Raw genomic sequence first — 121,835 nt, forward strand, 5'->3', positions numbered from 1 at the left:
AAAACCTCCGCATTTGCCTGATGCTTTATTTTATGTTTCTACTCTATTCTTTCTCTCTTTAAAAACGTTGCTTAACGGAGGAGTTTCTTTATTTTGCAGAACATATATTAAGTTAAAGACCTTTAAGAGTGACAAATCAACTCATTTTGAGGCAGGCTCTGCATCCCTGAATATCCAAGGATCTTAATGTTTTTTAAAAACCGTATACAGATTTCATTGGGAAAATGTCAGGTGGTTTATCAAATGGTTTGAACTGAACAAATTTGGAAATATACCTTGACAGAGTTTTCCAATTATGCGACATGTTGAACATTCCTTTGAATGCCAACGAAGATGCTCCACAACTATGGATTTTTCTTGATGAAAATTTTGGATTAAATCAACATGTTAAAAGACAGTCTCAAAAATGTGGAGTCTTCTTGATCAAAATACGTCTTCTGGTGAATTGTATGTTGGTAGGAAACGAATACTTTTGTGATACATCCCATCATTCATTAATTTGCTTTTCGAGGAAAATAGCATGAAGGTCGGCCAAAATGGGCAACAATTAATTTATAGAAACTGGAAAAATTTTAGGCACATGCTGTACTTTAAATTTCTTTTATCATTTTTTATTGCTTTTAATTTTTTCATCAGCAAAGGGAATTTTTTTGGTGGTTGTTGAAAAAACTTCCAATGACTAGATGACCTCTGAAGCACAAATATTAAATGACTATTAAGCGGTCAAAGTTGCATTTTTGCTAAATGAATTGATGAAGATTTCAGCTACGTCCAATAATATGTAACCGCATGACAGAGCTCCAACAGGGCTTATAAAACTTTTTCAGAATCATTTTTTCTCTGAATTATCAGAACTCATCAATTGTCAATAAAAAATCGAAATTTCTCTCGGGCTCTTGTATTGGTTATGTTAAAAATTGTCTGAAAAAAATATAGATTGCAAAGCTGTCGCAAAAAATTGAACAGTAATAAAATTCAGTTTTTCGTAAGTATTGTTAGAAAGTGCAGCTTTTTTAGAACTCATTCAGCAACAAGCTTGCAACAATCTGTTGCTTATTTTTTGAAGTGCATTGATTTTGAAGGTGAAATAGAAGGATTAATTTATATATTGCAGATATAAAACTTTATGAAGACTCTGTCTGGTTGATGCAGTGCGTGAATAGCTCAAAAAAACATAGACAAAAAATTATTAAAGTCAAGCTTTTTAAAATCAAATCAAAAATGGTTGATTTTCTTCTTACGCTTTGCACGCTCCCTGAAAAACAACTCAAACGTGTTGAATTCTTTGCTGGATAAGTCCGAGGAGTTTCTGTCGATTTTTGGGTCAAAGATAAACTGAACAATATTTTCATTCTGCGGCAATGCTACCCTTCTGGTTTTTACATACTATCGTTCAAACAGACAAAACAAAGCTAAACGGAGGGTTTTTTTTAGAAACCGTACACAGAGCTTCTGGGGAAAATGTCATGTGGTTTCTCAAATGGTTTTTAATCGTATGTTGGTAAAAAACGAAGACTTTTTAACTCCATCTAATCTCTCATTAATTGATTTTTCCTGGAAATTATTATGAAGGTCGGCAAAAATGGCAACAATTACTTTATAGAAAAGCGAAAATTTTTAGGCACAAACTGTATGTTAAATTGCTTTAAAAGATTTTCAGCATAGGGCCAGTTTTGGTTGTTGAAAAAGCTCCAATGACTAGATGACCTCTGAAGCACAATTAACAAATGACTATTAACTGGTCAAATCTAAATTTTTGCAAAAAATTTTTGTCTCTTCATTGATGGCGGTTTTTAACAGCAGTCTATAACTTTAATGAATCAGTTCAATCAACCACAGGTTCGGAGCACCAAATAATGACAGAACTCCGATTTGATATTTTTCAGTAATTTTAAACGAATTGATGAATGTCCAATAATATAAAACCGCATGACAGAGCTCCGACAAGGCTGATAAAGTTTCTTCGGAATGATTTGATCAATGAATTCTTGGAATTCATCAATTGTGAGTAGACGATCGAAATTCTAGTCGGGCTCTTGTATTGGTTACTGATTAAATTTGCCTGGGAGAAGAGATCTAGGTTGCAATGTTTTGGCAGATATCGACCAGTATCGACCAGTATCAAGTGCCTGTAGACAATTCTACTCAGTTGAAACAACCATTCTCAAACATAGCGATAAAATTTTACTGAACACAGAACTTAACAAATAGTTTTATATCAGACGTAACTTATCAGTAACCTTCTTTAGACTTCGTTCTGGTCTAATACTCTCACTTCATGACCTTACCTTGCGTTTCGTCCCTTGCGTCCTTGGAAGTTTTTTTCTGCTTCATTAAAAAGTACCGCACAAGGTGGGTCTCAGTGGGGCGAGGTTCTTGATGTATTGTCTTTGAAGCACTAAATGAGAACTGGGGTCCACAAGAACACAAAGGGTTCTGTGTTATGGCTTTTACTTTTTCACATATTTTTTGGACGTCATATGTTTTTTCGTTCCAAAGACTGCAAGCAAAATGTTGCTTCCATTTGTAAATAAAGTCGTCTACCTTGTGTACAAAGAAGCGTGTGCTCTAGATTTAGTTTTTGTCAATGAGCACCCAGGTTGGGGTCGCGCTCAAAATCGCCTCTGATCAGACCGTCCCAGACAAGTGGGACCTCTGATCAGACTGTCCCAGACCGAAGTGACCTCTGATCAGACGAGAATGCGCTCGAAGATCATTGTGCGCTCGAAGTGCGCTCGAAGCCGCCTCTGATCAGGCGAGTTCCAGACCGAAGTGACCCCTGATCAGCCAAGTTCCAGACCATTGTCCAGACGAGTTCCAGACCATTGTCCAGACTAAAGTGCGTTCGAAATAGTCTGATCAGAGAATGATTTTAAACATGAACAAATCTCTCAATATCGTTATAATATATTCATTTCATCTATCATTTTATCGATCTTATATTCAACTAACAAAAAACCAATCCTGAAAGTATTGTTAATGAAAGTAAATCGAAAAAAAAATGATCAAAAAAAATTACTGAGTATGCCATTTTTTATGCTTTTAACTGAAAAAAATGAACTTAGACAGCTCTGCATAAAAACGTCTTGATCTACTTTGATTCAAAATCTTTTCGTGAGGGGACCGGCAGTTGTTATCAGCTGGACCCCTTGGTTCTGATCAAACCCATCAGATTTTCAGATGAAGTTGCGATCAGAATGCTGTTTTATTGTTGTCTCTTACCCGAGACAACAAAAGTCAGTAAGAAAACAAAAAAAAACTTGAAAGAAATGTCGCTCGAAATGGTCTCTGATCAGACTTGTGTGCGCTTGAAAATGCCTCTGATCAGACCGTCCCAGACCAAAGTGACCTCTGATCAGACCGTCCCAGAACAAAGTGGCCTCTGATCAGGCAAGTTCCAGACCATTGTCCAGACAAAAGTGCGCTCGAAGCCTTTTCCAGCCCATGTAATTCGAGCGCACCGGGAACATGTGTGCGCTCGAAACTCGTCTGATCAGGGGTCACTTCGGTCTGGGAGAGATTTTTTAGAAATGATACTTTTTGATTGATTTCTGAGAATTCTTCAAAAATTTGAGAAGAACTCTTTTCTTACTGGTTTATTACTCCCTGTGGAATCGAGTTTTTCAAATAATGTAAATTTCTTTTCCCTAATTTAGATTATAACTTTATTTCCTAAGCAGATCAGTTCAGTAAGCTCCACATGCTATACTCAATCCGATTCAAAATATAAGCATGTGATAATTAAGTTGGTGCGAGTAACAATTATTACGTGGTTTGAATACTGTACTTCACTATATTATGTTCTAACTGATAAAATTACTCAGAAGCTGACGCAGAAAATGAACTGTACCTGCACGTTGATATTCCGATTGTCAACTGGGTTGCCAACCTCAAGGACCATCGCGTAACTACAATGGATAACAGTACAGAAACTTATTATCGTCAGAATACTTTTTTTGTTAACCGTTTAATTCCACGTCAAAAATGGTTTCCTGTGAAGAAGAAAAAATAGAGGAGGCTTTATTTTAACTAAATGAATAATGTATACAACGAGTTGCATATATAGTCTAACGGCGTGAAATTAAACAATTTCATATATTAAACATTTAAATAATGAAGAAAGAGATCAGTGGACACTGTCACTTTCTTTCATCAACAAAAGCATTATGTCGAAACTGAATGGGCCGGACTCCGGTAAATGTTTAAAAATTGCAGTCAAGATAATATATTCATGTTTTTATTTTTGTGCAATTTATTCGTGGAAATAAAGGTAGATTGGTCCATTTAACTACATGGCTGTAGTTTGGAAAAAGATTTGTTGAGATGATTCCTTTAACTGTGAGCTTGGAAATTGATTTCCTTTCATCGGTAATCTATGTTGCAATTTGCACTTGGAAGCCTCAACTTACTTTTGAAGTCTGGTTTTTGATTGGGGATGTACAATTAATTTCGAAGGCTAGCTTTTTAATGGTGAAGTAAATCGTAGTGATCAAGTTAAATGGAGCCAGTATGTATACAATTTTGGAGTCCCTGTGGTGAATACATTTTTTTTGGTAAGAAATCAATTAGTCATTCAATTCCCCGCGAATGGCACAAACGGCTTTTTGAATTGAATCTAATGAATTTTGAATTGAACTTTTTTCAGAAGGAACAACGCTTTCTAATTTGGCTTTGGTTCACTGGAGCACTGTTGAAAAAAACCACACGATAAACTACTCGCTAAAAATGCAAAGTTGCAAATTTATGGTAACATCCTGACAATAATAACAAAAAACCTCACTGCAGGAAAACAATATTCTAAAATAAAAGAACGTACACGCCAAACTTCCCCTGCAACTAATAGAGTCCCACAAGGGTCACCATGAGGTCTTTATTTTTTATCTATGTGAACGATCTACCAAAGTGGGTGAAAGTGTGCGAAAACTTGGACACGCTGATTATGTTAAGTTATTAGCAACTCAGCCGGCAGATATCAAATTTGATCTTGCTGCCATAGAAAGCTGTTGCGGAAACAACGAAAAAAGAGAAAAGAATTGAATTAAAAAAGCTATATCTTACCATTAAAACAACAACAGAACAGCGAGCATCATCTTGAATTAATTTCAAAATCTTTAGTTGTGCAAAAATGAGCAGAAGAAGTCGGGCGTGAGAGTGTCTAACAAACACTCCTGTAAAAAAAAACTAGCCAAAACTCTTTTCAAAAAGCTCGAAAGGCATTCTACTTTCTCAAATTTAACTATTCTTTTTTAGCAAACCCTGGAACAAAACATAATGCTATGTAATGCGTAGAATATGTCATAACAGTTTTAAGCTACGCCTCAATGGTTTGGTTCGTAAACAAAATTGAAATAAAAAAATAGGACTTATCCAAAAGAAAGCCAATGCTTGATCTTGAGTAGTTGGGAAGTGAATAAAAAACAATGAAAATGCAATGAATACACGACAAAAGCGTCCTTAGTAATCGATAAATCCAGCACAAAAAATACCGATGAGAAATTTTGGCTGAGATCCAGCAAACCACAAAATACTATCAGTAAATGCACAAATATTGAACTAAGGAACACAGATAAACAGTTCTCATCAAAATTTTACTGGAATTACTTCGAAAATTGCCACCCCGTCTTCAACTTCTGCTCGCAGACCCTGAACTGCAGCACAGTAGAGAAAGAGATTCACTCTACTCTTTGATAATGGTTGCAAAATTTTTTTTGTGAACAACAGAGAAACCCATAATCTACCTTACTCTACGTGGCGCCTAAACTGATAAAAATAAAAATAATTGAGCTAATATTAAAGACCATTTTAACTTTTGCATCTAAGTTTTGACTTGGATTTTATTTTTGGTGCTCCCACTTTAATTGTAAGTGAATGAGAATTGTCAGTTTATGTGGTCTACTTATAAATTGACCAAGCTTATTTTTCACTGTATACTACATTTGTTAAAAATTTCAACGCCCAATTGATATTTTAACTTGTTTCTCGTTCGATGGGATGCAATTGACCAGTAGCTAGATAGGGAGAAATTCTATTTTGTTTTGGCAAACTCAACCAAAGGCCAAGTTTGAGAACATGGTTTTTGCTTGTAATCTTCAGTTGCATAAATTGCTACTCCAATTTTGCTTGAATCATGCCGCTGAAGAAATCAATTCAGTTTGGAGCTCGTTAAAAAATTATTCAAGATAAAGTTGTGAATTTTTAAGTAGAATGAAAATTTTTCTGATACTTTAGGTGACTTGACTTCGATGAACTAAATTAGAAGATCTCTTAGAAGTTGTCGAGAACTGCGCAGCGTTTCAAGTTTTGTCATATTTTTGCACTCACTTTAGCAGATTCACGCATTCTTGCATGAAATAGTAAAAGGTTTCCTGTTTGCCTTCTGCTTTGTAACATTTAAGTTCCCTAATCGCATCTGAGAGGCTCGCGTGGTACAAAACGTGTAATTGATGTTAATAGCACTTTGTGTTTTGTGCGGGAAGGCAAGCTAGTCACCTAAATAGATAGTGAAACTAGCATATTGAAAGTTTAAAACAATGCTTTTGGGGGTCAATTAAAAGAGACTATCAGAACTTAAGCTTCTGCTTTTGTTGTACTACTTTGCATCTCCCTGTCCTACTAACGCTTGTAGCATTATTGAAGGGCAATTACTATATCAAATTACCAATTGAGTTAAATGAAATTTCATTGATTACACGACAGAATGAGTCCAAAACAGTTGATAAATTTCGCTAAAAAAAGCGATAAATATTTTTGGTTCAGATCCAGCAAAGTACAAAGTATTATCAGTAAATGCGCATATATTGACCTAAAGAACATAGATGACAGTTCATAGCAAAAATTTACTGGGCTTAGATCAAAATTTGACACTCAGTGGACAACTCCTGTTTGTAGACCTTGCTCTGCAGCACAGTTTGGATATTGATCCACCCTTCTCTTCGTTAACGGGTGCAAAATTTTGTAATTTTTGTGAACAACAATGAAACACAAAAACTGTCTTACTCTACGTTGTGCCTAGGATGATAATAATAAAGATAATTGAGCTAATAGTAAAAACTTTTTTACGTTTTTCATTAACCTTTGACTTGGATGTTATTTTTGGTTGTCCCATTTTAATTGTAAGTGAATGGAAGTGTCTGTTTATGTGGTATGCTCATGAATTGACAAAGCATATCTTTTTTTTGTATACTACAATTGTTGAAAGTTTCAACGCCTATTTGATATGTTAACTTGCTTCTTGTACGATGGGATGCAATTGACCAGTAGCTAGATATGCACAAATTTTATTTTGTTTTGACAAATTCAACCAAGAAGCAAATTTGACCATATTGTCTTTTTGTAATCTTTAGTTGCATGAAAAACTACAAAATTTTGCTTGGGTCATGCCGATGAAGAATTCAAACCAGATCGGAACTCGTTAGCAATTTATTCAATAAGAACTGTGAATTTTTAAGCAGTCTGATATGTTCTCTGATACTTTCTCTATTTGAATGAGTGTAATTTTACGATGGGATGCGATTGACTTGTTGCTAGACATGGACTAATTCTGTTTTCTTTTTACAAATCCAACCAAAGGCCAAGTTCAACAACCTGGTTATTGTTTGTAATCTTCAGTTGCATAAAATAATACTCCAATTTTGCTTGAGTCATGCCGTTGATGAGTTCAATTCAGTTTGGAGCTCGTTAATAAATTATTCAAGATAAAGCTGTGATTATTTAAGCAATATGATAGTTCTCTGATACTTTTTTTGAATCATTGGACTGCTTTAAAAGTATAGGTTAATTGATTTCATTGAATTTACTTAGAAGATCGCAGTTGTCGAGAACCGCGTTATGATTGGAGGTTTGTCAAATTCGTAACCAAATTAGCAGATTCAAGCATTCTTGGTCAAAACACCAATTAGGTTTTCTGTTCGCTTTCTGCTTCCTAATATTTAAATTTTTTTTATGGCGTCTCTGAGACTGGCATGCTACATAACTTGTAATCGAAGTAGATAATACTTAGTGATTTTGTGCGGGACGGCAAGCTAGTCACCTGGTTAGAATAGTGAGCTGAGCATATTGTTGAAAGTTCAAAAAACAATGCCTTTGGGGGTGAATTGCAAAGGAGGCTCTCAGAACTCAAATTTTTGCCCTTTGTGTACTACTTAGAACTCCATGGCCTACTAAAGCTAATAACCCTATTGACAAGAAATTATAACACCAAATTGCCAATCGAGTTACATGAAAATGCAATGAATACACGACACAATGAGTACATAGAGGTCAATAATTTTCGCACAATCAAGACCGATGAAAATTTTTGGTTGTGATCCAGCAAACTACGATACATTATAGTTAAAAGCACAAATAATGAACTAAAAGACATAGATAAACAGTTCTTAACAAATGTGTATTGGAATTAATTCGACATTTGTAACTCAGAGGTCAACTTTTGTTCTATGCCCCTGCTCTGAATCACAGATCAGTTAGTGATCCACTCTTCACCTGAAAATTTTTGTCTGACCAACACAGAAGTCTAAAATCGATCTTTCTCTGAATGGTGCTTCAACTGATTTAAAAAATATTAAAAAATTGAGCTAATAGTAAACAAGTTTTTACCCTTGGATATTTTTTGGTAATTCCTCTTTTATTGTATGTGATTGAGCAGTTTCTGGTTTTTCGCTCTACTTAGGGATTAACAAAGTTTATCGATCTCTATATAATAACTTTATTGAAAATTTATATGCTTAGTTGATGTGTGAACTTGTTTTTTGTACGATTTGGTGCAATTGACCAGTTTTTGTTGTTGTTGTTTTTGTTGTTGTTGTTGTTGATGTGGAATCTAAGTCTGGTGACTAACGGGCATCCCTCTTTTTCCGTGCTCCTTAAAACATTGTCCTCGTGTTCCTGCATCTGCTACAATCACAGACGATTTGCCAGCTCCAGCTATTTGTTTTTTAAAACTTTCGTCGACAAATTTCCACATGATCTTCTACATTTGTTTTTTTCAAATCAATCATATTTGTGAATTCTACTTGTTTTTTGAGTCTGTTGACTTTGCGGACCCTTTTGAACATAAATTCGTCTTTCTTTTTTGCAGTTCTAGTTTTCAATGTCTGCAACAGTTCTTGAGTTCTTCCTCTCTTTGTATGCCTCTCGAGAAGCTTAGGCTCCCTAACTTCCTCAGGTGTCAATTTTCTTGGCAGTAAAATGTTATTCAGTTGCAGATACATAGAAAAATGCAGAAGAGTTAACAGTTTTACCTGAATTTCTTAGCTGGTTTGGACTCCAGGTACCCATTTTACGCACTTTTTTGGAACCTTTCGAACACAGTTAAATCAGTTTTTGTGAGCGCAACGCATTGGAGGCCGTAGACTAGTGCTGGAAGCAAGCTATGGACAAAATCCAGTTAGTGCTGGACAAATTCAACCGAAAGACCAGTTTCATGCATTTGCTGTATTTTTGTATTTTTAGTTACATAAACTACTCCCCCAATTTTGTTTGGGTCAAGCCGAAGAAGAGTTCAAGCCAGTTTAGAACCGGTTAGCAATTTATTTGTTAAAAGCTGTGATTTTTTAAGCAGTCTGATATGTTCTCTGGTACGTTCTCGGTTTGAATTTTTGTAATGTTTTAAAATTGAACGTTAATTGATTTTGATGAAATTAAATAGAATATCTCAGTTGTTGAGAGCAGCGAAGTGGTTCGAGGTTTGTCCTTTTTTTAAAGTCACTTTAGCAGATTTACGCATTCTTGCTTGAAACATTGATTAGGCTTCCTATTCGCATTCTGCTTCATAATATTTAAATTTCTTAATCGTGTGTCAGTGTCTGCCGTGGTACAAAACGTGTAATTGTGATTGATAACACTTAGTGTTTTGTGCGGGAGGTACAATTGGTTAACTAATTAGATAGTGAACCTAGCATAATGTATAATGTAAGTAGGTATAATGTAAGTAGGTATAATGTAAGTTTAAAACACAATGATTTTGGAGGTCAATTACAAAAAAAAGCTCACACAGCTCATGCTTCTGCTTTTTTGCACTACTTTGGAACTCCATATCCCACTAACGCTTTTAACATTATTGCTGGACAATTACTACATCAATTTGCCAATTGAGTTAAGCAAACCTGCAGTGAATACACAACAAAATCAGTCCATAGCAGTCAATAAATCTTGCACAAAAAAACGATGGTTATTTATGCGCAAGATCCAGTGAAAAACAAAATATTATCCGTAAATGCACAAATATCGAACTAAAGAGCATAGATAAATAGTTCTTAACAAAGTTTACTGAAATTACTTAAAAAATTGCCTCTTGCAGTTCAACTCCTTTTCCTAGACCTTGCTCTGCAGCACAGTTTGGAGAGTAATCCACTCTTCTCTTTCAAAACAGGCGCAACGTTTTGTGTGAACAACAATGAAACACAAAATCTGTCTTACTCTACGTGGTGCCCAAACAGATAAAAATAAAAATAATTGAGCTAATGAAAAACTCTTTCCTTTTGCATCAATATTTTGTCTTGGACTTTTTTTGGTGCTCCCACTTTAGTTTTAAGTGAATGAGAACTGTCTGTTTAGGTGGTCTACTCATGAATTGGCAAAGAATATTTTTCTCTGTATACCACAATTGTTGAAAATTTCAACGCTTTGTTGATATTTTAATTTGTTTTTTGTACGATGGGATAAAACTGACCAGAAGCTAGATAAGCACAAATTCTATTTTTTTTTGACAAGTTCAACCAAAGAGGAAGTTCGACAACATTTTTTTGTAATCTTTAGTTTCATGAACAACTACAAAAATTTGCTTGAGTTACGCCGATGAAGAATTCAAACTAGTTTGGAACCCATTAGCAATTTATTCGTTAAAAGCTGTGATTTTTTAAGCAGTCTGATATGTTCTCTGATACGTTCTCGGTTTGAATTTTTGTAATTTTTTAAACATCAACAACATTTTTCTTTTAATATTTAGTTTCTTGAACAACTACAAAATTTTGCTTGAGTCATGCCGATGAAGAATTCAAATCAGATCGGAACTCATTAGCAATTTATTCGTTAAAAGCTGTGATTTTTTAAGCAGTCTGATATGTTCTCTGATACCTTCTCTGTTTGAATTTTTGTAATTATTTAAAAATAAACGTTAAATGATTTCGATGAAATTAATTAGAAAATCTCAGTTGTTGAGAGCAGCGAAGTGGTTCGAGGTTTGTCCTTTTTTTAAAGTCACTTTTGCAGATTTACGCATTCTTGCTTGAAACATTGATTAGGCTTCCTATTCGCCTTCTGCTTCGTAATATTTAAATTTCTTAATCGTGTGTCACAGTCTGCCGTGGTACAAAACGTGTAATTGTGGTTGATAACACTTAGTGTTTTTTGCGGGAGGGAAAATTAGTTACCTAATTAGATAGTGAGCCTAGCATACTGTAAGTTTAAGACTCAATGCTTCTGCTGGTCAACTACAAAAAAGGCTAACAGAGCTCAAGCTTCTGCTTTTTTCGCACTAATTTGGAGTTCCATATCCTACTAACGCTTATAACATTTTTGCTGGAAAATTACTACATCAATTTGCCAATTGAGTTAAATAAACCAGCAGTGAATACACGACAAAATGAGTCCATAGCAGTCGATAACTCTTGCACAAAAAAGAGCGATAGATATTTTTGCGCAAGATCCAGCGAACAACAAAATATTATCCATAAATGCACAAATATTGAACTAAAGAGCATAGATAAATAGTTCTCAACAAAGTTTACTGGAATTACTTAAAAATTTACCCCTCGCAGTTCAACTCCTTTTCCTAGACCTTGCTCTGCTGCACAGTTTGAAAAGTGATCCACTCCTGTCTTCAATAACGGGCGCAAAGTTTTGTGTGAACAACAATGAATCGCAAAATGTGTCTTATTCTACGTGGTGCCTAAACTGATAATAAAAAAAATAATTGAGCTAATAAAAAACTTTTTACTTTTTGCATCAAAATTTTGACTTGCATTTTTTTGGTACTCCCACTTTAATTGTAAGTGAGTGAGAAGTGTCTGTTTATGTGGTCTACTCATGAATTGCAAAGAATATCTTTCTCTGTATACTACAATTGTTGAAAGTTTATACTACAACTTGTGTTTTGTACGATGGGATAAAATTGACCAGAAGCTAGATATGCAGCAATTCTATTTTGTTTTGACAAATTCAACCAAAGAGCAAGTTCAACAAAAAATTTCTTGTAATATTTAGTTTCATGAACAACTACAAAATTTTGCTTGAGTCATGCCGATGAAGAATTCAAACCAGATCGGAACTCGTTAGCAATTTATTCAATAAAAAGCTGTGATTATTTAAGCAGAATGATAGTTCTCTGATACTTTTTTTGAATCATTTGAACGTTTTCAAAGAATAGGTTACTTGATTCCGATTAAATTACTTAGAAGATCTCAGTTGTTGAGAACCGCGCGGTGGTTCGAGGTTTGTCATATTTTTGAATTCACATTAGCAGATTCACGCATTCTTGCTTGAAACACTAATAGGTTTCCTGTTCGCTTTCTGCTTTTAAACATTTCAGTTTCCTAATCGCGTCTGAGAGGCTCGTGTGGTAAAAAAGGTGGAATTGAGGTTAACAACACTTTGTGCTTTGTGCGGGAGAAAAAAAAGCTAGTCACCTAATTAGATAGTGAGCCAGGTATAATGTAAGTTTAAAAAACATTGATTTTGGAGGCCAATTACCCAAAAAGGCTAACACAGCTCAGGCTTCTGCTTTTTTTTGCACTACTTTGGAACTCCAAATCCCACTAACGCTTATAACATTATTGCTGGACAATTACTACATCAATTTGCCAATTGAGTTAAGCAAACCTGCAGTGAATACACGACAAAATCAGTCCATAGCAGTCAATAAATCTTGCACAAAAAAAACGATGGTTATTTATGCGCAAGATCCAGTGAAAAACAAAATATTATCCGTAAATGCACAAATATCGAACTAAAGAGCATAGATAAATAGTTCTTAACAAAGTTTACTGAAATTACTTAAAAAATTGCCTCTTGCAGTTCAACTCCCTTTCCTAGACCTTGCTCTGCAGCACATTTTGGAAAGTAATCCACTCTTCTCTTTCAAAACAGGCGCAACATTTTGTGTGAACAACAATGAAACACAAAATCTGTCTTACTCTACGTGGTGCCCAAACAGATAAAAATAAAAATAATTGAGCAAATAAAAAACTTTTTCCTTTTGCATCAATATTTTGTCTTGGACTTTTTTTGGTGCTCCCACTTTAATTTTAAGTGAATGAGAACTGTCTGTTTAGGTGGTCTACTCATGAATTGGCAAAGAATATTTTTCTCTGTATACCACAATTGTTGAAAGTTTCAACGCTTAGTTGATATGTTAATTTGTTTTTTGTACGATGGGATAAAACTGTCCAGAAGCTAGATAAGCACAAATTCTATTTTTTTTTTGACAAGTTCAACCAAAGAGCAAGTTCAACAACAATTTTTTGTAATCTTTAGTTTCATGAACAACTACAAAATTTTGCTTGAGTTATGCCGATGAAGAATTCAAACCAGTTTGGAACCCATTAGCAATTTATTCGTTAAAAGCTGTGATTTTTTAAGCAGTCTGATATGTTCTCTGATACGTTCTCGGTTTGAATTTTTGTAATTTTTTAAACATCAACAACATTTTTCTTTTAATATTTAGTTTCATGAACAACTACAAAATTTTGCTTGAGTCATGCCGATGAAGAATTCAAACCAGATCGGAACTCATTAGCAATTTATTCGTTAAAAGCTGTGATTTTTTAAGCAGTCTGATATGTTCTCTGATACCTTCTCTGTTTGAATTTTTGTAATTATTTAAAAATAAACGTTAAATGATTTCGATGAAATTAATTAGAAAATCTCAGTTGTTGAGAGCAGCGAAGTGGTTCGAGGTTTGTCCTTTTTTTAAAGTCACTTTTGCAGATTTACGCATTCTTGCTTGAAACATTGATTAGGCTTCCTATTCGCCTTCTGCTTCGTAATATTTAAACTTTTTAATCGTGTGTCAGAGTCTGCCGTGGTACAAAACGTGTAATTGTGGTTGATAACACTTAGTGTTTTTTGCGGGAGGGAAAATTAGTTACCTAATTAGATAGTGAGCCTAGCATACTGTAAGTTTAAGACACAATGCTTCTGGTGGTCAACTACAAAAAAGGCTAACAGAGCTCAAGCTTCTGCTTTTTTCGCACTACTTTGGAATTCCCTATCCTACTAACGCTTATAACATTATTGCTGGACAATTACTACATCAATTTTTCAATTGAGTCATATAAACCAGCAGTGAATACACGACAAAATGAGTCCATAGCAGTCGAAAACTCTTGCACAAAAAAGAGCGATAGGTATTTTTGCGCAAGATCCAGCGAACAACAAAATATTATGCATAAATGCACAAATATTGAACTAAAGAGCATAGATAAATAGTTCTTAACAAAGTTTACTGGAATTACTTAAAAATTTGCCCCTCGCAGTTCAACTCCTTTTCCTAGACCTTGCTCTGCAGCACAGTTTGAAAAGTGATCCACTCCTGTCTTCAATAACCGGCGCAAAGTTTTGTGTGAACAACAATGAATCGCAAAATGTGTCTTATTCTACGTGGTGCCTAAACTGATAATAAAAAAAATAATTGAGCTAATAAAAAACTTTTTACCTTTTGCATCAAAGTTTTGACTTGAATTTTTTTGGTACTCCCACTTTAAATGTAAGTGAGTGAGAAGTGTCTGTTTATGTGGTCTACTCATGAATTGCAAAGAATATCTTTCTCTGTATACTACAATTGTTGAAAGTTTATACTACAACTTGTGTTTTCTACAATGGGATAAAACTGACCAGAAGCTAGATATGCAGCAATTCTATTTTGTTTTGACAAATTCAACCAAAGAGCAAGTTCAACAACATTTTTCTTGTGATATTTAGTTTCATGAACAACTACAAAATTTTGCTTGAGTCATGCCGATGAAGAATTCAAACCAGATCGGAACTCGTTAGCAATTTATTCAATAAAAAGCTGTGATTATTTAATGAGACTGATAGTTCTCTGATACTTTTTTTTGAATCATTTGAACGTTTTCAAAGAATAGGTTACTTGATTTCGATGAAATTACTTAGAAGATTTCAGTTGTTGAGAACCGCGCGGTGGTTCGAGGTTTGTCATATTTTTGAATTCACATTAGCAGATTCACGCATTCTTGCTTGAAACACTAATAGGTTTCCTGTTCGCTTTCTGCTTTGAAACATTTCAGTTTCCTAATCGCGTCTGAGAGGCTCGTGTGGTAAAAAAAAAGGTGTAATTGAGGTTAACATCACTTTGTGCTTTGTGCGGGAGAAAAAAAGCTAGTCACCTAATTAGATAGTGAGCCAGGTATAATGTAAGTTTAAAACAATGCTTTTTGGGGTCAATTAAAAAAAGAATATCACAACTCAAGCTTCTGCCTTTGTCGTAATACTTTTGGAACTCCCTGTCCTACTAACGCTTGTAACATTATTGAAGGGCAATTACTATATCAAATTGCCAATTGAGTTAAATGAAAGTTCATTGATTACCCGACAAAATGAGTCCATAGCAGTTGATAAATCCCGCTCAAAAAAGAGCGATAAATCTTTTTGGTTCAGATCCAGCAAAGTACAAAGTATTATCAATAAATGCGCAAATATTGACCTAAAGAACATAGATGACAGTTCATAGCAAAAATTTACTGGAATTACATCGAAAATTGCCACTCAGTGGTCAACCTCTGTTCGTAGACCTTACTCTGCAGCACAGTTCAGAAAGTGATCCACTCTAGTCTTCGGTAACGGACGCAAAGTTTTTTGTGAACAACAAAGAAACCCAAAATCTACCTTACTCTACGTGGTGCCCTAACTGATAATAATGAAAATAATTGAGCTATTAATAAAGACGTTTATACAGTTTGCATCAAAGTTTTGACTTGAATTTTATTTTTGGTCCTCCCACTTTAATTGTAAGTGAATGAGAAGTGTCTGTTTATGTGGTCTACTCAAGATTTGATGAAGCATATTTTTCTCTGTATACTACATTGTTCAAAAATTTCATTGCCTAAATGATATTTGAACTCGTTTTTTAAACGATGGGATGCAATTGACCAGTAGCTAGATATGGAGAAATTCCATTTTGTTTTGACAAATTCGACCAAAGAGCAAGTTCAGCAACATGGTCTTTTTTTGTAACCTTTAGTTGCAAAAACTACTAACCCAATTATTCTTGAGTCATGCCGACGAAGAGTTCAAACCAGTTTAGAACTCGTTAGCAAATTATTCAATATAAAGTTGTGATTTTTAAGTAGTCTGATGTGTTCTTTGATACGTTCTTTGTTTGAATCATTAGAATGTTTTGAAAGTATAGGTTACTTGACTTCGATGAACTGATTTAGCAAATCTCAGTTGTTGAGAGCCTCGAAGTGGTTCGAGGTTTGTCATATTTTCAAAGTCACTTTGGCAGATTCGCGCACTCTTGCTTGAAACACTAATTAGGTTTCCTATTCGCCTTCTGCTTCGTAATATTTAGTTTTCCTAATCGCGTCTCAGAGGCTGCCCTGGTAAAAAACGTGTAACTGTGGTTGATTACACTTAGTGTTTTTTGCGGGAGAGAAAGCAAGTCACCTAATTAGATAGTGAGCCTAGCGCAATGTAAGTTTAAAACAATGCTTTTGGGGGTAAATTACATAAAAAAGGCTATCAGAACTCAAGCTTCTGCCTTTGTCGTACTACTTTGGAACATCATGTCCTTAACGCTTGTAACTTTTTTGCAGGGCAATTACTACATCAAATTGCCTATTGAGTTAAATGAAAATGCAATGATTACACGACAAAATGAGTTCATAGCTGTCGATAAATCTCGCACAAAATAGAGCGATAAGTATTTTTGGTTGAGGTCCAGCAAAGTTCGAAATATTATCAGTAAAAGCACAAATATTGAACTAATGAACATAGATAACAGTTCTTAACAAAATTTTACTGGAATTACTTCGAAAATTGCCACACTGAGGTCAACTCCTGTTCGTAGACCTTGCTTTGCAGCACAGTTCAGAAAGTGGTCCACTCTACTCTTCGATAACGGGTGCAAAGTTTTTTGTGAACAACAAAGAAACACTAAAAATTTACCTTTCTCTACGTGGTGCCCTAACTGATAATGAAAATAATTGAGCTAATAGTAAAGACATTTTTACCTTTTGCATCAAAGTTTTGACTTGGATTTTTGTTTGGTGCTCCCACTTTAATTGTAAGTGAATGATAATTGTCTGTTTATGTGGTTTACTCATGAATTGACCAAGCGTATTTTTCTCTGTATACTACATTTTTCAAAAATTTCAACGCCTAATTGATATTTGAACTTGTTTCTTGTACGATGGGATGCAATTGACCAGTAGCTAGATATGGAGAAATTCTATTTTTTTGACAAATTCAATCAAAGGCCAAATTCAACAACATGGATATTGCTTGTAATCTTCAGTTGCATAAACTACTACCCCAATTATGCCGATGAAGTGTTCAAACCAGTTTGGAACTCGTTAGCAAATTATTCAATATAAAGCTGTGATTTTTAAGTAGTCTGGTATGTTCTTTGATACGTTCTTTGTTTGAATCATTGGAACGTTTTGAAAGTATAGGTTACTTGACCTCGATGAACTTACTTAGAAAGTCTGAGTTGTCGAGAACCCCGCGGTGGTTCGAAGTTTGTCAGATTTTCGATGTCACTTTAGCAGATTCACGCATTCTTGCTTGAAACACTAATTAGGTTTCCTAATCGCACTTTAAAACGTGTAACTGAGGTTGATAATACTTAGTATTTTTGTGCGGGAGGGAAAGATAGTCACCTAATTAGTATAGTGATATTTCGACCTTTTCACCTGACTGCTAGAGCTTAGCATAATGTTGTAAGTAAAATACAATGCTTCTGGGGGTGAATTTAAATACGCTGCTGTGATGTTTCATAGGCGTTTCACTGTTCCCTCCATTGAGTGGATCACACTCCTTTTTCCCCCACTTCTTGTAGGTAAATCTGGCAATTGAACTGAGTTTGTTTTAATTTCAACAATAAATTAGATCTCAAGTTTGTTTTATAGATTGAAATGAACGCACCTCCAGCGTTCGAATCATTTTTGCTTCACGACGGAGAGAAGAAATTGATCGTGCAGAAGGATACAAAAGTGCCTAACGCTGCGCATTTTACGCTTAATCGGGAAGATCATACTGTGGGCAATCTAATCACAAATCAACTACTAAAGGTCTTATACTTAAGTTTGTCTTTAGTGTAGTTTACAGTGGTTTTGGTTTGGAAAGTTGCAATATTTGAAATTTATCATTTGAGCCTTAAAAAAATTCTGCAAAGAGCATGCTGTGGCCATTGTTTACACGAGAACATTAATATCGCAAAGTATAGGTTATGTTACTATGCTTGTAGTTCTGGCGTTTATCGAGAACTGCGAAGGGAGTTGGAATAAGTGATTGGGTTTTCATTTTTTGCATGGCTACGAAACAAAGAAAAAAACTTCGAGCTCCAAACATTAGACTACTTTCCAGCCATGGATTTCAAATGCAATATCGCAATTATAAAAGTTGATTCCACTTAAATCGCAAGAATCCTCGGCGATCTTTAGATCCATTAGTCTACTGGACCAGATAAAATTTGATATTTATTGTTGAGAAATTGTAGATCTATCATTAAGCCGAGTACATTCTTATTCCAATCAGTAATCAACGAGGGATGATATCCCACATATTGGAAAGTGAGTCCGATAAGCTCAGTTTTTACAGACGGGAACAAACCAGATATAACATGCTATCGGCCCATAAGTCTTTTCAATTGCATATCCAAAGTTCTTGAGAAAATTATTTTTGATGAACTTTCGAACCTGTAAGACACCATCGCTTTGATAATCAGTTTAGCTTCGGAAAAAAGCAATCGGAAACGTTACGGTTACTTCTCGTTCTAGGCACCATAAACAAAAAATTTGACTATGATGCAGTCAAAGACCTGTCTTGTATCTTGACTTTGCGAAAGCTATTGACATCGTACCACATAACCTTGATACAAAAGCTTCATAAAATTGGTATTAGAGGAAAATTAATTGAGCTAATTTTGCCTTATCTGACGAACCGTAAAGAATATGTGAAAATTAACAATGAGGAATTTGGTTTGCTGGAAATTATCAATGGCGTTCCACATGGTTCAATACTGGGACCTCTTTTCTTCATCATTTTCACCAATAATTTGCCTGAACAACTAACTGATGTATTTTTTTTGGTTTTGCTGATGATATGAAACTAATAACTGAGAAGCAAGATAATACAGAAACGCGAATTTGTCAACCTGGTGTAAAGAAAAGCAATTGACACTCAATTATAGACACTCCTCAAACCCACCTCAAGGGAAGCATAACGGCGTCTATTGATCACCATCTGCTAGATCAAGTGAAAAACGAACGACATCTTGGGCTCCATCAAATCGTTCAGCAAATCGTTCTTGGAATGAAAGCTGCTGATTTAGGAAACAAAAAGGATTATATGGACTTTTGAATAGAAACATTTCTCAAAAGTGTCAACAGAAAGAAACCTAAACGCTTATTTAGGCTACGCTGTACCGATAATTACCTGCAGCACTCAGACATGGTTTCCAAAGAAAGTCGCAAATTAATAAAAAGTGCTGTATGGATTTCAAATGAAAAACAACTATAAACAGCCTTTAAACTATAAACAAACAGACTTTTAACTTTAAAATTACTGCGTCTTAGTCTTTATATTGAAATCCATGACTTATTGTACCTTATTTCTTTGAAAGAATGTCAATATGGCGTCGAACCTGCAGTGTTCACGAAAGTACAACCCGTCAACATAGCCGAGGAGAACTACACATCAACCAAAATCGACTTGTAACGTCGACGAAGTTTTCTTCCACCTAACAAAAATTCAGCACAACCTAATGATTAAAGTATTCAAAGTATAGGAAATGTATATTAAAAAATGGTTTTTTAAAAGTTTTTTGGCGCTGTTTCTGTAATCGCTACAAAAAGGAAAACAAATGTTCCTGGCCCATTTTACTCAAATGTGGAAACTGCAACAGTAATCAGAAAGTAACAAACTTGGACAATTGAATGGGTGCTAAACCCTGAAGAACGAATCAAATCCTATTCTACTACCGCCACTATTTCAATTAAGCCTTAATTGTTTGCTTGGCTTTTCAAAACAATTCATTGACTGGTAATAAGAATAAGCCATTTAATTCAAATTATTCAGTTATCATTTCAAAATTATACAATGAAATATTGAAAAATTAAGACTCGGCCCCCAAAATTTAATATGACTGATCAATTATTGTATAATGAATTAGGGTCAACATTGAATACATGTAACAGTTGTTTAATTTTTCTAAAACATATGATCACGAGAAGAGTACACGACACTTGACTCAGTATACTGTTATGCACTCACAAATAAGGTTTATTGTTGCCTTGAATAACTGCAATCAATTGGAATTCTGCCAATTAATTCATTGCTTTGAAGCCCAGTTTCAATTAATTGGTTGCTCTGGTTTTCGTCAGCCAGTTTAATTGCAATCAATTTTTCCAATTCCCTGGAGCCGCGCAGCGATGAGATATTAGGCAAAAATTGCGACGTGTTTTAATCTTAGTGATGTTAATAGTTTTGCTCACATATTAAAGATAATGCATTTTGTTATTGTTTTAGGATCCTTGTGTTATATTTGCTGGATATCGCCAACCGCATCCCCTTGAACACAGTGTTGTTATAAGAGTTCAGACAACACCGGGAAGAACACCACATGACGCTTTCAAGGAGGCAGTTAGCGATTTGTTATCCGAAATGTCACTGATAGAAGAACGATTTAAATCTGCAGTTCAGCAACATCAGAAAGGCGATACGTTTGGTTAAACTATCAAATCATATCATTGAATGATACTGACTATGATTTTTTGTTTTTATTGTAGAATCATTGCCTTGATTCAAAATTTAGCTGTTATGTCCGTAAAAAAGTTAATGTGAAGTTAATTTCTGTTTCTGAACCCATTGTGAATTTAATCAAAATGAAATATTCCACTTTGTAGCTGAGCGCAAATGTATTTTTTTGTTGATTTCAGATTATGGATGGTGATGTTATAAAATATGAATCGACCGACGATGAGGATTATGATGATGAAGGGGACGAAGTTGATGGAGCTTACACAAACACAACCCATATCAATACTGGACCAGTGTCAATAAACAACAAGGGAGACAGCAAAGCGTTCCCTTTTACCAATAAATTTCACGCGTTTTTTGGGAAGTCGAAAAAGACTGGAGGAGGATCTCGTTCATCATCATCTGAAGTTGTTCAGTCCAAGTTCCAGTTCAACGATGCTGCATCTAACCGAGAAGAGCGGAGTATTGAAAAAATATTTCCTCCTCAAATAATTGACGCAGCATCTGTGTTTGTCGATCACATTGTTTGTCATCCTTTTTCAATGCTTAAAATGCTCTGCCAAGTGAACTATTCTGCAAGATGCACACATGTTACGCCATTCACCGTCATTCCGTTAGTTTACTCTCAGATATCGCTTCAGGGATTTGGTGCGATGTGGAAAGGACTGAAAAGTTCCTTGATATTTCACGGTTTATCACGTGTGTGTGAAACTACAGTTAGTGGCATGACCAATTATCCTTTGGAGGCCAGATCCGTCTACTCATTCAAGCGCTTTTTTCAGCATTTGTCTCTGAAATCGGCCAGCTTTGTGCTAATGACGCCGTTTTATGCATCATTTGTGTTCGAAACGGTTCAAAGTTACTCAGCAACTGACTTTGTGGGAATTTTGGAAGGTATTGGGGAGGGATTCAAACGTGTATTTGAGGTTAGATCTCCAAGTATTCACAGAGCGGTTCCAATCTGGAAGTTGATTGTTCCAATGGCGTTGTGCCATTTGGGTCATTACCTAGTGTACAAGTTCGTAAAAGGTGCTTTGCTCATTTACATCAGACATAGAGTGGAAGCCGAGAAATGCTTTAATCGCGACAAACAGCTACCAGTGCCTTACAAGCCAGAGATGGAGCTTATGTATCCGCAAATCTTGTCGACTATTTTGGCTAAGTTCATTGCATCTTCAGTGATCTACCCTGCTCAAACTGCGCTGCATAGACTGTGCATTCAAGGCACAAGATGTATAATTGACAGCTCAGATATAGTTGGTGAAGTGCTTCCTATCAATACTCAATATCGTGGCTTTACTCATTGCATGACGTCAATAATCAGGGATGAAGGACATGTTGGTTTGTTCCGAGGCTTCGGAGTGCTAGTTATGCAGTGTGCATTTCAACTGGGTGCTTTTTACTTCTTGCAACCAACCTTTGAGAAAGCCCTAGAGCTATCAAAACAGATGAACTAAATTTGTTTATAAAATGCCTTGATTAAATTTGTCAAATAATATTTTCCACAATTCTAGATGATAATCATTCAACCTGTTATCTTAGCCATAGTACGAGAGATTCGTGACTAGTAAGGTTCCGCTTAGCAGGAACATTCTGTTTAACATAGCTATGGTAACGTTGTCATAGTAGTCAAATTAGAAATCTAGCAAACATTGCTGTTGTATGATGTTTGCTCATTGTTTAACGTAGAATCATGAATCACTACCGTCGCAATTGAAACACAGGCAAATTCAGCCGTAAATTTGCGACACGAATCTAGGCTGTAGTTGTTAAGTTTCATGTATTCCAACGTCTCTGGGGGAAAATAATTCGTTTTTAGTTAGCAATCTGTAATTAGATGTGACAGCTTGGAAAAAGTTTGTGGAAGTCCTACGCCGAACAGTATGTAACTATTTCAGAAGTATGTAATGGAACATCGTGTCAACAGTCAGTCGACCCTCACCCGACAACCCCCACCCCAGTTAGCCCAAATGGCCCCCCATAGTGCCCTTCCCCCTCACATGCAGAATGAACAGATGATGAATCAAATGAAGCTGTTAAACGGAGGTGGTGGGAGTCCCAGAGGCTACAATTCAATGGAAAGGAGCTACCCTAACCAACCTCCTATACCTCAAGGTCAAGGACCACCGCCTAGCTACGCCCCATCGCCATTTCAATACAACTCACTACAAAGAAATAACCCTCTACAAGTGCAACCAGGTAAATTTGTGGAATGAGCAAATGCTTTGTGGCGTGAAAGGAGTTGCACAATTTAAAGAGAAGGGTACTCTGGTCTGAATATTTAACCATTTGCGCTTCAGCATAAAAATTAAGTATGCGCGCCATGCATAGAAATCCATTCTATCGCATCGTGTTCTGGTTTCGATAGATAGAAGGCATGAGACGAGTATCAGAGAAAATGAGCCCCCTCCACAAGTTTTGTCTGGAACTTCATAAATGAAAGAGCAAACTATATAGCATGCTCAAGTGTGAGATTAGCAGCTGTTCTGTGCTTATTTGGTTGCGGGACGAAATATTTAATTTTTTATAGAGGTTTAATATTGTGCTGCGACATAGGCCTCGACGAACACAAAAAGGCTGAGAATGTGATGTTACGAGAAGCGTGTTAATTTCGACATGAAAAAAAATCGAATTAATTGTGTCTATTTTATGCATTTTTTGTCTGATCGTTTTGTACTTTTAACTTCTTTATCACCCTTGACGTCTTGACTCCTGTGTGATCTAAATTGATCGCTAATTGAGAATCTTATGCAGCTAAATTCAAGTGGCGACCGTTGAGTACTAAAAGTCGGATAAAAAGCGTGCCGAAATGGGTCTCATTTTGCTTAAATCTGAGTATTGGTTTACATAAATGAGTCGTAATAAAAAAATTCGAAGACCTTGGAAACCTAATGCCCTCCCCCTGCTAAACAGAATTGACCACATCAGCTGTTCGAGAACAAATCAAGTAAGTCAATATTGAGCCCTGTTAGCATTATTTGAATCACTTCTTGGAAATACTGCAAGGTACAGTTAGACCCTTCGTACACCTGAAGAATCAAGTTAGAATTGCGTTGCGTCTGTCAGTCATTCTTTTGTGATTGTTGGAGGTTCTTTTAATGCCTCATTTTGTGGAAACAAAAAACGTTTATTAATTTTAGCCAGGTTGTATGAGCAAAATTTAAATATAACCTTTATCCGATTTCGTGTCGTTTAGCAATTGGCTGGATGTCAAAGACCTTATAACTTGGTGCAAAGTGTCATTTTGTACGTAATTCTGTTTTCGCTGTATTCTCTTCATTTTCTCTAGAAACACTTATGAAATGTGACGAGCGTGTTCTAATAAAGCGTAGTCGCAGTTTTTTAAACCCCACAAAAGGAAACCCTGGTTGCAAGACTTAGCGGCTATTTGTCTTAATAAAAATATCAGGGATTTTTAAGATTTTGCAGTTCTTTTTATATTTCCTTTGGTTGGTTTTTTTAATAGTTCCTTTGGTTGGTTTGTTGCTTAGTATCATTAATCAGGGGTCTCAATGACTCTCTGTCGAGTTTAATTGGTATTCCTTTACTGATTAATAGCCGCAAAGTGATAGCTGAATTTATTGGTTTTCTCTTGGTTTTTTACAATTCAAAGAGTTTGAATTGTATTGGGGCGCTATCTTTTTTTTTCAAGATCTGTTCTCACATTTTCCTGATTTTTGAAGTCAAATTGAAGTAGTGATTTTGATCACGCCGAAACAAGAAGTGGAGTTAAGAAACGAGTTGTTTTGCGGCGTGAAATTTTTTCACTCTGATTTTAAAGTAGAGTGAGAAAACGGTGTTTGAACAAAAATTCGCTTTTTCGCTTGTGGTTTTTTTTGTTCATATGCGGCAATATCACTTTGATTTTTACTGTTTTTCAGTTTTTTGGATCGGATTTGTTTCTAAATGGTTTTCCCAATCCATTCATTCTAGGCCTAGTGTTTTGTATGAACCGAATTTTTTCTCGCTGGAGGTTTTTGTTCACATGCGACATTTTGACATCGATTTCAGTGTTTTTTTTCAAATTTTTTGATCTGATTTTTTTGTAAATGGTTTTCCCAAATCACTCTTAGTCCGTTTTAGGTCTAGTTAATAGCCGCCCTCATCTTCTCAGCCGGCTATTATAGCGCTCCTATTTTTTTACAATTCAAAGAATTTGAATTGTATTGGGGCACTGTTGGATGGCGGTTGAATAGATTTTCACTTCGAGTCGTTTCCGGAATTCTTCCGGCTATGTTTTTTTTTAAGATCTGTTCACACATTTTCATGATTTTTCAAGTCAAATTGGAGTAGTGATTTTGGTCACGCCGAATCAGGAAATGGAGCGAAAAAGCGAGTGGTTTTGCGGCGTGAATTTTTTCGCTCTAATTTAAAGTAGAGTGAGAAAACGGTGTTTGAAAAAAAATTCGGTTTCTCGGTAGTCGTTTTTTGTTCACATGCGGCAATTTCACTCAAATTTTTACTGTTTTTTCAATTTTTTGGAGCGGATTTTTTTCTAGATGGTTTTCCCAATCCATTCACAGCTCATTCTAGGCCCAGTTTTTTGTTTGAATTAAATTTTCATTTCTCGATAGTGGTTTTTTTGATCACATGCGGCACTTTGACATTGATTTTCCGTTTTTTCTTATTTTTTTATCTGATTTTTTTTAAAAAAAATAGTTTCCTCAATTCACTCATAGTCCATTCTAGGTCTAATTTTTCTGCTTAGTCAATGAAAATTCTTTGAATTGTACGTCAGGACTTGTCCTGCTATGTTTTTTACTTCGTCAAATAAAAAAATTTTTCGCTTTACCTCATTTTGCCGCTTTTTCAACATTTTGCGTGATATCTTTTTGACTTCTCTAGGCTAGTTTCTCTCTTCTCTCATTCTGCTAAAAGTGATTTTGAACATCAGTTGCTCAGCAAAGCAATTCAAAATGAACAGAGTCATTATAAAAATTGAAGTCAGAAGTAGAAACGGGATAAACCCATAAAGCCCAATTTTAGATGCCCGCTATTTGAACGTCGTTCCTATAAGTCTTAGTTACCATCTCTAATGCTTATTGGTATTGGTAGTAGCCCCTGTAGCCTCTCTCTAAGAAACAGAAGTACGTTATGTTCAACTACGAAATGCCATCAAAATGAATCGGACTTAAAAAATATTTTTGTACAAAAATCTTTTTTTTTCAATATCTTCTATTCTTTCAATCCCAATCATGCTTATTGGAATCAACGGCGGCTATTTTCCGGCAATCTGCTGGGTATGTTTTTTATTCAATGATCATTTTTTGAATAATACTTCAGGGCTTGTCCTGCTATGTTTTTTATTTCGTCGTCAAGATTTTTGTTACGACCATATAACGTCAATTTTTTCAAGTCTGCTTTTTCATTCGTTCAAGCAATTTCCACTGAAGTGTTTGCGTGACGTCATTTCTCACTTTTTTTTCATTCGCATGATGTTTTTGGTCACAAATGACTTACCTCACTTTCAAAAATGACTTCTTCACTCTAAAATTGACTTTTCTTCAGTTTAATTCAAAGGGAAAAGGTTGAGTGAGTTTGTGTGACTCTAATCGAAGGTTATTTGAGAGCAGTGAATAGAAGTAGCATTAGGATAAACAATTTCGTTACAAAAAATTTAGCATCTCAGATTTTAATAGGGAATTTCTTTTTGGTCTTTCTTTTACTATCTTTTTGAGACTGCAGATTAGCTATTGCGGCTATTTTCTGGCAAGCTGTCAGCTATGTCTTGAATAGAATTTGAATCGTAGTTGTTTTTAAGTTAGTAATTTCAAAACTAAAGGTGTTAACGAATTTGACACATTGTCTTCGAAATTTATTGGTTATTTTTTTTTTTAGATTTTTTGAATTCTGGTAGTTGGTTTGTTTGTTCTGTCACTTAGTCTCAGTAATGATGTTAATATCTTCCCTAGGTAGTCATGTTTGATTTCATTTATTCCTTTCATTTATAGCTAACAGTGTGCACGGCTTTGACACTACTTCTAAAAAAGTTTAAGATTTTTGAATTTTGCCCCTTTTTTGTAATTGTTTTTAATAGCCGCACAGCGATAGCTGGGGCTATTATTGGCCTTCTCTTGGTTTTTTTTTATTTCGTCGTCATGATTTTTGTTACGACCATATGACGTCACAGCCACTTTTTGTTCATTCGTTCATGCAATTTCAACTGAATTGCATGTGTGACGTCATTTTTCGCTCTTATTGGAGCGAGTTTTTTTGTTCATGCGTGTGATTAAATTTTTGGTCACACTTGACTTACCTCACTCTCAAAAATGACTTCCTCACTTTGAAATTGACTTTTATTTACTTTAATTCAAAGAGATAAGGTCAAATGGGTGTGTGTCACTCTAAATGAAGGTTATTTGAGATCAGCTAATAGAGGCAGCAATAAGTTATAAAGATTTTAAATCAAAATATAACAGATCAGCCATCAATGAATAGACGAATCTTTTTGGTCTGTCTTTTTTTTCACTGTTTTTCTTAGACTGCCGATCTACGAATCTATTGCGGCTATTTTCTGGCAATCTGCCAGCTATGTTATTCCTGTTCGGCCCATTAGTCATTAAAAATAGCTCTCATATGCTCCCTAGTTAGGTGTCCTTGAATTTATTTAGGGGATTGATTTCACTGCTAATTTTTTTAATGACTTTGAGACCATGTTTTTGAAATTTTTTGACTTCTTGATTGTTGTCTGCATTTGTTGCTACTATTGTTACGTGGTCCCCAAGTTTTATGTATTGTTACTAGTTAAGTTGATATGTGATTTCTATCTACAGATAACGAGAAATAAATTGAAGAGTTCAGGTTTTCTTGGCATGTTTCAATGACTTTTATGCCATTTAATTGCTATAAAATTGATCATAGAAACCGGTTTCTGTCAAATGCTTTAATGATGTTCTACAAAGTTGAAGTTTGCTTTCTAAGCTACCTTTGTGTTGAGGTCTTTAGAAGTTGACGTTGTTTGAAATAATAACTTAGATAACCATTTGTCTCTTAAAGTGAAAATAAATTTTTTTAAAATATTTTTGTGTTGTTTACTTTCGTGGATTTTTGGCTAATATTTCGTTTATTTTGGGTGGCTTCTCGGTTCAAAAGGCTGATAATGTTGTCTTTTATCCGTTCTATTCATTGAATATAATTCGGGACTTCTTCTGCTTTGTATTTATCGTCAATTTGTTTTGTCAAGACCATATGTCACAATTTTTTATCTGCTTTTTGTGCATTTGTTCATGCAATTTCAACTAAATTAAGTGCGTGGCGTCGTTTTTCAGAGTTTTTGATCACTAGCGTGATAAAGTTTTTGGTCACTCGTGACCCATCTCACTCTCGGGATAAAGTCGATTGAGTGCATGTGTCACACCAAATGAAGTTTATTTAAGATTAGCTAATAGAAACAGCAGTAAGTTATACATTTTCGTAACCAATATATAACATCTCCGCATTTAATATAAAAGATTCTTTTTCGGGTAGTTCCTTTTACTATCATTTTGAGGATGCATATCTACGAAGCTATTGTGGCTCTTTTGTCAATCTGCCAGCTATATTTACCGTTCTACCTCAGCTTTTAGGTGACTTTTGTGCGCTCCGACTTGCCTCACTTGAAAAATGACTTCTGTGGACACTTAATTAAGCTTAAATTTTAAAAGAATTACTGAGTGAAGATCAATAGAGGTAATCTAAAGAGTGCCTCAAACTTAGTGCTCTGGTTCGTGAGGATTCCAATTTTTCAACTTCAAGTCTTAAAAATTTAATTTTAACAGAGCTCATTCTAGCTGTTTAAAAACTAGACCCCGAATCTAACCCCCAGAGTTCTAGAGAATAACAGGCGGTCGATTGATCCATTGTAATTCTTTGCTTTCTTCAATTCTATTGAAAGTCAATGTCTTCTGTGGTTATTTTACGGTAATCGGCCTGATACCTTTTCACTTTTTCCGCACCAAATTGTTTTCCCAATTCTAAATACAATAAAATTTTATCAAATTTACGCAGAGCTGAGAACTATGGTGCTCTGTAAAAGATTATTTTTTGAGATGTTCCCAGAAGCCTTTCAATGATCTTTTCGTTTTAGAAAAAGTGAACTGACACCGTTCTCCTATCATTGGGAAATGGTTATTAAGCACTTGTGTCAAACGTTCTCCTGTCGCACCTATTTTACGAAGCTAGACGATAAATCTGTCTCAGATCTAGCAAAAAATTGTTCCAATTGGAACAGCTGTGTGCTCAGTTTCAAGTCTTTGGTCTCATAAAAATACTGTGACATGTCTGTTTTTTTTCAAATCTTTGAGCCTTGATCTTTTTTAAAACCTATAAATTGAGCATGGTGAAGAAGGTTCTAGTTTTTCTGGAGGTGGGCACACGCACGCGAGAAAGACTGAACACACATGCGCGCACGCGCACAAACACCCAAATGTAAACCATTCCAAGTGTAAGAGAGGTGCCACACATTTTTGCATTGCAAATTTTTTGAATAGGTTTCAGTCCCCTAATCACTCACCTACACATTAATGTAAACACACTTATACATCTTGTCTTCTACTTGCCCATTTTATTGAAAATTCTCAATTGCTCAAAAGGTTCCTTAAGCATCCATAATGTCACTTCGACGTGCAAGCAATTAATTTCATTCTTGCTAAATAGAAATGAATTGTGCATGAAAGATGTAAAATAGAAGGGGGAAAGCCATTTTTGAATGAATTGATATCAAAAATCATGTTTTTAAGGTCAGCTAAGTTAACCGAAAATTCCGGTTTCTGGTCAGGTGGCATTCTTGTGTTCTTGGTTGATTTGCTAATTTCTGCTCGTGCATTTTGAGCGAAGTTGAAATATCCTAAGCAACTCAGTGTGTGTTGCCTATTTTTAAATTGAGCGTTGGTTTGTATTTTGTTGATCTTTTTGCATCTCAATTGCGCAAATAGTTTTGGGGTACTTTAAAAAGAATTTTGTATTCGTTGCCGTCTACTAAATCTCATTCCTGATTTTTAAAAGATTTCTGAAAACAATAAATGCTTGAATTGAAACTCAGCAGTGAGATGAATTTTGCAATTAGGAATATTCTAAATCGCTTTTGGTTGAGAAACACTGGCAGCTTTTCAATTTTTCTTGCAATCTGTCGGATTTTTTTCCGAAACTCTAAAATGGCTGTAGCCCACTCTCTCGTTAGTTTATTATGGTGAAGTGAAACTGATTCAGTTGGTTGCTGATCGCTACTAAACTTATCGGATTGGCCTAAATTTGATGTCAATTACAATAAATGCTGAATCGAAACCACGCCCTTTAACCGAATTTTAGGGTTTCAAACTGTGTACTCTGTAAGAATGCCTTTCAGAAAGTGGCTGTTAACCTAATAGACAATCTAGACGTTTAATTCTTGATAATATCCTAAATAGAATTAACTTTACAATTTTAAGTAGTTTTCTGCAAAATTGAGTTGATTGGTGAAAGCAAAGGCATTGAATGCTGAACTCCAGACATTGTTTTCCACATGTCCTTTATAATTGTATACGTTATAATTATAAAGTATACGTTATAAATCAGGAGTTATAACTAAACACAAGTCACGGAGATAAAACTATTTTAATGCGCGTTCTGATTTTAACGTTTTTGATATAGAATGTAATGGGTACTCGGCTGTAAGAATCCACAATTGTAATTCGACACTTATGGTACGATATAGGGAGCCAGTAATCTACATTACCATAACTCTGGTATCAAAACGATAAAATTGCAAACGTACCAAAACAACAATTTTAAACTTAATTTGTAAGTCTTTTGAGAAGTGCGCGAGATCTTCGCTTGATGTTAGGAAAATGTATTGATATTGTAGGTCACCCTCAAATGATGCAACAAATGTCAATGCCTGCACCCACCCCTCCCCCTCCGTACGGTGGAACCCTGACAAACCCCAACATTGTCAATGGTAACTCCATGGCCAATGTGATGATTCCTCAGTTGACACCGCAGCCCAGTTCAGCCTCTCTCCAGTTCGCCCCACAGGCTGCACAACCAGGAGGACCTATGGGAGCTGCCGGTTATCCCATCGAAATGCAATTCCCGCCTGGTAAGTCAGTTTTCCCACGAATGATTTAAAGTCGGGCAAAAATTTTTGTTGCATGTGTGCTTGTTTCATTTTTGCAGTGCCTTTGTTTGATAGATTTTTCAGTCGTACAATAGACAATTCACAACGAAAGTTATGGCCACTCATTTTCCATAATTCTTTAAAATCTCAGTTACTCGAATCATCGTTTCATTGCTTAAGTTATTCGCAAACAAGGTTAGGATAGTGAGATTGATCATACCGGACGTACTTTGGTCAACAATTTGAACGCTTTTTAGTGAGTTTAGGCATGCCTACGAGATTCTGTGATCCTATCGTTTTGAAATGTTAAGTGAGCAGTTATACTATAGTGCGGTCGTTAATGGTTTCGGTATACTTAAAGGAAGTATAATGAAATGTGTACCGAATGTAGAGTTAGTGCTAAGTTTGAAACAGTTGATAATGAACTTAGTTCCTGGATTAGGCACTTAGAGTTCATAGGCAGAGTTTATACCCATAGTTTCCGTATGTATATCATGTGCTCACTTGACGTCCTTTTTTTCGAGAAATTATTTTAATTATTTTAGGACAAATGCCTGGCGGTCTTCCACAAGGAAATCAACAAACCCCAACGCAGATGCCTCCAGGAATGATGCCGGGTGGCCAATTCGGAGCATCCGCCGCGTACCCTCCCCTGCCTCAACCACATCAAGTGCAGGTAACTAACTAAACAATATGCAAGCCATTAGTTTAATTCCATAGTTATCGAGAACTGTTCGTTGATGCTGGTTCAAGCTTGTAGAATTTATTCTGTGATCGCTTTTATAAATTAGCTTTAGTACTTCTAAAGAGAAATGACAAATTGTAGCCACTGATTGGTTTAAAAGCTGCTAGGTTGGTTCTTCGTAGTTCAAATTTTTAGCTGCAAATACTCGGATTGCACGTCGCTATGGCAGTGAGATGGTTACCTTTAGATAAATCAGAGTTCTACGCTTCCCCTGACAACTGGCTCTATGCAGAGTGTCAACTCCAGCTTGCGGTCCCGGTCGAAATCCAGAGGCAGCAAGATGATGGTGCTCCGGGTGCTGTTGCTAGACGGGACAACACCCAAGTTTGATCTAGCTGTAAGTTATCGCTCTTTGGATTTGATGTGAAAAACTTTTGCAAAGATTTCAAGCAGTCCGATAGGTTCGAAGAAAACGATGCTGCTAGAAAAGAGGTTTGAACAATTATTTTCGGAAGCCTCTTGACTAACGTGGATCAAAGTTTTTGAATGTTGGAAAAGCTAATTTTCAATTGTTTTGTGGCCGTTTTGTCTCTGTTCTTATTAATAGCCGCCCTCATCTTCTCAGCAGGCTATTATTGCTCTCCTATTTTTATAGCGATTCGAAGAGGAGTATTGATGGAACGTATTTTGATCGGTAATTATTTGAAGTGTATTTAAAATCGAATTTAAAGGTCTATGACGCACGCGAAAACTACGTGTTTAGGTCAAACGGATAAAGAGAAGAGCTTTCTACTTTTAACATTTGTTCTAGAACAATTTTTCCCTTAATTTTTTTGTTGAATTTCTTTTTCAAGCTTGATTTCTTGCTTTTTTCGTTACCTAAATTGCTCTTATTCAGAACTTATATGTTTTTAAAATAAAGTTGATTGTAAGATAACCGAGCACAAGGGTCTGGTAGACGAGTGTCTAATGCTTCCAAAAGTGATCGCCGTGATACAAGCCGCTTGATTGGAGTTTGTAGGTTTTTAGGCGCTGACGATAGTTCTTTAAATTTCATTGTATGCTTCTGTATTTTACGGCACGCAAAGGCTATTTCGCAGCTATTCCGACAATCTGCTCGCTTTTTGTCTGACCCATTTGACTTCTCGTTCTTTAAAACGGGATAAACAGGTAGCGCACAGCGGGCATTAAGTTTCATTCGAGCTTCTTAGCCGCTTTTAATATTCCTTCAAGAGCTTAGTGTGATGAAGCCTCCGGGAAGGCCATAGTTTAAAGTTGAAAGGTTATTTTTTTTTGGAGTTTTTGAGCCCAAAATAATGCAATTTTCGTGTATTTTGTCATTTTTTGAATTTTTTTGTTGCAGCAGTCTAAAATTGAAGCTGGTTAAAGTTGATGAAGGTCTTTTGAAAGACATAAGTTTTGTTTATGACCTTTTTAAGAGCTATATATTTTGGTAATCCAAACAAAAACACGCAAATTAATAATTTTCACAATTTTTTTCAATCTTTTTAAAATTTTTTTTGTCATTTTTTAGGTTTCTCCAGGCTCAAGAGCCAAGGAACCTCCTCTATGATAATAGGTTGCTGCATTGTTTTTAGATGTAATGGAATGTTTTCCAGATTTTAATATCACGAATTTAAGCAATTATTGAAAAAGTAATAGCAGTTTTTTCAAGTTTTTTGAATATTTTTTTGCACCTCCGAGGCTTTATAATAAGCTGCTGCATAGTTTTTAGAGTTAATGGAATGGTTATCAATATTTTAACTACTCAAGTTTTAACAATTTTTTGATAAAATTTATATATTTTTTCAAATTTTCGAAAAATTATCATTTTCCAAGTTTATGGATCTTTGAGCCAGTGAAACAATTTAAGGCTTGAAATAGGGATACTAGATAGTCTTTTGAGACAATGAATTGGTTCTGAAGATGTTAATATCACGCATTTGAGCAAGATTTTGTTAAAAATTTGCGATTGTTTTTAAAATTTTTGAATATTTTTGTTCTTTTCTGAGTTTAACAATCATTTTTGGCCAAAACTTTTCAAGTCTTGCTAATGGGTTGCATGACAGAACTCCAGAGACCAAAATGGTTTTGAACATTTTTATTCGCTGCGAAATGTGAAACTTTCGAATTAGCCACTTTTCAGTTTTTTCCATGATTCAATTTACTAACAAGGCTAGAAAACCAGAAGTTGCAGAGTCGAATCTCGTCATGGAAAATATTCCCAGCTGTCTCTCTCTCTCTCTCTCCCACTCTCTCTCTCTCTTAACTCTTTGTTGATGCCGCATTTAAGCTGCTGTTATGTGGCGCGATGTCATTATCTATTAACCTCACGTCACGCCCCTTCAATTAAGCTAAAGCTAGCTTCAATAAATTGTGGCTAACTACTGACAAAGTCAACCGCTCACCGGCCGTTTGAGAGCAATTCGACGGACGTTAGTCGGCTGTTTTTTTTTCGTGCCAGCGGCTTATTTTCCATACTGTTCATATGAAGAAAGTAGATAAATTGATAAAACCCCGGCAATTCAGTTACTGAGCAGTTTTCTAGAAGCCTAATCAGTCTCATGCTATTCACCTAAACTGCAGAGTGAAACTAAATTCAGGGTTTTTAATTGCATAAATAACTTAGCTCTCTTTAATGGTTTTCGAGATTTGAACACCAACGGTGGAGAGAAAATTTTTATGCTCACAGTGGTTTTTGAAAATACTTCCTCTAATTTTCTAATCGCGTTCGCCATTTTATGTCGGAGAAAATGACACAAGATTATGGTCTTTGTCTAAAGTGTTTTTTACAAAAAGGTTTTAAAAGGGGGAGGCCGCTGGTCTAAGCAGAAATTTAGAGAACAAATTTGAACTCAAGAACTACAAATACCTACTTGTTCCAAAAACGTCACTAAGACTTAAACATTTTAAACATTAAGTATCGAATTATTGAGTGATGGAACATGACTTAGGCTTTTCAAGTACCTCAGTTTTTCTTGGATTTGTTCATTGTCACGCATAATTGCTCGAAGGCCAGTTTTCGAATGTCGAAAACAATTTTTATTTTCAAAGTCTAACTTCAAAATTTCTTGGTCTATTGGTGCAGATAAACAAATACGCTTTGAAAACGTATTCTCACAATGTTTTCAGTGCATCCTTTTTATTTCACTAAATTACTCCTCAAGGCCGTCAGAGTTTGTTTGCGCAATTTAGAGCTGAAATGCTTTTCACAAAGAATCTCCTGTTATCTACAAACAACATGTCTACAAAAAAGCATTATTAACTTCTGCCGTTATTCTGCATAGTAGCCGCCATCAGCCTCTTATTATTTCATCGCGCTCGTATTTAAAAATACTTTGAATTCTATTGGGGCGAGGTCTTTTTTACGGCTCGAAAAGGCGTTTTGGGGAAGTGTTTTTTTAATCAATTTCATTGGACTGAATTTTGAAGCGGGAAATGAAACTCGTGAAAAATATACTGGTTTTGATGCTGAACAAAACTAAAAAGTGGAGCGAAAAGAGTGGTTGTTTTATACCTCTGTATTAGAGAGAGCGAAACTTTTTTTTCATGTGCTACTTTATCTGGAAATTTTTTTCGTTAGGATGTGTGATTCTGATATTGTGTTGTTTTCAGGCTTTGTTGATAGTGGTTTGATGATTTATAGTAATTGCTATGTTTTGTGGTAATTTGGACATTTTTCAGCTACTTTTCAGCTAAATTTTAGGCTTACTTTTCCGATTTTTGGCCTTTTGTTTGGTTCAACTTCTTCAAGTGGTATTTGAATAGCTTTTTAGATACCAAGTGAATACAGTTTTGTTCGTATTAAACGGTTTTTGTTGAAAAAAAACAATAAATTGAGAAATTTTAAATTATTTTTCTATAGTTTCAGATAAATATTGATTTACTGGGATAGCCGTGGTTATCCCCTATGACTACTGTGAGAAGATATCACACCTTCAAAGATACATCTTCTAACAACCTTTTGATAGCTGATTCTCAAGCAAAAGATCTGCAATTTGCCAAATTCAATATTTTATCTATCCCCGGAGCCTGTATTGGAAACGTTACAGCTAATTTCTATCCTCGAAAGAACCAATACAAAACTATTGTACTTTTCGTTGGTGGAAACGACGCTTACGACCGACGGACACCTTCAACAGTACCAGTTTTAGACATAGCAAAGAACTAGCTCTTCTTGCCGATTCCTTGTGTGACCTCGCGAGTTCAGTATTTGTACGTGGTATTCCTCATCGCGGAGACGCCCGCGCACGTGCATCCACGGTGAACGCTGAAATTCGAAAGGTTGCTCAGTCAAGTCGCTGGAAGTATCGGGGAGTGTCTGAAAAAATCTACTGCTAGGACCATTTGGGTAACGACGGTTACCACCTAAGTGCCGAAGGTCGCTGAGGCATTCAATCAATACTGAAGAACAAGGTGCTGTACGATAAAAGTGCAGCGATTGAAAACAACGCTCAGGTGTTCGAGTGTCTCTACAAACACTGTAACTGCACCTTCTAAGCAAGTATCCGCAGGTCTCCTCTAGTAGGTGCCACAGGGTACTTAGTGGTTTGGTGTGCTACTTTTTCATGTGCTACTTTATCTGGAAATTTTTTTCGTTAGGATGTGTGGTTCTACTGTTTTTGATGCTGAACAAAACTAAAAAGTGGAGCGAAAAGAGTGGTTGTTTTATACCTCTGTATTAGAGAGAGCGAAACTTTTTTTTCATGTGCTACTTTATCTGGAAATTTTTTTCGTTATGATGTGTGATTCTGATATTGTGTTGTTTTCAGGCTTTGTTGATAGTGGTTTGATGATTTATAGTAATTGCTATGTTTTATGGTAATTTGGACATTTTTCAGCTACTTTTCAGCTAAATTTTAGGCTTACTTTTCCGACTTTTGGCCTTTTGTTTGGTTCAAATTCTTCAAGTGGTATTTGAATAGCTTTTTAGATACCAAGTGAATACAGTTTTGTTCGTATTAAACGGTTTTTGTTTAAAAAAAACAATAAATTGAGAAATTTTAAATTATTTTTCTATAGTTTCAGATAAATATTGATTTACTGGGATAGCCGTGGTTATCCCCTATGACTACTGTGAGAAGATATCACACCTTCAAAGATACATCTTCTAACAACCTTTTGATAGCTGATTCTCAAGCAAAAGATCTGCAATTTGCCAAATTCAATATTTTATCTATCCCCGGAGCCCGTATTGGAAACGTTACCGCTAATTTCTATCCTCGAAAGAACCAATACAAAACTATTGTACTTTTCGTTGGTGGAAACGACGCTTACGACCGACGCACACCTTCAACAGTACCAGTTGTAGACATAGCAAAAGAACTAGCTCTTCTTGCCGATTCCTTGTGTGACCTCGCGAGTTCAGTATTTGTACGTGGTATTCCTCATCGCGGAGACGCCCGCGCACGTGCATCCACGGTGAACGCTGAAATTCGAAAGGTTGCTCAGTCAAGTCGCTGGAAGTATCGGGGATTGTCTGAAAAAATCTACTGCGAGGACCATTTGGGTAACGACGGTTACCACCTAAGTGCCGAAGGTCGCTGAGGCATTCAATCAATACTGAAGAACAAGGTGCTGTACGATAAAAGTGCAGCGATTGAAAACAATGCTCAGGTGTTCGAGTGTCTCTACAAACACTGTAACTGCACCTTCTAAGTAAGTATCCGCAGGTCTCCTCTAGTAGGTGCCACAGGGTACTTGCTGGTTTGGTGTGCTACTTTTTCATGTGCTACTTTATCTGGAAATTTTTTTCGTTAGGATGTGTGATTCTGATACTGTGTTATTTTCAGGCTTTGTTGATAGTGGTTTGATGATTTATAGTAATTGCTATGTTTTATGGTAATTTGGACATTTTTCAGCTACTTTTCAGCTAAATTTTAGGCTTACTTTTCCGATTTTTGGCCTTTTGTTTGGTTCAACTTCTTCAAGTCGTATTTGAATAGCTTTTTAGATACCAAGTGAATACAGTTTTGTTATTTTCAGGCTTTGTTGATAGTGGTTTGATGATTTATAGTAATTGCTATGTTTTATGGTAATTTGGACATTTTTCAGCTACTTTTCAGCTAATTTTTAGGCTTACTTTTCCGATTTTTGGCCTTTTGTTTGGTTCAACTTCTTCAAGTGGTATTTGAATAGCTTTTTAGATACCAAGTGAATACAGTTTTGTTCGTATTAAACGGTTTTTGTTGAAAAAAAAACAATAAATTGTGAAATTTTAAATTATTTTTCTATAGTTTCAGATAAATATTGATTTACTGGGATAGCCGTCGTTATCCCCTATGACTACTGTGAGAAGATATCACACCTTCAAAGATACATCTTCTAACAACCTTTTGATAGCTGATTCTCAAGCAAAAGATCTGCAATTTGCCAAATTCAATATTTTATCTATCCCCGGAGCCCGTATTGGAAACGTTACAGCTAATTTCTATCCTCGAAAGAACCAATACAAAACTATTGTACTTTTCGTTGGTGGAAACGACGCTTACGACCGACGGACACCTTCAACAGTACCAGTTTTAGACATAGCAAAAGAACTAGCTCTTCTTGCCGATTCCTTGTGTGGCCTCGCGAGTTCAGTATTTGTACGTGGTATTCCTCATCGCGGAGACGCCCGCGCATGTGCATCCACGGTGAACGCTGAAATTCGAAAGGTTGCTCAGTCAAGTCGCTGGAAGTATCGGGGAGTGTCTGAAAAAATCTACTGCGAGGACCATTTGGGTAACGACGGTTACCACCTAAGTGCCGAAGGTCGCCGAGGCATTCAATCAATACTGAAGAACAAGGTGCTGTACGATAAAAGTGCAGCGATTGAAAACAACGCTCAGGTGTTCGAATGTCTCTACAAACACTGTAACTGCACCTTCTAAGTAATTATCCGCAGGTCTCCTTTAGTAGGTGCCACAGGGTACTTGCTGGTTTGGTAGTTTTTCTTCTTCCTTCCCATTTTAAATATGACTGAACACCGTAACCGCTTAACCTCTAGTAGAGACTATTACCCCACAATTAGCGAACTCCTGGCCGCTGCCCCAAATGAATTATCGATTTTCACATCAAAAGCTAAAAAGAGTACCCTGGAATGTTTGCTTCGTGGAACCCTGTCGCAATTGAATGACTGTAAAAAGAAATCAGAAACATCTAGTGGAATCATCTCAGAAACTGCTCAAGCAGTCAAATCCATTGAAAGAAAACTTGTGAATGTTAAACCGGGTGCCAATCATCAAGGCATGAGCTCCAGTCAACACACCAACTATGCCGATGCCGTCAAAAGAACCCTCGATAAGCGGGACTATGACATCAAAGCTGAAGAGACTATTGTTCTATTCAACATTGCCGAAGCCATGTCCTCCCAAGATGATTCTAATGTACAAACTTTATGCGATAGGCTCAAAATTGTTCCCGAAAAAATAAAGAACATTGTCCGCCTTGGCAAACGTAAACCGGAGGCATCAGCTAGGCTTCGCCCAGTGGAAATCCAGCTAGCCTCGAGCTAAGATCGCCGTATAACTTTATCCAACTGTCACTTAGTTAAGGGCACTAAAGTGTTTGCTAAACCAAAACTCTGCTGGAAAGATCGGCTCATAGAAAAAGATCTGCTTCACAAACGATTTGAGTCGATTTAGCTTGGAATAGATCGGGACTTGCTCAGACTCAGAGATCTTAAGTTATTTCATAACGGCATGCAGATTGACTCTGCTGAATGGGACGACCTACCTATCTTGTCTGAGAAACTCAAATCATCGCCAAATTCGGTAACCACAACTGTGCGAAACGAATGACAATCCTTGAGGTCACGCATACTACTCCTTAATGTTCAATCAATTAACTCTATGGAAAAACAATCAGCTTTACTGAATTACCTCATACTCAACGAAATAGAGATAGCAATCCTGACAGAAACCTGGCTAGATTCCTCCACAATGAGTGATAACTTCAACCTTTTTGGTCAGTATGAGCTAGTATCGAGAGTTGATAGACTCAAGGGTCAACATGGCGGAGTTGCTGTTCTACGTAAGACTTCAAGTGACTTAGTAACGCGACAACTTAACTTTCTCAAAAATGACTTTGGAACTGCTTTCGTGGTAGACAATTCGTCTGAAGCTCTTGTTTTCATGTGCGTATATCTACCATCGTCCTCGAGGAAATACAGAGTACCGCCTGAGCAACTTGAACTATTTATTGATAGCTGCCTCAAAAACATGAATCATAGCTATCCAAAAGAGAAGTTCAGTGTGTCACCATTTCTTCTTGGCGACTTCAATCTACCCGCTTGCAACTGGAAGCTTATGACTAGCCCTAGCCATCAAGAACAAGAAATTCTAAATATCCTAATAAGTCACTCCCTGGAACCACTCATCCATGACACTCCTACACATCATAGATGAGGCACTCTTGATAATCTTTTAATCGATGCAGGCTCAGCGGCAGCCTCCACTAGCTGCCAAGTTCGCAGGGATCTCCTGATTAGCGATCACTTTCCAATCGAAGTTTTGGTTTACACCAGAATTTTACTTACTAACCCTATCTTCCCGACACAATACTGCTTTAATCAGGCAAAAAATCTCATTTAATTTGTTGAATCTTGGACTTATTTCATTTTTGATGCCTCGTCGACTAGCAACGACGTAACAAATTTCTGATTTTCTGTGGAACAGCATCCGAACTAACTTCCAGCGTAAGCGATCAAAACGCAAAGCAAATCCATTCTATTATAGCTCGTTAACTATGCACACTTTAAACCAATTGAGTACGGCGCGTAAACGAGCTGCCCGGAACCCAACGAAAAGCAATCGATCTCAACTATCTCGACTAACCTCTGAGTTTGAAGCTTTTTCCGGAATGGATAAGATTTGCTTTATTAACGGTTCAATGACCACATGTCTACCCCATTGTTTTGCTTTACTACGTAGCCTGAAAAGTTCATCTTATCCCATACAAATGTTCTATAAAAACAAAGCGCTTGAAGATCCTATAGCTATCGCAAACTGCTTCAACAATTTCTTTGAAAAAAAACTTTTCATATGTCCGTAATCCACTTGCTCCAGCCGAGTCAATCAGACTTAAGTTTTTCAGTTCATCCATAAGACCTGATTTGATCTTAGATGAGATAATGAAAACAGAAACATCAACTTACCTAACGAATGATTTCTTCCCTTGTTCTCTCCTTAAACTAACTCCTCATCTGTTTGCAGATTTACTATCTTATCTCTTTTACTCAATTGCTGATTCTCGATCTTTTCCCGCTATTTGGAAAGTAGCCTATGTTAGGCCCTCGCACAAAAAAGCTTTCCAAATCCGACATCGAAAACTACCGCCCTATCAGTTTACTGCCAATAGTCTCTTTGATTTTTGAACGCTTACTTTTCAATTATCTTTGAATTATCTAAACACCAAATCCATCCCAAACAGTCTGGCTTTCAGTCACGAAAATGCAGTTCTGCAATTAAACGACTATTTGGAGACATTGTACAGCAATAAATCTCATACCCTTTTTACGATTTACTTGGACTATGAAAAGGCCTTTGACAAAGTTCCGCATGAAATTCTAATCGCCAAACTGAACCTTTTTGGCTTCCACGAGGAGCTCTGTACCTTATTCGTCTCCTATCTGGAGAACCGTTCCCAAATTGTTCATCTGGATGGTTTTTTTTCTGATCCGGTTTTGGTCACTGGTGGAGTACCAAAAGGTTCCCTACTTGGCCCGTTTTTGTTTCTCATCTTTTTTAATGACCTTCCAAGTATTTTTCTAGACTGTCTAGCCTGGATGTTTGCAGATTTCCTTAAACTCCTTTTCACGTCTTTGAATTTTCATAATGATCTTTTGAGGCTCTACAACTAGAACATTGCAAACGGAATGATCGCTAATCTCGATAAAACAAAGTGTCTTAATTTGAAAGGGTCTTCCTCTGTTGAAATGTGTCACCATCTCTTAGATAATGTTGCTCATATAAAGGATCTTGGAATAATCGTTAGCAATAAACTCAAATGGACAGAGCACGTGTTAACAAAGTTGAATAATGCTACGAGATCCTTTCACGCTTTGAAACAGAAAATTCCATGGCAAACGCCGTCATGGAAGAAGTATGAACTCAGTGTTATCTGTACTTCTGTATGGAATACCATCTTGGTCTCCTGACATAACCCGTCTGAAGTCAATGGAAAAGTTTCAAATGCAATGCTTCAATTGGATTTTTGGGACAAAAACGCCATATCAACCACTACTCAAAAAGCATTCCATACTACCGATGTGTCATCTTATAGAATTCCGGGCCTTTGTTTTTCTAGCACAACTCATGAACAATAAATACAAACTTGACTACGATCAATTTATCACCTTCAATGCTAACAAAAGTGAAAAACGTGTCTGCTCCTCCAGCTTATTTGTAATCGACCCCAAATTTAGCAATTCAAAATCATTCTTCTCACGGAGTACAGTTATGGCTAATTATCTTTTTCGTCATAAGATTATTACCGGATTCAGTAAGAGTGACAAATGCTGTCAAAGATTTCTTGATCAAAAAAACGTTTCGCGCTGACTTAATCTGTACCTATTATGTTGTATGTACTTGTTCAGATTGTGTTGTTATGAAGAGCATATGCTAATACTTTTGGTTTCTCTTTGAGAATTAAGTCTTTCTCTCTCCTATTTTTTTCTGCAATTTTTCCTCTTATCTCATCTTAGAAAGGCTTCTTAGCCTATTTGGACTTGCATAATGTTTTGCGAGCATTCCAATACCCTCTGATTGTTCGAATCAGTATTTTTGGCTACGCTGGCTCTCGCAATATCAAAAACTACATTTATCTAGATTTTTTTAGTTCAATTTGTTTTTAAATGCTTTTTGTATTGAATTTTTGTGGTAGCATTTGGGGGAAGTCTTTGGCTCAAATAAATTGTTTCTGCTGTCTTTTGATTGTATTGATTTTAATTTTGAAGTGTTTTGTTAATGATAATTGAGTGTTTTTAGTCGGCAAATTTTCGTCTGTTTGGGGAATTTTCGTCTTGCTTATTCGTCTTGTTTTTGCTTATTTTTTTGCTAATTTCTAATTATATGCTTTTCGCTACTTTTTGCTGTTCAATCTTTTGTTCAGAGCTTTTCTAGAGGTGCTGCTGGAAGCCACTGGAATCCAGACTGCGAACTTTCCTTTCCCCTACCGGCGTTTTCTCTACTTGAATTTTTTCTGGTTTTTCGGTCGCTTTGTAGTCGTTTAATGAATGAAAACTAAACGTTTCGAATGGTCTTTTGCCAGTAGTTGTTTTAGGAGTTGAAACTTATGGAGAAGTTTTTATTAGATGCTGTATCATGTTTTCTGGTCAGATACTTTTTCATTGTTCATATTCTTGTCATTGTTTCAAAGTGGTGAGTGTTATTGATTAGGATGTACATTACGTCAGCTATGGTGGTCATTTTTTCTCCTTCGATTCGTTTCCGGAATTCATCCGGCTGTTTTGTTACTTCGTCGAATAAAAATTTGTTTCGCTTTACCCCATTTTGCCGCTTTTTTGCATTTTGCATGAAATCTTTGACTTCTCTGGACTAGTTTCATCCTTTGACATTCTGCTAAAAGGGCATTTAAACAGCAGTTGCTCAGCAACGCAATCTAAAATGAACGGAGTCATGAAAACTAAAGCATAAGTAGAAATGGGTTAAAACCGCAAAACCTGTTTTCGTATATTCAATTCCAATCAAAGTTGCTCTATGTTCGCGTCAGTTTTAGCATTCATAACTTATTGCTCCACAAAGCTTTCAGAGTTATTTCATTTTGGGAGTCTATTATCATCATATATTTGTTTAATAATGTCTTGCAATGAATTTTTAGATGAAAGCAACAGGAGGGGAATTCTTTCAAAAAGTGGTGGATCATCTGAACCTCTTAGAGACAGATTACTTTGGCCTTCAATATGCAGCAGATCACGCTGGAAGTGTCGTAAGTTCATCTCCTCTTGATTCCATATTCCTGACCAAACAAAAAAACAAAATAAAAGATTGTTAAGTAGTCTGAGAGAGAAAAAAAGTCATGGAGAATAAGGTCGACATAAAGTGCGAATCTGGAAATTCGTTGGTAGTTGCTTTGGGTTTTTTTTTTAAATTAAAATTCATTTGCCACGTGGTTGTTTTTTTGTAGTACTGGCTGGAGATGCAGAAACCCATTTACAAGCAAGTCAAAGCCCCAGCTGGTATCCTGTTCCGATTTGCTGTCAAATTTTACACATCAGAACCAGGTCAACTTCAGGACGAATACACCAAGTAAGTAATTCAATTTCATAAGTTACCCAGTATCATAAGGATCAGAACGATAATATAGGGTGAACCTCTGTAGTGTTCTCAAATTGAATTTGAACTTTTATTTAAAAGGTTTTAAAACACCTTTTATCCACATGACTTCTAAAATCGCACTTAACTTTTAAAAGTCCTCCTAACTTTCATTTAAAAGTTACACTGAATAGATTAGACGATTAGAAAAGTCGGTCCATAACACTTTTTCAGAAATGGTTGCATATTCGAATGATCATTGAAAACGATCTTAAAATAAATACCCTGAGAGTTCGTGGTATCCTGAACTGATTTTCCCGTCTTAATAGAACTGCTGTTTCAGAGTGCTATTCGCCCTGCAAATCAAACGAGACATGGCCTGTGGTATGCTACCGTGCGCAGAGAACACGGCCGCCTTAATGGCCTCCTACATTGTGCAGGCGGAGCTCGGGGACTTTGACGTTGAGAAGAACAGTGGCATCGAGTCCTCGCCCAGATACCTGTCCATGTTCAAATTTATACCCCCGCAGACTGACGAATTCCTGGTCAAGGTCATGGAGTATCACAAGAACCACTTGTAAGTAGCAAATTCTCTCTGGGTAAATGGAAATGTATCCAGTTTGCATCAAATGCATTGGTCCATGTGTTCTTAAATTTAGATTGCATTGTTAAAATCCGCACTGGACCTGGGAAATACGCCTTTTGACAGCCTTGTATGCCTTAATAATAGTTTAAATGGTATTCAAAAGAATGCATGAAAACTTGGAAATGAGTAGAAAAATGGGGCTCACGTGTCTTTGAGACTAATATGCGTAGGCAAAATTATAACGACGAATTAGTCTCTAATCGCGTACAGTTTAGTTGGTTTTGTCGCTTCAGAATTTTGATAATCTGATGTGTCAATATGTTGACTCCAGGTTAATCATCTCATTAAATCTGAAAGAATGTTTTCAAAATTTCAATGTTCAGAGAGATGCTTTACAATATATGGTGATACTACATCGATATGTGCAATGAGATAAAATTTAGGAGCAGTTTGATGTTTAAAATTTGTGTAGTTTTTTGTTTAAAGTTTGACTGCTTCATTTGTGAGCTCATTTATCGAGCTCAATTGAGTGACAAATATTGTTTGATCTTGCCATAGACTAGTGGAATAGAAGCCAAATGAAGGTAGCAAAAGTGAACTTTTCCGACATTTTAGCAGTTTCTCGCCAAACCGTTATTTGGTCAGTTTTTTAAAATATCTCAAAACCCAACTATCCAATTTTCATCATTAAATGTGCTTCAAAAATACAGAGGAAAAAATACAGATGGTGTCACCGTACTGGTATCGAAGCTGAAAGCAAAATACTTCATGATGATTTTTCATGATCCCCAACTGGGAAAATCCAAGAAATTCCGTTTAGTGGGTTTTAGAGATTTGTTAAACCTAGTGTTTGAGGTTTGGCATTCATCAATCCCCTAGAGAGAAATGTTTAAACATACAAAAAAAAATTTCAATTGCGATTGCTCCGGACGTGAATTTAAAAAATAATTTAGCAAAATTTCACGATTCCTGTTGAGTTTTCTCCAACAAATAAGCTTTCTGATTATCCTACCTGTGGTATTGTTCAGCCTACTGTTCAGTAATTAGTTATCAGTAATAGGTTGGGTTATGTTTGCGATCATATGGGTTCGTTTATTTTACAAATAGTCAAGGGGTTTATCAGCAAGCAAAAATGACACTTATCGCCGTAGATGATGCTATCGCCGTAAATGATGCTCAACGTTTATGAGGAAACACTGTTAGTTTTTTTCCGGAAATTTTTTTGTTTGTTTTCTTTTTATTATGACTTAGATCCTCTGCATTTTTTTTTTTTCAAGCACTACCAATGTTCCAGTATCAACTGACAATGCTTCGCCAAAGCACCCCATATTTTTGTAATGGCAAAGCTGAGAACTCGTTGAAAAGCAGCATTTAATTACTCCATAATTTACCCTCACTTCTGTTTCACTACCTGTTACACAAGTAAAATTCAATGTTGAAACACAGCTCTGATTAAAAAAATGAGGTGAAAAAAAGTAAAAAATTTCTCAAAAAATTGTTATATTTGATTACATTTGGACTGCTGTAGTTATCCTGATTATCCTCAAAATTAAAGCAATGTCAACAGCAAAATAGGCCAAAAGTGAATGCAGATACAAAATGAATTTACAACGCTTACAACGAATGTTTTACTTCCAAAAATAAATAAAAATTCCTGTAATTAAAGCAATTTTCTAATTTCTCTTCTTTGATTGCCTTGGTCTTCAAACAGTAAATGAGGTTGTCTGTATTTTATCAAAAGGTTAAAACCTCGACTGCTATAATTTTCCTAATTATTTAAGAAACTTTAACAGTGTCCATGAAACGCAACTCTTAAAATCGTAATCGTAGGTGTTTCTTACTACAGCTTGAACTGAAAAAAAAAATTAAAGTTTGTTTCTTGCTGTGGTTTTCAATTTTTCCGGTTCGATTTCGTTTTTGATGGTGTTCAACCGGTACTAGAGATCTAACTAGCGTAAATTCGTACTTAGAGACAAAAATAAGTGGTAATGCGTTTCCTCTGCAAGACTAAATTAGTTGTTGAAAAATTAGGCAAAACATTTGAAGAAATAATGAGGTAATTTTTATTTGACTTGCTAAAAACAGAAGACCACCGCATTGATTACGAGCTGTCCATTTAATTGGCAATGCCTCAACAAAGGACCACGAATTCATGAAAAAATAAATGAAGCTATACATCTTGAAAACATTTTGTTGCTCAGTTTGATAATAGATGCAAAAATTTTGACTTTGATGTCTATTTTGCGATTCATGTCGTAAATTTTCCATTTTTTGCATTCTTGCTTTTCAGTTCGTACTAGTCTGTTTTTATATTAGTTTGAAGGTACATATGGGTTTTGTGTTTGTGGATTACAAGTTGTGTTTCAAAGGATAGTTTATCTTTAAAAAATAATAAATTATTGAGCAATAAAGTAGGAAAATCTTTAGATAAAAGTAGAAAATTTTTAGAAGGTCTGACTAACCACTGGAGTACATTTGTTGTGAGCTTAAAATATGCAAGGCTCATATTTCGTTTGTTTCCCAATCTTCAAAAACCAAAATTGAGTTTTTCCCAAGAAATGTACCGTGATTTATCTGAATTATTTTTAATAGGGATTTTTCATTTGGTCTAGAGAAAAAAAGGTCTCATAAATATTCCTGAATTTCTTGCAAAACTGGAACACTTGAATGGTCAATGTTGGAGAAATGTTGTTCGTTTTCTAAAATGCATTTTGAGCTTGAAAAGTGCCGATGTTTTCACTCTCAGATACTCCGTATTAATGAGCTGCAGTCAAATTTAAATTGCTGGGTATATCAAATTATTATTGATGAATATCTCTTTAGTTTTTCACGATCCGCCAAAATTGCTTGTGGTTGATCTGCGACAGCCTTGTCTTTAGTTGAACCAATTTTGACTGATAGGAAAGTTTTGCATTGAGAGACGCTCGATGGTGTCATTGTAAAGCTTTAAAAAATTAAAACTGACTTTTTCATACTCAAAAATTTTGTGTATTATTTATTACTATTTTTATTATTGTTTTCATTTTAAGTATTATTAACAATATTTATTGTTAACTATTTTTTTTATTAAATTGACTTGGTACCCGATTTACATGAATTAACGTTTTTGATTTTTTTTGTGAATAATTGTAGTTTCTTGAATAATTGTAGTGGAGATGAATAATTGTTTCAACTGTTTCTTGAATAATTGTAGTGGAGATGCCCAATCAAAGTCCGCTGTGTTATATTTTTGCATAATCGCATTTACGTATTTTACAACTCTCACCACTAAAAACTGGACCAATTTTGCATTTTGAAACCATTCGTTGCTTGTGATGAAACTTTTTCCAGAGCTAGTAGTTCCATTACGCCTTTGTAAGACGTCCCAATAATCTGTAAATTTCAACGCAATTTCACAGGTGAAACTTGTTTAACATTATTAGGTCATTTCTAATGAAAAACTAAATGATAGCAAATTATGCTAAATAAGGCTTTTTGTTTTGATCATCAGAGAATTTTTTATTCATCGCACACTTCAGTGCACGTCTTTGAATTTTCAGTGCACGTTTCGTGCAATTTGGCCGATTTTTAAATTATACGTTAGGGCTTAGTGAAAATGGAGAAAACATAACTTCAGTTGGGGACTTGAGTTTCTGCTGCGCCCTTGAGATTTATATGTTTTGACCAATTTAATCTTGTTGTAAGAATTGATCCAAGGTCTGTCAATATGATCTGAGTGGAATTTAATTCTCTTACAAACAATTGGAAATCAATTATTATCTTGTTTTCACTTTGAAATCAATAGCTTCAAATTTTGAAACATTGAAGTCCATTTTGTCTATTCACCTTTTTGATTGGTCTGTCCAAATTGTTTTGATGAAATCAAATTATTGAAGCTTCCTTTAGTGTCTTAGGCAAAGATGTGAGCTGTTTTAAAGGAAAATTGGAAAGCGTTTTTTAAACACTTAACAAAAGGCAAAAACTGGCCCCTAAGGACCCCCACTTGTTACTGCTTATTCTGATGGAACCTCTTCAACTACTAACAAAAATTGCGTTCTGTTGGACAATTGATCCGCAAGTAACTGTAATAAATTTTGATCATTTTTCCTAGCTTATTGTATTGATTTATTTTGTCGAAGGCTTTTGCAATATCAAAGTAACCATTCAGAGCAGATAATTTTGCGTTGAAGTATTAAATTCTTTTTCCACAGTATTGAAGCATTTGTGTAACCCTCGGCTATTTTAGCCGGAAACCACGTTGTCGATCATCTACCACGTTTAATAAGCTGTCCTAAAATTTTTTGAACAATAGTTTCTCAAAAATTAATTAATGAAAAAGTTTCTTCTTTTTGGGCTGTCTTTTGATAACTGCTTTCTTGCGGTAGTGACAACTTTATAATGTTAACAATTTATGTTGTAAAGGTCGGTAATAATTGGTACAATAGGTTTCGAGAATGTTTCCAGTGGAATAGGACGGGAATGCTCATAGGAATTGGATCCTGAATGAGAAAGTAAAAGCCAGGCTTGAACTGCTTTTTCACAAAAACGCATATCTTAAAGCAAAATATGAAGACTGGATGATAAGAATAAAATTACCAGAGGATTCAATTCTTTTTAAAAGCGTATTCAAGAACTGATTGAATGCATCGACTGCTTGTTTTGAACCAATCAGTGCATTTTAATTGAAATGCATCTTGCTGGCCATTGGGGCTACACGATGAAAATTTCTTAACTTCTGGTAAAGTTGCATAGAGCTCATGTTAGTAAATGAATTTATGTAGACCGTTTTATCCAACTCTAGAGCGTCTGACAAGTTTTTAATTCTTGAATACGATAGAGTTCAACTCGACGTCTATTATGAGTGTGGAGGTTTTCCGCATGTTTAGAATGGGATGACATATAACTTGGGGGGGGGGGTTTCTGGTTCTTTATTTTTTTGAGGAAGAAAAGCTTTACAACAGAAAATTTCGCAATAAAAATTGTCAATCCATAGTTTTCTTGGGATGAGCAAATGAATTGACTTAAATTTTTCCAGTTTTTCTGGCATTTTTTGCGTTTCAGAAATAATTAATATACATTGCGGACTGTATCTGAACATTTACGAGGGTTATTTCAATGCTGATTATTGGATGATAGGTAGTTGAAACATGAATTTTCTAAATGAGCAGTCACTTTAGATTGTCTTGTTTAAGAAAACAAAGTCCGTACTTTCTGAGAATTTCATTAAAAGATTTCTCAGAGGTTGTCACTGCTCAAAACGCTGCAGTTTACTCGGGACAGTTTATATCAGCTTTTTTCGTGCGCTGAGCAGAATGCTTCCTTCTTGTTTACAATAACTATTGCATATTTGAGGCTAGAAATCATGACTGCCGTTTCAAAGTTTATTTGAGTGGAACTGTTTATGGATTCAACGCAAAGGTTGCTTCTCGTTCCTATCCAAACTCCTCGATGGATTCCTGTTGAGTTTTTACTTTGTAACAGTCTGAAACAAAATGGGTTTTTTTTCTTGAATCGAACCGAGTTTCGTTCAAACATAAAATTTGGAGCGTGAATTTTTAACAACATCTAAACTAGTTCTTTGTGTACGTTCATGAGAGATATACAATTTAAAGAAAAAAATTGAAGAACTGATAGTCAAGAAGATTTGGCAGTTGTTTCCGACTGGAGAATTTTTTTCTTGGAAACTTTTAACTATGTAGTCCAACCCTTGACCTCTTATGGAAAAGCTGTTTTTCATACCCAAATTTATTAATGAGAGTTAGGCTTGTTTTATGCAGATATAGAAGCTTTTCTTTCCTATACTCTTCCACCAAGAGAAACGTTTTCACAACAATTGCTGATACTTTCAGTTCTTACACAGACAAAAAGGTTGTTTTGGAAGACCAGGCGTTTTCAATCTAAATAACAATTGGTCTATTTTTCCTGTCAATGAGGCACATAGTCCAAAGCAATCGTCAATCAAAACTTTGGGTACTCCTTCATCATGTTCAAATATTTCAGCAGCTTTTAGACATTGATCGATAATTTTTCCTTTAATAATTCTGCTGAAAGCAACAGAAAAGTTTCTTCGAATCAAAGAGGGGACGGCAGACTTAATGCCTGGAAATTCTGTTGTTGATGCTTAATAGCCGCCTCAGCTTCTCGGTCAGCTATTATAGCGCTCCTATTTTTTCTTCGTCGAACAAAATTTTTTGCTTTACCTTAGTTTACAGCTTGTTCAGAATTTTGCATGAAATCTTTTTGACTTCTCTGGGCTAGTTTCACTCTTCTCTCATTCTGTTAGAAGTGTTTTTAGTCGGCAGTTGCTTATCAAAGCGATTCAAAATGAACGAAATCAGAAATAGGAAGGGGATAAACCCATAAAGCCCAAGTTTAGATGCCCGGTACTCAAACTTTGTTCTTAGTTAGCATCTCTGATGCTTATTGGTATTGATACTAGTCCCTGTGTCGTCTCACTACGAAACAGTAGTAGGTTCGGCTCCAAAATGATATCAGAATAGTTTGCACTTAAAAATTTTTTGTGTACAAAAATCTTTTTTTATTAGTTTTTTCTCTTCTTTCAATCCCCATCTTGGTTATGGGAATCAACGACGGCTATTTTCCGGCAATCTGCTGGGTATGTTGTAGACTTCCTCACCACAAGTGCGTGATAACTTCAGCTTTCATGCAAAGAGAACCGGTTTGGGCGGCTGCCCCAGAGCTGCTGCAACCGTTGGTAGCAACAAATTACTAGCACCGGTGGTTCCCAAAAACTCGTTTGAAGTACCTGGTACCTTTACAAGAAACCCCTGGTAAAGAACTTTTTCGTAGATAACCATTTTTTGTAACTATTAGGAACAATCTCACCGGGTAGTATTTGGGCTCCCCTTCCAAAGTATTAATCTGGACGCAAAAACAGCAGCTCAAAATTTTTTGTTTTTAGGCTCATGTAACGAGCACATGCTAGTTTTAGTGCTTGTTACTATTTGCTAGCTGTTTTTGGAGGATATTTGATATACCGAGAATTTTCTGATTTTGTGTTTAGCGATGTTCGTAGAGTGTTGTAATTTGAATTTCTGAAGTTATTTTTGGTCTAATTGTGGTTTTGTATAATGGAAAGATTTCGGGCGGTTCTATTGTGCGTTTTGTGGCGTTTTATTCAACATCTGATCATCGTGCTGAGAGCAGTCTAATATCGAGAGCTAAATGGGATAGTTTACTGCAAAAAGGCAAATCAGGTTCCTTAAAAAGTCTATTAAAAGTTAGCTGATGAATATTAACAAGAAAACGCGCTTTACAATTTGTACACCGAATATCCGTTTGCAAGCATTCGTACCTTGATAGTTGTTTGTTACCGATTGCATTTTGATCAGGTTCTCATATGGTGTAATTGTTGCTTTTGCTTCAGAGGCCAATCAGCAGCAGAGGCTGACTTCAGTCTGTTGGACATAGCGAGGCGTCTTGAGATGTACGGTATCAGACTTCACCCAGCTAGAGTAAGCACACACTCAATCAGTACCATTACTCTTGTTTATAAGTCACGTTTGTGAGTGTCTGGAGACCTCAGAATAAAGTGCAATGGGGTGGGAGTAGAAATAACGAATCGGGGGAACATCTTCAAATTTTTTTGGCTTTTTTCCACATGGATGTTTTTATTATAAGGGTATAGGAAACAAAGTCATTAGGAGTCCGTATTTTTAACGTTTATTTTCTACGATCGAAAAACAATGCCCAATGGTTTTTGAATTATTAATTTGTATTATTCCAGAATTCAGACGATGTGTTGGTGCACATAGCAGTGAACCAGCACGGAATCAGTGTATTCCAACACTTCCAAAAGTCCAACTCGTTCTCCTTCTCCAAAGTGAGGAAGCTGAGCTTCAAGAAGAAAGTCTTCATCATCAAATTATTGCAAGACGCAGTGTCCACCTTCAACCAAAGCACAATAGAGTATCACATGACAAGTCGCAATGCCTGCAAGAGGTTCTGGAAGGATTGCATAGAGCACCATGCCTTCTTCCGCTTGCCCCACAATGAACACACTCCTAGGCCTCCACCATCCGTGAAGATATTACAGTCGGGTTCTTCGTTCAGATACGCGTTAGTGTCACATTTTGTCTCGTTGAACATATGAGAGACTCGAGAAAGCTATCATTGTCCGATATATAAGATTGCAAACAACGTAATCAGATGCATTGTCTTATTTTTAAAAAAACTATTTTGTAAAGGTTCCCCTCAAAAACAAAATTATAGCATTAAAATTTTGACTGAAGGTATTGAAGCATTTCTGATCAGCAAAACTTATCTTAATATAAAAAGTTTTTTATGAGAACGAACAATCGCGAAAGCTGGGTGAGAAAACGGTCTTGTTTTGTTTCAGTGGCAGAACACAGCGAGAAATGGCCGAGCAAGTGAGAAATACAAATCAAGCTAGACTACAAGTCAGAAGGCAAGAATAATTTCCTATTTTTTGTCATCAGGAAATTCTCTGTGTATTTAGTCTCTAAATTGGTACCTGTTTTGCAGGCCTAATAGCGCTATGGCAGCGCCTATCAGTAAGACCCTCCCCGCCAAAACATTTGAAGCAGCACCGGCCACTGCACAAATGACTCCAGGGACTCCGGGAAGTATGCAAGGTGTCCAGATGCTGCCCGGGGGTCAAATGGTACCATCAACTATGCCCCCAAAGAGGCCAGATATGGACCCTAACATAGCAATGATGCATCATCAACAGCAGCAGCAACAACAGCAAATGCTGCATGGTTCTATGCAGCAACTACAGCAACATCCTGCAGCCGCTATTGCACCATTTAATCGAATGTCTGCAACTTCACCTCTGCCTCAGCAGCTAATTGCAGGAACCCCTTTACTGAACAGAAGTGCGACACCTTTAAACGATGGATCCCAACCTATGAGACCTCAAATGATCCCTTTAGCTATGTCTAATCAGGGACTCAATCAGATGGGAATGCAACTGTTATCACCTGGCTCAGATCCTAGCCAACAAATGTTGCAGCAGCAACAACAACAGACACCTCAGTTACCCCCTAACAGTTATCATCCACAGTTGCCTCCTCATCTGACGAAACAGTACCACCCCGAGGTTGGGATTTCTGGGGAGGTCATTCAAGAAAACGAGTCTGACCACGATTATGAGAACTACCCTGTTAACGGTGAGGGTCAGAACGCTAATCAGAACCAAACTCAAAATGCCATGTTAGATCATGTCAATCCACAGCATCCTGGAGTTGCGATGGTTGGAGGCCAAGTTATGATGAGGCCTTCGAGTCGTCAGCGAGATTCACTCGCCAACTCCGAAGGCAAGTACTCCTCTGAAAATTTTAGAATAACCCCGAATTCTGTCTCACCCTATGTCCTAGCGTCATCTCCGATGGCCCAGAATGCGAATACGAGATTGTCTAATACTAATATTAACAACAGTTTGCCTCGTCCGTTGAACACTCAGCGATTGCCCGCGTCTCTCTATGATCCTAACAGAAACTCACTTAACTCCCCAATCCATTTTCAGCAATCCTCGTCCAGTCGAGGCAGTTTGCAGAAACTGTTCAATAACAACAACAATAATGTACCAGCGCCCCTACCAGCTTTATCCCATCAGAACTCAAGGTCATCAATTGCGGAAGAGCTGCGTAAACGGGCAATGTACGGTAATCCCGGCGCAAATGTTGCGTACGGAATGGTTGAAAGTCCGTATGGCGAAGGTCCTTATGATTTTAAAACTAGTTATTCTGAATGTCCGTATGGAACCCCTTCTAATTTACATACCAGACCTGCCGAAATATTGCCCAAGCGTCATGGATCGCAAGAGCTGCTGCAGTCTAGAACATCGCTGCCTAAGACCGCGTCGCGAAGTCTAGAAACATCCAGTTCAGCATTGCAAAGTCCAGTTAGTCCTCCCGCGTTGCCGCCAGCCATGAGCCAACCCGTCTCTCAAATACAGCCCATGCCTAATGTGCAACAGGTACATTACCATCAACAGCCACCAATATTGTCTTTGCGAGGACCTTTAATCACACAAGGATCTACTTCCATTTACGGTAGCAACAAGCCGACCTTGGAGAGAATTGATGAAAGATTTAACAACATGAGGGTAACTGAAAGCGGGAACACGGATACAGAAAACGCAGAAGAGAGGAATTCTCTGACTGAAGATAAAGGCGCTGATTTGTCTTCCAGTGAAAGCTCTTTGGGAGAGGGTCCTCGCCAGCAAGGTTCTTCGTATAATGATCCCTCTAACCCTGCCCTATCTAGGGGCAATAAAAGGTTTCCTGAGCTTCCAGCAATTTCTCCCTCCAACTCTCCTCATGCCTTAGCCCAATTTTCCATGAGTAATTTTAACACTTTGGATAGTTGCGCGACCAATAAATTTTCCATGGCTGCCAGTAATGATTTTTCCATCGTTGGTGACGATGAATTGATGGAAAAGATCAGAAGATCCACTGATACCCTAGATCGTGGAAGTGCTGAAATAAATCCGGATACTGTCCTCAGTCCAACTATGAGTCACAGCAGCCATTCTAGCACGCCATATAGAGATAGTCGTGACTTGCCACCTTTACCTCCGTCAAGTGCTGGCTACCATCAACAGTATAGAAATCGCAGTCGCAACAGTTCCCAAAGCCAGTCTAGAAACCCAAGTCGTGCCGAAGAAATTCACCCTGTGACAGGGAGTCATCAAAACACGCTCGAGGACGAACGTAAATTTCACCAGGGTAATGTCGGGGCTGATGTTTGTTTCATGAATTCAAGTGGATTAAACGAAGATCTGAACGATGTTGACGATGTTAGTTGTGCTAGTGAAGAGGTCTTTGGTCGGCTCAATCCTGATAGTTCTGACAAATACAACACTCCGACTGGTAGACATGTTGAGATGCAAGGCCATTATCCTGGAGCGATTCCTAGTCACATGCAGCAGCCACGCTCAAGTGCTCGTAATTCTCCCTCTGAAAGATCCATGACCAATTTCAGTAATGCTACATCTGACCGCGACCGTTTCAACGACGCGGACTCTTTTGATTCAAATGCGGTTATAAATAACTACCTCAGGCAAAGTAGATCCAGGTCTCCCGCTGATTTCCTCTCATCGTCTTCCGCCGTTCCCAGGGATAGTTATGGTAGGCTAGAAGAGGCTGAGGAAAGGCGTAGGCTGTATTCTCCTAGTAAAAGCACATCGTTTGACATTTTACAGCAATTGACCAACGTTGACCACAAAGAATCAGTATCAGACGAAGGAGAAGAGTCAAATTATGATGAAGATTTGGATAATTTAGATGACGATTGAGGGAGGTACTGATGGATGTTTTGTGGTCCCGTCTGGTTGAGCCCATGTTTGTATTTTAAATGATCCTTGTTGAGTACGTTAGAAAGGGGCGCGGCACGTTTTTGGTTTCTGTTTGCACCTTTTATCTGCATAGTCCACAATTATCTATGTCATCTCACCTCATTCCTGTCCAAATCATGCCAATTATGGAATTGATCGTCCGTGTCAATTTTCTCTTTTTTTTCGGCGTTGGATCTTTGTTGTTTCGTTCCGATAAATTGTCTGCATACGTATGCGTGCATATGAAATCGGTGAGTTTTCGACTTTCCAAACTGGCAACTATCGACCTATTCTATCCTTCCCAATAGATTTCTTTCGAATCGACCAAAACGCACACGACTGATGATACAAACGATTTTGGAAAAAGCAGTTTTGCAGTTTTATTGGTGGTTGAACAATTAAATTGAAGGCCTGTTCGAGCAAATGTGAGAAAACTAATATTGGAGGCTCGAGGTTGAAGAACTGAAAACTGTCTCGTGAACTTGTAATTGTGACTGTGCTTTGATTGCTTTCATGATATAATCCGGATTCCGGTGATATTGAAACTGTCGGGAAGGATAGAGTACGATCGATTCTCGCCAAATTAGGGTCATTGTAAGAGCAATCCCCACAGTGGCAGCAATTTGAGACCAACTTTCATTCCCGAGAGGTCGCTGAGTCGTCAAAATTGTGCCAATCTTATTATTACTGACTGTTTTTCAAAACACAAAATTGCAACTTCTGGATTAACCAAATTAACTAATAGTAATTGAGGCCAAGGACTAACTCGGACGGAGTTCAAATTTTGACCGATGAGAGTGAAATATTGATTTAGCTAATGACATGAGCAGGTTGTGAAAGCATTGTGCGCTCGTATTCTATCCTTCCTGATTTGACCTAATCTGACCTCACTCCGATTGCTGTTGTTTCCTTGTCAGCTAATTTTGTCATTGCTCAAAACCAATATTTACAAAGGTTGCCATTACTCCTGAAAACGTTAGTATATAAAAAATAAACATGAAAATTAATTTTAGCTAGTTAACATATTCAAATTTTATCTCCAAAGTTTTGTACTTGGTTTGTAGGTTGAATGTCTGTTTTAAAAAGTAAATGTTAGGATGTGGCAGTTATGTTGTAATATTACAGTATTTGTATTAAAAATTGTCAAATGCCTGTCTGCAGAGATCTCTATTTTCTATTACTCGTCTGTTTGTTCACACATATTCTTTTCCATGCTGATCGTCGCTCCTATTTTTGCAGTTTTCCAATCAGATCTATTTTTGTAGCAGATACGAAATTGAAATAAGTGATTTAGAACAAAATTGTCAAGATTGAAATTCAATTACGAGTGCAGTTGGATACTAACTGACAAGATAAGTGTGTGTTTGTAATCAGAGCATTATCTGTAGTGTTAAATGATCAATTATAAGAAGCATATTTCAGGTGTTAATTTAGAAAGTAATGCTAGTTCCATCAATTATCATCATTTAGTTGGTAAATTATGGCATAAATATTCTTCATTCATCATTTATAAATATCTTTTTTTCATTTTCAGTTTTTGACTCATGAGAATGATGTGCTACATTAAGGGAATGGATCGAAGGTGAAATTGAGATTGTGTTAAGTTATGCTGAACGTTCTTCGCGTACAGCATAACTATGACGAGCTTTTTTTCTGTTATACAAATCCAAATGTATGACGACGATTAAACGTTGAGAATTTGTCCTCCTTTCATTGATTATAGCTGCGAAGCTGTAAGCTTAGGGTAGCTATGATGCAATACTCTTGTTTTTTAATAGCCACGAAGCGATAGCTGAGGCTATTATTGGCCTTCTCTTGATTTTTTTATTTATTTCGTCGTCAAGATTTTTGTTACGACCATATGACGTCACAACCATTTCAAATCTGCTTTTTGTTCATTTGTTCATGCAATCTCAACTGAATTGCGTGCTTTACGTCATTTTTCACTCTTAGTGGAGCTAGTTTTTTTTTTGTTCATTCGCGTGATTAAATATTTGATCACACGTGACTTACCCCACTCTTAAAACTGACTTCCTCACTCTGAAATTGACTTTACTTTAATTCAAAGAGGTAAGGTCAAGTGAGTGTATATCAATCTAATTGAAGGGTATTTAAGAGCAGCTACTAGAAACAGCAATAAGTTATACAGATTCTTAATCAAAATTTAACATCTCAGCCCTTAATGAAAAGAATAAGTTTCTTTTTAGTCGGTCTATTTACCTTCTTTTGAGACTACAGATCTATGAAGCTATTGCGGCTATTTTCTGGCAATTTGTCGGCTATGTTTTTGTTTTGTAGTCTGATAGTCATTAGTTATTAATTGCTCTCAACTGGAGTGTCTTTTTAATTACTCTCGAACGAAGTTTGAAGCAATTATTGTGATCGCGTTGGTTTTTTCGTGATTTAAATAGCGCTATCATTTAAAGTGTCAGCAGCAGAACTCAAGTAGCGGTAGTTCACAACTAAAAGTCGAATGAAAAGTGCGCCGAAATTGGAGTATTTTTAGTTTAATTTTTATTAGTGGTATATAATAACCTATGCTGACGTCATTTTAGGACGCATTGGTGATTTTAGTTACTCCCCCGTCAACTGAAGCTGGCTGCAATAGATTCGAGCTCCAACTAGTTATTCGAAAGCAATTATTGCGACGTTCGTCGTTTATGGTTTAAGTTTTGAAGCTGTATGCTAAGCGTAGCTTTTGCGTTAATTTTGGTTTTTAATTGCTCTCGCACGATGTGTGAAACAAATATTGTAAACATTTAGAACTTTATTTATGCAAAATTTTTGCTCGGCCGTTTTGAGTTTTCGAGTGACTTTTACGTCCTTGAGTTTGCTAATGAGTTTGAAAAGTCAAATGAAGTGTGCGACGAAATTGGTGTTTTTTCGCTTTTATTATCACTATTTTATTAGTGGTTATAGTAGTTTATAATGACCGCTATAGACGTTATTTGAAGCCCACTTAGTGAATTTAGTTGCTCCCTCCGAACGAGTGAAGCAGGCTGCGATAGGTTCAAGCTCCCACTAGTTCTTTCAGAGCAATTCTTCAGACGTTGGTTGGTTGCTTCTTTTGCTTAATAGCCGCCGTCAGCCTCTCAACGGCTATTATTTAGGGGCTCTCCTTTTTACAATTCAAAGAACTTGAATTGTATTGGGGCGCTGTCTTTTTTTTTAATCTGTTCACACATTCATGATTTTTGAAGTCAAATTGGAGTAGTGATTTTGGTCACGCCGAAACAGGAAATGGAGCGAAAAAGCAAGCGGTTTTGCGGCGTAAATGTTTTCGCTCTAATTTTAATGTAGAGTGAGCAAACGCTGTTTGAACAAAAATTTGCTTTCTCGCTTGTGGTTTTTTGTTCACATGCGGATATTTCACTTTGGTGTTTTTTTCAAGTTTTGGATCTGATTTTATTCTAAATGGTTTTCCCAACCCATTAATATTTCATTCCAGGCGTCGTTTTTTGTTAGAATCAAATTTGCATTTCTCGCTAGTGGTTTTTTGTTCTCCCTAGCAGCATTTTGACATTAATTTTCTGTTTTTTTTTGTTTTTATCTGATTTTTTAGAAATGGTTTTAGCAATTCACTCATAGTCCGTTCCAGGTCTGGTTTTTTTGTTTAGTCAATGAAAATTCTTTGAATTGTACGTCAGGACTTGTCCTGCTATGTTTTTTTAAATTTCGCTTCACCATTGATCGGGTTTCTCGTTTTACATGAGTGACAATTGTCACTTTTCACGTTTGACTTCTGAATTACCTCTTTACCTGTTTCAATTGATTTTAAATTCTTTTACTCATTGAATTAGGAAATATAGTGAATGCGGTCAAAGTCAGAGGAACATCAAAGTCCGGTCATTAAGTCATAGTGCATTTGTTTATCAAAGTTCATTGAAGCGATTGTTAGCTTGTGTTAGTATTATGCTTAATAGCATTCAGTTTAGGAGCTGAATTAAGTGTAATTTTAGAATCTAACCGAATATGAAGAATTTGCGCTCCAAATAAGAGCACTTTGACACTTGGACAAATTCTGTCAATTTTTATCTTTGTTTTTTTGTTTCAACCCAATTGTGCGTCAAGCGGGTCAACGGCAGCTGTTTTCGGGCAATTTGACGGCTAATTCATCGTGTGACGCTCTGTTTCCTTTGTACATTTAATCTAGAACATTCTTTCGCTTGAAACTTTTTGTTGATTTCTTCACGCTTGATTTCTTGCTCTTCTTGCGATGCCGAAATTGATCTCATTTAGAACTTGTGTGTTGCTAAACCACGGTCGGTCGATTGTAAGATAGGCGAGGTGAAATGTCTGTTAGCCGAGTGGTTAATGCTTCCGTTTATCATGGAGAACATTTTTGCGCCCAAAAATGTTCATGATACAACCCGCTTGAATGAAATTCATAGGTTTTTAGGCGGCGGCGATAATTTTTTGAACTCATTTCTGTATCGTTTTCTATCTGAATTTCACGGTCCGCAAAGTCCATTTCCCAGCTATTCCGGCAATATGGCTTCTGTGTTAATGCATTTTACGACAAATTGTTCATGTGAACGTTTTTTCGTCCGAGCGACTTATTTTCCAGACTCTTCATAGCCGTGAGAATTCAGTTGCTGAGTAAATTTCTGTATTAAGAATTTAAAAATTTCGAAGTTATCGATATTAAAAGTATCAAATTATATGGTAATGGAACATGACTTCGGCCTTCCAAGTACCTAACCTCTTCTTGGCACCTCTTTTGTACAAAATTGCTCAAATGCCAGTTTTCAAATATGAAAAACCATTTTTCTTTACAAAAAGTAATTGAAAAATGTCTTGGGGTCTATTGCTGTAGATAAACAAATACTGTTTGACGTATTCTCACAGTGCCTGAAATCCATCCTCTTATTTCACTAAATCACTGCTCAAGGCTGTCAGCGCAATTTAGTGCTGAACGGCTTTCTTCAAACATAGGTTAGTTTTCACAAAGAATCTCGCCAAAGTTGTTTTCTACAGAAATGGTTTTACTAAAAAATATATTTAAATGATTTTGCCGCCATTCTTTGAAATAGCCGACATTACTACTCGGTCTTTATTACGACTCGAAGAGGCGTTTTTAGGAAAGACTTAATCAATTTTATTGGAGTGGATTTTAAAGCAATAAATGAAACGCGTGAAAAAATTGGAGTGGTTTGCTTGTTGAATAATTTTGACGAGTGACTAAAAAAAAGAGTGGCAAAACGAGACAAATTGAGGAATGGAAAATTATTCACTAAGTGTGCGAAATATTTTTGTAACGTGCGTTTTTTCGAACTATTTTTTGGGTTTAGCTATTTTTATGGTTAATAGGCTTGAATGGACTATAGTTATTTTTAATAGCCGCCCTCATCTTCTCAGCCGGCTATTATAGCGCTCCTATTTTTTTTACAATTCAAGGAGTGTGAATTTTATTGGGGCGCTGTCTTTTTTTTAAGATCTGTTCACACATTTTTATGATTTTTGAAGTCAAATTGGAGTAGTGATTTTGGTCACGCCGAAACAGGAAATGGAGCGAAAAAGCAAGCGGTTTTGCGGCGTAAATGTTTTCGCTCTAATTTTAATGTAGAGTGAGCAAACGCTGTTTGAACAAAAATTTGCTTTCTCGCTTGTGGTTTTTTGTTCACATGCGGATATTTCACTTTGGTGTTTTTTTCAAGTTTTGGATCTGATTTTATTCTAAATGGTTTTCCCAACCCATTAATATTTCATTCCAGGCGTCGTTTTTTGTTAGAATCAAATTTGCATTTCTCGCTAGTGGTTTTTTGTTCTCCCTAGCAGCATTTTGACATTAATTTTCTGTTTTTTTTTGTTTTTATCTGATTTTTTAGAAATGGTTTTAGCAATTCACTCATAGTCCGTTCCAGGTCTGGTTTTTTTGTTTAGTCAATGAAAATTCTTTGAATTGTACGTCAGGACTTGTCCTGCTATGTTTTTTTAAATTTCGCTTCACCATTGATCGGGTTTCTCGTTTTACATGAGTGACAATTGTCACTTTTCACGTTTGACTTCTGAATTACCTCTTTACCTGTTTCAATTGATTTTAAATTCTTTTACTCATTGAATTAGGAAATATAGTGAATGCGGTCAAAGTCAGAGGAACATCAAAGTCCGGTCATTAAGTCATAGTGCATTTGTTTATCAAAGTTCATTGAAGCGATTGTTAGCTTGTGTTAGTATTATGCTTAATAGCATTCAGTTTAGGAGCTGAATTAAGTGTAATTTTAGAATCTAACCGAATATGAAGAATTTGCGCTCCAAATAAGAGCACTTTGACACTTGGACAAATTCTGTCAATTTTTATCTTTGTTTTTTTGTTTCAACCCAATTGTGCGTCAAGCGGGTCAACGGCAGCTGTTTTCGGGCAATTTGACGGCTAATTCATCGTGTGACGCTCTGTTTCCTTTGTACATTTAATCTAGAACATTCTTTCGCTTGAAACTTTTTGTTGATTTCTTCACGCTTGATTTCTTGCTCTTCTTGCGATGCCGAAATTGATCTCATTTAGAACTTGTGTGTTGCTAAACCACGGTCGGTCGATTGTAAGATAGGCGAGGTGAAATGTCTGTTAGCCGAGTGGTTAATGCTTCCGTTTATCATGGAGAACATTTTTGCGCCCAAAAATGTTCATGATACAACCCGCTTGAATGAAATTCATAGGTTTTTAGGCGGCGGCGATAATTTTTTGAACTCATTTCTGTATCGTTTTCTATCTGAATTTCACGGTCCGCAAAGTCCATTTCCCAGCTATTCCGGCAATATGGCTTCTGTGTTAATGCATTTTACGACAAATTGTTCATGTGAACGTTTTTTCGTCCGAGCGACTTATTTTCCAGACTCTTCATAGCCGTGAGAATTCAGTTGCTGAGTAAATTTCTGTATTAAGAATTTAAAAATTTCGAAGTTATCGATATTAAAAGTATCAAATTATATGGTAATGGAACATGACTTCGGCCTTCCAAGTACCTAACCTCTTCTTGGCACCTCTTTTGTACAAAATTGCTCAAATGCCAGTTTTCAAATATGAAAAACCATTTTTCTTTACAAAAAGTAATTGAAAAATGTCTTGGGGTCTATTGCTGTAGATAAACAAATACTGTTTGACGTATTCTCACAGTGCCTGAAATCCATCCTCTTATTTCACTAAATCACTGCTCAAGGCTGTCAGCGCAATTTAGTGCTGAACGGCTTTCTTCAAACATAGGTTAGTTTTCACAAAGAATCTCGCCAAAGTTGTTTTCTACAGAAATGGTTTTACTAAAAAATATATTTAAATGATTTTGCCGCCATTCTTTGAAATAGCCGACATCACTACTCGGTCTTTATTACGACTCGAAGAGGCGTTTTTAGGAAAGACTTAATCAATTTTATTGGAGTGGATTTTAAAGCAATAAATGAAACGCGTGAAAAAATTGGAGTGGTTTGCTTGTTGAATAATTTTGACGAGTGACTAAAAAAAAGAGTGGCAAAACGAGACAAATTGAGGAATGGAAAATTATTCACTAAGTGTGCGAAATATTTTTGTAACGTGCGTTTTTTCGAACTATTTTTTGGGTTTAGCTATTTTTATGGTTAATAGGCTTGAATGGACTATAGTTATTTTTAATAGCCGCCCTCATCTTCTCAGCCGGCTATTATAGCGCTCCTATTTTTTTTTTTACTTCGTCGAATAAAAAAATGTTTCGCTTTACCTCATTTTGCCTATTGATAGTAGCCCCTGTTGCCTCTTTCTAAGAAACAGAAGTAAGTTCAACTACGAAATACCATCAAAATAAATCGGACTTAAAAAATGTTTTTGTACAAAAATCTTTTTTTTTTCAATATCTTCTGTTATCTCAATCCCAATCATGCTTATTGGAATCAGCGGCGGCTATTTTCCGGCAATCTGCCGGGTATGTTTTGAAAGTTTTTGGTAATTTTTCCTTGTTTTGGCAATTTTTGAGTTTTTTAAAAGCTATTTTGCGGTTTTTGTGCCATTTGTGCTACTTTTCTACCTTTTTATTGTTTAATTGTTTACTTTGAGAACTGGAAAGACACCTACTGCATTAAGTTGTTTTCAATTAAAAATAAAGTTTTTTTGGCATAAAACAGTGTAATTGTTGTGACATTTGACAGAAATTAATGTAACTTGGAACTGTTTTGTTAATTTTTTGCACTTTTTCATTTGTTGTTCAAAATAACAGGTTTGTGAGCCTAATATGGCTTTCTTATTGTTGCTGTAGCATCTTAATGGTCTAGGATTTTTAAGAGAAAGGTTTTCTATGTCCGTTGCTAAATGCTCAAGGATCTAACTGAATTTTTCCATTTTTTGGTTGGTTTGTTGGGCTAAATATTTCATTAACTGACTTTTAACTTTTTTCAAAATTTTTCTTGAATAGCCTCAATAGTTTTGTGAAAAATTTATTGGCAGAAGTCGCTCTTTGAGTTTTTTCCTGATTTCTTCGGGCTATGTTCTTTTTACAATTCAAAGAGTTTGAATGGTATGTGAAGGAGTGCTGTCTTTCAGATCTGTGCACACAATTTCATGATTCTTGAGGTCAAATTGAAGTGATTTTGGTCACATCGAAACAGAAATAGAGCGCAAAAGTGAATGGTTTTTTGGTCTGAATTTTTTAAAGTATAGTGAGAAAAAAAACGGTGTTTGAACCAAATTTCACTTTCTCGATGGTTTTTTTCCATGTAGCAATTCGACTTTCTTTGATTTACTGTTTTTCGGTTTTTAAAATTTGACTTTTTTCTACATAGTTTTGATAGTCTTGATAGTCTTTTCTAGATCTTATTTTTTGTTCATTCAATAAAAATTCTTTGACTTCTTGGTCAGGACTTGTTCTGCTATATTTTTTAATTCGCTTTACCTTTTGATCACGTTTTTCGTTTTACATAAGTCAAGACTTTCACGTTTGACTTCTGACTTACCTCACTCACTGTTTTAACTGAATGGTTTTTTATTTCCATTCACTCAATGAGTTACGCAAGATAGTGAATCCAGTCAAGGTCAAAGGAGCAAAATCAAAAGAGACGGGATAAACCGATATTTTGATGATTTTGAAGTCAAATTTGAGCAGTGAACTTTTTCAGGCCGAATCAGGAAGTGGAATGATTAAACGAGCGGATTTGCGGCCTGAAATTTTTTCACTCGTAGTTTAAGTTACTGTGGGAAAAGGTGTTCGAACAAAAACATTTTTTCTCTGCTGTTTGAACAAAAAATCATTTTCTCGATTGTTGTTTTTTTGTTCACTTGCGGCTATTTGACTTTGATTTTTGCTTACTTTTTGTTTTTTGATCGTTTGGTTTCTAAGTGTTTTTTCTAATACAATCCTAATACATTTTTTTGCTAATTTGCTAAGTCACTGAAAATTTCTTTGAATTGTAATTCAGGACCTGTCCTGCTGTTTTGAAAATTTCGATCAGTTGCCAATTTCAGATTATCTTGCTTCTTTCGTTGATCGTAATGCCATTTTGCCGAGTTTTAATTTTTAAGAACAAATTTGGAGCGCGTTTGTTGTTTATGAAATTTTGCCAAGAAATTTTGAAACGTATCTCAGACCAAAGTTAAAAATCAAAACCAAAATCACAGAAATATAATAAAAAACTTCTCATGTGCAGAAAAATAACGAGCTGAAGAATTTTTGTTATGCCCTCTTACTTTTGTTTAAAGTTCTACAAATATCGAAGTGAGGTTTTTGAAAGAAAATGCCAGTTTTTTAATTAATTTTAACGCTGTCTTTGCTTGCTGTTTTTAGCTAATTTAGACTGCATATAACAGTGAACCTTCAAGATTACAGGAATATGGTTTTTGTCGTATTGTGAGCCGAAACAGGTGGACAACTCAGCATTTTGTGCAAGCTTTTTCGGCATTTTTTTCGATCCTGAAAAGTTTCAGAGTAATTTTACGTTATTTATAAAAAGATCTCTCATAGAACTTACTTGAAGGAAAAATTGTAGCAGATATTTTTTACCTTAAAATAACGCATTCTTAAGCTGATATAAAGCTCTTTATCTCTTTTGCCCTAATTTACCCAGTATTTCTGAAGTGTATCTGATCGTATTAGTCTCTGTGAGATTATTCGTTCAGATTAATGTTCTAAGCTGCGTACTATCGTTCTTGTACAATGAGTCGAAGTTTAAGGGTATTCTAGGAAGAAGAAACGATTGATTATAGTTTTTCAGCTACGCTGATTCATTCATCAAATATTTCTGGACGTCTATTGCAATGAGAAGTTGTACATGGCGATCAACAGTAAGGTTGCATGAAGAGTTTTTAAAATTACTTTTAAAGACTGATAACTTGAATTTTATCGGATTTTTAATGTTTTAATTGTTTTGTCTCATAGAGACGACGAAATTAATCACAATTAATTTCCTAAAAATTAGGGGCTTTGTGGTGGGTCCTTTTTTATCGCTCGCAGCTCAGGATTCAACATTTCATTGCAACATTCATTAAAAGCGATACGAAATGTTCTCTCGCCTGGTTTCGTTAATGGCCACAATAACACATTTAAATCGACAAATGATCCATCGAGCAATGTGTCAACGTGTAACAATAACAAGATTATTTTTTCCTACATTAAATTAAGCTTGGGTGGTTACATGTAGCGGGAAACTTAAAAAAAGAACTTGCTGTCAATTTTTATTTTTTGATGTTCGCCTAATCTTGATAATTGCTCTTGAACGAAGTTCGTAGCAATTATTGTAAACGTGTTGGCATTGTTTTCGGTTGACCATTTTGCGCTTTTCTAGAACATTTTTTGACTTCTTAGACTTTTTCACGCTTTCGTTCTTCATTTTCGAGTGATCTCTATTGCTCTCACTCCGAACTAAAGCTTGTTGCTAAAATAAATTCGATTGCTGCAAAGCTAGAAGGGCCTTATAGCCGAGTGGGCAGTGCTTCTGGTCAGGGAGCGAGAGGTCAATGGTTCGAATTCCGAGGTGGTTAATTTTTTTCACCCGCCTGTCGTTCAAGCGCAATTCTTCCGACATTGGTCGCTTTATGTTTCTTCAAGTTGTAACGGTAAACTTAAGAAAATACAAGTTGTTAGCAAATGTTCTTTTTTGCTCATTTAGTCATTTTTCCACTTTTTGCATGGAAACGCTGGTTAGTTTTTACCTAGTGTTATTACCTACTTAACATTTGATAATGTTTTCAACAAAAATGCTCTGCTCATAAAACTACTAGAACAATTGTTTTGTACAATTTGCTTTTGGTTTTTGAGATGATAAGTGTATGGTATTTTTTCTAACTGTTTTGTTTAATAATTGCATGTCTTTTGACTTTGAGTCCACAGCATTCTAATTGCGAAGTTGGCAGAAATTTTCAACATTTATTGTTCCGACCCACTTTAGTGGGGGGAGGAACTATATACTCAAACGGGTCTTTTGTTCAGTCAATTATCGCCGATCGATATATTCATGTTAGAGGGTTTTGTGTGGTATCATTAGAAAGCCCGTCCAGCGTAGAAAATATAACTAAAAAGATTTTTTGAATTTTGTTTTCACATATCGAGGTTTAAAATTTTTGACTAATTTTTTTTCTCATTGTTCACAATTTCCGTAGTTTTAAGCAATTTTTGCCAATCTCGCTTCACAAAATTTTTAAAAATTGGTAAAGATATTGGGCATGGTTTACTTCTAAAAACAACAGTGTTATTGAACTGTTTAATGTAATTTACTGGCTAACTTTTTGCTAAATTTTTCAAAATTCTGCCTTTGTTGCCTTTTACCGGATTAGCACTCTTAAAACCTGCTCGCAATTTCTTCGGTCATTCTAAATATAGCTAGTTTTACTTTTGGAGAGTGTTCTTTAATTAATATTTTGCCAGTTTTTTTGCTCATTTAATTCGATAATTATGCAAAATGCGTCGCTTATTTTGGATATATTGTCTATATATTGTCAAATTATTCCTTGCAATAGTAATCGGAACAATTACGTGCTCCTAATAGGTGAACGACACTAGCAAGACTACTTTTGGCCTAATGGGCGTTTCTAAGAGTCCAAAAAATTGGATTTTTTTCTAACTGTTTTGTTTCATTGGATTTTAATGTAACTGGATTTCAATCTAACATTTTCTTACGTTAAATATGGACAAAAATTAATGGAACTGAAGGCATACGAATGAAAGGTCCAATTGATTTTCTAGGGAGTTTCAGGAAAACCTATCTACTTTTTTAGTCCACGCTTATGGTCGTTTTCACTTTTAAAAATAAATTTCTTCAAATAAAAGATTGGGATTTTTTGAGTTTTGCTACTTTTTTTCTGGCCGATATATAGCTTGAAAGTGAACAAAGACAGGTCGCATCGGTTTTCTAATGAATTAAAACTTAAAAGTTAGTTGGTTTTTGCGTTCTAAGTAATTGTTTTTCTGCTTCCCTACTACGAGTTTTCAGAAAAATTTTGGTCTTTTGCCATCATTGAGATTCTCTATCTTCTTTTCACATTATTGACCGGTCGGGTATAACAATTAGCATTTAAAAGAGGGCACATTTGAACACATCTGTTCTTCAGTGAATATATTATGGTTTTAACTACTTCGACACCGTCTTCTAGTAGAATTTAATGGAGTTTTTATTTTTGTCGTATGTCGTTCTTTTGTACTCATTGGAGTTATTCTGGGTAATTGCGGGTCTTATTAGCTTCCAATGGATGTGCAAAGAGATTTAAGTACTGATTTCATTGGATAGCTAAAGTTTTTCATGACTTTGGAATCAAATGTTGTTAAAAAAATAGCTGCATTTTTAATATGGATTTTGGTTTTTTTCTACGCAACTTATTGGCGTTGAATTAAGGCAGAATTGAACGTATCGAAGGACTTTAGTGCATTGCATAACGACTTCTATACCGGTTTTTTTTGCAAAATTTTTGATTTTTTTTCTATTTTTTGTAGACGTATAACATATTCCAAAGAATGAGTTCTCAGTGGCTTTTCTGAGAAATAAAATAACCTAATTTTGGATATAAGTTGCTAACTAACGTTTATATGTGTGTTGTTTTTAAAGAAATGAAAATATTTTTTTAGTTTTCCCTTTTTCTTTGATCAATACTTGTTACCTAGTTTGTTCTTTCAGGTCACATGTCTCTATATTGGTGTTCAAAGAAGGTGAAGTTGAGCATATCTTCTTTTGTACGGATTAGACTAGGGTTTTAACGGCTTCGACGTCGTTTTCTTACAACAATTAACGGATTGTTTCGTTTGATTTTGTCGTTTTTGTAGAATTAGCATTTTTGTATATGTACGTTATATTTTGGATAATGACAGGTCTCGAAGTGTTCGTATTGCGGTTTGAGTGAAAAGAAAGCTATTGAGAGATTGGTATTGATATCTAATGGTTTTCATTTTTTGAAATATGTTGTTTTCTGGAACGTTTTTCAACTGTCGTTTCCTTTTTTGTCCGTTTGTTACAAGAGACTCACCAAGGACTGTCCCCATGTTTTCTTAATGAAGAACCAACTTGTTTATTTAGTTTAGGCTTCAGTTGACACTATTTTGACTTTGTTACTATGTAGTTATAAAAAATAGACAACTAGTTTTGGATGTAAAATGTTATTTGAATTTTTTGTTTGTCTTGTAGTTTTGTGGCATTATTTACTTTGCTAAGTGATTGGAGTTGGAGGCAATTTTTTTACCCGAACACCAATTACCTTTGATCACTATGTGAGATTTTTTGAAAATTTTCTATCTCTTCCTCAATTGGTAGACAATTAAGCCAAACCTGTGTATAGGCGGGTTCGGAAAATTATGTGCAAACGCACATTACCGGACCTCCTTGTTTAAGTATGGCATCAATTGGGAAATTTAATCTCTAATCCTGCCTATGAAGAAAGAAATTAAAATTTGGCGTAAGGATTACAATATTATACTTATTTTAAAAAATATTTGATATTTATGTGCAGCCTGTTAAATTTCAATATTTTGGATAAATAAAAAATCTGCTATATCATACTTCTCAATGCAGTGATATTATGAATTTAATTCCGTGCAACTAAGAATGTTTTCAATCGTCCCTTTTTGATCTTTCTCTAGAAGTTCTGAATTATTGTCGCCAGCTTTGAAAAGCTTTTCCAGTTCTCTCTCCTTCTGTTTTGCTTCATTGCAATTAGAATTTAAGTAGCGTGGTCTTTCCTTTCTCTATCAAAACTAGATTAGTGCATTATTTAAATCACGAGGTTTTAAAACAGCGTTGGTGTAAATTGTTCACACAACGTGCCGCTCACTTGCCTTATTCGGTGGTTTCAACATTTGATTTCCGAGCTTTTAAACAGCCGAGGTTTTGTAGAATGGAGGCTACATATCTATCCAATGGCATACCCACGAAAATCTCCTGCCGCAGAAAAACGAACGCGTTTTCTTCCACCGAGCTCCATTTGTAGCCACTGTGGTCATTTTTATGAAATTGTGACTTCGGAACCGGATTGCAAAGTTCGAAGCACTAGATCCAAGGATTTAGCTTTGACATGAGTTGCTATGAAAATGTTTTCATATATAGTTCTTCATTCAATTGCTTGCCTTTTTCTGCGGCGATAGCTTTTACTGATATTTTTACCTGGAAGATCGCGTTATTGTACGCAAGAGGATAGGTAGCTGGATCGTTATCAAATGCCTTATAGATATGAATTGCGCTGACCTTAGGAGGTCTGCACACAGCGTACCCACAAAGTATCAAACTCGAGGCTATAAGATCCAGCATGTGATATCCAACATCAGTCAAACGGCAAAATACAGCCAGCTTTAACTGATGGACTAAAATTTAAAACCACTGATCTTTCATGGCGATAAGTACTAGTGGATATGTCATCCGCAAAATGTGCCTTACTAGTAATGAATTTTGTGTCTTTTTTTCACCGTGTTTCAGTATTCAATAAAAAGACTTGCAAGTTGATCGAGAGTCGATTCTGTTTGCAATTGGCGAATGAGTTAGGATCAACTGGAGGTCGCTACCTTAAGTGACTTTAACCGGGATCTGCCATATTTTTGCTCAATTAAATTTTAGACCTGATGTCGCTGTAAGTATTCCTTGATTTCGTGTTTTGCATTGAAAAAAACGGGCTGATCTATTGATTCTTATAATTTTATGGTGGTACAATATAAACTTGGAAAATCTACTTCGTTATTGTCGTCGTTCATAATATCCAAGCCACAATTGTTAGAGTCAGAATTGCTTTTTTTTCGGTTTGATTCTTCTGGGCCCCTGTTTTTCGCTTTGTGGCAAATTTTTTCCAATTTTTTAGATATTCTAATGTCTTTGGCGTCTTAAGATTGCTCAATTCAGTTGCTCGCACTAATTTACATGCATTTCTAAGTGAAAATAAGTTAAAGTAAGACTAGTGCTAAAATGTGACCTTTGCCAGACGCATTTAGTGTTTGCCTTCGATTACCCTGAATTTTAGTCGAGCCAGATGACTTTATTTGCCGGCTGTTAATGCAGACGAGACGGCGGGGAAATTGGTGTGTCTAATCCCGGAGAATGAACTTAATTGCTTTAATGTAAAATGGGTTTATAGAGTGACTTCAATGCCGACTTGAATCTGGTGTTATTGGAAATGATTTGTGTATTCGTTTTCTGTTATCGATCAATCTTGAATCTTAACAAAGGTAGCATTTGATACCAATATTTGAGCCGAGTTCTCTGAGAATTGCGCATTCGATGTTTAATTAATGAAGTTAATCGATTTGAACAAAATAGGGTTTGATCAAAGATCCGGTTATGGCAACATTGGACGATAGTTTGAGATATTAGTTTTGTTTTATCAATTGCAGGTTATGTGGTATTGAAAGATGGCTGTATGATGCTATATGGCCTAGTTGTAGTATAAAGATAGTGGAGCTTGCTAGAAGCATGATCAATTGATGTGAAAGTAGTTTTATGGTACTCGAGATCTTTTATGTTATGGTCATTCACTGCTAATAGTAAAGTGGTTGTGTGTGATAAAATTGTTCTTGTTTAATCAGATCTGTTATATAACAGCTGACCTAAAACATGTAATCTGTAAAGTGCGTATACGATTTGACATGCCTCGAATAGTGTGCAATAGAGCGCAAATAAATATTTCATGCTTTACCGAACGTGGTTCAAAGTAGGTTAAATGAGTTGTCTGCTTAGAAACCTTAATATAGGCTAACTTCCTTCAAAATTGGACTCGACACAGAAAGAGATAGTAGCTTTGAAAATCGGAAAAAAATCAAGGATTGAACATGTTTCTGAAAGAAACCTTGCTGTAGCTGAATAGTATGTAGCATGAAATGAGTCGGCTGCCTTCACATACTTTGTTTTTGGCTTCTGCATAAAACCCTATCGTTTGGATGAGACTTGCAAGTGTCAAAAGCTGGACATGTCTTTGAGTCTTCATCAATCATCACCTCAACATTGTAATGAAATGGCAGTTTCTATCCTTGGTACTTCGCTGGAGTTGTCAAAAAGCATCGTCTTCCGTGATTCAATTCTGTCTGTGTGACCTTCCTAGGACGATACAATAGCATAGACCCAACATACAAAAGCAGATCACCATCATCAGTGGTTGAGTAGAGCGTCTCGAAACAATGACTTCAAAGGTCAAAGTTTTAAAAATTAATTGTGATTGTTTTAGATGGAAGCAAGCGACGGAGTCTTCTCGGTCAAAGACCAATCAATATCACCAACGACTCCCCGAACCCACAACAGCAACAACAACAGTTCGGCCCAGTCCCAGAATCACAATCCGGGGACAGCGATCGGACACACGACTCTGTTCAACTAAGCAATCAACCTTCAATTGAAAACGGTGAGCAACTACCACCTCATCTGCAACAGCACAGAAATCCTGCCCTTAACTCACCTCGTGTCCGAACGGTGGTATCACCTCGTCCGATACCCCACGGAGATCTAAATACACCATCAGCACTCTCACCTTTGTCGCCCCTCGCTCGGGAACCCCCGGTGTCAAACATACCTCGTGACAACACCTCGTCCTCTAATAACGACTTCTCTCTTGCATCGAACCAGGCTGATGTACTGAACCAGCCACAATTACGTAACAGTAGACAATCGCCCATCGTCACATCATCCAACAACAGCTTACAGAAGCAACAGTTAACGCAGGAAGCACTTCGGTAAGAAATTGTAATGTCTGAATGTAATTTAAATGACTTAGAGATATTTATGTCTCGGTTGGCAATACGGACCTTAATGATGCGGGATTATAGCACCCTCACTCCATCAGAAAAGTAATTTTTGTTATCGAAGGTTGGTCAACTTTTTAAGAACCTTTGGTCTGCCTAATATCTGATGCTTTGTGCAAATGGTTTACTTTGGAATAAATTATTACATTTGGAAGCACTTTACTTTATTGAAAGCGTCTCTAAAAAGAATGTTAAGCAAAATGAATTCAGATGCAACGAGAGACAAGCTATGACAAACTCTTTAAGACAAATAGTGTTCAAAAGAGACATCTGATCTTTTTCAGATCTAGTGTGGGTGGCCAGCCACAGCAGATGGTAAATGGAGGTAGGACACGGAGAGATAGTGACAATAGCTCATCATTGGTTGTAGCACCAACTACCCTCGCCCAAACTGCAGCAGATGACGACGCCAAGCGACGGGTGAGTTTCTTTTGACTCTGTAGATGTAATATTTTAGTTAGTTTACCTCTGCTTTGTGAAATTTCTGTGTCTGGTGAACAAATGCACAATTAAAAATTTGGCGCAGGAGTTTTACTTAGTAGTTGTTACTGTGGAAACCTTGTAGTGTTTAATGCTGACCAACAAATTGCATCTTTTCTGGTGCATCCGGCATGCTTCTCTTTATGTGGTTGTATCTGTTCCTGGCCTTAATGAATTGAGCTTGATTAGTTTACGAGTTTACCTGCTCATAGCGTATATAGATTATCGAGTCTAAATCCAGAAACTTGTAGTTTGATGAAAAGTTGTAATGTTTCGGTCTCAAACTGTAGCCATTCATAAATCTTATTTTAAATGTTAAATGTGATGTACCTATTCATTGATAATTTCAAAGATTAATTAAAAACGTGTGAAATATGTGGCTTTTTTTCAAAAAATTATCTTGCCGCAGTTAATTTGAAACTTGCTTGAGTTGCAATCATTTTGAAGCATGGCATTTAGCTTGAAGGGAATTGTTTTTTCAACTGGCTTTTTTTTGAAAATTTAGGCTGGCCATATGGCAAAGTTGTTACGTTAGTAAGGCCAGAAAGTTGTCATTTGAAATTATTAATTGTTTGTACATTTCATGTAAAAATGTAAATTTGTCGTGGTCGGTGACACGGGAAAAAGAATTCAATAATATGAACTTTAAATTCTTTTTTTCACTGAAAATATTCTAAAAATTTTGCTGATTTAGTGCTTATCTAAGCAAAATTTTACAAAATTTATCTATGCGAAGTTATATAGTGCTCATTTATGCGGAATTTTCAATGAGAAATTTTAGATTAGCAAAATTTATTTTACATGATTGGCAATTGAATAGATCTTGGTCCCGAATCCCGGACCAATTTCTATACTAGGTATTGGTCACATGGGTACATTCATCATCATAGTAATTCACTCATGGGATCTTGGAGAAATTGGGGTTTCAGTCAGTTCATTAATATAATTATGTTCTTTCTAATCCTGTGAAAAAGAGAACTTGGTTAAGAGATCGATTGATGGTTGATAAATAAGAATAGAATAGCACCTGATCAAATTTGAATCTATCATAGTCATTCATATTTACCAGAATTGCTGGGATAACTAGCAACAGAGCTTTATTTAACCCAGGTACGTTTTCTTTAGATTTATTCAGTTCTTTGAAATAAATATCTAAATCTTTACGAATACCGTCACATCCTCCCTCCCTTTTAAGTTAGTTTGTGGAAATCGGTTCTCCAAATCTCTCTGGCTATGATGATTCGAGTAGTGGTTGATCTGCAGTTGATGTTGTTGGAGGAGTTTCTTGATGTGAAAGTTCCGCGTCTGTATTCCGAACTTCTAGTTCTGATTGTGCTGTGTTCTCCTCCAATGGTGGTTCAGTTTTCACATTGGCCTTATAAAACCTTACATGTTGATTGTCGCTCGCTAGAATAGAATGGGTCCGCACTGTTCCAATTCTGCTACTGCTTGTTGTATGACTCAGCGTACCAGAATTAATTCAACTGAAATTTTGACTCTCGTCTTTGAAGTGTCGCGATCTGTCACCAGTGCCCTTTGAAGTATTGCCCCTAATGACACTTTGAGATTGGGACTCCGCGCTTGAAGTGCCCGTCCCACTGTCTGAACTGCTGTTTCAGCTAGTGTTTTAGCTCTCTGCGACGTTTTTGCTTAACCATTTTGAACTTTTCTTGATACTTTTATCGTCCCTTACTTCTTGATTTTTTGTGGTCTAATTGTCTGTCACAGTTGTAAGCATTTAAAATGACTACAGTTGACTAATAAAAAGTCGACTGAAAAGAGCCGAAATTCGTTGTTTTTTTCAGCTTACATCTTACGAGTTAACTATTGAAAATCTAATAACATTTGAGGCCTTGTAGTACTACTGCTGCAGCGCTGGCTGGAATACAATTGAAACCTCGTTTATCGTTTAAGTTTTGTCCGTCTCATATTAATCGGTAATGATTCCGCGGCCTCGTAATAAGAAAAATCTGGGAAACAGATTGCAAAGGGAAAATCTGTTGCTCCGCTACTTCCACACTTTTGAGTTCACGCACGCTACAAAGAATCGAGCTCTCAGTATTCGATCGAGAGCAGTTCGTATCACATCAGACTGTCAAGTTCTACCTTTTTAATTTTTAACAGCCGCGAAGTGATAGCGGCTATTATTGGGGACATCGTGGTTTTTTTTAATTCGTCAGTCTCCATCGATAATTCTTACGACATGACTTCTTGGAATTGGCTTTTTAATTGCTCTCAAACGAAGTTTGTAGCAATTATATTAGTCCTGTCGGTCTTTTTTTTATGCGATTTTTCGCTTGACCGATTTTTCGTCTGACGCTTTTGACTTTTCGTCCTCAAAAATGGGATAAACAGTTAGCGCCCAGCGGGCATTAACTGCTCTTAGAGCCTTTCAGCTCAATCTGTTTTGGAGACTTATACTTAGGTTGTGAAGGGCGGTTCTTTGAGGTTGACGACACTCCCACTGTTGACCCCCCCCCCCCCCCCCCTATTGCCCTCACCCCCCCTCACCGCGCTGTTGCCCCCCCCCAGCCCACTGTTGCCCACCCCCTCCCCATCAGACCCCCGAAGTACCCCCCCCCCCCCACCCACCCGCCTCCCGTGGCTACTGACGAACAATCAATCGCTAAAAACACGCCATTTTGTACTAATTTTCACAAATTTTTTCAAGTTTTTTTTGGAAATTTTTGTCATTTTTTGAGTTATTTCAACCCTAGGTGTCAAGAAACCTCCTCTGGGGTTTTATATTACGTTACTGCATAGTTTCGAGTGGTAGTGGAATGGTTTCAACATTTTAACAACCCGAATTTTAGCCTGTTTATGACAAAACGTGCATTTTTTTTAAAAATTTTTGACATTTATTTCTAATTATATACTTCTTTCCCGATGCAGGGGCCAGAAAACGTCCTTAAGGGTTTGATAATAAGTTACTGAAACAATTTTTTTGCCATGGAATAGCTTTAATTTTTTAATTTGACAAATTTTATCAATTTCTTTTGATAAAATTTGCATTTTTTTCAAGTTTTTGTTGGTTTTTAGTCTTCTCCAGCCTCAAGACTCGAGAAACCTCCTCTAGGGGTCAAAGGTAGTTACTGTATAATTTCTAAATGTAATGAATTGTTTTTCCAGATTTCAACACCACAAATTTCAGCTTTTTTAAAATAAAATTTGCGATTTTTAATTTTTTTTTAACATTTATTGTCAGTTTATTATCGCTATTATCAGTTTATTTGTCATTATTGTGATTTTTTCAGGTTTTTCAGCCACACAGAAAATCTCCGTTAGGGTTTGATAATGAGTTACTGAAAAATGTTTGTTGGCCATGGATTAGTTGCAACTTTTATCACAAATTTTAGCAGTTTTTGCATTTTCTAATTTTTTAGTTTTTTGAAATTTTTTTGTCAATTTCTTAGTTTCTTCAATCTCAATGGCCACATAACCTCCTCTAAAGTTTGAGCTGAGGTTACTGCATAGCTTCTGGATGTAACGGAGGGTTTTCAAGATTTTAAGATCAGCAATTTTTAAAATTATTTGCAATTTTTCAAGTTTTTTTCAATCTTTATTCTTTTATCATTTTTTCCGGCATCAGTGTCCTAGGGACCTCCTCCAAGGCTTTTTGAAAAGCTGTCGCATAGTTTCTAGATTCTTGGAATTTTTATCAATATTTTAATGACTCCAGCTTTTTAGCACTTTTTTGATAAAATTAATTTTAACTTTTCGAAAAATTATTATTTCCAAGTTTATGTATGTTTTTGAGCCAGTAAAACTAGTTAAAGCTTGAAATAGTGATGCTGCATGGTCTCTTGAGACAATGAAATGGTTTGAAGATTTTAATGTCTTGAATTCTAGCAAGATTTAGTTAAAAATTGTGATTGTTTTCAAAGTTTTTGAGTGTTTTTGTCCTTTTCTGTGTTTAACTTTCATTACTGGCCAATGAAGTTTTTCAAGTCTTGCAGATGGGTTACTTGACATAATTCAGGAAGGACAAAATAGTTGTGAACATTTTCACTGCGAAATCTGGAAGCTTTTTCAAATTTTGCAATAATTTGCATATTTTTAAATTGTTTTCTATTTGATTTGTTTGCTAACAAAGCTAGAAAACTAAAAGTTGAAGAGTCGAATCAAGCTAGCGCTGGATTCAATAAACCGTGGCTAGCTACTGACGAAGCCAACTGCTCGCCGGTCGTTTGAGAGCAATTCGCCCGACGTTAGTCGGTTATGTTTCAAGGACTTCAGTGACTTCTACTGCTTTGCAGTTAAAATTGGTGTGCGTGACGTCATTTCTGCTTTTAGGTCAATTGCGTCACTTGCCTTTCACAAAAATGAATTCCGAACTCACTTATGGAACTTAAATTTTAGGAACATTTACTAGTTAAAGATCAATAGTGTAAATCTAAGTAGTGCCAACCTTATATGCCGCAATTCTTGAGTTTTGATTTCGAATATCAGTTTTGAAAACGCTCATTGAAACCGTATTTGTCGTAAAATTAACAGTTCGAATCTAACTCGAAAAGTCTAGTGGTCTATTAAAGGACTGGTGGTCGATCTGTCAATCTTATTTATTTAGTTGTTTCAATTCATGGAAGCCCACGAGCGTCTATGGCGGCTATTTTCCGGCAATCTGCTGGCTATGTTTCAAGATTTAAATTTAGTTTTCGATTTTTAAAAAAATTGTCACAATTTTGCTTTTCTGTATTCTATTTATTTTTGAAATAAAAAGCAGCTACTGGGCAACAAAAGATGAACTTCAATACAAAACCACAATGAACTGTTAAATCGTGGGCAGCAGAATCTATCATATAAGTATTGTCGAACCAGTTCTATCGAACCATTAATAGAACCAGTGCGATCTTATCCTTGATTTGAAGAAAGCATAAGTGGAATTTTGCTTAGGAATCGAATTCTATTGAGTTCGAACGTTTTTGTTGCAGATTTTTGATTACTTTGAAGACGCACGCTATTTTCACCGCTTTTAAGATATTGTGTTGAAACATCCGTCTCGTATTCTGTCCTACAATCTGCGAGCAATTTAACTGCCAGCACTTATACGAAGCATGCGTTTGTCAATGGGTCTTTTAGTCTGGTTCGTTAAGCGATGTCAAATATAGACCATCGGCCATTGCGAGCAATCCTGATCAAATTTTTTAGTCGGTCAAAGTAAATCACATTTTTAATATCCGTCGATCTGGCCTGACCGACGGTCGCTTGCTTCGAAGTTCAGGATTGATCTAAATTAGTGCAAATTCTGACATTTTTGTAGTGATGCTCACTAGGATTGTGATCTTAGATGCTTTCTACTAATTATGTAAGAAAATTGAACGATTTGAGCCGATTTTATGTCGAGAGGCTTATGTCGATCAATGTCGAGACTTATGACGATCAAATCTGAAACATTGAAAGACGCTGAATAGCGTTTCTTGTATAATTTTTAGATATTTTTGATTGGACGCTTTAAGTTTTACTAATTTATTTGATTTCTGTTTTAAGAGAACTAGGTGCAGACAATCTCCTGAAAACGTTTGTATGCTTTTCTCAATATTTTGCATTGAGTTTGAAAAATGTTTGGATTCAATGAAGACAGCTATCATTTATTGCTTTGCATTCAGAACCCTTGCTTCCAAGTGTTTGAATGAGGATCTCTGGATAAAGGGGTGTAGCTAATAGCTATTATGCCCTAGAATGTACTAGAAAATAACTGTATTCACAAGCATTGCTTCAAATTAAGCACTTGATAATTGCTCAGATGTTATTGCAAGATTTTGTAAAAATCTTGGACTGGAAAAATGACTGTCTTGACTGAGGAGTTGTCTATTTGAACCCTTCGTATAACTAATCGTAGTAAGCTGTGAAAGTGTTGCGAAAATGTAGTAACCAAGGGTAAATGTGCTTTGGTTGTGAGTTATGTCTTTTGAGCTTGCAGTTCCAGCTGGACACATTTATGCCATGGGTAATTATTAAAACTGTTTAGTTTGGGCTCTGATTGCGTTCGAAATTGCCAATGCATTTCGCGGGTTCCCGCCATTACGGAATTTACTACGCATGGTTTATTATTAATAACTTATTATAAACACGGATATACAAACATACTCTACAGGCCCAGTTAAAGGTTATTTTGATCTTTATATATCCAGCACAAGGTAGTACCTTTTAGTTGGTACCCTGCTTGAAAGCCACAAAGAGTACTAATGCTGGGAAAAATGGTTGGGATTGATCTCATAAACGATAACTACCTAGCTGGAAATTCATTTCTCATGCTCGATGCCTTTCAAATGTATTCCCGTAGTTAATCCCATAAGCCATGAAAACTAGTGTGTCCATATAGTATCTATTGTGGAGCTGATCTAATTACAAAGACTGACTTATAGGTCAAAATCTGCCGCTTGAATGTATCGATTTTCATTAATCCCATCAAAATCGACGTAAATCTATCCAATACAAAATTTAAGCTGAAGTCGATGCACAGTCTGTTTCACTGTTTTATGCCTGTTTATCAAGTGCGTGTTTGGTGATGCCTGCAAGTATCACACATGAATGCAAAATGAAAATAAAGTGAGAATATTAATATGGAGTTTTAGTCGTGAGTTTTAGACGATATTAATATGGAGTTTTAGTCAAAAGAGTTATCGTTCTTTTGTTTAATTAAGTGCTCTCAAACAAAGTTTGAAGCAATTATATTAGTCCTGTGGTCTTTTTATTGTAATGCAATTTTTAAAACACGGATGCTTCCCCCCCCCCCCCCCCCCCAATGCTCCCCCGTCTACCCTCCTCCACCGGGTGATTTGAACCCCGTCTCAACCAGTCCTCCCAACCCTAACCCCCAAAGCTTGCCCCCCCCCCAAAAAAAATGCTAGCATATCTAAGCCCCAGCTGACTACTACCGAAGCCAACCGCCTGCTGGTCGGTTGAGAACAATTCGCCCGACGTTAGACGGTTGTGTTTCAGTATTTTATACCCTTCGCTTAATTCATCAATTGATCATTAACATAATCTGACATTTGAACAGACTCACTGCGTAGTTTAAGAGAGTCTATGTCTTAAAATTTTTAATTGCGCTTTCTTGAATTGGGCAGTCACGATGTATGAGATTTAACTTCTGCATTTTTCTCAAATTTCTGTGGCAATTTTTAATCAATTTTCTCTTTTGTCAATCTAGGGTCGAGTAGCTTAATTAGCTAAAGTCTTTTAAAGCGAGAACGATTTTTGTGCTTTTCTGCTCTTTGATTTATTGCTCCTAACCGATTTTTGTAGCAATGATTGTAGTCGTGTGCTTTCAACGCAAAATCTTTGATTGACCGTTTTTGTATTTTGATAAGTATTTGCGTCATTGACTTCCTCCGTTTTGTGTGATCTAATTTGCATTCTCGTTCACAGCTTTGAAGTACTGGCGTCGAGAGCAGTGAGTTAGTTGTTATTCAGAAGACGCGTAGTATTGGGTTGTTATTGCTCTCACGGTTATAAAGGCTGTTGCCGAAACAAATTATTTTGCTACAGTAGCAAACATTAGGATAGCAATTTTGTTTCCTCGCTTCCATCACTCTTGTGGCTAATCTGCATTCACGACTATTTTTCAATAGTTTTAATGAATTGCTCTGAAGAAAACTTTACAGCACTTTTTTGTCATTACTGGTCATGGGATTTTTTGCTTGATCATTTTTGTCTGACCGATTTGAATCTCGAACTGATGGCAGAGGGCATTAATTTGCTATACATCTCTTTCAGATCGATTGCTAAGTGTACGGTGCACCGAAAATTCATGGCGCGAAGTTGATTAGGTTTGGACTCCTCCCAACTATTTGATCCACAGGTTTTAGCGACTTCCCTGCCCCCCCCCCCATAAGTTAAGCTTGTCACACAGCTTAAGCTGAGTGACAGGCTCAAACCGAATAAGAAAACGATTGCGAACGGATGAAGATCAAAGCCGTCGTATGTTAGTGGTTAAGATGTCAGACTGCTATCCTGGATGTCGCGGAATTGCACTTCTCTGAGGTCGGAATTTTCGCGCCCATAGAAAATAGGTATTTTGGTACTGTTGGAATCATTATTGGGACAGCAATTGTGCTTACTCACCTCTATCGCTCTTGATCTAAATCTGTATTTATGACTACAATTCTAGAGTTATTTTGTAAAAAAATGCTTTCAAGCAAAATGAGTTTGAGCTGATACAAGCTCACTGAAATTAAGCTGAATTTAACTTGATGTTCATTTGGTGTGCCTCTCTACTGTTGTTCTATGTTGTACCCTTTCATTTTACGAAAATCACTTGATCATCTTTTGCTATTATTATACTTCCAAGCCAACTTTTGATGCGGCTATTATGTTAAAGTATCCTGCGTCTCCAAAAGCTTACTAGAACAAAAGAAAGAATGAATTAACTTTGTTATTGTGATACAAATCGCAATATAAGCGAGGACAGATATCGAGATCAAGCGGATCTGCTATTTCAATCTGCCACTAATTACAAATTAACAATCGTTTAACAATCATAGTGTATTAAAAACCTGGTAGCATCATTTGAATTCAGTCCATCTCGAACTAACAAACAATGCTGTAGTATTAATGATATGTATATCTGAAGAAATTAATGCAAAGTCCAGTGGGGAAAGAAATTTGTTTTTATAAAAGATGATCCAGAGATTCACTAGTCATCATATTGCAGTCGAGTTAAATTTTTGATTTTCAAATATCTAAGATGTTTGATTTTTATTCGAATATGAACCTTGTTAGTTCATCATTATTGACTAAATAGGAGTTTTTTACTTGGTGGCAAAAATTGGATAATTTCCTACCAGAAGACATCCAAGTCTGATGAGATTACTCCAATTTTAATCAGTCTATTATAAATTTTAGCACCTCGAAACCGAATGGAATTTATCGATCTTTCGTTTACAAAAGGGCTCTTCTAACAATTTCAGATCGGAACTTCTGGTTACTCTTACGCAGGATTGTTTGAAAGTGATTATTGCAAAATTTTTGTGTGTGTGTTGACGGTTTATAGCTTTCTGAAAAAACTTGAGAAGTTCGTAAATGTGTAGTTCATAAACTGCTAAGATGAATTTTTGAAACGAATAAGCTTAATTATCTTTTTTTTAAAAGAGAGACAGGTTTTAGAGACGAGTAGCTGCAGCAGCAATAAACTAAAGCACCATACTGCAAAATACGAAAATAGGAGCAACATAAGTAATATAATATTCTATCAGCTTTTTTTGTTGTTTATAATGTCTGAACTTAGAGACGATTCCACATTGCTTACTGAGTCTTTCCTTCACATAGTCAATATGGGACTGAAATGAAAGTTTTTATGTAAATTTTTTCCTAAGTATTTGCACACTGGTTTCACTGGTATATTATTGGAATTCAGGTAAAATGTCGTGTCTGCGGATAATGATTTCAGTTGAATTCATGTGAACAGTTTTTCTCTAATTACTAATTTGTTCCTTTCGAGCCCATCATTGATTGCTTCAAGATCTGTGTCAATTTCTTTGTTAGTAAATCCTATTGTTTCAATATCCGTATCATCGGCAAGAAAGAATAATGTTTACTATTACAGACGTTTGGCATGTCATTGATATAAATGAAGAATAACGGTCCAAAAGTTGATCCTTGAGGAACTCCTTGGTTATTATATCCAAGCTGATGATACTCCATTTACTTCAGCTCTTTGATATCTGTTTTCCAAATATGATTTTATCCAACTCAAACAATTACCTCTTAGTCCGTATCTTTCAATTTTTATAAAGTAAGATATCGCAGTTAATTGTGTCAAAAGCTTTCTTTAGGTCTAGAAAAAAAACATAAAACTCTTGAGCAGCTCTGTCCCATTCTCATTTTCTCAGTACGTTCAACTAACGCATCAACTGTACAATGTTTAGACCTAAAGTCAAATTGTTTACTGTGAAAGAGTTGTCGTGATCGAAGTAATAGTAAATTCGATTAAAAACACCACGCTCATAAATTTTACTCCAGGCTCTTAGAAGTGAAATTGACGGATAGTTGTTTTCTTTCAGTTTGCAATCTCCTTTCTGTAGCGGGAAAAGTTTTGCTTTTACCAATTCATTTGGGAAAAATCCTCTCTGAATAGAAAAATTAATCAAGGAGACTAAATATTGAGTCACCACTTCCACCGAAGTCTTAATTAGAACATGATTTATTAGATCATCACCTGACGAAAGTTTGTTCGATTCCAGCTGCGCCACAGTTCCTTTTACTTCGATTCCAGTTTTCTTCAGATAAAGGTTTCTTCAGATAAAAAATCTGGAGTAAAAATCTATTTTAGGTGTTTGTTTGTTATAGCCAATAGTAGCGAAATTATTGAAAAGATTTGCATTATCTTCATCTGTTGGTGCAATTTTGTTGTTGAAGCTTGAGCTCAGAAGAGATATATTAGTTGAATTTGAAGATTTTCCTGTCAACTTGTTAAGACGTTTGAAAGTCTTTCGAGAATTTTCTAAAAAGACAAATTAATTCAGATAGAAGGACTTTTTTGTCAGTTTTATTTCCTGCTCAAGCAAGTGTCTTCGATTTCAACTGCTCAAGTAGATTCGTGCTTTCCTTTTCTTTTCCATTTGGAGTGTGCCTCGTTTCGCTTGCTTCATAAATTCTTTAACCGTTCATTAATTCATACGGGCATTTTGGATTTCTTTGCATTTCTTATAGGCGCAAAAAAATCAGTTACTTCACGGAAAAGTCAAGAAAATTCCCTGAAACTCGAGCAAGGACAATTATTTTGATACGTGAGATCTTCATTGGCTAGTATATGTTGTAGCAATGTTTTTTTATATTCAAGGGCAAAACTAAGGCTTTTTGTAAAATTAGTATCACGAAAAAACTCAGCTATTTCCGTGTTCAATTTTTGCTGACAGCATTATTTTAACTGGGTAATGATCAGCTATACCTTGCAGTTCAAGCATTTCCACTTTTTCATTAAACAGTTTTTGATTAATAAAATGGTCCAAGCATGTGTTTGAGCTTAAGTTCACACGTGTTGCTTCGAGTGGTTTTTTATTAAAATTATTTACTTCAGTGCAGTTTAAGTAGTTTTGAGTTAGTCAATTTTTTGAGTTTATGTCGAGGTTCATATCCCCACAAACGATCATTTGTTGATCGGCTGAGTTATTGTTTTCTAAAAATTGATCGAATTTTTCAATGAAGTCCTTTTTATTTGTTCTTGGTTGATTTTAAATGACAGCTAAACTCAAATTGTACTCCTTTATTTTAATGTCAACAAAAAGTGATTCATCAAAAGTTGTTTCGCGATCCCTAATAATTTGTGAACTTGGTTTGCATTGAATCATTATCCCATGCACTTCTAAATTATACATAGCACATCAGGTTGACTGTTGACTTAAAACAAATGCTTCCAGAAATGCTTCCTAATTGATCTATTATTAACGTTTACAATATATTTTTGTACTTTATCATTAGCGACGAAAAAAAAGTGTGTTCGTTTTGTTGCAAATCCGTTCTATTTTCCATTTGATTGCCTTCGGAAACAGTGGGATCGTAATTTGTTTTTATGAAAGCATCGAGTGATTGAAACAATTCGGCTTTAATCCAACATTTATAGTCAAGGCTTACTCCCGCTTCATAGAGATCATTGAACTTATATGTTTTTGCGTCAAGTTTCCAATTGTAGAGAATTGTAGAAAATTACCACTCAATCATGCGCTTTCATTTCACGGGTCAGTTTTTATCAAATTTAAAAAATTCGTACGCGCTTTACTCAGGTCTCCGTAAAGTCGTACATTTCCATATTTGCTGGAAGACCTCAAATTTCGTTCATTTCTGAGCATGTTAATCGTGATGACACGTCTAGTAAATTTGACAATTAAAGGTTTGTTGGTAACCGATGCACAATCGAATTATCTCTTTCATCAAATTGAACGTTCATTTCATAAGCTAATTCTTTGATCAAATTGGCCGTTTCCTCAAGATTCACTATGTATTAATTGCAACCCAATGATTTTAATATTGTCCCTTCTATTGTATGTTTCAAGGATTTCTCTTTCGAGTAGTTTGGCATCCGGAGCTTGTATATGCAGTTCACACTGGATTTCTGATCTCAGTTCATTTACTTTTTTGTCAACTATTTCCTCTATCGTCATTCTCAGTTGGCTGCGATTAGTTTGATAATAGTTGAAATAAGGCTGGTGATTGATTTGTGAATGCTCTCTTCAATTGATTTCACGACAGCTGGTTCTTGTGAAATTACGTTTTCGGGAATTAACACAGCATGCCCTCTTTTTTTCCTTTATCAAGTTGTTTGTTGCTCGATCACGGGATGGGTATTCGTTCGCAAATTCAGAGAAAAGGGTGTTTTGCCTTGAAATTTTAAAGTTGGCGGGACTTCTTGATTTTCGTTGCTCATCAATCCTTATTCTCATAACTCATCGATAGTTTTTACTCTTTCCTATACCGATACGTTTGGTTTACTCACTTCAAAGACATTGTCCTGGCTCATATCTCTTTCAAATAAAACGGATATTTCGTGCAGGCGTTTGAAGTTTTTGTGTGTTGCGGAAAAAAATTTATATACAAAAGCAGTAGTTCAAAACGAAAATATACTTGCTTCCCCGAATTTGAGAACAAAATAGGCAACTTGAGAGAACTAAAAATAAAGCAGATATATGTTATCAATAGCATCAAATGAATGGTTGAGGACAAAACGAATCAAGATAATTTTCTGTTCCTTAACACCGTCAGTTATTACCTTTAGAAAAATAAACTAACATTGGGTAAGCAAGGCAAGTATTGGGTAAAACTACTTTATTGATTGCAATAAATCATTAGATTTTTAAATCAGCGGCTTCAATCATCACTTCCAAGATAATTAAGTCTCTAAAACCGATTCAGGAAGCAGCAAGAGTAAAGCTATTTAAAATAAAAAAATACAAAATTTATTGGATATCCAGGAAAAATAAAAATGAGAAAGAAAAAAGCGCACTAGTAGCACTATTATAAAGTAAATCAACAACACAAAGGGCACTATTAACTTTATTTCTTCAATTTCTTCTTCCTTGTCTTCTTTCTGCTTTTTGATCGTTTCTTCAAAATCAATTTTTCTAATATATCTTTTTGGCGTAATACCGTTCTCAATAAGTTGATTTCGATTCGGGATGATGGATGTATTGGTTGTAGTTGCTGTTCATAATATGATTTTCGTTTGCAGTATGAAATAAAATGACGCCTGACACTCAAGATGTGGCATATATTCAACTGGACTTGTTTATCGAATGAATCAGGTGTTCCAAATCTACGGTTGTAAACAATGGCTGTAAGTTTTCTCAAAAATTTTTAGTGAGTTGCTTAATTCTTCAATTGAAAGAGGTCGATTCTTGTTGCTGTGAAGTGTTGTAATACTATTATTGATTACATCGTGCCAAATAATAAGATCAGGTCGCCTATTCAAGGGGGGTTTTCTCAATATTAGTTGCAGGTTAAGATTGTTTTCAGTTGTTTAGGCTTCGACTCTTCTTTGAAAAAGTCTGACAAGTTTATTTAAACTTTCGTAGTGTCTGATGAGGTGTCTTGTTCACAGCATTAAAGAGACAGCTTGCACCAATGATAAGAACCATGGAAATAACATAAATTGAACCTCTAAGATCCCTTTACGGGCTCCCAACCCTTGTCCGATTCGTCGATTATTCACTATACAACTATTTAATAAGTTTATCACAACAATTAGGCTAACTATTAAATATGCAATATTGTTATCCCTGGATAGGATTTTTTTTGCTTAACTCTATTAGCATTTGAAAGAAAAAGCGATATACATAAAAATTGCTTGATAAGTTTGCTATCTCTGGAGGCAATTATTGTAAACTTGTTTCTCTTTTTCATGCAAACTAAATTTTTTGCTTGACTGTTTTTGTTCTAGAACGTTCTTGTGATCTCAATTAGTCTCATTTATGATTGCTTAATATGTCCGACTGCTATGCTAGAGGTAGCTTATTCGCACCCCTCTGATGTCGTAGTTTTTGCACGCTGAAAAAATCTTTTAAGCTGCACCCTTAAATTAAATCCCCCTGCCTATCGTTCGAACGAGAGCAGTTCATCCGACGTTAGTTAGTTCATGTTTTTCTTTTACCTTATTAATTCCAAAAGTGGAAAAATATCTCTTTGCAATAAAAAACAGAACGTTCAGAGCAACTTCACTTTTTGATATTCTATTGTTATTAGTTTCTTCCGAAGTATGAAGTAATTTTTGTGGACGTGTTGGTCCTTTTTTAAGCATAATTTTTGCTCAGATGCTCTCATTGTTCGCGGCTAATATGAAAATGATTGTGAGCTGATGAAGATCAAAGTCGTTGTGGGTTATTTGGTAAGATGTCGAACTGCTATCCTGGACCTCATTGTGCGAACCCCTATGAGGTGGGAGTTTTTGAACTCATAAAAAGTTCTCTAAGCTACATCCCTAAATTAAATTGCCTCCAGCTTGTTGGAAAGTAATTCTTCCGCCGTTGGTCGTTAAAGTTTTTTAGTAGTCTCATGTCTAAATAACTTTTTTTCTCTTTAAGCCCATAAGCATCATCTAGATTGCAAAAGTCGGAAAAACTTATCTTAGAAGCAACCGTAATTGAAAATTTGAACACTTCTGAAACTTCAGAGAATTTTAATTTTTGGCTGCGTGTAGAAGTACACAATGGCTTCGTAATATGGCGAATGAGCCAAGATCTTAATGCGAAGCCGATCAAAACTGCAAGGGTACGTGACTGAACTGAATTTCAGTCCGTCTGTTAATTCTTCTTATTTTGTAGGCCATTTTAGCAGATTTTCCATCTACCTGTTGTTCTGGTTGTATAGATCGTAAAATATTATTGAACGAAAAGGTACAGTTACAACCATTTGACTTGAAGATGCAATTCGTATACGTGTAACTTGTGATTTCATTCTCCCTCAAAGTGCCCCTGGTGAGGGAGTGAATGAAATGTGAACTGAGTAATATTTCACTACTCACCGGACTGAACTGCTAATATATCATCACTCTCCCCTTATTTCTCCCCCTTTACCTCCCTGCTCTTCCATTGTGCCATTTCTTCCCTCCCAGTCGCATGTTTTCATCAACCCGGCTATTTTTGCCGGCAGGAATTTGGGGATGAATGCACGTACCGTATACAAGTGATTTTATTGATAAAAATGGCTTGCTTTAAGCTAAAAATATTTTTCATGCTCTGTAATCTGGTGCATGGACAATCAGCTCTGTAATCAACAGTAAGTTTTCTTACTCAAACTGTAATTCATGAGTGGTTATTCAAGTCAATTTTCGCATTTTTTTGCCAAAATAATAAATTTTATTTGCTTGCAGTTATAAAAATTTCTGAAATTAAAAAGCCTTGCTAATTGGACAGAGATTATTTCGACCTCCATTTTATGCTGAATCGCAGCAGGACTATCGTTGGTCTGTACAATTTTCTGTCTGAGTGTTGCATTTAATTGACTTCTAAATAGCCCCTTTCTCTCTAAGAGATTCATTGGCCCTAAAAATCAAGTGTAAATAGGACGCTTAATGAGGTGCAATAGTGCGTGTTAAACAAGGTTGTTGGATAGCAAAGAATTGAAAACATTATTTCGCATGTACATTGCATAGGGTAAACGTTACAGTGTGTGAATTTGTGTCTATGTACTATGAATGGTTCTTTTTGTCTGGTGCGGGGCGTTGAGCTATAAATAATTCATTTATTTTCAGTGTACCAAGTGTACTATAGTTGCTATGGCTTTGAATGAATATGGATTATGAAATTAACAGACCATTTCATTTGGTCAAGAGCGTTCCCATGTTCCTTTCTCCGGCTACTATTGGGTTCTAAGAGCTTGTCAATCTGTCAGCTATGATTGATGGTTGACCACGGAGCCACTGTTAATATTGGAAAGATTGCATATCGCATTTAAACGCTTAGACTGTGTAAGTTACCTACATGTAGCTATATGCCTAAATGCAATGGTATAGTAAGGGAACTCTCCTCGTGTTTATGATGCCTTGAAGTTGAGATATTGTGTGTGTTTGAGACAGAGCACGCTTTGAAGTTTTATAACTGACGGGTCTATTTTTTACGATGATGACCGTATCGTCTGGCATAGCAGATTTGTCCATAAACAGGAGTCTCCAGGTTGAGGGAGAAATTGAATGAATGGGAAGGTTTTATGATATCCCTCTGTTCCAGGGCTCAAGAACGCAAAAATGTTTATTTCTGATGTCAAGAAACAGACAATGCTTGAAATTGCAGACATTGCAGAAACAATTGTTGCACAATGACATAAATTTGTCATTTCTTCTGAATATCTCATGGTCTTTCATATGGCTGTATTTTTTGTTTAGTGTTTTCGATTGGACAATGTATTTAATTTAACTTGAACTTCTGTGGAGAATTTAAAATATGTCAAAGACGACCGTAAATGACCAGTTTTGTCAGCAAGGCACTTTTTTAAATTGCTCTCGTAGAGAAGCAATTATTGTAAATGTGACTTTTTTCGAGTTACTTTTAAGCCCTTGACTTTTTGGGTTTTGCGTGATCTAAAATTCTCTCTCAATCACAATTTCAAGCAGCTGAACTCAATTGGCGGCAGTTTAATACTCAAAGTCAAATGAAAAGTGCGCCGAAACTAGTGCCATTTTTCACTTTAAATCTTAATAGTTGTATATATTCCCCTCTAATGTGGTTATTTGAAGCTCATTATTGAACTTCTTAGTCGCATTCCCATTTAACTCCCCCCCCCTGACTGAAGCTGGCTGCAATTGATTAGAGCTCCCACTAGTTGTATGAGAGCAATTCTTCCGACGTTTAGTCGGTTATGTTTAGAACATTGTTGTCCACTTTTGATGTGGGGTCGATTGATTCTACAGCTCATCTGTTTGCTGGCATGCTGTTGTTTTTGTTCCAATTCTATTTTTGAAGGGTGGAGAGTTATGTCGATGAAATTTCTTGTTAGGATGCTTGCTGCTGATCAATCGCGAAGAACTGAACCAATCAGTCATGTAAAACATAGACAGTTTGTTGCTTTTAATGAACCATGGTTCAAACTGTCTGTTTTGTTTGAACCTTGTTTTCAAACATTATGCAACCGATGTTCAGTCAGAGAAATTGCTGTTTAATAACAATAGTTGGCAACGAATAAACTTCCTATGGCAGATTTCTTCTAAGTTTGCTCAAATGGGACGTTCGTAAAAGCACGAGTTTTTGTTTTTCAATCGTTCCGCTCAGTGCAATTGAATAATTTTGCCTCTTTTTCATTCGCTATCACTTAACTTTTTTTATAAGTGGTAAGTCTCGGTTAAACTATGAACTCTGTGCGTCTTGGACGGTTTTAAATGCAATAGCTGTAAATTTAATCTGAATCTGCCTGGAACAATTTTATAACCTCAACATAGAGAAATAAAATTTGAGTGATAAAAACAAAAGAGTTCACAATTTTTTGTCACTAAATCCTACTGGTGTCTGTTCAATTCTAAGGTTACATTGTGAATTTGTTCCATTTGATAACGAATCTTGCTTAGTTTTAACCTTTTATTGTGCAGCAGGATGGTTTCCTGTTTTAGGTTATCAGTTTGTAAAATTCGGTGAATCATCAATATTTTTTTAGAACTGGTAAAGGGAATATTATTAATTGCTCATAACGAAGTATGAAACAAATATCGTATACGTGTGAGTCTTTTTATATTCAGTATTTTTGCTTGTCCGCTTTGACTTTTGGAGTAACTTTGACGCCCTTGACTTTTGTTGCGTGATCAAGATTTTTCTCATTCACAATTTTAAACTGCTGAACTCAATTGGCGCTAGTTTACTGCAAAAAGTGAAATGAAAAGCCTGCTGAAATTAGTTTCAATTTTTCACTTTAAATCTTATTGACCTTTCAATGACCTTTTAAGCGCTCTTCTTGTTACAATTGAAAGAATTTGAATAGTATTGGTTCGCTGTCTTTTTTTAAAGATCTGTTCACACTTTTTTTTATAATACAAATTAGAGTAGTGATTTTACTCAGGCAGGAGTAGTAAAGGGTGCGAAAAAGCACGTAGTTTAAGGTGTGAAATTTCTTCAAACTGCTTTTTGAGCGCAGTGGTGTTTGAACAGATTTCTGGTTTTTGAATGCAATTTTCCTCGCGTGTGTCAATTAGGCTTCTATTTTCAAGTTTTTTTCGTGACGTTCTTCACTAGTTTCAACAGGCATGTCATACTTGTGTTCTAATAATGTGTAGCTTAAATTTTGGGTTCATCAGAGAGCAGTCACTTGTTTGTATGATTTAGACACTTTGTTTTTAGCTAGTCTCAGTAAACTGTCTCAAGAACTGTTTTCTATTAGTCTCAATAATGATAGGGCGCAGTGGTTATTTAATGGGGCTAAAAATTTTATTTAACATTTTTAATTGATGTGAAAATATTTTAACTACTTTGCCAGAACTTGTTTTAAAAAATGTGGTTTTTTAGTGTTACCCATTTTTGCAGCTCTTTTTGTTGTCCTGCTACTCTTTCTAATTAATTGCAGATCTTACTTGCTTTCTTTTGAGGAGTAGTTGAAGTTTCAATTCATATTCATATATTAAATGTTTTTACGGATTTGACCCCACCGCTTTTCAAAAAAAATCATTGATCGTATTAATTTTGCTCGTTTTGTTCTTTTTGGTAGTGTTGCCACTTAGTCTATTTAATTATTGTAAAAGCTGTTTTTTGGTGTGATTTGCCATCTAAAGATTTTAGCTACTTTATCTAAAGATTTTAGCTACTTTGCAGCAACTTGTTTTCAAAAATTTTCAGTGATTTTTCTCTGTTTAATTGCTCTCAAACGAAGTTTTTAGCAATTATATTAGTCCTGTCGGTCTTTTCCATGCTTGACCAATTGTTCGTCTGGTCCATTTGACTTTTCGTCCTCAAAAACGGGATAAACAGGTAGCGCTCGGAGGGCATTAAGTGCTCTTCCAGCTCACTGGTCTCCAAGTATGCGATTCCCAGAAACTGTTTTGGAGACATGCTTATGATGTGAAGAGGGGTTCTAAGAGGTTGACACCTCCCCCACATCAGCTACCCCTCAATTCAACCCCAATCCCCACCCATACACATCTTTCAGGCTGTAAGGGCCTCATGCAGCCGAAAACCGCCCTCCCATCGTTGCCCCCTCCACTGCTGCCCCAACCCCATCAGCCTCTCCTTGCACCTCTCCCCCCCCCGCTGCACTCACCTCACGTCCCTTCAATTAAGCTAAAGCTAGCCTCACTAAATCGTGGCTAGCTACTGACGAAGACAACTCGCCGGTCGTTTGAGTGCAATTCGCCCGACGTTAGTCGGTTATGTTTGTTTTTTGTCCTGTCATTTAGTCTCTTTAATGGCAGGTCTGACTGGCTCTCTGATGGAGAACAATTGAAGCTGCTTACTGGTTTGAATCCATATCTAGATTTTTTGTTGACATTGACTTCTCAAAAATTATCGTTTTCTTCTAGTTATTTCTGTATTTCCGTATTTCTTCTTTTCGAAAATTCATATTAGCGATTCGAAAGACAGGATGACAATTCCTTTTGTTGAGCCACAACTTAGATTCGAAGCTAAATGGCGTTTGCAAAAGTCTCCAATCTTTTCTCAAAGCTGAGTTTCCCGCCAAACTGGAAAAATGGAATTTTTGTCTCTTTTCAGAAAATTTCAAAAAGATTTCCTACAAAATTGCGATAATTTTACAGATAATTTTTTAGAGTTTTTCTGTTTTTGTATGCGTTATTGTACTGTTCAATTTGCTTACTGTTAAAATCGATGGCTTTTTTGGAGATAAAGCAAATGAAGTTTTTTAACTTTGTTAGAAAAATTCTTTGCTTATTTGTTTTCTTAAACCAAATAGCGAGCATCTTTCTTATTTTGTCTATAGATTTTACGATTATGCTCGAAAATTGCTTAGGTGGCCTGACGTAAATAATGTTATTTTTAATATCTTCAGCTTCTGAAAAGCAATTGTTTAGGCTATCTCCATTTTTTAAATTTGTTTTACCTTTTGATCACGTTTTTCGTTTTACACAAGTCACGACTTTTACGCTTCTGACTTACTCGCTCAGTATTTCAACTGAATGGAATTGAGAATTCATACAGCAAAGTTAACGCGCATACGTTCAAGGCCAATTAGTGAAAAAGAATAGAATAAACCATTTAATGGCCTTAGGATTTAAAGTTAAAATTCCTGGTATTAGTATTAGAATTTGTGGCCTGATTTTAGAATTCGTTCCAAAAAGTTACGAAATATAGTCAATGCTGCCAAGAGCAGAATCGAAAAAAAAGGGGATAGACGGATGAAACCTTTTATTAAGTAAGTGTATTAGGTTATCAGAGTTTGTTATAGCAAGTTGTAGCTGGCATTAGTTTTTAGCTTATAGCCCTAAGTTGGTGTAATCTAACTTAAACTGCCAGATTAGAACACTTTTTGACTTCTACGAAAAGGCTTGTAAATTTTTGTCTATTTCTTAAAATAGTATGTTTTTTACTTTTTGCAGAAACATCAATAAATCTATCTCGTAAGGCCTCGAAGTCATCTTAGTGGTTGAAATCTTGAAACGGACAGTACTGTTGATAATCTTGAGTTGGAAAATGCAGAAACTAATTATTCGAAATCTTTTTTTATCCTTTCTTTTTCCCCAAATAAAAAAGCGGTTTTTTTCTGTATGGGCATTTTTTGCTCAATGTTCAACAAATGGTTGTTTTTGATACTGGCAAAAATGTTAACTGTTCCGTCTAATGGATATCGATAATAGAGATGCTGGCAGCTTGGCGGTTGCCTAACAAAATCCGAGTTCTAAATTTGAGGGCCAAAATTTGGGTTCGTTGACATTTCCTTAGGGTGGTTTCAGTTTTTTTCTTACGCTTGGTGTTTTCGGTGTAATCATTTAACTGTTGGTTTCATTAACTTGAATAAATGTTTTCCAAATGAGGTGGTCAACTGTTGAGTTTTGCGCACGTTTTTGCCCCAGTGTACGTTTTTCTCAAGCGAGTTTAGAAAGAGCTATTCTTTTTTGAATGTTTTCTATGAATGAATTCTATGTTTCTTTTCTGTTTCCGTTCCTTTTTAAATTTCACTAATCGTCACTTTTCATGATAGTATCTTCTGTCTTTCACTCGAAAGAACAGCAGGTCTCTGAAAACTTTCCGTATGGTTTCGTTTTGTAAGTTGTAACTTTGACTATAAATGATATATATAGATTGCAGAAAAAAATAGATTTTATGCTTTTTTGCTCATCTTCTGTTTTCGGATTGTTTGCTACTAGTCTTAAGTGGGTTCGTTTTGGCGGTTAAATTTTATTTTCTCGTGGATTTAGCTCTGATATTCACAGAACAGCACAATTCTTTGGGTTGCATCTCCGTTGACTTATCTTGATATATTTTGGGCGCAGAAATTTTGCGTATAGTTTTCCCGTGATACATTTGACTCAGTTCACGCTGTCTGGGTTTATTAGTTCTCGCTGTCTAGGGTCAATATAGAAGCTGAACTCAACATTTTTCTAATCCTTTTAACAGTGAAATACTCCTCAGAAATTAGAACTCTTCGAAAAAATTGATGACGTCGATAAATACAGCAATTTTATCAACGTTGACTGATATTATGCTGGGCTTTGGTTTCAGTTAACAGACAAAGACAGCTTTAAGTGCTATTTGGTCATTCTGCGTTTTTTAATTACTTAAATGCTTTAATACGTACCAATACAGTACCCAGTGAACTGAAACTTGGTACATCTTGATAAGAAACCCTACTTAATCTTGGAAAATCTTGCCAAGATCTTGCCAAGTTACATGCCAAGATAATATCAAGATATGTACGAACTTGCAAGATCTTTGCATGGGTGTCAAGAAACAAGATAGTGAGGAAAAGTGCAATCACTACTTTTTGATCGCTAAATACTCCTGTCACTCACATCAATTATTAATTTTAGCAAGGCAGTAGATCAAATAACTGCGAGAGCAGAGGACAAATGAGTTCAAAGTAGTTTTCTAAGAAATAATTAATATAATCGATTGATTTGAAAGTAACAAATCTGCAGTTCTACTGAATGATTTAAATTCGTGTTTTGTTATTGAAATGGATGTGCCTTGTGACTGTTTTTGGCTCATTATATATCAGAAAACATTTATTAGTTAATTTTATACCGAAAGGCGTCTTTGATCCACTTTACCCTCACTTGTTTAAAGATTATAACATATCACAAGTTTTCGAAAGTTTGTGACGCAATCAATAATAAAAATGGGTTGAAGTGATCAAGAAACCCTTGTTTCTGTATTTGAAATGTATGTTCATTGATATTTGACCAGCAGAAAAGGATTCGAGAATCCGAGGACAAAAAGATTTGCTTAAATGCGAAAAAGTCTTGAAAAGAGCGACTTAAAAATATAATGTCCAGAAAAGAGCAATCACAACACTTTGGTTATGTTTTATGCCTCTAAATTTCATTGAAATTTTGTTGCCATGTTTTACCATGATGTTGGCAAGTTTCATCAAGAAATTTTCTTGATACAGCTTGATAAGATCATGGCAAGATCTTATCAAGATGTAGCAAGAATTTTTGTCCTATCAAGATCTTGGTAAGATAATCCATGTTTTGTCAAGACTGTCAAGATCTTGCATGTCTTGGCAAGGTGTATCAAGTTTCGTTTCACTGGTTACTCAATGTTTTCTTCCTACCAATACAACGAGCAGTGAAAACTTTGCGGAAGCGTAATTTAGCGAGTCCAGTGGTCAAACGAGTAAAATCAAAAGAAACGGGATAACCCGATAATATCAGGGCATTTAGCCTTAGTGCATTCAGTTATCAAATTTTAATTAGCATTTTCTGATTGGAATTACTGTTTTAACCTTACTTTCCTCCAAATTAGAGGCTGAATGTTTTATATTTAACCAATCTAATGAAACTGAGGAGCAAACTAGAACAAATTTCCACATGTAGGATGTCAAAAAATTAAGTGGTCAATTGTTATCTTTGTTCCAAATCACTGTTCAATCTCATACATCGTTCAGTGGCTGCTTTCTGGCGATCTTCTGGCATATTTTGAAGATTCTGACGGCGAAGATGCAGCGCCGTATAGTGAAACATATGCAAAACAAAGGAATTTGGTACGGAATAATTGAGTTGAACGATTTTTGCAAACAGTTAATGTTTTGACCATGCAGAACTTCTGATATGATTAGTTTAACTGGACGTTAATCATGAAGTTGACAGCGGTCAATGTAACGCGGTCAATCTCAATTTAGTACTGAGGCTTAAGTCATTGACATTCTTTAGAACAGGATTCTCGATCAAATATTAGTCTAGACTGAGAAGGACAGATAAACGAAATAATACATTATGCCTTGAACTTTCATCTGCAATATTTAATTACTAAATAGTAGTGACACTGCAGTTTTTCTGCAAAAATTATTTGCTGGAGATTTTTGAACTTATAATTTGACATTTTTGCGTCATCTTTGGTAGTAATACTTAATAAGTAGATGAATTTTATTTAGTTTAGTTAATATTTGGAAATTGAAAAATTTTAAGTAGCATTTGGAGCTTTTTGCTTTGCAATCACCAGTACGCTGTAAAATCACAATGCTGTCTGAGGAAGCATACATGGCGCTCTCTAAAGCCCAAACGTGGGAACTGTACAAAGAATTACATGAAAAGTTGGAGAGAATGGGAGAGTTTACAGAAAGTCAAATTGGTTTTTATAATCAAAATTCAGCTGAAGAACATGGAGAAAGCTCTGCAGTGATGGCAGTCAGAAAGGTTAGATTTGTGTTAGCTGTGCACAAAGACAACAAACCGAAGATTAAATTTTTGACTTGTGCAATTTTTCGCGATTTAGTTTTCGTGATGTTAAATACCTCTTCACATTTCGATTACGAGTTACACAACATCGTACGTATATCTGATTCACAAATCAGCGCCTCTTCTGGAAAATTAAGCTAGTAGTCGAACTCGAACTCCGTTGTTCTATTTCTTGTGATTTGTTTAGATGTTGATTTTGCTCAAATGTGTTTTGATATACTTGATTTCTGACATTCATTGTTCTTACTTGCGATGCAGCATCCTACACCAGTAGCGGCTAGCTTAAAATCTTTCAATTTTTTAATCAACGGTAATGTATGTTCACTTATCAAAGCTTTTTCTACAGATCATGAAGCTCAAACCATGATTGAACTCAAACTGGTTGAGACTCGTATTGAGACTTCAAGTTGGTTGTTGTGATCGAAATAAAAATTTCTGCTTCATTAAGGCAAAATTGTATTGACTATGCAGTTTTAAACTGTGAAGAGATTGTGCCAAAACAAGTTCTTTCACAGACGAATTGTTGTTTGATTTTCAGTACGTCTGAAAACGATATTCGTTTTATTGATCCGAGAAAAAATCTTGTTCGTAGCCTGTACAAATAATTCCTCTCAGGGAAAAAACCTCATGGTTGTACATTACATTAAGTACCAACATCTCAGAACTAAAAAGCCACATTCGGTTTCGTGAGAAGTAAAAGGTCAATTGAAAACAAGAATATGTAGATGCTTAAAAATGTCTGATTCATGTTTTTGAATCAATTTATCCAATAGCAAATTTGAATTCTGGGTTTTCGAGCTGAACTGATTGCGAAAGAATTGATAATGAAAAAATCCATGTAGAAACTGCAATGCTGAAATATTAAACCAAAACCTTAAATAGCTCTAAGCCGCCTTTCGAACATCTTTTCCAAACAGATGCATTACAAAAAGAAAAGGATTAAGTCAAATATAATTGGAAATCGCTTCTTATCGAAGAACTCACTCAATCGCAATTTTTTACGCAACCAATGTTAATTGAACAAATTTTTCAAATAATTATATAGGATAAATAGACAAATCAAATTTGTTTCAAAATGTTCTCATCAACAAATTGGTTCTTTTTTGCATTGGCCACCTAAGAGAAGGCAGGCCATTTCAAAAACTCGGGGAAGTTGGCATAGAGCGTTCTGTGTGTGGCAGATTATTTTGACTGCGCTTTTTTAAAATCTCGTCAATCTCTGTGACTTAGCCGTTTATAAACCTTTTTGGCAAGTATTGAATTATGACTCGAGAATTTAAGGCACCATTATCCTCAATTTTTGTCCGTCCAACTGTCAATTGAGTTAGTGACGCTATTTCTGTGCTAATTTCATTTCTCCCCGATATATTCACCATTCGTCATAGACCCAGATAAGCCATGGTGCAACAATTCCATATTGCTTCCCGGATTTGCGCACTAGTTTGATTAACCGCCTTTCCCTTTCATTCTACCGGCTTTTTGTTCTCTTCCCTAGCCGGTAGTTGAGCTGGATAAGAGCACTATTGTAGATCAACTTTTAACCGGAACGCTGTTTTGCCTCCTAATTGTGTTCTAATTTGCAGAAAGAAATTTTGCCGCTTCCAAGCTTTACTTTCCCAGCTGTAAATCCGCTTTATTTGCTCGCGCCTCTATGAATACATATTGTAGCTAACCAGTGAAATGGTTCAAGAAAATAAAATAACAGTTATATCTCCCTCACTAACTAGTCATAACTAGCTGATCGAAGGGGTATACGTGCAATACTATTTGTTGGCTACCTGTGGAAATATAATTTACAATTTTAATGCGTTGCTGTGAGAAATATGAAATAGCTTTGTGGGTTGGTGTGGTAATTATGCGCAAAGTGTGCTCTGTTATTGTGAAGGTGCGAGAGAAGTATAAACAAGGGCAATTCAAGTCTCAGCGGGGTCTCTTCCTCTTTTTCTAATTCTTTTCCTTCTATTCTTTTATATCTCCGATACCGCCCTAATGAGGCGGCTGATAATGGGTAGCTTATCCTTGTGTAGAACATTCTAGTCTGTTCAACGAGCCTAAGGCTCTCCTGTTCGATTTACTAGCAATAGTAATAAATTATTTCCTGGGTGACTGCAATCGTCTTTGAATTTATAAGCACATTTTTTGGTGGGGGGGGGGGGGGGTGTTGAGAACTGTTTAGAAATGTTTAATGTGAACAATATCTTACTGTAAGGGCAGAACAGCGAAATATTTGTAGAAACGACAAACTCGGTTTAAGCTAAACAAAAAAGAGTTATTTGTAGAGGTTACTTCTAGGATATCTTTTTGACGACCATATTTTTTTAAAGAAAATGTTCAAAGTTTTTCTTAAAACCCGTATTGCGTTTCTAGATGGGATTTGGAGCGTTGCAAGACCGAACTGTCATTTTTTCCGCGTGTGAGCTATTAAGTTTTTCTTAAACTATGATCAGTCAACAATAACGTACTTCAGAATTGTTAAGCGGCTCTGAAATTCGTGGAATTGTCATGATCCAATTCTAAAGCCATGATAATTTTTAGTTTTACGTCCTTGCATTTCAATTGCTCCAAGTTATTTGCTTCTTCTTGGAGTATCATCAGTATCTTGGTATGTTTTTATGATTGATTACCAGCCGAAAGGTGTCGCCATTTTGCCGGGACATTTTACATGTATGATTTCGTTCTTTCGCTTAAAATTAGGGTCCTGCAAATTTTTGTACAGTTTTGATTCAAAAATCGGCTTCTTGAGTTGAGTTATGGTGGGGGTAATTTTCCCGTGATGGCCGACGGCGGTTGCAGCGGCTTAATTCAGACATTGGCGTTTTATTTTGCTTTATTCATTTGCGCAGCTAAACTGTTTCAAATTGAAGAGGGCTGCGTGTGCGCGCGTGTGTGATTCTGGTAATTGTGACTAGTCGCTTTATTTTCTTTGCTTTCCCTACTATATCCCTGTCTTTCTTTTCCTCTATTTCAGTAGTTGCTTATTCCACTACTACTGCGGATATTTCCCCTTTTCCATACTCACTGATATTCGTTGTTAGTCTAGCAATAGTTCTTGTAGAATTAGTAGCTACTGCTACTACTACACATACACACATGCATACTACATACATGCGCACACAAAAGGGATATACAAATACATTGACTGCCGGTTGATTGTGTTGTAATGTTGTGTATGTGTGTGTTGTTTATCATTCATTCAGATATTCTCCAGCTCCTACTTTTCCTCTTGTTTCGCGTTTTCATGCTTCCCTGTTCTCTTCTTTATTCCTTGAATGAAGACTGGTTTGTAATTACTGGCCGATGGTTGTTTGTTTGCTGTTCTTGTTGACGCCGGGAAAATTTTTGGTCTTGGAACATGCTGGGTTGTTGATTGTTCTCAGGTGCGTTTTTCAAGCGTTCAAAGGATTTCTAACGTCCTAAAATGTTTGCCTTGAAAACAAAACTGCAATTAGTAGCATTTATAGACCCATTTATTATTGGTAGTAATCGACGATTCCTTATCGATCAAGCACTGATAGTTAAATTTTCAACTAGAATCTAGTCCCTTGTGGTAAATATTTTTTGCGGCAAGAACTAGAACTTTCAAGTTTGTAAGGCAAGAACAAGTAATATTATGTTCTTCTGCTTTTAACGAAAAATGCACCCAAACGCGATGAATGCGTGAGTAGTTTCATTTTTAAAATGCTGTTGAAAGTTTCGGAGTTGATGCTCCCTTTCTCAATCTCGTGTTTGTCCATCTAAATGAAAGCTAAAGGAACGGAGGAAGAGAGTCTGTTAGGTAGCTCTACTAGAGTGGTGCAAGATAACTTTTCATCAAATTGTGAAAAGTTTTATAGGATGTAGAAGAATAATTGTAACTAAAAATCGATATATCTGTCTGGATATTATTCTATAACTTTTGCTTTTATTAGAAAAAACGAAGCAAGGTATTTGTTTAATAGCCTCCCTCTTCTTCTCAACCGGCTATTACAGTGGGCTTTTTTTACAATTGAACGAATTTGAATTGTATCGGGGCGCTGTCTTTTTATAAAGATCTGGTCACCTGTTTTAATGGTTTTTGAAGTCAAATTGAAGTGATGATTTAGGTCACGACAAAACAGCAAGTGGAGACAAACTCGAGTGATTTTGTGGCGTGAAATATCGTCTCTCGAATTTTAAAGTAGTGAGAGAACAATTTTTGAACAAATTCGCTTTATCGCTAGCGGTTTTGTCCTTGTGCGGCAATTTGACTTATAATTTTTGTTTTCTTATATATATGTTTTTGATCGAAATTGTTTTCTGACTTAATTCATTCATAGTTTAATGCAATCTATTTCTTGATTCGTTTTTTGTTTAGTTTTTGTCTAGTTTTAAGTTTGGTCAATTAATTTTTTTTGAATTAAAGGTCTGGACCTGTCCTGCTTTTTTTTGTAATTTTTGTGGTTTACCTGAGTTCACAGCTTTAAAATTTTGCGTTAAATCTTGTTAATTTCTCTAGGATAATTTCGCTTTTCTCTCATTCTGCTCAAAGTTCATTTGAGCAATAGTCGGTCAGCAGACCAATCTGGAAATAACGGAGTCAGTATCGATTGACAAAATTAAAATTAGAAACGGGATAACTCTGTAAACCCCAATGTAGATGCTCCTTGAACCTTTTTTTATATGTCTTAGTTACCATCCTTAATGCTTATTGGTATTGATATTAGCCAATGTATCTTTTCAATAAAAACAGGAGCAAGTCCAGATACAAAATGACATCAAATTATTTAGAAATTCAAAACTGTTTTTGTACAAAAATCATTTTTTCATTTTTCTCTTCGTTCACTCCCAATCGCGGTTATGAGAATCAATGGGTATGCTTAATTCATAAATCACTTACCTCACAATCTCATTTTTTGAGATCTAAAAGCCAGCGGTGAGAAGAATTTTCCTGCTCACTCGAGAGATGTTTTTTTAGAGGATCATGATAAGAGAACAACGCAAAAGTTTCCCCCTTTTATCACAATTTCTCCAAAATCTATTTAAAAGGTTTTGAATCAATGGTGGGTATTTTTCGGCAATCTGCTGGGTTTTGCGTTGTATAAATTGCTCTCCCTCTCTCTCTCTATCTCATCCCTAATTTTAAACTGCTGAACTCAATTGGGTTGGGGTTTACGAAGATAATTGCAAAATGCGCCAAAAATGGCGTCTTTATTGACATTATTTTGAACCCCTTAGTGATGTTATTGCTCCAACTATAGCAAGCTACAGTCAAACCCTCTCCGCTACTGGCTAAGGAGGTCACAACAGAATCCCTCTCAGTTTTATAGCAATTTGTCCGACGTTAACTCATTGTGTTTCTTGTTTATAGTGCTTACAAGTCGTAAATTTTTGCTGTATAAATAGCTTTTCCCGGAAAATATAGTCCCCCAGCTGTGTCCAAAAGTTTGTCCGTTTAGAGAAAATGAAAAGCAAATAATCATTAGTCTGAATAAAGATTTTGGACCATAAGGAAAATTTTGTTGAATAATTTTGCGCAGTTCTAAAAAATTGCGCTGTTCATTATGTATTGTTTGTGATGCAATATCTTAACACATCTCCACAGTTAGATGAGCAATTCCTAATCGAGTCAACATATTTCTCCAAAAAAGTGTTGATATGGTATGTAGAATAGTTGGTGTGTTTCCGGAGTAAAAATATTCGCATAGAAACACCTTCAAAAACATAGTAAACAAATCTATGCTAGTTGTGTATGCATGCATTCATATATGCATCTTCTGAGCCCCAGGCAATTGATTAAATGTTTATTCAAATTTATTTGATTGATAGCCGCCCTCATCTTCTCAGCAGGTTGTTATTGCGCTCCCTTTTTTACAATTCAAACAATTTTAATCGTATTGGGGTAAAATGTTTTTTGGATCTTTTCTGCTTTAGCCCCACAGTGTATTTTATGCGCTCTGTTGCAAATTATATGTTGTTTTATGGCACGTTACTATATAGAAAATGGCACGTGCACCTGTGGGCGTAAAGGATACAAGCACACTAAGCTGGGGGAGGCAAGAAGAATATATCCATTTTTTCAAAGATCTGTTCACATTTTCATGGTGTTTCAAGTCAAATTGAAGTGATGATTTTGGTCACGCCAAAACAGAAAATGGAGCGGAAAAATTTTTCGTTTGGCGGCGTGACTTTTTTTGCTCTGGTTTTGAAGTAGAGTGAGAAAACAGTGTTTTGGACAGAAATTCGTAATAGTTTTTTTGTTCACATGAGGCATTTGCTCTTTGCTCAATTTTTTTCTATCTGTTTTTTAAAATGGGTTATGTAAGCCATTCATAGTCGCTTCTATTCTTAGTTTTTTTCAACGAGAATTTTTTGAATTGTGTCAGGACTTTCTTGTTTTCGATGAAATATTTGTTTCGCTTTACCTCAGTTTGCCAATTTTTTCCACTTCTCTTTGTTTGTTTTCTTGTTCGCTCATTCTGCTCAGTTCTTTAAAACAAGAATTGGCTAGAAAAGCAATGGCTGAACGTGCCTTTAATAGGTCTTAGTTAACATCTTTAATGCTTATTGTTGTTGTTTTTAGCCCATGTATCCTCTCATTAGATACCAGGAGCATGTCTAACAACAAAATGAAAACAAAATAGTTTGCAGTTTCAAAATGTTTTCTTACATCAATCAGGTTTTTTTTCTTTTTTTGTTTTTCAATTCAATCTGGGTTATAGGAATCAGTGGCGGCTATTTTTTGCCAATCTGCCGGGTATGTGTTTGATCGCAAAATCGCTCGTATTTTAATTAATGAGAACACTTCACCCTCACTAGACCTCATGCCAATTCCACCCGTAACCCTTCCGCGCTCACCACCCACCCCCTCCCCCAAGCTTACCGCAACCCTACCCGCTTCCCCCTCAAGCTAAAGCTAGCCTCCCTGTGCTGCAGCTAGCTAGCTACTAAAAACGCCAATCGCCCCACAGTCGTTTGAGATCAATTTGCCCGACGTTAGTCGGTTATGCCTATCTTAATCAGGTTTTTGAAACGTGGCTTTGAGCCAATGTTATAAATGATTCGAATCCATATTAACGACCGGCTAGCCGCTTCTGAGTTGTTGTCTTTTAAGATCTATATCTAGCTCAGCAGCGTAACAAATTTCAATATTAATTTTCCGCCATAACCTTGAATTTTACCGTGTGTGATTATTGATGCTGGAAAACACGAAGGCAAAGAATTTTTTTAAAAGGGGGCGACCAACTTATGCTAGTTTTGTTTGTTTTCCTAGGATTGCTTCATATGAAATGGTGATTGTCAATTGCTTTAAAGGGCATAAGAATGCCTGAAACCTAGTAATTTGTTTTTATTGACCTTGGTAGCTCATTATATCATTGTATTGGTTGAAGAGACTGCAAAAAATCTCCGCAAATAATAAAATTGTTTTGTGTCACCTTGTGCAGATTGTTATGTTTATTTATTTATGATTAATTGCTCTCAAACGGAAGTTTGCAGCAATTATATTATGCCGGTGGTATTTCTTATATGCGATTTTTGGCTTGTCCGATTTTCCGTCTGACCCATTTGACTTTTGGTCCTCAGAAATGGATTGAATAGGTAGCGCTCGAGAGGGTTTTAAGTTCTCCTGGAGCTTTTCAGCTCGCTAGTCTCCAATTATGCGATTCACAGAAATTGTTTTGGAGGCAATACTCATTGTGTGAAGAACGCTTCCTAGAGTTCACCCCTCTCCCACATCACCCCTAAACATTGTTCAGGCCGCAAGGACGTGCCACCGTGCAGCTAATTACCCCTCACAACGTTGCCTGCCATCAATTCCCCCGGTGCACCAACCCCCCCCCCCTCCGCAGCGCTCACTTCACGCCCTTAATTATGCTTAAGCTAGCCTCACTAAACCGTATCTAGCTACTGACAAAGGCAATCGCTTGCCGGTCATTTGAGAGCAATGCGCCCAACGTTAGTCGGTAATGTTTCAGTTTTTACTAAAAAATTATCTTATAAGGTGTCTTATGGTAGTTTTCAAAAAGTCTCTCTTAACGCCAGACGGAGATTTTTAGCATCTCATTGCACGAGCTCTGGATCATGAGGCGTACATGATCCTCTTTTTTAATTGCTCTCAAACGATTTTTGTTGCAATTATATTAGTCCTGTCGGTCTTTTATGCGATTTTTCGCTCGACCGATTTTTCGTCTGACGGTTTTGACTTTTCCTGAACACGTGATAAACAGTTAGCGCCCAGCGAGCAAAGTGCTCTTAGAGCCTTTGAGCTCTGTTGCAGCTCAAACGGTTTTGCTCAAGGACCCCTCCACTATTTCCCCCAGCCCTCGCCCCGCCCGGTGTTACCCCCCTCACTCCACTGTTTCATCAACCCCCCATCAGCCCTCGGTTCACCCCCGATCCGTTTCTAGCTACTGACGTTTATGCTATTTTGCACATTTTTTTCAAGGTTTTTGAAAGTAATAGGTTACTGCATAGTTTCTAGTGGTACTGGAATGGTTTCAACGTTTTAACATCACAAATTTTTTTGACGATAGGTGCAATTTTTCACATTTTTTGACATTTATTTTTTCTTATTCAGGTCTTTCCAGACCTATGGGGCCAGAAAAACTCCATATGGGTTAGATATTAAGTTACTGACAAACTTTTATTGGCGGTGGAATAGTTTCTCAACTTTTTAATGTCACAAATTTTAGCAATTTTTTTGTTAAAACTTGCTTTTTTCAAAATTTTTGAAAATTTTGTTTTCATGCTTTTCAGCCTCAGGAGCCAAGGATCCTCCTCTTAGGTTTGAAAATAGGATATTGTATAATTTCTAGATGTAATGGAATGCCTTGCAAGATTTTAACATTACGAATTTTAGCATTTTGACAATTTTGCCATTTTTTTTCAATCTGTTGAAATTTAGAAGTCATTATTCAGGTTTCTTTTAGCCTCAAGGAACAGAAAACCTCAGGTAGTCTTTGATAAAAAGTTATGGAAAATTTTTGCTGGTCATTGATAAGTTTTCAACTTTTTAAAATCACAAAGTTTTTCTTAATTTTTTTTAGCTTTTTAGGTTTTTCTAGCCCGAAGAGCCAAGGAACCTCATATAGGGTTTGATTAGAGGTTACTACATAGTTTCTTGCTGTAATGCAATGTTTTCAGGATTTTAATATCACGAATTGAAGCAATATTTAAAAATATTTGAATTTTTTCATGTTTTTGAATTTTTTCCGGCACCAGGGGCACTGGGGCCTCTTCCAACGCCTGATAATAAGCTGCTGCATAGTTTCCAGAGTTAAGCAAACAATTGTCAATATTTTTTATGTTTCCATTTTCAGAATTTTTTGAATAAAATTTGAAATTTTCAAGTTTTCGGAAAGTTTTTGTTCCTAGTGTATGGATCTTTTTGAGTCAGTTGAACTATTTCAGGCTTGAAACAGTGATACTGGATAGTCTCTTGAGACAATGAAATGTTTCTTGAGATATTGATATCGTGAATTTTAGCAATATTTGTTAAATTTTGCAATTTTTCCAAAATTTTTCAATGTATTTGTCTTTTTCTGAGTTTGACGACCATTACTGGCCAACGAAAAAGTCTTGGAGATGGGTTACTTGACAGAACTTTCGAAACAAAAAATGGTTTTGAGCTTTTTTTTACTGTGAAGTTAGAAACCCTTTTCATTTTTTTGCTGTAAGATTTATTTACTAACAAGGCTAGAAAACTAGAAGTTGCGGAGTCGAATACCATCGTTGAAAATATTCCTATCTCTTTCTCTCTTTGTCGGTTACGGTTTCTTTACTTCTCTTTGCCGTTCACGTTTTATCTCTCTCTCTCTCTCTATCTCTTTCTCTCTCTCTCTCTCTCTCTCTCTTTGTTGATGCCGCACTTCAGCTGCTGTTATGTGGCGTAATGTCATCATCTCACTAAAATGAGTTTTAGTAGAATTTTTTTTATCACAAATGACTTAACCGGCACTTTTTAGGAAATCATTGTTAATTGCTCTGAAAAGCAATTTGTAGCAAATGTATGAATCCTGTTTGTCTCTTTTATGCAAGTTTTCGCTCGGCCGATTTTTCGGCTGACCCATTTGATTTTCGCCTTCAGAAACGGGATAAAGCGGTAGCGCCCGATTTGCATAAAGTTGTGTTAGAGGCGTTCAGTCCACTAGTCTTCAATTTTAACAGAGGCGATTAACATCTTCAGTAGGCGATTAACAGTAGGCGAAACCTTCAGGAGGCGATTAACTGAAACTGTTTGGGAGACTTATACTTATGGTGTGAAGGGCGGTTCATAGTAATTGATCCCACACCCTCACCCACCCACCGCCCCTACTTCAGTTCTCCAGTCCACTTTTGCACCCCGCTGCGGTGCACCCCCGCTGTGCTCACTTTACGCCCCTTTAATTAATCTAAAGCTAGCCTCACTAAACCGTGGCCACCTACCGACGAAGCCAACCGCTCGCCGGTCGTTTCAGAGCAATTCGACCGACGTTTGTGGGTTATGTTTGTCCTTCTGTTTCGATGGAACTTTAATATTTGCTAGTGCAGTTGAATATATATGGTACAGAAGTGCTTCTTTTAAGTTAGTGTTCATTTTGAGTGGCGACAATTGTGTTTCGTGTTGTTTAGAGGGTGATCGCTGGCAAGTCATACTACCTGGCCAAAGAGATTGTCTCAACAGAACGAACCTACTTAAAGGACTTGGATGTCATCACTGTGGTATGTATTAAATTGAGCACTCCATAGGTATCAGGACTTTTTGCAAGTAGGAATTCATTTTTGTGTAAATATAAGTCAGTTACATTGGAAAATATTCAACATGTTCTAAATTAACTTCTGGAATCTCTGCAAGTATCTAGATAAATTGCTGTTAAATATGATGTAAGGTCGTCTCTTCTATAGAAGTTGAGATATAGTGAAATTTGCGTATGTATAGGAATATATAAGTTAATGAATAATTTAACAATTGAGTTAATGAATGTTGAATTGAGTGTGTGTGTGTGTTTGTGTGTTGTCAGGGCTTCCGGTCAGCAGTGCAAAGCAGCCACAGTCTGCCTGGCATCTCTGAGCTGCACTTCTTCAACTGTTTCTCAGACATCGCAGATGCACACACCTTCTTCCTCAAGGAGATCGAGAACCGTATCAACCTATGGTACCACTCCCTACCTGTCTAAACCTCTCCTCCCCTCCAAAGACTATTTCTTTCATTCTTTAAGATCATTAATTGATTAATTGAAGCAAAGTGGTAGCCTTCTTCCTGAGATGAGCTCTGAAAGAAGACGACCAATAATCTTTTCAAAGCGTGTTTCCTCTAACTATAGATTCTCAAGGCCATATAGTATTTGTTTGATAAAGATAAATTGCTGGCTAAATACGGAACAAACGCTGACATCATTCGAGACCTAATTGTATTCATAACTACATAGTGCTGAATTTGGAACCTTGCAGACGCCAGTGGAGGAATTGCTCTGCTTATATGAAGGTTCTGTATGTTTTAGGGATGGAGGATCTAAGAATACGAATGCACCTCTTAAGGGAGACTACCAGCGTGTTGGAGATGTGCTCCTGAGACATGTCAAAAATATATCTGTAAGTAAACAATTTGTTGTGGTAAAGATTGCTGTTCATGTCTGTTGCTGTTTATTGTTTGATTATGACCCTAACATGAAGCAAGGATGATGCATAATCAAAACTTCAATTTTTGGCATCCATTTCCCGAACTTATTGATCGTTGGGGCGTCTAAAACTTTCAATTTATTTTATGGTTTGGGTATTGCGCACACATCTGATAAAAGAGCCTAATCAAATAAAAAAGCAGTCAGAATCCTTAAAACGCTCATGGACACATTTAAAATTGCCGGAAGTCTGCGGTGCCAGCATCTAAACTGCCAGAAGTTGTAATTTAGCCAGAAGTTGACTTCCGTTTACTTTAAAACGTGCGCATTTTATGTTTTAAGCATGGTTACGTGACTCTGCAGAAGTCACTTTGACATTCTGGCTTAATATCTCGAACCCCTTCGCGGCTCTCGATAAACGCCAGAAGTTCTCAGTGACTTCAAGCAGAGTCACGTAACCTTTACTTCAAAATCATTTTCTGGCAACCGATGGAACGATTATATAAATTTTAGCGTTTCATTGAATTAAAGTGGATTAAAGAGATGATGTATTGCAGGCCTCGTATGAGTCGTTCCTCTCTCGCCAAGTGGAAATCATGTCAGAGTTGGAATCGAACATCGAGAAGTCCTCCAAGTTCGAAGAGTGTTTCAAAGAATTCGAGCAACAGAAGATGTGCTACTTGCCCTTCACTGCTTTCCTTCTCAAACCCTCCCAGAGGCTGTTGCATTATGAGTTCATGCTGAAGAAGTTGCTCCAGTTCTACCCTCAGGAGCACAGAGACTTCGCAGACTGTAAAGCGGCAATGGAGTGCCTGTCGCCTTTAATACAATTGACAAATTCGTCTTTGGTTATCATGGTGGGTTATGAGTTTCTGAATGATTTTCTCAATTTCTTTCGGTCAGTCCAATACAAAACTTAACAAACAACTTCTTTATGATTGTAATCGGATTTGGATCATGCGTGATTTCGAGTTGTGTGATTCCAATCTATCCCTGTTGCATATCATAACAAATTTATAGTCTTAAAGGTTGCTTGTTTTTGAGTGATAATTCTTTGTTAATTAGTTAAGTGATATTAAATGAAAATATTTTTCAATTGCGTTTGAAACCATCTAAACGTCTCTTTCTATTGGATAGTATAGGTACTTATGAAGCAAACTTTTGAAGCTTTTCATCGTTCAAAACAGTTTCAATTATATTGGAAAGTCGAATTGAAGAATAATTTTTGTGATAGGAGCACAATCAGAAGTTAGCGGAGCTGCAGAGAGATCTGTTGGGAGTGAAGAATCTTATGAGTGACGAGAGGAGACTAGTGAGGGAGGGATCTCTCTACAAACAGAGCAAGAGTAGAAACAGGTAATTCCGCTCTTCATTCTCTCGCTGTGCAATCATGCCTAACTGCACATAAATCACTCAAAAAATCTCCATGTTGAACTTATAAACCTTGTATATAGGTGGTCTAATAATTTGGAGAGCACGCGCTCCCGTTTTCATTTACAGAGGGTGTAGATTTTGGAATGACCAGTTGTGTATCAAAATTTTCTCCATCATATTTGAAGCTGACATCTTCGTAGCGTTTCACGGTCATTGGATTGTTCTTCGCTTTTTGTAAATCTAATTTTCAATTAAATTGAAAGGCAATGTTGGACAGGGTTAGGTGTTTAGGTTATGTCTTCAGTACCGTTATCTTGTGTGTTTTGTGAGCAGGTATCAACAGAGGATGTTCTTCCTATTCTCTGATGTACTTCTCTACAGCTCATTGGGTGTGACATCAACCAATCAGTTCAGAGTACACGGCAGAATAGACCTCATCAACTGCAGTGTAAGTCAACATTGATTGCACTGTGCCAAATTCTATACCAAGAAAGTCGTAACCTTGGCAATGATTTCCGCATGCGGCGCTGAATAAGAGAAATTCCTACCGTAATCAACTTTTGTATTCGCTTTAATTAGATTGGGGCGTGGTTGCTCATGGTGGAGGTAGATAGTTACCATTGGTTGTGTTGTACATGTAGGTCTCAGGGGAGGGAGATGCGGACAGTGCATACACATTCACCCTGCACTTCAATGCTGACTCTAGTGTGGTGCTGGCTGCCAGTTCTGACAAGGAGAAGGAGCTGTGGATGAACGATTTGAGAGATGCAATCCAGCACTGCACCCAGATGAATATCGCCCCACAGTCACTAGTCATTGACTCATCCTCAGATTCCAAGACAGGTCTGTCGTGGTCAAGGTTTCCGTAGGTAGAGTTAGAGACGCAGTCTTAGAAGTATATTGATTGCTACAACGCGCTTGCTTTAATTGTAATAGTTTCTGGAAGGTTTTGGTGTGATAGCGGAGATCGAAGGAGTGAGGTTTGCATGTTATAGTGATGGATCAGTTCACTGCCGCTGGCGCGTTTTGTGAGCATTGATTCTTAGCTGACAGTTGAGTACGAAAGGATTGGTCCTAAAAATTGCAATTTTCATTAAATGAAACGTATGAGGTCTGTGTTTTGATGCTGTGACTTTAGATTACCGTGAAACGCGTTTTTACTGTTCATGTTCTAGGTAGATGAAGCTTCTCCGAGAGCAAAAACTAAGCTTTGTGAAAGTTGTTTAAGTTAGCAAGTTTGCAATCAAAGTGTCTGCCCTCCTTCAGGTATCCATACGCCACTGGACGGAGGAACATCTTCACACATAGAGAGTGGGATGGCCTCGGAGACTCAAGAGTCAGAGGAGGAGGGGGGAGGAGGAGGTCCAGGTGGCAGTGGACCAGACAAGGTGTCGTACCACAGAAGCAACACCACAATGCACGTCTGCTGGCACAGACAGACCAGCGTATCCATGAACGACCACATCAAAAGTGTACATGTAAGTACTGTCTTTTGCTCCATGTTTCCCCCTCAAAAAATGCAGAATTTTGGTTCAAAGACCAATTGTTTTTAAAACCCCCACGATGCCACCTTATACTAGTATAATATCAATTTGTGTAAAGTATCAATTTTAAGCTGTCATCTCGCTTCCGGTTGATGTGGCCGGAGAAACCGTTCAGTATAGTATCCTAAAATATTTGGAGGCTCAAGAAGGATAAAGGTCTTATAATTTGCCCCTTTTGTTCAAATTCTGTGTCAACTACTCAATAATGCGTGGAAGTTTTTTCAGAACCAGTTGAGTGGCTACCTGCTAAGGAAATTCAAGAACAGCAATGGCTGGCAGAAACTTTGGGTTGTCTTCACCAACTTCTGCCTTTTCTTCTACAAGACATACCACGTAAGTACTCTTCCTTCATATTGCTCAGCATCAACGGTTTATTGTTAGCTGCGACAGCGATAGCTGGGTGGCGATATTATTGGCCTTCTCTGTTTTTTTTACAGCTCGAGGAGTAGTAATGTGTTCAGGCGGCGTTTTGACCTAAAAGCAAAAGTGAGCAAAATTGCCGTGTCAATTAATTTTTGCTGAGCGAGACCGGCTTTTAATGGCTCTCGAAGTTGCAGATATATTATTGTAAACGTGTATCAATTGTAAAGACTAACCCCAACGACTACAGAAGGCTGCAATAGGTTTTAGCCCGAGTCGGTCGAGAGTAATTTTTGTGACGCTAGCCCATTTTGTTCCCATTGTGTTGGTATTGAATGAATAATATTTTAAATGTTTAGACTTTTAAATGTGTTCACGACAGAATGGTGGATATAAATCTGGGATTCCGTTTTTCAGTTTTCAACATCAGATATTTCTCTTTTATGATTTTTTACATAACCGAATGCCAGTTTGTCGCCCAATTCTTATCAAATCTTGTTTTGATTGCATATTTCTTTTCTAAAATAAGCCTTTCCGTGCTCCTTCAGTAATTTACTTTTCGGATTATTGATGATTTTGTTGGCTTTGTGTTTGAAATTCAAAAGAAAGTTGCTTCAGTGGCAATTGTAGTATTTAATTCCTAGGGTCTGATAATATGTAACTGCATAATTTATAGATGTAATGGAATTTTTCAAAATTTTAATATCACGAATTTCTGCAATTTTTTAAAATATTTGCAATTTTTTCATGTTTTTGAATTTTTCTCGGCACCACGGGTCCTGGGACCTCATCCGCGGTTTGATAATAAGCTTGTGCATAGTTTCTAGAGTTAATGGACCGGTGATCAAACTTTTTAATAACTCAACAAATAATGTTTTGATAAAATTTTTTCAAATTTTGGGAAATTTTTTATAGCTGCGAAGCTGTAAGCTGAGCGTAGCTATATTGCGGTGCTCTTGGTTTTTTTTTGTTTCGTCGTCTGACGCTTCATTTTCGTTTTACATTTGTTCTAGAACATTCTGTCTCGTCACTGCTTAAATGGCTTTTTCGCGCTTGATTTCACGCTTTCTGCGTGACCTAAATTGCGGTTATTCAGAAACAGAATCTGTTCCTAAAACAAAGTTGATTGTAAGAAAACAGATTGTATGGTCCGACAGCCGAGTGGTTAAGGCGACTGGCTGTTAATACGGAGATCGCCGGTTCGAGACCCGACAGGGAAAATTTTTTTGCACCCAAAAACAACCTCCTTTGAAATATACTTGTAAGTTTTATAGGCGGCGGCGGCGATAACTATTATCAACTCACTTCTGTATCTTTTTCCATCTGTATTTTACGGCACGCAAGTCTATTTCGCAGCTATTCCGGCAATCTGCCGGCTATGTTTATCATGTTCCAAGTGTATGGATCTTTTTGAGACAGTGACACTATTTCTGGCTTGAAACAGGGATACTAGATAGTCTCTTGACACAATGAAAGGGTTCTTAAAATATTATTTTTTGGAATTTAAGCAAGATTTTTTTAAAATTTGCAATTGTTTCAAATTTCAACTTTTGTCCTTTTCTGAGTTTAACGACCATTACTGGCCAACGAAGTTTTTTAGATCTTGGAGATCGGTCACTTGACAGAACTTTTGAGACAAAAAATGGTTTTGATTTTTTTTAAAAATTTTGCCTGTTTCAGTTTTTCTATATGAATTATTTACTAACAAGGCTAGAAAACAAAATGTTGCAGAGTAGAATCCCATCATGGAAAATGTTCCTATCTCTTTCTCTTTTTGTTGGGGATTCTGTCCTTCTCTTTCTCGTTCACATTTTATCTCTCACTCTCTCTCTCTCTCTCTCTTTCTCTTTCGATGCCGCACTTCAGCTGCTGTTATGTGGCTTAATTTCATCATCTCTGATCCTCATTAACAATGAGTTATAGAAGAAATGTTGAATAAATTTTTATCATAAATGACTTAATGGGCACTTTTTAGGAAATCGTTGTTAATTGCTCTCAAAAGCTATTTGTAGCAAATATTTGAATGCTGTTTGTCACTTATGCAATTTTTGGCTTGACTGATTTTTCGCCTGATCCATTTGACTTTCGTCTTCAGTAATGGGATAAGGAGGTAGCGCCCAAATTGCATAAAGTTCTCTAAGAGTCGTTCAGCCCACTAGTCTTCAAGTATGCTATTAACAGAAACTGTTTTGGAGACTTATACTTATGGTGTGAATGGCTGTTCTTAGAAATTGATCCCACACCTGCATCCACTCACCGCCCCCACATCAGTCCCCCCTATCCATTTTTGCACCCCGGCTGCGGTGCACCCACGCTGAGCTCACCATACGCCCCCTCAGTTAATCTAAAGCTAGCGTCTCTAAACTGTGGTTAGCTACTGACGAAGCCAACCGCTCGCCGGTCGTTTGAGAGCAATTCGCCCGACCTTAGTCGATTGTTTTGTTTGTTTTTTGGCGAACTATTTATTTCCTCTCAAACGAAGTTTGTGGCAATTAAATTAGTCGAGTCGGTCTTTTTTATCCGATTTTTCGTCTGACAATTTTGACTTTTGTCATCAAAAATGGGATAAACAGGTAGCGCCCAGCGGGCATTAAGTGCTCTTAGAGCCTTTCAGCTCTGTTTCAGCTCAAACTGTTTTGGAGACTTATCTTATGGTGTAAAGGTTATTTGAGGGAAACTAGTAGACACAATACTTACGTTATACAATTTCTTCTAAATTTCTTCTAAATTCTATGACTTTTCCGTTATAAATTTTCAAAATTGACGTTTATCTGCTTCGGTCTTACTTTTTATTGTCTTTTTGCAACTGCAGGTCTAGAAAGCTATTACAGCTATTTTTGGCAATCAACTTGCTGTGTTGCCTCGCACTAGGTGTTGTGTTATTGGACTTTGTTTTGGAGTTTAGTGATGTTGGCAGGTTGCATGAAGTTCTAAATTGAGTTTTCTTGATTTCTTGCACTTTATCAGAGATTTTATTGCTCACTATCTTCAAAGATCCTTTTTAGCCAAAGATATTGTGCCTTTTTTGTGCTTTTTTGCTCACTTAGAAGCGAGCTTCAATTGCAACCCACCTTCTTTAGTACTTCTTCGATTGATAATGTCTGAAGTCGTCGCAAGTTTGAGCGAGATAATTTACTATGGAATAATTTTTCAGCTGAAATACAGTTTAATTTTTGACGTTTTTTCTCGTCTCATTTTCCTTTTTTGCCAAGTTTACAAAACTGTCATAGCTATTTTCCAGCGATATGCCGGTCTTTATAAACAACAAGTCTTTTTTTAAAGTTTCTTCAACTCTTCGAGCGAAATAAATACGAAAGTATACTGGTAAAGCGCATGAGCATTTAATCTCGTTTCGGCCTACCAGTTGCTGTTGATGTTTGATTGTACAGCGTACTGAATTTGTTGGGAAGATTTACGTTTCAGTTAAAAGGGGAGCCAAGTATTTTGTTCGTTGTTTTCTCATTAATTGGTCGCAAACTGATTGATGAGGGCCTTCGTCGTTCGTAAAATATTTAGTTCATATGGAATTCAATTTTACTTAGCATTTTATTTGAGGTTTTTCAGGCCGTGCTAGTTTGCCTTTCTATGGTCTTGCTAGTAGCAATTTTGAAAAAAAAATGGTTTCAAATTTTGTTTTCCTTGAGTGATTATAGGGGTAGCAGAATGTTAGTTTCTCTATTTTTATAGCTGTAAGCTAAGCATAGCTATATTGTGGTGATCGTGTTTTTTTTTGTTTTGTCTGACGCTTGTTTTCCTTATTACCTATGTTCACTCTGCAAACCTCAAAACAACTGTTTTGTTAATTTTCAGGCCTCTCGCAAACTGCTTTTTTTTGAAAGAGGATTCCTCTTCAACGAAAGTTGTGTTACCTATTAAGGATCGTGACTAAAATGAGCGCTATGGTTTTGAAAAAAATATTGAAAAGTAATTTTTTTGAATGATTTTTAATTGCTCTCAAACGAAGTTTGTAGCAATTATATTAGCCCTGTTGTTCTTTTGTTTATGCAATTTTTTGCTTTACCGATTTTTCGTCTGACTCATTTGACTTTTCTTCCTCAAAACCGGGATAAACAGGTAGCGCCCAGTGGGCATTAAGTGCTCTTAGAGCCTTTCAGCTCACTAGTCTCCAAATGCGATTCAAAGAAACTTTTTGGAGACTTATGGTGTGAAGGGTGGTTCTTGTTGGTTGAAGACCCCCCCCCCCACTGTTGCCCCCACCCCAGTTGCGCCAGCCCCCCGGTGTACCCTCCCCACCCCCCTTGCTAGCTGCTGAGGAAGCCAACCGCTCGCCGGTTGTTTGAGAGCTATTCGCCAGACGTAATGGGGTAATGATTAGTTATTTGATGCAAATTTTAGAGAATAACAAATATATGAGATTATTACCATGTTTCGTTATTTTCGTTTTTGAATACGTTATCTCTCTTTAGGTCTTTCAGAAATTTAAAACACACAAAATAAAAACAAAGCAAATGTTTTATGCCGAAACAGTCTTTATGAATTCTCAATTATGATTTGAGTTTTATTGTTGCAGGACGACTTCCCATTGGCCTCACTGCCTTTGCTGGGCTATTGTATCACAATGCCAGAGCCAGCTGACAACATACAGAAAGACTACGTGTTCAAACTGCAGTTCAAGACACACGTCTACTTCTTCAGAGCAGAGAGCCAGTACACATTCAATCGATGGCTGGAGGTCATCGGATGTGCAACAAACTCTTCTAATTAATCAACTCTCATTCAGAGAAAAATGTGACTAGATCTCAGTTTCGCTTCTTCTGTCAATACATCTAAAACCTCTCGACCTGACAACATTTTTTAAATTGTGGTTAGACCTGCAATGGGTGTGCAGCAATGATCTGGAAATCGATTTTTAACATTGGAAATAACTTCGATGTCGAAAAACTACAAATTTCATTGTTCACAAAGTTTATGTACAGATTAACGTACGGTGGCGACCGTTGTCCAACAACTGATAAAATTATTCACAGCTGAAGAAAGAATGGCATTATATTATGCGTAGTATTGGGTCTCAAATATTGGGTCTAGTTCACATTCAGCAAAATCAAATCACGGTCAATTGATATCAAATTTCTCGAAATCCGATTTAACAGCAACATTTTTGAGACGTTTCTTTGATCTGAAACTTTTACTAACACTGATTACAATGGAGACTATTGATAAACAATTTTTCAATTTTAAAACGTAAATGTATATCTAAATTTTGTTGCTTTTCCTCTTTCCTTTTAGAAATACTGTCAATTTTTACCAAATTTTACACTATTTGTCACATAATTTACCAACCCAGTGTGCCAACGACTTGACCACGCTTCGCATTCAAGTAAGGTTTTCAAAATTATAGCCTTGAGAAATGATACAAATTTATACACTGTTTTTGACTTCTTTAGAGGTGAGTTTACGCACTGGGTTGAAACGTGATGCTCAATTTTATTTCTAAAAACAGTGGTGTAGAGAAATTTTCTGATTTGATGTACATTCTTCAAATTTTATTTTTCTGTTGCGTCTTTGATCATTTTAAGCCATTTTACATTTTAGAAATGTAAATCACTTTAATTGAACATTTATACAATGCTCGGCAACCTTCCTAAGTTGTTGACAAATTTAGCCTTAACAATCTTTACTGACATCGTGCAAACTTTAATTTGAAATAATTTTGCTGTTGACATATGTGCATTGTTATTCTTTGAAGGTCATTCATTAATTACATTAATTCGAAATAAATATTTTAAATCTGTAAACTGTGTCATTTGGTCTTGAGTCGTTTGGTGCTAAAAAGTCAAGTCGTGTCGATGTTGGTGATTTAATGCGAAGTTGTTGTTGGGTTGTGAAAATTTGAATTTCAGGAAAAAAAAAAGTTTAACAAAAATGATTGCGATTAAATTTTATTCTATGTTCATTTTTATTACAAATTTCTGCATATTTTTAACGTTTGATTGCAGTAAATAAAATAACCCTGTAGCTTAGTGTTCAAATTTTTATTAAACATCACTAAATACTTTTTCTGATTGATGATAATTTGTCTTTACGTGGAGTTAAGTTAAGCAAACTTACCTTTACGCTTGTAATTTACTTTCGTGTTTGTAATGAAATTTTAATTAATTACTATTGTTATGATTCTTCGAATTTCCCTTGCCAAAGAGAGTATCGATCGATTGTATCGTATTGTATGTTGTATTGTGATGTTATGGATATTATTTCATTGATTTGATTCTGATTATGATGCACAAAAGCAGAGGAGAGGTGACAGTTCTTGTATGTGTGAGAATTATGCTGTCCTAATTCGTCCTAATGTTGTTCTCATGCGCAATACTTTGTCTAAATCATGAATTAATTTTTGTAGATCATGCTTATTTTTTTATTTTTTGGCTCCCGTACCATATCTACAGAGACTATCAGGGAAATTTCCAGGCCTGATTCAGAGACGATCGGGGAAGTTTCCAGCCCTGATTCAGAGTCTGATCAGGTCAAATACAAGGCTGCTAAGAGAACATTCATAGTCGATCTCATTCATAGACCTCATAGAGGTTTCTATTGAGAAAAAAATCAAGACGCGTGGGGGGGGGGGGCTGCCCAGAGAAATTCCAAGTCTTGGGTCACTGTGAAGATTCCCAAGACTTGGTGACCTCTTGTCAGAAAAGACGCAAGACTTGAAGTCGCTTGGCAGAGAGGATCAAAGACTTGATTTTTTCTGGACAGAGGGTTAGAATGGTGCTTTTTTGCTAGGCTCATGGGCACTTTTAACTTAAGTTTGAGTAACCTAATGTACAAATAAAGCACCGAATACAACCGTTATGATTATGAATGGTTTCAAAACTAAGTTCATGGCTCTTGGTAAAATCATGAAGTCATTGATAGGCTTGAAAAATTTTTAGAGGCCATCCAAAAAGTGGAAATTTGCAACACCTCGGGAATTACCATTTAGTTTGCTGCCTTGTTAATTTTTGAAAAAGGGCAAAATGAGTCAATGCTGCTCTGTGATGCGAATTTAAAAAAGTTTCTGACAGAAGCAGCCACATGCACATAAATGTCAAGATTGTCACATGAGCAAGATTGTCAACCGGCGCACGCTAGTCTGTTTCCTTTTTCACAAATTTTTCGGTAGCCAATTAAACACTTTTAAATCATCCTGAGACAAACAGAGCATAAACATTTATAAGGGTGGATGCGTATTTGAAATCCAAAAAAATATAAAAACTGTTTGTAGCACAAACGCAATTAAACATGCTTTAAGTTAACCGCGAAACTTATGTCTGATTTTTTTAATTTCGATTTTAATGCTCAACTGTTTTTGTGATCTTGTTGTTCGGACCTACTTGACTACTTTACTGGGAGAGGAACTATATACTCAAATGGGTTTCTATTAAATCAATTTTCGCCGATATATTCAGCGCAGAGGGTGGTGCGCAGTATCCTTAGAAAGCCGTTCTAGCCAACAAAATATACTTCACATTTTTTGAGTTCCGTTTTTTTTCACGGAGTTATCAAGGTTTTAAGTTTTGTGAGTATTTGACTGATTTTTATTGTTCTTATTCACATTTTTGCATGTTAACGAAATTTGTTTGCCCATTTTGCCGAAAAATTTTTTAGCGATAGTGTTGTTGATTTTACCTCGACAGATAGCAGTTTTGTTGAACTGCTCGATCCATTTTGTTGACTAAAATGTTAGCTAATTGGTTCAAAATTTGGCCTTTTTCATCAAAAATGGCACAAAATAATCAGTGCACTTCGTTTGAAATTCCCGGATAAACGCACTTAAAAACTGCTGTCTTTGTTAACTCTAAAAAGGGGAAAGTTTTACCTGCGCTTCCTTTGAGAGTGCTCTTCAACTTAAATTTGATTAAATTTTCTATAACTATGCAAAATGTGTCATTTTTTGTCAAATTATCCTTTTCACTCAAATTCTAAAAAAAAATTACGTGTTTTTGATGGACGAACAGCATTGGCAATGTTAGTTTTTTATTAGTCGCTGTTTTTTACACTCAAAAATTAGTTCGGATTGTAATCAGTCGCTTTGTGTTTTGTTAACTAACGAACTGAACAATTCAAACCAAGACTCAAAAATGACAGATCCAATTGTTTTTATAGAATTCAAAAAACTATCTAGTTTTGTAGTCAAACGCTTATAGTAGTTTTGACTTTTAAACGAAATTGCTTTCAAAATAAACAACGGATTACAGAGTTTTCCATTCTTCCCTCTTTTTTGGTGTTTTTTCAATTTAAGCTCAGCCAAGACTTTTTATTATTTTTTTAAAGGATTAATTTTTTTTATTCTCGTTTTTAATTCACGTTTCCTTTAGGCTTTTCCACTACGAGTCTTAGGAAAATTTTGATTGTTTGACAAATTTTCAATTTTTTTGAACTTTTTGACAGGTCAGTTATCAGATTATTGGCGTTTGAAAGCAAGGAACAGTTGAACATATCATTTTTTTAGTGAATAGCTTATAGTTCCAATGGCTTCGACACCGTTTTCTAGCAGAACCATTTTTTTTATTTTTGTCTTTATTTGTTGTGTTTTTTTTTGGATTGTATCAAAATTTCTGCGTTTAGTGGCTACCTATGGATCAGCAAAGGAACCAAATTACTGATTACTCCTGATAGCTAAAGTTTTCACGACTTTAAAATCCAATTTCGCATTTGGTCGTTTTTTTTCTGTTCACTTAATACCCAAACTTTTTATTCACAGGTCGTATATAACATTACTGCTGTTGAAAACGGAAACAAATGAACTATCTTATGTTTTAGTGTTTTGCCTTTTATTTTAGCGGCGTGGACAGCGGTTTTTTGCTAAAATTTAGTTTACCTTTTAATTTTTGTCCGTATTTGTCAATGTTCTTGTAGATGAGTGCCATTTTTTGAGCAAGACACAACTGATTATATTTTATTTTTTACGGTTTTATTAGTTTAATGGTTTTGACGGCTTTGACACCGTTTTCCCGAATAATTTAAACAAATTTTCGTTTATTGTCTTTATTTTTTGTTTGTTTCCCTAGACGTAAGACTTTTTCTGGATAATGACAGGTCTCAAAGTCCTCATATGATGTAAATGAACATAAATCTGTATGAAGATCACAGTTGACATCTAATAGTTTTCATTATTTGAAGTTATTTGTTTTCAAAAAATAATTTATTTTTAAGGTTTTAACCGTTTTGTCTACTTGTCACTAGTATGAATTAGTTTTTTTGTTTGAATTTTATTTGATGCTATTTTGACAGGCAACTAATTTGTACTTGGCTAGAAAAACATGGAAGCAGTTCTTAATGCGAATCGAAAACAAGTAGACAAAAACGATTATAGCCGCTAAAATGGTTAAGTCCTTTACAAATAGACATTGAGTTTCGGATGTAAATAATGCTTGTTGTTGATCTTTAATTTTATTCTTTATCTTGTTTTGTAGTGCTAACAATGGATGGCAGGCCTCGTTTAGTATGGCACTATTTATATTACTAAGTGAAATGAGTTGAAAGCAATTTTTCTATTCATTTGCCAAACTTTTTTTGTACAATATTTGAATTTTCTATCTCCTCATTTGGCAGACATTTATCCTAAAAAGGCGGATGAGCAGGGCCGAAACCGAGCCTCCTTGTTGGGTATAAATATATAAAGTGAAAATTGCTGTGATAACTATTGAACAGAAATGTTCTGATAGGTTAATGCAATCATTTTGGAACTCTTTACAGAAGAAAACGGAGCAACAAAAGCACTTTCATTGCTATTGAGTGCAAAAGGACAAAAAAATCTTTTTCGTGCAAATTTGAAACTATTTATTCTGTAAAC

General features: G+C 36.1%; 3 protein-coding genes across 4 annotated transcripts; all 3 read left to right on the top strand.

Annotated features, from left to right (window-relative positions):
- The first annotated feature begins 18,050 nt into the window (after positions 1 to 18,050).
- On the top strand, positions 18,051 to 21,024 carry LOC142339496 (DNA-directed RNA polymerase II subunit RPB11-like). The gene is made up of 2 exons (XM_075389557.1): positions 18,051 to 18,245; positions 20,704 to 21,024. The coding sequence occupies exons 1-2, from the start codon at positions 18,090 to 18,092 to the stop codon at positions 20,905 to 20,907; spliced, it is 360 nt and encodes a 119-aa protein (XP_075245672.1). The 5' UTR covers positions 18,051 to 18,089; the 3' UTR covers positions 20,908 to 21,024.
- An 18-nt stretch (positions 21,025 to 21,042) lies between these two features.
- Positions 21,043 to 22,463, top strand: LOC142339494 (mitochondrial outer membrane protein SLC25A46-like). Its single transcript, XM_075389556.1, has one exon. The coding sequence runs from the start codon at positions 21,117 to 21,119 to the stop codon at positions 22,389 to 22,391; it is 1,275 nt and encodes a 424-aa protein (XP_075245671.1). The 5' UTR covers positions 21,043 to 21,116; the 3' UTR covers positions 22,392 to 22,463.
- A 335-nt stretch (positions 22,464 to 22,798) lies between these two features.
- On the top strand, positions 22,799 to 118,404 carry LOC142339493 (FERM, ARHGEF and pleckstrin domain-containing protein 1-like). 2 transcript variants are annotated; one of them, XM_075389554.1, is made up of 24 exons: positions 22,799 to 23,133; positions 30,755 to 30,988; positions 31,552 to 31,682; positions 31,939 to 32,088; positions 43,512 to 43,619; positions 43,818 to 43,939; positions 44,289 to 44,522; positions 51,898 to 51,985; positions 52,258 to 52,589; positions 52,870 to 52,938; positions 53,016 to 53,809; positions 72,407 to 72,908; positions 73,262 to 73,397; positions 78,945 to 78,974; positions 107,779 to 107,868; positions 108,168 to 108,301; positions 108,648 to 108,738; positions 109,322 to 109,621; positions 109,999 to 110,120; positions 110,472 to 110,586; positions 110,780 to 110,981; positions 111,405 to 111,616; positions 111,908 to 112,015; positions 116,574 to 118,404. In XM_075389554.1, the coding sequence occupies exons 1-24, from the start codon at positions 22,842 to 22,844 to the stop codon at positions 116,766 to 116,768; spliced, it is 4,791 nt and encodes a 1,596-aa protein (XP_075245669.1). In that variant the 5' UTR covers positions 22,799 to 22,841; the 3' UTR covers positions 116,769 to 118,404. The 2 variants fall into 2 exon arrangements, with proteins under 2 accessions (XP_075245669.1, XP_075245670.1); XM_075389555.1 differs by lacking the exon at positions 78,945 to 78,974.
- Positions 118,405 to 121,835: the final 3,431 nt, after the last annotated feature.

Source organism: Convolutriloba macropyga, chromosome 5 (assembly GCF_964194025.1).
Source record: "Convolutriloba macropyga chromosome 5, txConMacr16.3, whole genome shotgun sequence".
Lineage (NCBI taxonomy): Eukaryota > Metazoa > Xenacoelomorpha > Acoela > Convolutidae > Convolutriloba > Convolutriloba macropyga.

Coding starts and splice junctions, on each gene's coding strand:
- LOC142339494 (XM_075389556.1), top strand. CDS start 21,117: ATGGATGGTGATGTTATAAAATATGAATCGACCGACGATGAGGATTAT.
- LOC142339493 (XM_075389554.1), top strand. CDS start 22,842: ATGGAACATCGTGTCAACAGTCAGTCGACCCTCACCCGACAACCCCCA. Junction 32,089..43,511: donor CACCCAAGTTTGATCTAGCT/GTAAGTTATCGC, acceptor ATGAATTTTTAG/ATGAAAGCAACAGGAGGGGA. Junction 52,590..52,869: donor GGTTCTTCGTTCAGATACGC/GTTAGTGTCACA, acceptor GTTTTGTTTCAG/TGGCAGAACACAGCGAGAAA.
- LOC142339496 (XM_075389557.1), top strand. CDS start 18,090: ATGAACGCACCTCCAGCGTTCGAATCATTTTTGCTTCACGACGGAGAG. Junction 18,246..20,703: donor TCACAAATCAACTACTAAAG/GTCTTATACTTA, acceptor TTATTGTTTTAG/GATCCTTGTGTTATATTTGC.